Source organism: Lissotriton vulgaris, chromosome 2_1, assembly GCF_964263255.1.
Source record: "Lissotriton vulgaris chromosome 2_1, aLisVul1.2, whole genome shotgun sequence".
Classification (NCBI taxonomy): domain Eukaryota; kingdom Metazoa; phylum Chordata; class Amphibia; order Caudata; family Salamandridae; genus Lissotriton; species Lissotriton vulgaris.
In genome coordinates, this window is record NC_141687.1 from 1,483,448,665 (window position 1) to 1,483,592,843 (window position 144,179).

Here is a 144,179-nt window from a genome sequence, read left to right on the forward strand (position 1 = left end):
TTTTGCACCAAAATTAACGCATCTTTGAGTCTAATGTAAAAAAGGACATTTGAGTTACCTTTTCCCACTTTGCATGTCTGCTGCATTATACAGCACACATCCAAAGTTTTAAGATTTGTGCAGGCATATTATTTTGTGTTGGAAAGGTAGCCTTCCATAACAAAACCTATGCTTGACATGATGCAGAAACCTATTGCACTATGGCAACCTGACAGCTAAGCAGCCTGATGGTGCGGCAGCAGAAGGGACAGAGCAGGACAGTGTGATATCTTAGTATATATGGAGCTATTCTCAGTGGCGGCTCCTCCGCTAAGGCGGAGGAGCATCGCCCACTGCTTTTAAGCAGTGTAACTAAAGGAAAAATAAAATGATAATAACTCAATGTTAATATCAGTTTACTTGTTTCTGATGCTTTGCAACCGGGTGCGGGTGGGGCTGCTCTGCTCGCAGAGCAGGACAGAGGAGGAGTGGTTTCAATTGCCCATTTTAAGTGTGCATGACGCTTTGGGTTGGCCAAACAGTCTTGTGCACTTTACTAGTTCTCCACGCAGGCTGCAATGCAGCCTGGGTGGAGAACATGCCATGCCCCAAGTCCCCGTCTGAGCGCCGTACGACTGCGTTCAGACAAATCACAACTCAGGGGAGTCTGGGTGCTTCGTGTCCGCGGAGGAGAGATGTGGTGATAAGGTAAGTTTTTAATTTTTTTTTTACATCCCCCACCCCCTTATTGCCCCAGCCCTGCCCCCCCTCCTCCCCCCGAACTGTGCCGGCCGCTACGGCTATCCTGCTCTGTCCCTCTCATGCAGCACACTCTGCTCTGCATTGCATAACAACTTTGTAATTCTGGGCCATAACGTTTTGTTCAAGTTCAACTTTTTATTTCAATTACATCCAGGCCCAGATTTACTAACATTTTGCGTTGAGATTGTGTCACTTTTCTGGCGCAGCCCAATGCAAAATATATTTCTGGATTTAATAAGCCACACAATGACTGATTAGCATGCCTTAGTTAATTAATTATAAGTAATGCAATCCAGTGCATAGCACTGGCTAGCATTGCTTTGCATTGAGGAGGCATTCAATGGGTGGAGCAAGACAATTTTGTGCATCCACCCATGTATTTTGATACTAAACCTAGGTTTGCGCCAAAATGGTGCATCTACCTAAGACAGGTGTAAGGAGGAGAAATATCTTCACTTCTCCTCATTAGTTCCTCTTTCCATGTGTGTTGCATTCTTCAGCAAACATAGAAAGTGATATATGCCTTTTTGGTTTCTTTTCAGGCAAGATGGTATCCCTTATTGATCAAAAACAATCCTGCCCATAACGCAGTCACCCTCATTCCATTGGGCACGGGGCCTGTGTTGGCTCTAGGCAGCCACAAGTGCACCATATCTTTTTAAATATGCAGTTCAGCTCTCTCCCTTTCACACAACACTTCCCTCCTTGTACTGTGTTGCGTGAAAAATTTGTAAATATACCCCCAGTGTATTAGAACCATTACATACAGATAAAAACATATTTTAAAAACAAAGTAAATATACATACGAGTTGTCAATATAGAGCATTCAATAATTTAAAATAGGCACACTGGAGCTGGCAAATATTAGAAATAGGGGGTATGAATGATTTTGTGCTGAGTGCGCGTAGGACTTTAGTGGATGTTTAAAGTTCATAGAGTCTATAGATGGCCACACAAATTAATTTTGAGGAAATAGTCAGGGGTGATGCCAGGTTGCGAGGCCAGGAGCTGTCCAATAATTTTCAGCAAAGAGCCCACCACCCTTTTCTGTGCCAGGTCCTTATTATTATTGAGAAACTGCAGTATGCTTCTGTTTTTTCACCAATTACAAACAATCCTTATATCTGGCAACTCGTTTACTTATATCATTTAGTATATAAGGGGCTGATTACAACTTTGGCGGTGCTGTGCCAGCTCTCCACCAACACAGCATCACCAAAGCCATGCAAGCACCACCCGCCTCACTACGAGTTGAACTCGTGTAAGGCTGATAATCGCTTGTTTTTCACATGGTGGTGCCTGTCAAACAGGCGCGCAGTGGGAATGGCAAAAATGTTTCAGCATGTCATGGACAGTGATGTCCATATCGTGCTGGAACTTTGGGGGCCCTGAATGTATCCCCATGGTGCGGCGGCATTGGGGCCCTTTAGGGGCCCCTTTGTTCCTGCACTGCCCGCCTTGTTTAGGGTGGAGCTCCCGCCATGAAATGGCTGGCAGCGCAGGAATTTTCTAATATGCTCAGCGGGACTAGTGCAGCCCCACTGAGCATTTTACACCGCCACCGCCAAGGAACGACTCACCCGGAGACAGTTTCGAGAGAGGCAAGATGGCGGCGGCGACTTAGACCGCTGCGAGAGGCTCCACTGACCAGTACCCTGCAGTGAGGATTTGAGAGGTGCTGGCTATGCATACCAGTGGAAAATACCGGGCACAGCAGCCTAACCAAATTCAGGCTTAAACAGAATTGAAGAAATAAGAAGTCTGATACAAAGTAAGATACATTGTACTGCTGTAGCAACAACGTAACACAACTTACTTTTGGTTTTCCGCGGCACTGAAAGCCGGATGGAGGCGCTCCGCACTGGGAACCCGCAGGGCTCAGTAGATTCAGTAGCAGTCTTGGAGTTTCGATCTCGCCTGACTTTCCTGTCCTCTTTGATTTGCTTCGCTGTGCTGCGATTTGTTGGACACTGTTAGGCTTTGCACTCCGCAGGATTCACGTGCAGCAACAATGCTCCACCTCCGGACCGACCGAACACCCTGAAGTATAAACACAGGGTGCTCAGACGATACGGCGAGGGAAAAAACCCCATAAAGGGGAAAAAACCCAGAAAGAATAAAGAGGAGAAGGAAAGGGGCAGCAGGGATAAAGAAACGTAAAAGACAAAAACACACTGGTTAATACATGGCTACATCCTACTCTCATTAGTTCTTACTAACACCATACCAACATGTATTCACCTGAAAACGATTGACTCTAAACCACCCTTTGCTGTATCTCCCGTCTTCCTTCCTGATTAATACAAAAGAAAAGGGTTACTATCAAGCCTGGTTGGGGAAGCGTAAAGCCTAAAATGACTGACTTAAACCTACCCCACTGTGAGAACGTTTGAGTTGTAATAAGGATCCCAAAAGTATAGTGAAATGGCACTTTCCGTGCTTTAAACAAAAATTGAAACTTTAGCACTGTTTATCTGATTTGAACAGAAACAGATTAAGTCCTTCTTTCCTTGCTGATGCCAAAAAATACCCAAACACGGCAGTGTGTAGTTCAATCACTACCACACTCCGCTTTGGTAATTGCTTTGCCACAAATCCAATATGTTCATAAACCCTATGCCATGGGTTCGTGACGGCAGTGTGGAGGTCCAACAATCCCCCCCTGCACTCCGCCACTCGAAGGTTCGTATCCACACTAGTATGCTCGCACCTCTATGAGTTTATACACAAAGAGCGAAACGCTCGCAATGCCCAAATGTTTTCTCGCAGCAGCGAGCTCAATGTTACATAACAAACAGAACAGTTCCTCGCAGCCGCGAGGTAAATCTCCAACCACCACAGTCTTCGTGACTTCAATATCAGAAATCACTTTAAAATGTTAGCTTTGCTCCACACGCTAGCCAGCGCGCTATCAGATAACCAACAAAACCGCTCCCACAAATACCGGTCAGACTGGAACACACGGAGCCTCTGGAAAGGCGCCGTTCCGAGGAGCCGCCGCTGCCTCGGGATCCTGCAAGAATTACTGACACCGAACTTCCTGTTCTACCGGCAGATATCGCGGAATCCCTGCCGGGAACTCTGGGAAATGTAGTCCCACGCCCAGGACAGCCGGTGATTGTAGTTCCTAGTGCAGGCGCGTTGGGCTAGATCCCGACAGACACACCCGAATTGTTGGAAACGCCGGTGCTCAGCGCAGTGTGGGCAGCTCACTGGACTGTCCTGTGACGGCAACTGGTTTTTCCTGCTTCCTTGTGAGTGATTTTTCCTACCAAGTGAGCCTGCGGGACCACACAAAAAGAATGGCCCAAAGAACACTGCTTCTACAGCCGCCGCTGCAGCTTCCAAAACTCGAGCGGCGAAGTAGGCTCTCCGCTACTGAGAGCTGGCGATGAAACGAGCCGAAGCACTGGGCTCGGACGGACTCCCGACTCCGGTTCTGGCTGAGACTATTCAAAATCCGGTGCCAATTAAGCAAGTGAAATCCTCTAAATTATTGCCACCTACGCCCGGACCCGGCCCCTCGGTGGTCGATATGCTCAGGAAAGTGCCTGCCTCAATCTCCCCTCACCTTTCAAGGATTACACCGATGGCGGCTCAAACAACGATGGCTGATCCCTCCTCTCCTGGGCTGGAGTCTATAGGTGAGACGGGGGGAATATCAGGAGGTCGTGCTCTCGAGCCTAGTCAGGAGGGGGAGAGGCCAAGGAAATCTAACAATACTGTGCTAAACAAGGAAGCAAATGTTGTAGCGGCAAACCTCCCTAATCAACTGCAAATTGCAGATAAACAGCTACATGTGACTTGTGAAGTTGCTGATTTACACGTATCACCCTGTGCCACTTCTGCCCCTATAACCACCTCTGTGGATTCTATTTCTAACTCTATATCTGCTCAGTACCCGGCTCATGAAGGTCCCAATACATTACCATCTCTAATAAATACTCTGACCTTGGCTAATGAGCCTGAACCTGAACACGATCCTGAAATCGAAACTGAGGTTAACATTGGCAATCTAACCAAATCCCAGCTGCAAAATAATGAACCTAAGTGGAAGATATCAAAGCCACGTAAGAAATGTAAAGATTACACTGTATCCGACTCATTGGATACAGATAGAGATCCCTCAGACTTCTATTCAATATCTGAAGGGGTCGACGATCTCAGATGGTCACACGATTCTGATTTGGAATCGGAGGTCAATACTGGCACTGGCACTGGCTCTGATACTAGTGCGACAGAGAGTGAGCACGACCCGGCCCAAGATGATTCGAGGGGAGGTAAGAGGACTGTACGGAGGAAGAAAAGGACCCACCATGGCGCATCAGGCTTACTGTGGGACTACTCTCCAACAACTGCACCAGCTCTTAATTCTCAGGAGCATGCCTCTACATCTCAGCCCGAGCCATCTATCCCTGCAGATCAACAAAATGCTACACTGACTACAGTTATAGATACAGTCCTACAGGCAATCGCTTCCCATCGGGAACAAACCTAAAGGGATGGTCGAAGGGCACAATTAGCCCTACATAAGGTACATGGTGTTGTGCGTAAACTTTCTAAATCTGTTGCAGCGTCGAATGTAAGAATGACGGAGATGGAAGACCGCATAGTAATCAATGAAGCAGATGCTACAGTCACTCAGGAACGAGTGGAATCCCACGAGGAGGAATTAAAGGATGTTAGATGGAAGCTGGAGGACATGGAAAACCGTCTTCGACGCAACAATCTCCGCGTCCTTGGAATTCCTGAAAAAAGCGAGGGCGAGGATATACGCTCTTTCATCATCCAACTATTTAAGGATACTTTCCCGGAGCTTGCCTCCTGGAACTGGGACATGGAAGTACAACGAGTCCACAGAGTTCTATCTACTTTGAAGGCATCCTCATCACAGGGGAAGTATCCCCGCGCAGTTTTGGTTTATTTTGGTAACTTTCTTCTCCGTCAGGCCATCGCCGACAAAGCAAAACCCGAAGCACGGCGTACCAGAAACAATATCTCTTACTTTGTTAGGCCTGACTTTTGCCACACTACTGTGGAGAGAAGATGGAGTCTTCGCCAGATGATTAAACCTTTCCTAGATAAAAATGCTCACGTGTATCTCAACAACCCTGCTAAATTGAAGGTCATCTATAAAGGCCAGGTTAAATTTTTTACCTCTGAGATAAAAGCAAAAGAGTTCCTAGACAGTATGACATAAGTCTTGAGATTGGCTCCGATAGAGACCTTTATAATGTAGTAGTTAGACACCTGGTTTATGTTATCTGTATACGCAAATATACTTTTTGTGAGTTATGTCATAGGATTACAGACGTTGAGTTAACCATCTTATTTCTATAATTGACATATCAGACACGTATTCTTCTCTATATCTCTATCTTTTTGAGACACTATTGGGCACTTTTCTTGCATTCTCTCAAATCTATTGGTATTTGTTTAATACATGTTTTTGATATTAATAGGACTGGTCAGGGTACATCTCACCATCACTATAGACTCTATCAGAGTCTAAATGCCTCGAAGGTTGGTGAGTGTGGGGAGGGGGGTGGTGGGTTGGGGCGGGGGTGAAAAAAACATAAAAATAGGCAACCTCAGTCAAATAAGACAATGTCAAGCAATTCTTTTCTCATGTATACAGGATCAAATGATAGTTAAAAAGATAAACCAGATTAACCAGATTAAGAACCTGTGGCTCAATTTATGTTGTATATATCTTACTGTGTTGTCATGATCAAGTCCAGTATATATCATCGTAAATGGGGAGACTAAAACTTTGCAATTGGAATATTGCAGGTATTAATGACAGAAACAAAAGGGCACAATTGTATCAACTATTACAACAAGATCCTGTTGATATACTTTGCCTACAGAAACACACTTTGCAGAATCCGATAAAGAACTGCTAAAGATCCCAGGGTACAATGTGATTGTAGCCACTTCCCAAACATCTAAAATCAGGGGGGTTGCAATCTTGGCAAAACCTATACTTGGCAATCCTAGACGTAAGTTGGCTGACAAACATGGCAGATGGGCTATAGTCCAGCTAGAATTAGGTCCCACGATTTGTGCGATTTATGGGTCAAATTTAGATGATCCTTCAATGTTTAGGGATCTAGACGTAGAACTAGCCTTCTGGCCCTCTCCTCTTATTCTTTGTGGAGACTTTAACATCTCATTAGGGACCTTTTTACATAACCGACTGCCTCAGAACTATAACGGTCGTAAGCCTAAGGTGTATAGGGCCATACGCCAATTAATGGATAGCCATAATTTGCGAGATGTTTGGGATTTCAAGAAATATCATGATTCCGGGTTTACTTTTTTCTCATACCCACATAATAAATACGTTCAAATTGATTATATCATGACCTCTTTGATGGATCTGGAAATACTAGATATAATTAAATCTCCAAAAACAATATCGGACCATAACGCACTTACTCTTATTATCGATCTACCTAGTTTTAATAGACCTAAATCACAATGGTCTTTTGACAGAAAGTTTCTAGTCAACCTGGAATATATTACCTACATAACATCATGGGCCAAGGAGTTTTTTGATTGCAATCAATATAGTGCACCCAGATTGATTGTCTGGGACTGTTTTAAAGCAGCACTAAGGGGCGAAACTATATCATTTGTTGCTAAAAGTAAAAAGATATCGGATAACAGCAACCTGGAGCTCAAGTGTGAGCTATCTAACCTTGAGGCTTTTCATGCCACCCAGATCCATCAAGGAGAGTTAGCTAATGATACTCTTCATAAAATATTAGTCCTAAAGACCGAAATCAACAGCTCATTAATTAGGAAAGCTGCAGAAACTTATGAATCAAATAAAAGAAGCCTATATGAATCTGGGGAAAATGTTGGTAGACAGCTAGCCCTACGTACACGTCAAAAACAATCTTATTATAATATAAAGATGATTGAGTACGAGGGCAGCAATACACGTCTACACATGAAATAATACGGGTCTTCAGGAAATATTATCAAAAGTTATATCAAAACGAAGATTTATATTCGGGCAGAGACCTAAAAACCTTTCTTAACAACTGGGTGTCAGAGATAGGTCCGAATCCACTGATTGAAGAATCAACTAAAGAAGAACTGGAAAGGGAAATCTCAATTACAGAATTGGAGCTGGCATTAGCGGAACTCGCAAATGGCAAAGCCGCAGGTCCTGATAAAATTCCCTTGGACCTTTACAAAATATTGGGCAAACAAATACTTCCGTATTTATTGGATCTTTTTTTAGGGGTCCAATATAATGCAATACCGCCTGAGTCTTGGAAATACACCAATATAGCGATTTTTGCTAAAAAAGGCAAACCCCCCAATTTTCCATCTTCATACAGGCCTGTATCTCTTATAAACTCCGACTCAAAACTATATGCCAGGATCTTAGCTAACCGGTTAAGTCGGGTGGTCGAGTCTCTTGTCTCCCCGTGGCAGCATGGTTTTATTCCTGGTAAGGGCACAACAGACCATACCCGTAGAGCTATTACCCTATTTGACATCATGGGCACCACGGGGGGCAGGATGTCGATGATCCTTCTCGATGCCGAGAAGGCATTTGACCGTGTCTCTTGGCAATTTATGTGGAACATTCTAGAACTGAATAACTTTGGGGATAAATTCATTAATGCTTTAAAGGCCCTGTACGTAGGCCCAAAGGCAAAACATAACATCTGTGGTTCTGAGTCGGAGGATAGAGAGATACAAAGAGGCACAAGGCAGGGCTGTCCCTGCTCCCCTATATTATTTGCCCTTTATATTAATCCCCTTATTTTAAAATTGCTTTCCTCACCTCTTATTCAACCTGTTACGGTGGGGCTTTTTTCGACCAAACTTTTGGCCTATGCCGATGACGTGGCAGTTTTAACAACAAACCCAACTGGGGCAATTAGTGAAATTGAATTATTTACTCATACTTTTGGTATTCACTCAGGTTATTCCCTTAATAGGGATAAAACAATGGTCCTATGCACAAATAATACGACATTTGAAAGCCCTTATAAAGTGAAAAGGGCAACATATGTAGGGGTCTGTATATCTCCCGATGTGTATGAAATCAACCATCTTAATTATACCCCTCTGATCACTAAAATAAAAGAATACCTTAGAAGAGTAGACAATTTACATCTGTCTATTATTGGAAGGGCTAACTACTTAAAAATGAATATCTTCCCAAAAATACTCTACCTGTTCCGACCAATTCCGCTACTGGCTGGAGGTAGTTTTATTAAGATTCTTGACTCCTCCATGTCTAAATTTATCTGGAGTTTTGGGAAGATCAGAAGACCCCTACCACTTCTAACCTTACCTCTAGGTAGGGGGGGTTAGCTATCCCTAATTTAACTTTGTATTTATGGGCAACACTCATTCAACATATGGGCCCTCTGTTAAACTCTACAATATCTACTCCAATAAATGGAGAATTTTATATTCCCTCCATTTATGAGCTTAGCCTGGGGACTAAATGTCAGGGGCTATTCTTGAGGCAGGTTGAACCATCGTACTTTAAAAAAATTAAGTTGAAAGTAATTACCGATGCATGGAAGGTTTGGAAATCTGTATCTAAACAACTAAATATTCCTAAATTCACAAAATATACCCCCTTGTGGAATAGCTCGATCCTCCCGCACTGCCTTAATGACAGTACATCTCGGAGGTGGGAAAATGTAGGTATCAAGACAGTTGCAGATTTTCTAAACTCAGGAAATACTACTACCTTTTACTGGCTACAACAGAAATATACTATTCCTGCTACGGATTTTCTTAAATATTTTCAAGTATTTACATGTATTCGTAACTATATTCCCAGAATAGAACTAAACAACATTCATCTTTTTTCAGTCATTGGAAAACGATCTACCAGTATAGGTAACATATATCAATTATTGATTGAAAATACTGGGGATGATCTGGAGCGGGTAGAGCAAGCTTGGGCTCTTAGGTTGGGTAATCCAAATATAAACATTGATTTTTCTTTGGCCCTATCATCAAAATTGTTTATTGCTTCCAATCTTAAAGCTCAATACTACAGAGTTCTATATAATTTATATTATACACCAGCAAAATTGTTCTCCTGGGGCTTGCGGGCTGATGACAACTGCCCAAGATGTGGACAACCTCAAGCAATTTTAATTCACATGTTCGCCGAATGCCCCAAATTAGATCTATTAAAAATGATGATAATGAGATTCTGGGCCCAGGTTTTTGGACGAAATTTCAGAGACTCAACAACCCTTTATGTGATTGGACACGATGACTCTTTGGGTCATAGTATTGAGGAGCAAAGGTCCATGTTTTTAGCAACTGCAATTTTGCGTATTATTCTTGCTGCTCGCTGGAAGGACCTAGAGCCACCTACATTTCAGATGTGGCTTGGTCGATTTCTGGCCACCTATAAACAGGAGATCTCAATCTATGGCACTAGGGGTAAAAAAACAAGACTTCTTGGAAATCAGATTTGGGCCCCAATCTCTAATTGGTTCACTAATATGAAGTCACCTGTCTTAGCTGTATCATCTTGATTTGATAGGGCTATTCTGTTTAATTTACAGCTTAACTAATTAATTTAATGAACTGTATAATGTTGGATATATCGAAAATTGTATTTCCTTTTTTTATTTTTATTTATTTATTTTTGTTTTCTTCTCGCTTCTTGTCTCTCTTCTATAATTACTATTTCCGTTATACAGTTGATTCAATTAATAATATACTTGACTACTTATTTTGAAGTCTCAATGTGTTTGAAATACTTTCAATATTTTTTGACAATGATGTATTACTGTATCTTTTTGTTGACTGAATGTTGCTTACTAAAAAAAAAAAAAAAAAAAGGAACGACTCACCCCTCGCGCAGTTGGTGGTCTATCACCTGTACAACTGTGAGAGGCATAATCCAGCAGATGGTGGACTGTCACTGCTGTGCCATCACCCCGAGTGCAGCGGAAAGACTGCCGCACTCGTAATCAGGCCCAAAGTCTTTATGTCCATCCATCCCCTAACTTCTCTCTTTGCCCTCCAAATTTATGGTTGCCCACCTTGATCATTAATATATTTATTCTGTTGTTTATCATTTGTTTCAATCGCTGGTCTGCAATTTCAGTCACACATCCCCCCACCTTAAAAAACGCCCCTTCATGCATCCTTTGTGTAGTGTACGATGTAGTGACGTGGAAGTCAGCAGTCTAGTGCCCTAGTGCATGTAATACACGATACACCCACCCACCACAGACGTCACTGTTCAGGTGACGCTGTTCCAATAAAAGTGGCCGAGCGCACGTGCTCTGGGTCAGTTCACTCACCATCAATCCAGTGTCTGTGTCACACTCTTTTAGCAATGTGGGCCTAGCGCCCACCATCTCTACATACATTACTGCGATGGAAAGGAACGTCTGAAACCCGGTTGAAATATCTTAAAGAAAAGCTGCACCCATCGCAACAGACCACCAATAGCAATAAATGTTGGGGCATTGGGGGCATATTATCAAGTGGGTTTATCTCCGCTTTTTTGGCTTTAAAAGCCAAGAAAGCGGAGATAAAATTATCTCCCTATTACCTAGCTGTCGCTAACACCAGTTAACGACAGCTAGTAGGAGATAGCGACCATCTTGGGCCCCACTTTGCATGTCAGTGATATTTATCACTAATGACATGCAAAGTGGGCGTGCCAAGATGTTAGCGACTGGAAACAGTCGCTAACATCGCTATCTCCTATTACCAACTTTAGGAGATATTCGCGCCAAGCGCGAATATCTCCAACAGCTAACACCTGCCCTGAGCAGTTCTTAGCCATGTTATCCAATGGGAGGTGGATAACATGGCTAAGAGCATTTGCTCGATAATACATGAATATCGCTGACTTCTCATCGATATTCATGCATTGCGGCCGATTTTTATCGCATTTGCGATAAACCTTGGTAATACCAAGGTTTATTTGCGGTAATAATCGCCGCAGCTCAGCGGTAAATTTTTGTCTCTAACCAAGCAATAGCGATAATTATCGCTATTGCTTGGTAATATGCCTCTATATTTTTAAGAAAACGTGTATTCGTTTATCTGCATCGATCTAGCATTGTGCTTCCCACATGCAAAATACAAACACAAATGCGCATTTGGACATGTTTTTTAGAGTGATTTGTCAACTCAAATAATCGACATCGAATGTAGGTTTTGACAAGACGTGCAGAGCTCTTCCAAATACTGCACATTGCTCCTGTTTTCTACAGAATCAATTCTTACATGTTAAGAAGCAAACTGCAAAAGACTCTATTACCATCAGAGTCGCAGATTGAAAATAAATCTCTCTGAGTGGCTCACTTGAGTGGATAGATTAGCTGCTTGCCCACAGGGAGAGCAGTTCAGCTTCTCGAGAAAAAAATAGCTTCGTTGTGCTAACAGGTTTGTTCTAGCTCAATGATGCCTCAATTTCAAAAGGTGTTAGATTCCTCCTGGCATGCCTGGAATTACTAATCATCTATGTGATGTGTGCTGAATGCATTTAACTTTATCTAGGGGTGAAGTGGAGCTTTCTTTGAGCATCAGCCTAAACAGAAATCTCGCCCTATTGTCATTTGGACAAGACTAAGGCCTGGAATGACTACCCTTGCACACAACGTAACACAGCAAGGCAACTAACTACCACTACTAAGATATGGCACACTTTTGCTCGCTCAAAGCACTGGCAGTCTTTAGGCAGCTTAGAGCCAATGCAGGCACCCTTCCGCCATGGTGCAATGGTGCCTGCGTTACAGGCAGGATTCTTTTTGTGCAGGAAGGGGCACCTTTCAGAACTAAAACAATCATTAAAGGCATATTACTATTTCTATGTGTGCTACAGAATGCAACACACAAGGAAAGATGTAGTAATAAGGAGACATTAAGATCTTGGGAAGGTGTACAATTTTGGCACAATCCCAGTTTCACTGCCTTTAGTAAATCCAAGTCTGCATCAAAAATACATGGATGGATGCATGAAAAAACTCCTGCACCAGCATGTAGCGCCTACCCAACATGGGGCCTCATTTATGAAAAGTGACGCATCGCTGCGTGAAAACAGTGATGCGTCACTTTTCACTGCACACTCCTTGCGACACCAATGATGCGTCATATTTAATGTATGACGCATCATGTCGCAAGGACGTACAGATACGTCAGTATTTCTGACGTATCTGTAAGCGCAAAAGTGACGCATTGCTGGAGTGTGTCACAAAAGTGACGCAACTCCAGCAATGCGTCCTTTCACATGGGGAAAGCCCCATGTGAATGGGCTTGCGTCAGTCTTACGCCTGCTGTGAGGCAGGCACAAGATTTTGACGCAACAGCATCCTAAAAGTGACGCAGTGAAATCTCATAGATGTATGCAATGCTAATCGGCTCAGGTGTGGTTTTTTAAATTTCAACTAGCTTTTTGCGTTGTGGAACTCCGTCCAAGCTTTCTAAATGGTACTGACATTACAAATAAAGTACCATTGCTGAGGAATGGGTTGCTCTTCTCTTGAATTTGCTTCAGCACCTCTGCAAGGACAGTTTCTGATGTTAATGTGTCCTTTATTCTGGCGTTGCACATGTCAAAGTCTTTCAAGCTCCTTGTGCTTTACCGTGAGGTGCTTTTCATGTTTCATACCCCAAAATTAAAGCTTATAAACGTCTTTGTCCTCTACTGAGCTTTATTTCACACAGTGTACACATTACCATTCAGACATTCAGTTTCTTCTCTCCAGTGTCATGGGTAAAGATCTCCCAAACAATTGGATCTTTGATGTTCTATTCTGCCCCAATAGCCTTCCCTGTGCAGATGAGATGACACAGTCCTCCTATTGTTGAGAGTTAGATGAGGACCTGCATGGCTCTCACATGAAAAAGAGCAATAAATACCAGTACTGCTCTCTGAAAATAATAGATGTGGTTTCTGGTACTAAAAATGAGCACTGTTTGATGTGGTGGAAAGTTACAGAAGGTTTCTACCATCAAAACCCCTGAATGCCTTGAAACTTGTAAAATAATCCACAAACTTTCTTTCAAGTCTGCAGGCCTCAATGAAAGTCCTAGTCAATAATAGAGAACCCAACGCGGAAATTATAGCTCTGCACCTCACGCTATTTTCATTTCTATCAAAGTCTTGCCATTGTTTGTTGCCTCTAGTTTCCAGATCCTTAATCAATAAAGCGAATGGAGGTGTGCCAGGTAATGAAGTCCAGTCAGTCTTGTTGTTTCAAAACCTTTATTTATACTTATTTTTCTCAACAGGACAAACAGTAGGAACTTCAGCAGGGCTTAAGGTAAAGTATTATAGAAATCCTGTTTCAGCGCGAAATCAGTGTTCTCAATCCAGCTTATGCTGCCGGATGGTTTGGGAATACCCAGGGCATCATCATGCCCATTGTCAAAATACCTTGTTAAGTATTCTCCTAGTTCAGCGTCTAGTGTCAAACATGTTGGCTGAGCTGTATGTGCTATTGTGAAAAAATAAGTATAAATGAAGGTTTTGAAACAACAAGATTGACTGGACTTCATTACCTGGCGCACCTCCATTCGTTTTCTCAATGAAAGTCCTGCCCTCCTCGCTAGGCATGCTGGATGCAGGAACTTAAACCTTAGTCTGGGGTCTTAGCCCGTTTTCGGAAAGATTGAGTTCATCAAGAACACACTTACTAAACCACAAACTGACATCAGACCACTTCTAAAGAAAATATGTAGTTGGACATACAGCATATTTTGTATGTTAAACTGCAACCAAAGGTGTCTAGAATTCACTAACTTAAATCGAGTCCATGGAGTCATGACACTCTCAAATGGAAAGTCCAGCCCTCGAACTCTATAGACAGTCAGTCCACAAACTCTGGCAGGGGATACAGCATGGATCCAAAGTTTCATTGTTCACAAACTATTTAAAGAGTCTGCAGACTTCGGGATGGGACTAAGCAGAGGTCAATGAGCTGCATAGTGCACAACCGCTATACAGAGACTGTGAATTATGGCGGTGGATCCATCATTGATCCACAAATTTCATGGTCAATAAACTCCTTGAGTTTGTGAGCTCTGTAGAGACTCTGCAAACTACAGCTGGGGGCCTAGAATGGATCTTCATTTGTGAAAATTCTGTAAACATGGTTCAGTGTCCATGAACCTTGAGACATGTCCGCAAAAGTCTATGCCTGTAAGGGTTCACAAATCCTAAGCAGAGTTTGGCGACGCTGAGCAAAAAACATATTTGATTTTACTTTGTAAGTAAAGAGCTAGGTGATGGAGACTCCTGGGTGCCCTACCTAGGCCTGGGAGCAGGGTGTGTCCCCCACACCCTTAAGTTTTTTGTTGAACCTGTCAGCCTTAGTGTGGTCTTCCTCCAAACATTTTGTCTTACCCCTCCTGTTTTTTCTGAATTCGTTTTTGTTGGCACACTTTACCACGGCTAATCAGTGCTAAAGAGCTTGGGCTCTCTCCTTTAAACATGGTGAAACTGTCTTACAACTAATTGGCACATTTAATTCACTTGTATGTCCCTAATAAAATGGTACTGCATGTATACTGGGTCTGTAAATTAAATGTTACAAGTGTGCCTGGAGCACTGATGATGCTACCTTCTTAAGTAACCCTTTAAAATGTCCCTTATGCTCAGTTTTAAATTGCCAATTATATATGGCAAACTAAACATTTTGCCAGGCCTAAACCTTACTTTTTAATAAATGTCACTGGGGGTAGGCTCTAACACCCCATAGGACTGGGTGCAAAGTGTTAAAAAAATTGGACATGTTCCTTTATGTTTTGCATGTCCTGTTAGTAAAAAACTCCTAAATTCGTTTTTTACTACCTTGAGACCTACCTCTCCATAGAATAACATTGGGTTAACTTATTGCATTTACTAAATGATAACTTTCAATTCGAAGCAGGTAGAAATATTGAGTTTGGTCTTTATCGAATTATAATCTAAAAACCCTCTTTATTGGTGAAGATGGATTTTAAGTCACAATTCTGAACTTGCCACATTTTGAAAGCTAGTATTTTCTTATCCCAACCATTTGGTGTGTGCAACTCGGATCCTGGGTCACATGGCTAGGTTTAGCTGGTAACTGGTCCATGTCTATTTCTCACAGAGAATGAGTCAGAGGGAGAATAGGTGTTGGCAGAATAGGACTTCTCTGACTTGATAAGGGGTGGAACTGTCACCTACCACACTTGCAGATCACAAAGACTCTGCCTTAGAACACTCACAAAGGGTTTCATTCTAGTCTTTTGTGCCCCCAGACAAGCTGGGGCCAGTACAGGGAGGTAGGAAATTCTGAACACCTTTGGGGTTGGAAACCTCTAGAACCATCTCCAACTTCAAAGTTAGCACCAAGTATAAATTCTTGTTTATTTTGTAGTTCCACACTCTATCCACCACGTTTCATCTCATAATAGACATCCTCAGGGGTAGAAAAGTATACAGTAAATGAATTAATCCTAAAAAAACAATCTGGTATATGTATACATTAAAACAATAGATGACCCTTATATAGGGCACCCAGTGTCAAGTGACGAAAAAACCAGATTGTGAAAAAAGTAACTGATAGAGAAATAAAGTGAATAAACCAAAGAACAACCTCTATTTGTCACTTGTTTCTAAAATACATCCATGACTGAATGCAAAACACTTCAAAAAAGGAAGTTAGAAGATCAGCCATACCAAATGTGGGATTCGCCACAGGGCAGGGTCAGTGGGCAGGCTCTTCATCCATATTCCGAAGGTAATCAAGCCATTGTTAGCAGGCAAGCACTCGATTGACCCCCTTCCGAAAGTCTTCCTTTTGTTCATTTATTTTTTTGGCCCCATTGGACTAGAGATAGGGGGGCTACGCTGTTTTTTTTCGGGACTCTTGCAGGAGCTGTCAAAATCTCCTGCAAGAGTCCCGTGGACCGATGGGCCAAACTACAGAAAAGACTCCAGCGCATCCAGAACGCTTCAGCTCGACTCGTCCTGGACATCCCCAGACACAGCCACATCTCCGCCCACCTGAGGGACATGCACTGGCTGCCAGTCAGCAAGAGGATCATGTTCAGACTCCTCACCCACGCACACAAGGCTCTCCACGACTTAGGCCGGAGTACCTCAACAAACGCCTCACGTTCTACACGCCAACCCGCCAGATCCGCTCCGCCAGCTTCGCCCTTGCCAACGTCCCACGGGTCCGCAGAGCCACCACCGGAGGAAGATCCTTCTCCTACCTGGTGGCAAAGACTTGGAACACCCTCCCCATCCACCTGCGATTCACCCAGGACCATCTCTCCTTCAGGAAGCTCCTCAAGACCTGACTTTTCGAGCAGTAGCAGCCCCCCTTCCAGCACCCTAAGACCCTAGCGGGTGAGTGGTGCGCTTTATAAATGTGATTGATTGATTGATTGATTGATGGGACAACTTTGTTTATCCACCCCACCTCCCCAGAGTGGGTAGGTCTGAGACCCCCCCGATAAGGACAAGGGTCCTAGGTACCTCTGCCCTGTCCCCTTTTACCTCCTTTCTTTAAAAGTTCCAGGACACAGGGACTGGGTCCCCATGTCCTGTAATGACAGCCGCAATGTTTTCTTTCTTGTTGCAGCCAGCCTAAGAAATCACCCAGTCTTGCCGGACCACTACATTTTACAGAACCAAACCAGCCAACGGGGAAAAAAAAGCCATCTGACCAATCTGATGACTCTTTTATTTGAATTCACGATCCAACAGAACTTCAGCTGGGCCAAGTTTCTAGGTATCTCCATTTTTTAAGCTTAAATTTCTCAAAATCGGCTGAACAGATTAACATCAAATCACAAAAAGCACACTTTCTCTGTAAAAATCTAGGTTTCTGCCAAATTGGGTGTTAATCTGTTCAGCCATTTTTCTGTATTGTTGTTCAACATCTTTTATGGATATTACTTGGGGAAAAAGTGTTTTGGGATCAATTCTTTTTCTCAGCCCATGCTTGACAGATCACCCAAAAACGTTTCAGGAAGGAGCTGAAGTGGATGAACTTTTTTGGGAAATTTTCTTCAAGATTCATCACAGCAGCAAAGTTATTAGAAAAAGAAAACAAATAATGTGCAAAATAAAAATGGACTAGGATGTGTTTGTGAGTAATTACCAGTGGCTGAGATTAATTCAAGTATTCCATCCATAACGTTTTTGTATACTTCAGTGTAACACTCAAAGTGGGATGAGAATATCCAGATGTGGAGCCTGTGAACACTATGCCACTTGAACCAAGCTATGTCTAACTGATAAGCCCTAACAAGGGCGAAACCTGTCTTTCGTTGCCTGTGTTCCGGTTCAGAGAAAACCTGACGTGGCAGTTTGGGATAGACTGTTCCTATTGGAGCAGGGTCAATACTAACTTGCATATGGCTGGGTCCAAACTGAGTGTTCATGGTGTGCAAAATAATGGTGGATTGAGATCCAGCACTGAGCAATTGCTTGTGGCTGAGATTAATTTCATAATCAACAAAAAAGAAGTGCAAGTGCTGCTACCTAGTTAATTGCCCTAGTTTTTGGCAAAACATCTGAAATCATACCAATGTTTTTATGATCAAAAAGAATCGTTTTTTTTATTTTTGCTTGAGTCAATTATTCATTTTAGACCTTTTTTGAAAAAAAAATGTTTTTACAAAGTTTATATTTTAAGACCTTATGTACAACATAGAAGAAAAACAACATTTAGTCATATTCATATTTACAATAAACATTCTAAAAACATTCCAAAGTATATCTCATCCCACAGTCAATCATACAACTTTCATACCACAAAAATACATACAACAGACAGTGCAAAAAACATATACATTATTTTCTGGTTGGAATACAAATATTCACAACAAAGCCATAGACATTTCTTATGTTCAACAGAAACCTGTTTGTATTTTTAAGATTTTTACTTATTTCAGGCTTTAATAGTCTACGCGTTTCGAACTCAATCAGTTTTGAGATCTCGTCAGAACCATAGTCTGTGGAAAAGAAAAAAAGAATTTTCTTGATTTCAACTTCCCTTTTCAACAGTGCACTGCCTCTACCAATACTGCAAGCTCCTTTATCTTACCTCTCAATCAAAGAAACCAGAGGGAATAGGGTTGTCCCCGTCGCCAGCACACATCTAATGTAAAAGTATATATGACATGTGGTCAACAACCAGCTTCATATTCTTAACTCTTAGTCACCCATTAGATCACTAAGTCTCATTAAACTTACTTTTTATTGAATGTCCATATCCAACTTGTGTTGTTGAGGTAGCCTGGAATTCCTGTTTCTAGTGACAAAGGGGAACTGATCAGTAACGTTTTTGGTTCTCCAATGCACATTTGTTTGTATAAAAAGGCTATGTGCTAGCGCTTACCTTCAATGAAGGTTTGGGATTTTCGGGCTGTGGATTCGGAGCCTTAGCCTGCGAGTCTAAAATGAAAGATTTTGGTCTCATTATCTATTTCAGACATATCCCTCACTGCCGTCCTGCTGGGTTCTTTTTGTTGATGGCAAGTTAGCTTCTTATCTTCGTCCGACGAGGCCGTGTATGTCTTCACCGTTTGTTTTGAAGAACCGCGCCTTAGTCGCGTCTGCTTCCGGGTCCGCAAAGGATCTAGGGGAATGTAGTTTGGTCTCTTCTCACTCCCGTTATATGTCCAGAAATAGCGCTCGTGAAAAATTCCTACGGGACCCTTTGATTGTAGAATCAGTTGTATTTGATATCCATTTCTTAAATATTCACAATGATGTTCAATGAAGACATTGATGTTTATTTTATCTTTTAGAAAGCAGTATTTCTCATACGCATTTTCAGGCTGATATCTCGTTTATTGCTATTGCGTCGTATCTCAATGTGGTGCAATGCATTTTGGTGAAGGTAGTCTGGGAAAGTGAAGTCGACCCCATTGAAAAACCAACATATCACGATGTGCGAACAATTCTAAATGCTTTTTGGCATTTTGATGATAACACTCCTTATGCTACAATTGTGAGTGGCTTGCCAGTCCAGTTAGATGGATTCCTCAGGCATTGTCGGATTTGTAATTAACCCCTTCGAAGCTAATGACGAGCTGGGCTCGTCATGGCGCTTACCTGCCGTGCGCTGATGACAAGGCCAGCTCGTCATGAAATAATGTAAAACAACAATTTGCAGCACAGGACGGGAAAACGCCTAGCAGCCATGTGGTTAAAACAAAGATACATATTTTTCTGTGGTGCTATTCTGGGTAAGCCTATGTTAAGGAATGATCTAAACATTTTAGTGGGTTAGGAGTCTTATAATTTTATCTTTTTTAACAAAAGAGGCGGCTGTCAATGTTGGGAGAATTTGATTCATTGTTATTACAGAGACTCTATAGGAGTGGAGACCGTATTTCAGAGTTTGAACATTTCTGACATCTCATTTAATCCTGATATTGCCGTGTTAAATTTGACTATTAACATTGCTTCCATTTTTGTCAGTTTTGCTTCGAGATCTCCGCCCCTTGCATAATTTTCCACTTTTGCAATTACTGTCCAGACTAAATCAGTCTCTTTGTGTTGTTTTTCCCTCCAGTGGTTCACTAAGGGTGCTGTTGCCACATTGTTTCGGATTCGTGATTTATGTTGTTGTATCCTTAGCCATATTTCTTGGTTTGTTTCTCCAATGTAAACTAGGTTACATGGGCATTGAATCCCATAAACCACATAGCGCGATTTACAATTCGAAAACCTCCCATGTTTCCAGCTTATCCATTACATGTTTTGTTTACTTCGATATGACACTGTGACACCCTAAATGGGACTGGCATGCCCAGAAGTGACCCAATGCACCCTGTGCCATACACCATGCACACTTGTGTTTGGGCTCACAGAGGACCTGGCCTGGCAGTTTGGGCAGACCATTCCTATTGAAACAGGTTCAAAACTGATTAGCATATGGCGGGCTCCAAACTGAGGTGGCAGGGTGTGCAAGATACCAATACAATGGGATGAAGGCCCCGAGAAATTACTTCTGGATGAGATTAATTCAAGCATTCCATCCATCACTTCTTTGTATACATCATTCCCATTGAGTCAGAGACATGGTGATATAGTTAGATTCACACACAGGGACCTCTGTTCGGACACTGCTGCTCACTGACAGGCATAATAAGAGTCCCAAACATGCTCACTGTCACTAAATTAATGAGACACAAATTAAAGCAATGGCTGTGTCACACAGAGTTATACACGGGACATATGTGAGCTCACTGCCACACATTCAATGCACAATGAGGAGTACACTAAGGGGCCTGAACATTCTCAACCATCATTGACTCAGTGACACACCAATACCAAGGCACAGTGATGTAGTCAGAGTCATATAGAGGAACATGTGTTTTCTCACTGCCTCTCACTCAGACACACACCCAGAGGCACAGGGAGGTACATGAACATGTATACAGTGGCTGACTCAGTTACACATCAGTGGAGTCAAATGCAGAGTGACCTAATCAGAGTAATGCCCAGGGACCTATGTTACCACACCAATTCTCACTCAGACATGCCATCATTGGAATATTGAGGGTCTTGAACATGCTCACTTTTAGAGGGTCAGTGTTAAACACTAATTTAGTCAAAAGCACAGACACATCGTGAAAGTCACACACACAAACCTCTACTTGCACACTGCCACTCCCTGAGACACACAGTGAGGGGCACGCTGAGAGACACAGACATTCTTACCGTCATTGAATCAGTGACTCCCCAATGGAATGGAAGGCACAAAGGCGTAGCCACAGTCACACAGAGGGACATGTGTTCACCAACTGCCACTCATTCACATTAACACACTGAGAAGTCCCCTGAGAAACCTGAACATTCTCACCATCATTGAGTCAGTATTACGATACACCAACTGAGTGAAAGTCACAGTGACACAGTCAGAGTAACAATTAGGAGCATGTATTTGCTTACTGCCTCTCACTCAGAAGCACACTGATGGGACAGTCTGAGGGACCTAAACATGCTTACTGTCATTGAGTAAGTGGTGCACCAATGAAGTGGAAGTTACAGTGATGGAGTCAGAGTCACATGCAGGGGCAAAATATGCTCACAGTCACTCATTCAGATACACATTGAAGGACCTGAACATGCTCACAGTCATTGACTCATTGACACTGCAATGGAGTGAAAGGCAGAGTGACAAAAGCAGAGTCACCCATGGAGACACGTGCTCACCCACCACCACTCACTGAGATGAATACTGAGGGACAAAGTGAGGGACCTGAACTCATTCATCATCATTGACTCACACTGATGGAGTGAAAGGCACAATGGTGTAGACAGTCACACAAAAGCATGTGTGTCTGCACACCACCACCCACTCAAACACACACTTAAGGCACACGTAGGAACCTGTATATGCACCCCATCATTAACTCAGTGTAAAACTAATGGGGTCAAAAACACAGTTACTAAACATGTTTTATATAATTCTACATAAGAGATTTTGAAGATTAAAGGAATTTACATTCTCAACGCATTGCTGTAAAAGAATTGAAAATAAGTAATATGTGACAACAATGTAAATTCAGAGTCATTTTACATTTAACAATTTAATTTAACCTTTCCATTTTTTTATTAGAAAAGAAAGACATTCCCTGGAAAAAATACATAATTATAACTGAGCTATGTTTCTGACTGAAATGGCTAAAACCACTGAAATTTGCCAAGTATGGTTTTATTGGGCTCGGAGAGTCCTTCACTTGGTGATGGATGTGTTGTTCACCTGCCCTCAGTGCCCCAACTTTACTGATATCTGGGTCACTAATGCTGATCTTCATTCATTGTCATGGATGAACACAGGTCATTCACATGCGCATGAAATAGACCTGTACCACGGATTGTGTTATTGTTGGATTGGGGGAGGCCCCTCATAGAGGTAAAAAGCTGCTGCCTTTACCAGGAGTTAACCTCACCAACGTGTTAGAAATAAATATTAATCAAATGAGACTTGCATACACGTATTAGAATTTCACTTTGCAATGCATTCAAAACACTGCTAAGAAACTGCATAAATAAATCACATGTAGGGAAAATGTGCTTGCTTATAACGGGAAAGAAAATTAACGTGAAGTGAAAAATGCAGTATGCTACCATTTTCAATGTGTTTCTGTAACTAGATCCAATTCATATTTTGTTTTGACTCTTGCTCACAGCTAAATAGATGTTTAATTACAATATTTTGTCTAGCACTAGCATCCTACCGAAGAATGTGCTGACTTTAAGATAATATTCTTTTGCTTCTTCACACCACATTAGTTCACTCTGATTGGTGATGAATTTGCTGTTGCTTATAATGAAAAGACTGTTAGAATAAAGAACAAGTGAGATATATAATATGTATGCTTAACCAGGACACTGGAGTTAGAATTGTTGCCTTACATTTGACTGGCCCTTTGTCTTCACAACAGGATATTGGTAGCAGCTAACAGCAGGTATGAAGGTTCTCATGCAAACTTTCTCCTATGTATCTGAAACTGCAACACTAGTTTAACTATGAACCAACGTGAATGTTTTCTTTGGGAATCAGGAGGAGAAGTAACGGATGGCTGAAGATGATCTAAACCTACTAAACTTCTAAACATTATTTGTGTACTACATATTATAATCGAGTGCTCCTAACTAGAGGAGAGACTTTAATATGAAATGAAATGAAATGAAATGAAAAGAGCATTTGTAAAGCGCGGTAGCTACCCTCAGGCGTCCTAGCGCTGCAGACATCGTGCTGAGTACACAACAGTGCAGGCTATTCTGGTTTGTTGAAAAGCAGGGTTTTTAAGAGTTTGCAGAAGGTGGTTAGTTTGGGCTCAGATCTGAGTTGGATAGGGAGGGAGTTCCAGAGTCTGGCCGAGTTGAGGGAGAACGAGCGGCCTCCACATCTTGCTCTCTTGAACCTCGGTGTTACGGACAGAAAAGAAGATCCGGATCTGAGCTGTCTGTGTGGGTGATAGGCTGTTATCAGAGTTTGGTTAATGCACATTGCTTTACAAATTTGCTCTATTCTCATCCAGACCTCTGTCCTTACTACTGGAAGCTATTGCTGACAGGGATTTTACACTCCTTTACTTTGACTATTGGTACAGGGAGATGTTCTTCTTTCATTTGATCACTGCTATTGCTGTGATTATTCTTCTATCTCTGACCTTATCTTCACAGTTGCCACTGAAGCTGTGGGAAACTCGGCTAAGTTTTCAGAAGGACTCTTTATGGGAAGTTGAATGCCTTAACTATGCTCCGAGAATCTTGTTCTTTTCCAGAAAAGCCTTTCATGGGTTTCTATAGGGTAGGTTAAGCTTTCTCAATAGTTAGGGACTGATTCCATTATGAAACACTTTGTTGAGTTATGCTGTCACTAATCAAACCGTTTCTGTAATTGTACTAATATAATAAAAATAACAAAACCGTACTAATCCTTTAGAGATAAATAAAGGTTTTAGAAACGTCTTCAACATGATATCGTGGATCCCAGTTGTAAGTTTGGGGTGCTTGACTTAAGACTGATACTGATCAATCCTTGGGCGCTAACAAACGCAGTGGTGGCATCATACTGTGTAGTGATCAATAGAAGTGAAAAGATCCTTTTTAGGTCTCGCTGAGTCAGTGCATGTGCTTCTCTGCAAGACATTTAGTAGGTGAGTTTTCAAAGTGCTACCCCGCACTTTAGCTGGCCTAGCGCTTGCGTTCACACGAGTGTGCACTCGCGCAGCCGCCATCTGTTTTTCACGGGTCATTAAGTGCACCACTCGGCTGCACGTCTTGTGGCTCCTGCCATGTCTGCTTTTGACCCTCGCGTGCGCACCACTCGGCCGCAACTCTTGTGGCTCCTGCAATGTCTGCTTTTGACCCTCGCGTGTGCGCACCATTCGGCCGCACGTCTTATTTTATAATGCCAAGGAGCATTGAGATAAAAGGTCTGACTTGTTTTGGGTATAGGTGGATTATTGTCTTTTATGACAGAAAACTCATACAGAGCACCACAAACACTAGTCATGTGAACCGCTGTGTGAAACAAAGTATATCGGTGCACATATTATCAGCCGCACCCCTTATTACAATGGCCATGCTTTTTGGAAAGGATCCTTAGTTTGACTTCTTTGGTCACTCCTCTTTGAGAGAACCCTTCACCACCTTTTTCAGCCCACTTAATGAACTTCCTGCTAGAAAACTCACCTGACGTCTGCTTATTGTACTGGGTGCGTGCACCAAGGAAGTGCTTTATGTGGGAGAATTGGGTGCTCCGTAAACGGCGGTACACATTACAGGTAGAAAGAACGGTTGTTGGCTCCTGGTTGCAACTAAGGGAGTGGAGGGTCGCAGACAGGCCCATGGTAATCCAGCCCAACTATAAACTAGTTGCCTGCAAAGGCTGCCTCGTGCTCATCTGCTGTATAGAATCATGCCGTTTTGGAACAGTTCTAATGCTGGGTTCTAGGTGCATGCTGGAGCAAGGCCGCACCCCACACACATCAAGTGTATTCAGCGCCCTCTCCAAAACTTTTTTTGCAGGCCATACTGCAGTGCGCACGCGGCCCTCAAACACATTTTAAAACAAGTTGTTTAACCAAGGATGCATCATTTTTTTTAAAAAGAGGTAGCTCCAAGGCGGGGCGGGGGCAGTGTCATGGGGACTGTGTCATGGGGACTGTTGTGCATAGGGACACTTATTGTCTCTACCTCTTTCAACTCACCCCACGGACAGCACAGAGTCCTGCAGGAGAGCACAGTTCCTGTACCTCTCTCCTACATTTGTGAAAAGTCCGACACCTGCAGTGAAAGGTCCCGAGCCAAAAAGCAGGTATTTCTCTGTTGATCGGATCCCCAGCGAGTGTTTAAAGACATTCAAAATAATATATTAATTTCCCAATTGAAAGTTTTAGGATCCCAGAATGTAGTTGTGACACTGACACCCTCTGTCTACAATATTGATGTTATAAACGAGTAAACTGATACCTGAGGGATGCTTGAGAAAAATAGGTACGTCTTCCTCAAATAAAAAGGAAAGAGCCCTACTGTCCTGACCAACTTCTGAAAACCTCGAGCAGCATAATTCATGCCTGGGAGTAAAACACCAGTGTCACCCTCCAAGCAGTACCAGTGTACTCTTGCTTCCTTTTGCAGCATGGACCTAGGAGTACAAGAGTACTTTCAGGGCTGGCTTTAGCGCTGGTGGACCCCGGTCCGACAATCACATTTAGTGCCCCCACGTCCCCTGACCTCCGCCTCGGATTCTCTCACTACCACCTGCAAAAGTACCCTCATCTCTCATATCATAAGATATTGCTAAACACAGTGCCCCCTGAGGTCACAATGTACCCCTGAGGTCACAGCGCCCCCCTCACAGGTCAGCGCCCTGTGCGGTCGCACTGCCCTAAAGCCGGCCCGGAGTACTTTACTCTTTAGACGTGCAGGTCCTGAGCTGGGTGATATTATCGCACTCTCTCCTCCCCTCGTTCCCTCTCCACTTCCAGTATGAGCTTCTCTGTCCCAAGTTGTCAGCCACTATATACAATTCATCTCAACTTTTCTTTCTCCTTCGTGTCTCACTGTCCTTTCTGTTACTTGTTTGTTTTTTCCAGTCTCTCTGGTTTGCTTTCTAATAGCTGTGAGCTCTGTTCTGTTTCTCGTCTCTTCCTGTTTTCTCTTCTCCCAGACTGTCATTTTTTACCACCCCTTCTATGTTGCTCTCCACTCTCTTCATTTGTTCCACTTTCTGAAACCTGTTTCTGCCAGTTGGCTTCTACCCATGTCTTTTTCTGTCTCACTTATTACTTTTCCTTAGATACACTGCTTCCAGTCATTCTGTAGACCTAACATATTCTCCTCTTCATTATCTTAGCCAATCATTCTCTTGTTCAATCATTTTTTTTCTTTTCTCCCTTGTTCAATCCTGCTGTCTGCCCTCTCCATTCTTCCCTTCCTTTCCCTTCATTTATCGTCCTGCTGCAGACTCCTAATCCGCTTCCTTACCTTGACCTCTTTTACTATATCTCACTTCTGACACTCTAATTTCTTCTTTTCCAACGTAAGGGCACATAGGTGCAAAGATGAGCATCCCTTTGATATGCCTCAGCACACCCGATGTTTTCCGCTCCCCACCCGATGTGTCTTTCTCCGCACTCGCTATATTACAAAAACACTTTTGCGCTTTTTTCTTTTCAAGGGGCTCTCTGCAGAGCACCCTTCATTGTTGAACATTATTCAATATATTTCAGGCTTTACAGTGCCACTTCTGACGGCAACCTTTATCCATAGTGTAGTCACAAGGTGTCTTTGGCATAGCATCATTCTTTAAAGTGTGAGTAATCATATTAATACTCCTGTGTTCAACAAATGCCTAACACTACCCTTTGATAAGCCTAAACTGCTTGTCCATACTACCACAAACAAGCATTGGCATAGCCAATAGGTCTCGCCTTTGGGACCTTATAAGTGTTTAGCCAAGCAACAGTTGGTGGTGTTGCACCAATGATATTGTGCTGCATAACTAAATACTCATAAGGTCCCAAAAGCGAGACCTATTGGCTATTCCAAAGCTTGTTACCTGTGTCACAGGAGCTAGGCCTACAGGCTCACTCATTTAAAGTTTTGCTACTGTATGCTGAATTCAACTTTGACCTACATCAATTTGGTGTGTAGTGCTGTGCAGTGCATGTGTGATATACACATGCTGAGTATATTTGTGCCCGTGAGTGGTACAATACAGGGATAATGCAGTGCCATGAAGTGCTTTTTATCGTATGCAGGTCCTGGTTATATCAATCAATCAATCAAGAGTATTTGTAAAGCATGCTACTCACCCGCTAACATCTCAAGGCGCTGGGGGGGGGGCTGCTACTGCTCGAAAAGCCAGGTCTTGAGTTGCTTCCTGAAGGAGAGATGGTCCTGGGTGAGTCGTAGGTGGATGGGGAGGGTGTTCCAGGTCTTGGCCGCCAGGTAGGTGAAGGATCTTCCTTCCGGTGGTGGTTCTGTGGATCCGTGGGACGATGGCGAGGGCGAGGCTGGCGGAGCGGAGCTGGCGGGTTGGCGTGTAGAACGTGAGGCGGTTGTTGAGGTATTCGGGGCCCAAGTCCTGGAGAGCCTTGCGTGCGTGGGTGAGGAGTCTGAACTTTATCCTTTTGCTGACGGGGAGCCAGTGCAGGTCCCTCAGGTGGGTGGAGATGTGACTGTGTCAGGGGATGTCCAAGACGAGTCGTGCTGAGGCGTTCTGGATGCGCTGGAGTCTTTTCTGTAGTTTGGCTGTGGTCCCAGCGTAGAGGGTGTTCCCGTAGCCCAGACGGCTCGTGACGAGGGCCTGGGTGACCGTTTTCCTGGTTCCTGTGGGGATCCAGCAGAAGATCTTATGGAGCATGCGGAGAGTGTTGAAGCAGGAGGAGGTAACAGCGTTAACTTGCTTGGCCACCGTGAGGGAGGAGTCAAGGATGAAACCCAGGTTCTGTACGTGGTCCATGGGCTTGGGTGGGGGGCCCAGAGCAGGGGGCCACCAGGAGTCGTCCCAGGCGGAGATGGATGGGCCGAGGAGGAGGACTTCCGTCTTGTCTGAGTTCAGTTTCAGGCGGCTGAGCTTCATCTAATCTTCATTCTGTCCTGGAAGCTGGCTCTGGCGGAGGTGGGGTCGTTGGTGAGGGAGAGGATCAGTTGGGTATCGTCGGCGTAGGAGATGATGTTGAGGTTGTGCTTGCGTGCGATGGCTGCGAGGGGGCTCATGTAGACGTTGAAGAGGTTGGGGCTGAGCAAGGAGCCTTGAGGTACGCCGCAGATGATCTTAGTGGCTTCTGCGAGGAAGGGCGGGAGACTTACTCTTTGGGTTCTGTCGGAGAGGAAGGAGGTGATCCATTCCAGGGCCTTTCCTTGGATCCCGGCGTGGCGGAGGCGGGTTGTCAGGGTGCAGTAGCAGACCGTGTCGAACGCAGCCGAAAGGTCGAGCAGGATGAGGGCGGTGGTTTCTCCGTTGTCCAGCAGGATCCGGATGTCGTCGGTGGCCGCGATGAGGGCGGTCTTGGTGCTGTGGTTCGCTCGGAATCCGGACTGCGATGGGTCGAGGGAGCCGTTCGTCTCCAGGAAGGTTGTCAGCTGTTTGTTGACGGTTTTCTCGATGACTTTTGCAGGGAAGGGGAGGAGCGAAATGGGGCAGAAGTTCCTGAGGTCTGAGGGGTCTGCAGTGGGTTTCATCAGGAGGGCGCTGATCTCTGCGTGCTTCCAGCTCTCCGGGAAGGTGGCGGATATGAAGGAGTTGTTGATGATGTCCCAAAGTTTGGGTGCGATGATGGAGACAGCTTTGTTGAAGATGTGGTGTGGGAAGGGATCGACTGGGGAGCCTGAGTGGATGGTGTTCATCGTGTGGGTGGTGTCTTCCGTGCTGACCTGAGTCCAGGCGCACATGGTGGTGGTGGGGGGTGTAGGTTCGGTGGTGGGGTACGTGTTCTGAGCGCCGAAGGTGTCGTGTATGTTGACGATCTTACGGTGAAAAAAGGTGGCCAGAGAGTTGCAGAGGTCTTGAGAAGGCGCGATGTTGTTGTTGCTGGCGTTGGGGTTGGAGAGCTCTTTCACGACGTTGAAGAGTTCCTTGCTGTTGTGGGAGTTGTTGTCCAGTCGTTCTCTGAAGGATGACCTTTTGGTGGTAAGGATCAGCTGGTGGTGTTTGCGGGTGGCATTCTTGAGGGCTGTCATGTTGTCCGATGACTGGTTGTGGCGCCAGGCTTTCTCGAGGTCACAGCAGGATTTCTTGGAGTCTTTGAGATCGTTGGTGAACCACGCAGCTTTCTTGCTGTTGAGGTTACTGGGAGGGTTTTTCAGTGGAGCAAGGGTGTTGGCGCAGTGGTGATCCACTGTGTGAGGTTGCGGGCTCCTTCGTTGGGGTCCGTGGTGTTGGTGGGAGGGTTTAGGCGCAAGGAGGTGGTGAGTTGGTCGGTGGTGATCTTGCTCCAGCATCTTCGGGGGGTTTGTTGAGGTCGGTGGTGGGTCGTTGTTTTCCTGAAGTTGAAGTGTACGCAGCTGTGATCGGTCCGGTGGAGCTCGGTGGTGTGGCTGAAGTAGATGTGGTTGCTGGAGTAGAAGACAGGATTGAGCGTGTGGCCGGCATACTGGGTGGGGTGTTGACCAGTTGCTTGAATCCGAAGTTGGCGAGGTTGTCTAGTAGGGCGGTGGTGTTGTTGTCCTGGTCGTTCTCCAGGTGAGGTCTCCTAGGAGGATGTAGTCGGGGGAGGCAAAGGCGAGTGGGCTGATAAAGTCTGTGATGGCCTCACTGAAGTGTGAGCGTGGTCCCAGGGGTCTGTAGATGAGGGTTCCTCTGAGGGTGGTCTTGGGGTCGGTGTGAATGTGGAAGTGCAGGTGCTCTGCGGTGGCGAGGGTGTCATCGGTGTTGGTCGTGATGCGGATAGCGTTTCTGTGAGCGATGGCGATGCCTCATCCGGTCTGGTTGATGCAGTCCCTCTGGATGATCTTGTAGCCGTCCGGGATGGCAATGGCGATGTCTGGGGCTGAGGAGGCGTTCATCCAGGTTTCCGTGAAGAAGGCGACGTCTGGTGCCGTTTTGTCCAGGAGGTCCCATAGTTCGACGGCGTGCCTGTGGATGGAGCGGGTGTTGAGCAGGATGCGCTTGAGGTGGTTGTTGTTGGCGGCTGTTTTGGCTGGCGCGGTGCAGGACCGAGTGCAGGTGATGTATATGAGGTATATGTGTGCCTGTGAATGGTACAATACATTGAAGACTATGGGTTCTACTTTAAGAGACCTATGGATGACTGGAGGAACAGGAGGAGGAAGAGGAATCCTCCCAGACACATTTGTATGTTGATTCATTCCAGTAAGCTGGGTGGGACACACTGGAGGAAGGGAGAGCCAGGGTCTCCAGTGCACTTCAAAGGGTGCTGTTTGATTCAGAGAGAGCAGTCAATGAGAAGGGACCTGGGCACATCTCAGGAAGGAGATGAGGCAGAGAATAATAAAAGAGACAGTATGAGGCCTTGGGGTAATCTTTTGATACACACATCCCAGTGGTTGACATCCCGAAGTGAACCTCTAGTCACTCCCACGTCCTGTGTTGGGGCGCTATCAGTTTTTGAGTAATTTCTGTTATGACAGACTGCTTTCTGTTACAAGAGGAAACAGAGGAGATCTTACTTCGAAAGGAAGCAGAAACTGAACATAAACTTCTAAGACTCAGACTGTGGTAAAATTAAATTACCTATACTTAATTTATGCGGTAAAGTTCAATAAGAATAACTCATAAAAATAAGAGGCAAAATCCGTGATATTTGAGGTTTTCAAAAGGGGTTTTTATTCCTTAAAAAGGAATTGGGTATTTGGCTCGAGCCAAGGTGGCATACCATTCCGTCACCACGTAGGTTCGGGAAGGGACTGACAGACAACATTTTATTAACAATCATTCATATATATAGTCAATGCATTACAGTAATGTCATATTGCAGAAGGCGTAACAGCTGAGAGGAGAGATAAGAATACATATACGTAATAAAAAGGCGTTACAATAGGCGTGCATGAAGGCGTGAACTAGAAACAGCATTGACATGATGTCACAAGTAGGTGGATCCATCTGAGAATCCTGCAGTGTCAGCAGAAATACATGGCAGAGATGCGCGCGCAGCAGCATGACGTGTAATTTACGTGTAACTGGAGGGTGAAGGGGGACTTGACTTTTAGCCCTACATGTGGAGACAGAAGTCTGGGATGTCAGATCAACCTAATCCCAAACTGTATCTAATATCTCATGTTTAAGGAACTATATTATCTGGAAGGAAAGGTCTCTCGGGCAGAGGCTATTCTATACTAACTGGGAGTGCGTGTATAAGCGTCTGCGTGTCTGCATGAGATGCGAGGGGGCATGGGCCTACCATGGTAACAGGAGCTATGAATTACTTATACGGAGACAGTGAGGCCGGGCCCTTTGCTCTGCAGCTGGAAGGATGTTTACTTGAACTACGAGACAGGAATGTATTTTCGAGGAGCGGAGCAGATAATTCGAAGGTTGAATACAGTCTTGGCAGGCAACAGGCTGAGCCAAGCGCCGTTAGCCGCACAGGGAGTAAGGCAGAGGTCACGGGTACAGATGCAGGCCCAGGCTGAAGCATTCAGAGTCAGAAGGCAGGAAAAAGGCTCGATGGCAGAATTCAGGGCCTACTTCGCCAGGGCTGAAAAACGTGTAAAGTACACCACATAAAGACGTTGGCAAGGCATACTTAGGAACGGAATATTCAACCCATTCATGGTGGAACTGAAAGAGGACATGTTAACGTTGGACACAAATGTATTTGCGTCTTCATAGCTAGAAGTGGAGGGAACATACATGTACTTGTAGCGCGTACACGGAGTCGTTGGGGTCTAAGATAGGGGACACAATTGATCATAAAATTTATATTTCCTCATTCCCTCCTTGTCCCCTACGGACCCTTCATGATATATCGATCCTCATAAATCGATCAATCTGTTCGCGTAATATCATTTGCTCTTCTTTCTTCTTATGGCGTTTTGAATGGGTACTTGAATGAGGAATACATGATGTGGCGCACAAGCCGCAAATCGCTGGTCCACATTGTAAACAGAGGCAACAACTGAATACTATGAGAAGGCCAATACCTAGGAAGGATAGAATCTTCCATCCCCAAGCGGTCAACGTAGTCCAGAACCAACCGGACCAAGTCCAGGTGCCTGGATTCTGATGTATCAAACTTGCAATCTTATGAAGACGTGTGATAGCTTTATATACTGTTGGCGCGTTTTCTGGAATGAAAACACAGCAACTCGACCCGATGACCTTACAGGCTCCGCCCCTATCTGCTAGGATGACGTCAATGACGAGACGATTTTGAAGAACAACAACCCGCATAGCAGACTGTTCCTCTGTTAAGTTGCCTAGAGCAGAAGTAGTTTTATTCACTACCGCTTCGAGGGTTCTAGTTAATTTGCGTATCAGTTTACTATTAAAGACAGCACCTAAGTAGGGGAAGAAACCTTTATTGAAGTCTGTGTATTGTTCCCATGCCGTTTCAGTGTAGTCGACAATCGGGAGATCTCTTCGAAGTCTATTGTTTACTAGATTGGTATTTCTGTGATAATCAGGAGGGGCTAGGAAAACAGGTGGCAGAAGGAATGCAATGTAACAGGTACCATCCCAATCTAAAGGTAAGCGTATGTATGCTGTATGACCACAAACGAAGTAGGAGTGTCGCGTAGCTCTGAATGTAGACTTGCCTTGATCATTGAATTCGACTATGGTAGTACATTTACTATGACCTAAGTGTACTGAACCATTCTTTCTGATACATAATTCACCTGTGATTGGTAATACTGACATAGCAGGTAATACTGGTGCAGCTTCGGATTCAACAGTTAGAATCAGGAGGTTAATCGTATAGTTACCTAATCCATATACTTCGTTTTCTAGATCAGTTCCTGTCCTAGTGGGAAGTCCCTTCTTGTCAGGGTAACAGGCTTTAAGCAGAACTAAGTTCAGGTTTCCCCAAACCCAATTCCCGTCATAGACCACAGTATCAGAATCTAAAGAATTAATCATTCTAAACCACGCACCACATGAGCCGTTGTGAGTGAACGGGTACGGGAAGAGGGGCAGGACTCCCTTGTATTTCTGGTATGGAGGGAGTCGGCCACATATCCAACAATTTGTAGCGTTATTGGTCAGATGGGAGTGATGTAACATACTAATGAATGTGTTGTTGCGCAGCGCAAGTCTGTAAGACAATTCGTGTGGAGGTAACTCACTAAAAGAATGTTCGGCAGTGACATTGTAAGCAGATTGTGCACGCTTGAAGATAGGGTAGTAGATATGCAGTAATATACTGGCAACAATAATCAAAAAACTTAGAAAAAACATAATCAACAATGTCACTATACAGTGACTACGAAGTGATTTACAATATGCCCGTTTCTTGAGTTGTCTCTGTCTATCTCTCTCTCTATCTCGGTCTAGGGGATACATGTCAGAAACTAATTTAACCGATTCACCTAGGGGAGGACTTAAACAATTAAACTATCTGACTTGCTAGACCGTAACTTTAGTCTATATTCTTCGGAGGCGTTTTTCTCAACCAGGGGGAGTTTTGAATCAGTCTGTGGAGGAGGGCAGGGCTTAGAGTCCAAGTCCGAAGGGAGTCCGTGAAACTTTTTAATGTGGCTCGAATGCAGCCACCCTTTTCTGCCCTCCACTTTAACGGCGGTCCTCGTCGTCAGAAGAACCAACTTCGGGGTTTGCCAGCGGGGCTCCAGTGGACTTTTCCGGTCGAAATTACGAACGAAGACAAAGTCGCCAGGGACCACTTCATGGGGCTTCACCTCGGTGTTGTCGGGAAAAGCTGCAGCTACCTGTGAACGACAAGATTGTAGTGCAGACATCAAGGAGGCAAGGTAATCTGTCAGCATAATACAGTCAACATCTGTGATTTTACGAGGTATAGGCGTCCCCCACATATTTGGTGGCCTACCAAAAACCACCTCATACGGGGATAGCCCGGTTCGAGAATGCGCCACCATCCTCATATAGAAGAGGGCAACTGGCAAGGCTACTATCCAGTCAACGCCTTTCTCTCTACATATTTTTGAAAGTCGGATTTTCAGAGTCTGGTTATGGCGTTCCACAAGACCTGCTGCCTCGGGATGCCGGACACAGTGGAACTTCCACTGATAGCCTAACAGGAGTGTAATGTGTTTCACAAGCTCGGATGAGAATGGCTGACCATTATCTGAGTACACGATACGGGGCAAACCATAACGCGGGAAGAATTCACGAACCAGCTGCTTGGCAGTGGTCGGAGCAGTGTAGTCTGGGACTGGATATGCTTCTGTCCATCGGGAAAGTGCACATACAACTACGAGGACATACTTGAATCCTCAACAACGTTCCATCTGGATATAATCCATCTGGAGGACTTCAAAAGGGTGATCGGGAGGCTGAAATCCACCTTGCTCTACGGGGATGCTTTTACCTGGATTGAACTGACAACAAATCATGCAAGTACGCACTTTTTGTTTGGCTGCTGCTCGTAAGTTTTTATTGTACCATATGTGTTGAATCCTGTCTAGCATGGCCTTTTCTCCTAGGTGTGCTGGACTATGTACTGTGTTAATGATAACTTGAACCATGGAGTCGGGGAGAAACCATGTAGATTTTCCCTTTGTCATCCATCCTTGATCTGTTTGGATCCCTCCTAGTTCAGTCCACTTCTTGATTTCGTCTGGTGTTGCATGTGTCTGTATGTCAATTACATCATGTGCGGGATCCCTGACTGTCATGCAGTGTGTCGGTGTCGGAACTATTGTCTTTGTCACGTCAGTTATATGAATTCGATTTTGAGCAGTTTGCTTAGCTGTTCTGTCTGCCAGGTCGTTACCCTGGGAGATAATATCGGTGACCTTTGTATGTGCCTTACACTTCATAATAGATATCGCAGTAGGTAGATGTATTGCATCTAACAGAGCTTGAATGAGGGGACCCTGTTGGATGTTGGCACCGTGAGAAGTTAAGTAACCTCTCTCTCGCCAGAGGACTCCAAAGTCGTGAACGACTCCGAATGCATAACGTGAATCAGTGTATATGTTGACTTTCTTATTCTTGGCTTGAATACAGGCTTGTGTCAGAGCGATGAGCTCTGCTGCTTGAGCTGACAGGGTGTCGATACAATTGGTTTCTATAACTTCGGTGTCTGTCGTGACTGCGTAGGCTGCCACTAATTCACCTGTACCGGTTCTCATGCATGAACCATCCACATAAAGTGTCAGGTCTGGGTCTGGTAAAGGAACATCTGTCAAGTCTTGTCTGGGTTTCGTCATAATAGTAATAACTTCAATACAATCATGTTTCAATGGATCTACACCACTTAGTGGCAAAAGTGTGGCAGGATTTAATGTGCTACAGCGTCTGATTTCTATGTGTGGTTGAAACAATGTCAATTCATAGCCTGTCAGTCTTGCTATGGTCAAGTGTTGGGTCTGTGTACGATTTAAAAGAACTTCCACGGAATGTGGAACTTGTACTGTCAATTGGTGTCCTAATACTATGGAATCGCTTTGTCTGATTGCTAAAGCTGTTGCTGCAACTGATTTCAAACACGCAGGCAGAGCCTGGGCTACTGGATCTAATGTGCTAGAAAAGTAAGCACACAGTTTGTGTGAACCTGCTTGTTCCTGAGTGAGGACTGACAAGGCAGTACCTTCACGTTCTGTGACAAAAAGTGTAAAAGGCTTACTATAACATGGTGTTGCTAAAACAGGTGCTTGACATAAGGCTTTCTTTAAGTCTTCAAAAGCTTGTGTATGTTCCTGAGTCCAAGGGAGGACAGTCGATGTCGCTGCCTCCTGAGTTGTCAACTGAATGAGTGGTTTTGCTAGAAATGCATATTGGGGAATCCATTGTCTGCAGTACGAAGTGAGGCCTATAAAAGCCCGCACCTCCTTTTGTGTCTTCGGTGGTGACATATTTACAATTAACTGGATGCGGTCAGGAGTGAGCTGTCTCCCCACTTTGGACAGCAAGTGACCCAGGTACACAACTTGCTGAACACAGAATTGCAACTTCGAAGGGGATACCTTGTGCCCCTTGTCAGCTAGAAAATGTAAAACCGTCAGTGATGCTTTTTCACATTCGGGTTCGCTTCGGGCGGTGATCAGCAGATCATCGACATACTGGAGCAGAGCGGTGTTAACAGGCATGTGGATACTGTCGAGTTGTCTTTTCAGTGCTTGGCTATAGATGCTGGGACTTTCTGTGAATCCTTGAGGTGCGCGTGCAAATTTGAAACTTCGTCCCTTTAAACTGAATCCGAACAAGTATTGGCTTTCCGGATCGATTGGGACGCTAAAGAAGGCGTTCTTGAGGTCAATTACAGTAAAGAACGCCGCTTCTGAATCAATGGCTGTCAATAATGAAGAGATATCTGGAACCACAAGATACTGTGGTACAATACATTTATTCAATTCGCGCAGATCAATAACTAATCGATAAACAGGTGGTGCATTTGGATCAGTACGTTTAAGAACTGGAATGATAGGAGAATTACATACATTGGAGTCGGTTTCCACAACCACTCCCTGTGCAATGAGCTCGTCAATGATTTTCAGTAAAGCCACTACAGCATCTGGGGGTAACTTGTATTGTCGAATTCGTGGTAATACCACTCCTGCTTTGAGTGTGACTCGATATGGTGTAATGTGCATACAACCTACATCAGTGGGGCCTTGCGCCCACAAATGTGCAGGGACATTCTGTAACCGGTGATCCATGTCTCTTAATACATAGTGACCTTTAAAATCTCGCAAGAATAATCGCACTCCTTCCGGAGAACAGTATATAATAGCTCCTAGAGCTTTCAGTGTCTTTATACCTAGCAAGTTTTCTGGGCATGATTTTGTAAGCAATAAATCTGTGGTCCGTGTCAAAGGGCCAACTGCAAGAGGAAGGGGTTGTGATACTTCATTAATAATAGGCTTTCCTGAAAATCCAAGGGAAACATTCTGTGAGCCTGAGAGGGGTGCCCCTGGAACCTCATTGTGGCTTATCGTGGTCCTGCTTGCCCCTGTATCAATGAGAAACTTCTGTCTTTCCCTAATACTTGACTGTGTACATAAGGACCCTCTTGATCTACAGGAACTTCAATAAGAGGCAAGCCAAACTCCCTCTCTAGGCTGTTTCATGTATATCGCTGATAATCGGGGTAATCATTTTGTGCATACTGGTACATCTGTTGTGTCGTGTTTTGTGTTGCGGTAATGGGCTGTTGCTGTGGTACTGCTACAGTCTGTGATGAAGCTGGCATAGGCGGAATATGTTGTATATTCTGAGGTACTTGTTGCTGGGCCTGATCTTGTCTAGGGGGACGCGGTCTCTCCTTGGTCTTACCCGTGGAGATATTGTGTTTCAGAACTGCACAATCGTTTATATAATGACCTGGCTGTTTACAATAGTTACAAACTCCTTTAACAGGAGCCGTCGGATTACTGGGCTGGGTCGCACCCTTTTTGTGACCGTCAGCAGGAACTGACTGGGCAACTAACATTTTCATTTTCGTGTCCTTCATACGTCTTTGTTCGTGTTCTTGTTCTTCTCTAATTCTATTCTGGTGATACTGTAACATTTGTAACATTTGTGAAGGGGTATTAGCTTGCCAAGTACTCTCGACCTTCAGTACTCTGTTCTTTACCTGAGGCAGGGAATTCTCGACTAATTTCGTTACAAAAAGGTGTGGATATGATTCGCTACTTGCTTTCAGGCCGCTATTAATACCAAAACATTTTTCGAAACGGGAATAAAAATCACTAGTATCTTCATCGGGTTTCTATTTGCAGGCTGAGATTGCACCCCAATCTTCCTTTTTCGTACTTAATAAGCGTGGCAACACTTGTACTAACAATCCTGGTAACGCTTTAACTTTGTCCCCAAGCCCTAGGCCTGGACCCCGAGTATTTTCTTCGTTTTCTAATGCAGCCCACTCAATCTTTGCATTTCCTACTTCCCATTCTTTTTCTTTAAGTTTCTCGTAAATGCCGGCAGGCAGTAGTACTTTCAATATTTTCATAAGGTCAGGATAAGTGTAATCACCCATGAGTAACATATCTTTTATTTCACGGTGAAAACCTGCGGGATCTTTGTCATGGCTAGGTACTAGTTTTTTCATTTCCAATAATTCTATTTAAGTTATGGGTGTGTACACAAACACACGTCTAAGTGTATTATCAGCATTCTGAACTGGGTGCACTTCTCGTAACGGATTCTGTCTGTCTATGTAATACATTTTTCTTTCCATGGAGTGTGCTGAATCAGACTGTGGACACAGGAAGGCACTATATCTGTGCCGATGTTCTAGAATAACTTTAATTAGATCGGTCCCTAGACCTCTCCATTTATTCATGAGCAGTTCTGCTAATATATCAGGCAGGGGACCTGGATCAGATTGTTGGCTTCTATACAATAAGAGCAGGTGCTGTATCATGTATGTACCAGCTAAACGCTGTTCGCTTGGTGTCATGTTCAAAAATGTGTGTGCTAACGCATCATCACTATATTTCTCAGGGTTGTCAGCCCATTGTACTGCTGACCTAGCTAATTCTTGTTCATCCATAGAATCGAGCACATGGTACCCCATTCGATCTCGAAGTCTGTTGTCAGTGGCTTGGAATAAGTGTTCAGGAGTTCTCGGATTACACATGGCTTCTTGAAAAATTCTTTTACTTTCTGGACGTACTGGACGCATTGAATTATTAAAGGGTCTTCCTTTACCTACATAAGCTATTGTTTCCCTAACTGGTAATTGTGCTTGTCCTGTCGCCGTTTCTAGTTGGTCCTCCTCCCCTGAGGATTCAAACTTGTCTGATTCTATTTCTGGTTCTGACTGTCTTTTTTCATGTATTTTTATTACTACGCCTCTGATTCTTTGATACATGTTTTTTATACAATTCTGTTTATCGTGATTCCCGTCTGCTATATTCTGACCCCATCTATGAAGTGCTTTCATTTCCTCCGGGTCTACACCCGGCCTATCTTGTTCTCTTATTAGGCAGTTTATAAAAAACCGTAATATCTTAGCTTGAGTGTCAACTTTCTGGTGAGCCATGGCCTGGCCAATACTTTCAGGGCCTTCCCCTGTTTGAACAAAATGATATATTCTGTCTAGATGATCAATCATTCCGGGTAGTGTCAATAAAAAGTTGGTGACCCGTCTTAGTCGCACTGATGCGAGTATTAATCTTTCATCATTTCTACTGGGTACTGGATCATATCTACAATCCCCGAGACGTTCTTTTATTATGTCAAAATCGGCTGCCCGAGGTGTACGTTGTTGTGCTAGGTCCCTATAAGTCCATCTATGTGTTTGTGGTGGGGTTTGAAAACCTGTCGCCCCTCCGGACGCGCCTCCTGAGGCGTCGGCTCCGAAGGGATTGTTTGGGTGTAGAGTAAGAAGATTAGTTGCAGGTAGAGGTGGAAGAACTGCTGGAAGACCAGGAGGGACATTCGGGACGGGAGGAACGGGAGGAGGAGTAGCTTGTCGCGGAGGTGGGGGCTGATTATCTCGGGGTGGAGCGCCGCCAGGAGGAGGTGTGCGTGCCGGTGCAGTATTAACATATTTGGCGGCTACATCATCTAGATAGGAAGAAAGGAAAATGTCCTTTGCGGTTTTCTGATGCATTTTAGTCGGGAGCATTGGAGGTGGTAGATCTTTTGGTACTTCCGGGGTGGCTTTAGGTAAACCTTCAGTTAAAAGAGGATACATACCATTCATAAGGGTGTTTCGTTGTCTATCTACTTGTTCTATTTTTACTCGGATACCCTCCTCAACTAATACGTTTTCTTGGGCCTTGTCTGAATCCTCTTTCCTTTTCTCTTCTTTTCTGTGTGCTTTTTCTGTGCGCCTATGCGATTCTTTACGCCATAATTCAATGGCATCTTTCTGTGACTGTCTGGCTTTCTTTTTCCATAATGCTTCTTCTACTCTCATGATGCAATCTGCATCCCATGTCACAGCAGCGGGCCATCTCTGATTCTCTGCTAGATCCTTGGTGTAGTCCACCCATAAATCGAGATATAAAACGGCATCTAGGCCATGTTTGTGGTACATAAAGTACCCTGGAGTATCCATAGGTGGAATGGGAACGGCTTCCTCGAGTATCCCTTTTCTAGTTTTTATTTGTCTTAATTTAGAGAATAACGGCATCTTAAAATCAGGCTACTTGATCCTTACTCAGATATGAACACACTGAACACAATAATCACAATAATGAAGATCGAACAATCACTCATACCACGACATTTTGAAACACATTAAAACATTTTTAGACGAACAACAATGATTAGAATAAAACTAGCTAACTGCATGATACTAGATGTACTGCTAAACAGTACAGATACACTGCTAAACAGTGCAGACAGGATATACTGCTAAACAGTACAGATACACTGCTAAACAGTGCAGACCAGGTCTGTGTACCCAAACCCGTCTTGACCGGCACAAACTAATGCGCACGTCTAGATGCGTCCCCAGCAACGGTACTCACCGGGAAGCACAGAAACGGAAGGCCTCGGAAACTCTGGACTGGACTGGACCGGACTGGATTCGGACTCGACTCGTGACGCAGATACTTCGGAACTTCGGAACCTGGTGGGCCTCCGTATACCTCGGATCTTGCTCTCTCAGCTAGGCTCTGGTCGGGATCCTCCGCACTCCTCACCGCCTCGTCTGGGTGTTGATCGCAGCCTCAGTCACCTCCGTTGGCCTGAGGGAGATACAGGAAATCCTGCGGGTACGCGTAGTTGTCCGTCCGGCTGTGGCAGGGGGCTAGGCCTGCAACGCACCTCCGGCGCGTGAGATGGGGGAGGGGTCCCTATTCTGGCGCCAATTATGTAGTAAAATTAAATTACCTATACTTAATTTATGCGGTAAAGTTCAATAAGAATAACTCATAAAAATAAGAGGCAAAATCCGTGATATTTGAGGTTTTCAAAAGGGGTTTTTATTCCTTAAAAAGGAATTGGGTATTTGGCTCGAGCCAAGGTGGCATACCATTCCGTCACCACGTAGGTTCGGGAAGGGACTGACAGACAACAATTTATTAACAATTATTCATATATATAGTCAATGCATTACAGTAATGTCATATTGCAGAAGGCGTAACAGCTGAGAGGAGAGATAAGAATACATATACGTAATAAAAAGGCGTTACAATAGGCGTGCATGAAGGCGTGAACTAGAAACATCATTGACATGATGTCACAAGTAGGTGGATCCATCTGAGAATCCTGCAGTGTCAGCAGAAATACATGGCAGAGATGCGCGCGCAGCAGCATGACGTGTAATTTACGTGTAACTGGAGGGTGAAGGGGGACTTGACTTTTAGCCCTACATGTGGAGACAGAAGTCTGGGATGTCAGATCAACCTAATCCCAAACTGTATCTAATATCTCATGTTTAAGGAACTATATTATCTGGAAGGAAAGGTCTCTCGGGCAGAGGCTATTCTATACTAACTGGGAGTGCGTGTATAAGCGTCTACGTGTCTGCATGAGATGCGAGGGGGCATGGGCCTACCATGGTAACAGGAGCTATGAATTACTTATACGGAGACAGTGAGGCCGGGCCCTTTGCTCTGCAGCTGGAAGGATGTTTACTTGAACTACGAGACAGGAATGTATTTTCGAGGAGCGGAGCAGATAATTCGAAGGTTGAATACAGTCTTGGCAGGCAACAGGTTGAGCCAAGCGCCGTTAGCCGCACAGGGAGTAAGGCAGAGGTCAGGGGTACAGATGCAGGCCCAGGCTGAAGCATTCAGAGTCAGAAGGCAGGAAAAAGGCTCGATGGCAGAATTCAGGGCCTACTTCGCCAGGGCTGAAAAACGTGTAAAGTACACCACATAAAGACGTTGGCAAGGCATACTTAGGAACGGAATATTCAACCCATTCATGGTGGAACTGAAAGAGGACATGTTAACGTTGGACACAAATGTATTTGCGTCTTCATAGCTGGAAGTGGAGGGAACATACATGTACTTGTAGCGCGTACACGGAGTCGTTGGGGTCTAAGATAGGGGACACAATTGATCATAAAATTTATATTTCCTCAAGACCCTAAATTATATTTTGTGTCTTGAAATAGACTGTAAGAAGGGAAGCTTGAGACCTCAAAAATTGTCAACTGTCAAGCAGCCAGTTGAGCTGTGCAAAGAGGAGAAGTTCTACAAGACTTCCACTTGTAACCAGGACTGGGAGCCAAGGCTTTCCAGTCTCCCAGCTGGTGAGGGGACATCTCCCAGGGACTCCAAGATCACCTGGCCATGGAGCCTAGAGCACCAGTGGCTGCCTTCTTGCCAAGACCAGTGTGCTCTGTAAGGGAAAGGACAGCATTGGAGGGAGCAAGGCCCAGTGGGGGGATGCCGGGGAGTGGATCCCCATGGTGAGGTGTGAGATGATGGCTGCTGCACTGATCGGGTTCTTGACCATGTGCAGGAAAATGTCAGCGATGCCCGAAAGCCAGAGTAGGGCTGCAGCGAAGTGAGCTGTGACCATTGCTGCACCACTCTGGTCTTTACTTGTGCCGCAAAATCCTTAAGATGTTACTGTGTTTGAGTTAAAGAGGTGTTATTCAACCTGCTGTTTAATTTAAGACACACCATTAGAAAGGATAGTTTTCGTATTTTAATATTTCAGCACAATTAAATAAGTTGTTTTTGATCTAGGTTAGTTGTGGGAGTTTCTGAGGCCTGCTCTACTGAAGTGGAACTTGTACCAGATCTAATTACATTTTCAACACGCAATGCTCATGGTAATTAGGAGTGACAATGATTAATAAGACAGTTCACTGTTTTTAAGAGGTCGACCAGTTGGTAGATACGTCTTGTCCAAGCTGGAAAGTTCACTTTTATGGTATTTATTGGCTGTATATATCTACCAAACATATGCAAAAAGACCTTTGTTTCCAGTCTATCTAGATTATTCTCAAACTTTGACACCACACCTGTGATGGTGGGGGAAGGTGGTAAATGGAACCTAGTGTGAGACCGTTTCCTGAATAGGACACAATCTGTAAATAAGTGTGTTAGATCTTTCATCCTTAGGGTGGTCTTCCCCCAAACATTTTGCCTGTTTACCTCCTCTTTTTGCTGTATATTGTTGTTGACTTTAGGACGCTGAGCACTTTGCCAATGCTAACCAGTGCTAAAGTGCATGTGCTTCTACCCTACACAAGGTAACATTGTGATATACATAATTGGCATATTTAGTTTACTTATAAGTCCTTGTAAATTGGTATACCATATACCCAGCCTGTAATCTAAATGCTACTAGTGGCCCTGCAGCACTGGTTGTGCCATCTACAAAACTAGCCTTTCAAACCTGTCTCAGCCCTGCCATTGCAAGGGCTGTGTGTGCAGTTTACTGCTACTTTGACGTGGCATTTAAAATCACTTGTAAGACTTAAAGTCCCCTTTTGTTACACATAAGTCACCCCAAGGTAGACCCTAGGTAGCCCTAAGGGCAGAGTGCTGTGAAACTAAAAGGTAGGATATGCACTTTTAAAGTTTTACATGTCCTAGTAGTGACAAACACGCAAATTAGTTTTTTCACTACTGTGAGGCGTGCTCCTCCCACAGCCTGGGATTCTGAATTCCTTAATTCACTTTTAAACTGTAATTCTTCATTAGAAAAGAGTAGCTGCATCATGTTTCATATCTTTGGAATGGTAACAATAAATCCTATTTAATAGTAAAGTCAGGATTAACATTACTGTTTTAGAAATTCCACTTTTAGAGAGTGAAACTGACCAAATCTGGGCATGTGTCACGCGCTCCTTGCTGTTGCACTGCCAAAGATGGGATTCGTTCCCCATGTGTATCCAATTCCTCTCAGTACTCATAAAATAATCCATTGAAACCTTTTTTCTCTTTTCCTGATTTTTGACTTATCCTTGTTCGACTTAATTCATCACCAAGGAGACGGTAAGATTACATCTGCACTTTTTATTCAACTTTTTTTTCACTAACTGTATGCCTATTCGGGCTTCGTACACCGGCTCGTTAATCACAGATGCATCAAATGGAGTACACAAAATGCTTCCAAACCCAATGCATTTCGAGCCATCAGGGCTCTTCATAAGGGGTTCCTATAACAAAGTAAAGAAAATATCTTAACTGACTAATACCACAAAGCAAAATAACAAAACATTAATAGTGCCATAAACATGAGTGAAACAGCCCAACCCATAACCTTCCCTATTAAGAGAGTGGACATTTCCCTGCTCTTACTGCTCTGCATGGCTTACAGCATCTCTCCAATACACGTCTGAAGTGGGTGGCAGCTACACTTTGTGCATTCCTTCTAGAAAGCCACAAGCACAGGAAGGGTGGGTGTTACACAGAACTCATCTGCTTTCATCTACATTCTGATAGCTTTTTCTAGGCAGGAAGAGAGAGAGGGAGCTGACATTTACACCTGAATAGGCAGTGTCTTGTTACCTACACAAAGGGCTGATTACCCCTTAGTGATAGTCTGGAACCATGGCTGGGATGAAAGAGGGACATATGCACTTTTAAGGGCCTGCTTAGAAGTAACCCCTTCTTCAAAAAGGCACCACTGGGCATAAGTAATGTGCTCTAGCCCTACCAGGACAGTACACTACTGGACCTGTGAAGAACTCTGCCAGGAGTAAAGACTGCCATGCTACAAGGATTGCCACTGTGCTTGACTGCTGCTCTAGAAGGACAGTTCTTCTGCTTTGCAGTGCTGCCCTCCTGATCTCTGCTCTGCTGAAGACAAGGACCGGACCCATCTCACTTGAACCCAGAGCGACTCCAAAGACTTCCTTCAACTCTGCAACAGCACCTGGACTCTGCCATTTATGAGCCCTGCCAAGCCAAGTGGTGCCAATCCAGTCTTGGACCCTTGAAAGGTGATTTCTGCTGTCCAGAGTCATAAAAATCTACGTAGTGATGAGATGACTTTGAGCTGATCAGAACCGATACATTGCCCTTCGACGACATTGCTTCAATGGACCGCTTGGCTTGACAATGACAGACCGCACAGTTTGACGGCAACACAGCGCCTGCATCTTAAAAGGGGTTCGTCATCAAAGGCTTCATCGCCTGCGGGGATTGGAACCGACGCATCGAGTCTCACCATCGATGCTTGCTCCAGCGAAGATACTTTTTTAGCGGGACCTGCTTGAGTCCTGTAGCCGGCCTGCCTTCCATTGCTGTCGGGTTGAAATTTGGATTTACCCAGCCCAGCGTGACCTCAAGTATTCCCTAAGCTCTATTTAACTCTAAGCACTAAAGTGATTTAATCTTTAAAAGTTCATAACTCCGGTTCTACTTATTGGATTTTTGTCTTGTTTTACTCATAAAAATATCTGTTTTTCTAACCCTGTGTGGAGTATTTTTGTGGTGTTTATATTGTGTTACTGTGTGTTGCACAAATACTTTACACATTGCGTCTTTAGATAAGGCCTGACTGCACTGTGCCAAGCTACCAGAGGGTGAGCACAGGGTATCTTTTAGTGTGTATCTAGCTTACCCTGACTAGACTGGTGGTTCCCACTTGTACATGGTGCATTTTCTGACAACCAGAAACCCCAGTTCTAACAAGGCGTAATAATAATGACCATGCTGTTCTGCATATCATGAGCGACCATGACCTTATTGTCATTTTGAGTTTAACTTACCAACAGAAGGAAGACTTTACATTCTATTTGCTTGTTCACAGCTTATCCATTGAGTAACAATTTATTTGTTATCCAAGGCTCTCTCATGCCTATGATATTGTCACTTGGCATCATGGAAGGTGGCCTTGTTGATCGCTCTCCGAGTCAATTTTGATTGAACCATAGCGCCATGACGTATCCATCTGGCTTTTGTAGAATGCAAGCTGGCAAATATAGGCTCTCTGAAGAAAAGGAATTACTTAGATGTCATATCTGTCTATATAAAGCAGAGAATGAACAATTGGTATCATTAGCTCAGATTCTCTGGGCAGTAGGGAAAGTAACATGGATAGGCCTTCTGATTCGGAAGTGTACAATCGTCAAACAGTAAGTAAAGGCTGAATAACTGCAAGCTGAACAACCAAATTGATTCCTTACAACTGAATGTGATACCAGAAGCTTTAGGATGTCGTACTGCTATGATTGGAAGGACAGATTATCTTTCTTCATTCTCTTCATATGACCAAAGCTGAGAAAGCCATTGTAAAGCTTAAATGGACACACAATAAACATGGAGAAAAGGCAGAGAGAACCAAAGCCTCTCAACTGTGGCAAAGGAAGACAAGAATGTCCATTATAGCCATTTATGATGAGGCCGTCCAACTACTGGCTCATCCATTTGATGTGACTGTAACCAAATTCCATAAAATCTGTACGTCAGAAACACCATCAAACACTGCCATGGAGTAGTGTTTCCTAGACTCCTTCACTTTCTCTTCAATATCCCTTCAGGGGAAGCTTTGTTCAATGATGAAATTACCCTGGCAAATTGCAGCGGCCATTTCTAGGCTCTATAAGTGTACCCATGCTCCACAGACACGATGTCTGATGCATGTACAACTGGACCATAAAAAATATGCGGTAAGGTACATACACCACACGATTCTTAATTTGCGACTAAATGACAGTAATAAAGTTTACGACATTCAAGTATGAGCAGCCAGAGGGGGTCAGGGGAATTGAGACATTTATCTGTTTACATGATGTTTGGATAGAACCCTGCAATTGTACACAAGTCAGAATGTACAAGAAACTGTACTGAGATATATTACACAATGTGACAGTTGTAACTGTGCTGTACAATTTCTTTGAAAATCAATAAAACTATATTTAAAAAAATGTACTGATGCTATTTGGCATGTTTAATGAGTAGAAAAGTTCTGGTCACTGGGTCCTATTGTGTCCTTGTAAATACAGCCCCTTTTCACGCAGCAATTTGTGTGAAAGGGTCGCTCCATGGGTGTTGCTGTGGGTGTTCCCAAGCAACACCCATGGATTCTGCTGTATTTCCAGATTTACAATGTCTTGTAAACCTGGGAATGCGTCAGAATCCTACACCTCCCCAAGGGAGGCATAAGGAGGTGCAACAAGGAGAAATACTGCAGCACAGATAGAAAGGGGAAAACAACTCTTGTGATTGTTTTGCGCAGGACGGTATCCCTTCCTGCACAAAAACAATTATCGCCACAACGTAGGCACCCTTGCACCTTGGTGTAAGGTTGCCTGCATTGGTGCATGGCATACAATTGTGCACCAGTGCTGGGGAGAGCTCAGACATATGTCATATTGTAAATACGACGCATCCCTTTGCTTCATAAGTAATGCGGCGCGGTGCAGCCAAATGGCTTGCTGCACTGCGTTGTGTTACTTCCTTGTAAATATGGCCCAAGAGGTTTAGATGGGGTTAGTCTTCATCTCCAAAGTTTGTTAACTGTATGATCTACCCATAGTGCCAATCAACTGCGGGGCCTATCTTTCCATACTGATGATGGGCCAAATTTACAAGAAACCGAGAAACCGACTCGGCACTGCAAGCCATTTGGCTGCATCACAACGAGTCACTTTCAAAGCACAGGGTGGCATCACATTTACAATAATACGTTGCATCCTTGTGCGTTCCCCTGCGCTGGTGCTCAATTGGCTGCCATGTGCCAACTCAGGCACCGTTGCACCATGGTGCAGGTGTGCCTGCATTGCGAGAAGATTGCTTTTGTGCAGGAAGGGACACCTTCCTGCTCAAAAACAATCAGGAGAGGTGTTTTTCTGTGTCTATGCATGTTGTCTAATGCACCACACATAGAAAGAGGAAAAAACGGGGAGAAATTAAAACATTTCTCCTCGTTGCGCCTCCCTGCGCCACCCCTAAGGGGATGTAGGTTTCTGACGCAGTCCCATCTGAACAAAAGGTTGTAAATCTGGGAATGTGCCAGAATCCATGGGTGTTGCATGGGAAAACCCACAGCAACACCCATGGAACGCCTCTTGAACACAAAATGCTGCTTGAAAAGGGACCGTATTTACAAGGACATGAAGAGCCATGTAGAATGGCGTTACGTGTCCTTGTGAATATGGGGCAGCAAAATGCGCCGCCGATAGATCACAAAAAGTGTAGCACCGGCGGCACAAGGGTCTTGTAAATAGGCCCCTTAGTACTGAGAAAGAAGAGTCAGTGTTGCACAATATCTCCTTTTCTATTCACTTTGCTCTTAAGCCTGTGTCGGTTATGATTAGGTAATCTTGAATATTTTGCGGTGTTCTCACATCTAGCAGCCTAGTGGCGCAACGTAAAACGGGCCCCTCTGCAGAATGTGAAAAAGGGCCCCTGAGCCTCCCGTACCTCACAGATATTCATTTTCCTTGGGGAGAATAACGATCCACATAAGGGTTGGAGATCACTGAATAGTTGGGGCTCCACTGCGTCGCAGGGGCTGCAGAGATCTCTTACATCCCTGTATAGATCCAGTCAAAGCATTTTTATATGCATATGATATATTGCTTACTACTGCATCACCCACCACCTCTTTGCTAGCTTTAATGTATTTGATACATTGTTTCTCTGAATTTTCCGGGTATAAAATAATTGGTGAAAATGTGAAGCATTTCCATGTCATTTACCATCACCAAATCCAGTCTAGGTGAGTCCTCTATGATGTGGATGTACAGGGGCTTATGACATCTAAGTGTGTTTATTAACAGAGACTTTGACGTCATGGTGGCAGATAACCTCATCCCCAATAATGAAAATCAAATGTTTTTTGCCAGAACATTCCATTGGGGCAGAATATAAGTGGTATAGGTAGAAGTATCCAATATTTATATATACATTTTCAGAATCCTCTTTCTGATGATCCCCATTTCTTTGCTATCAAATATCAACACTGGGGATGCACTGAAGACCCAAAATTTTCAGGCTCAGACTACAGCCACTCCTATGAATTTCACATTTGGATTCATAATCATTAGTTCATCAACTCTTTAATTGCCATGAGTTGGAACTGGACCTTTTTTTTGAAGATTTATCCCCTGACTTTTTGCCTTTTGTCTCAAATTTTTTCTGACCTGGCTTTGTTGGCTTTGGGACTCTGAGCACTTTACCACTGCTGGTCAGTGCTAAAGTGCATATGATTTCTGTGTAAATTGTTTTGGTGATTGGTTTATCCAGGATTGGCATATTTTATTTACTGGTAAGACCCTAGTAAAGAGCACTATTTGTACCGAGGATCAGATGCCACTAGTAGGCCTGCAACACTGGTTCTGCCACCCACATGAGTAGCCCTGTAAACTTGTCTCAGACTTGACCTTGCAGTGCCTACAAGTGTAGTTTTTAACTGTCATGTTGAACTGGCAACTGCTTCCACTTCGTCAAAAACAGGAGTTTGGAGGGGAAAAAGACGCAGGTTGCCCTCCACTCACAACTTTTTTATTACAAAAAGCCTGCTCTCTATAATTTGGGATTAAACATTATGAACATACTCTGCACCCTTGAATGGTGAGAATACTTAAAGAACTGGTGACACTCTGCTGTACTATCAGGGTGTTCCTATCCTATTCCTTTAAGAACACAACAGACTGTGTCACTCTCTTCAAAACATATCCTATGTATATATACTGGCCACAACTCCTGCCAACCAAACACCAGAAAAAATGTGTGGGAAGTGAGGAGGCACCTCACGGAAACAACCGCCAGGGACCTACTGATAGGTACTCATCAGTGTGTGCTACTTATTATCATCGGTAGCCTCCCCGCTGAAATCAACTAGAAAAAAGTGTGCCCAACTAAATTAGTGAAATAACCTGACCCCAGAGTAAGAGCAACCAAAATCAACTTGTCCGACTTTTACTCACTGGCACTATTTCTAACTTTATTTACTGCTGTGTGTTTGCTCATATTAAAAACAAAGACCCACTGTCATCCTTCATCTTTCTTATATGAATACATGTTTCATTGCCTCTTACTACGTGTTGGCAATTTCTTCAGGGCTAGGGATCAGTCCTCCCCACACTGTGAATTCACAACTTGATACCTGTGGAAAATAGACACAGACAACACATACATAAAAAACACTAAGTGACACATCAAATTTGCTCTATACACTGCTAAGTACGCATTATTGTTAATGCTCATTGGACACTAGGTACCCCCATGGGCAGGGAGCAGTGCATGTTAAAGGTAGAACATGTACTGCTGTGTTTTACATGTCCTGAAATACTGCCAATTTAATTTTTTCACTACTATAAGAACTAGCTCTCCCATAGGCTGTCATTGAAGCCGCCTTGTAGCATTTTACAAGTGTAACTTTCAAGTGGGAAAAGCTAGAGATTTGGAGTTTGGGATCTCTGAGCTCAGAATTTATAAACAAATCTTTTAGGAGAGGTGGTTTTCAAATTGCGTGTTTGAAAATGCCACTTTTGAAAAGGTGGCATTTTCTTGTTTAACCCTCTTATGCCTCTGCCTGCCTGTGGAATCAATGTTAGGTTTAGACTGACAGCGGCCTATTTGTGCATTCACTCTAGACAGTCATACAAAGGGAGTTGAAATGTTCCCTGCATATCCTGATTGCCCATCACCAGGCTGATAGGTCTTCCTGAGCTAGAGTGGTGGGAGGCGTTAGCACATACACATGTATAGGGTTGTGCCTGGCCTCTTACAATGCTGTCTCCACCCTCCTGCAGTGCACCTGGAGACAAGACGAGGCAAGAAAAGAACCTGTGCAATAAAGAGACAATCCTTTGAAGAATACCTAATTCAAAGGCCAAAGGGTGTATAAGTATTGGACCTAAATCTCCAGACATTTAGAACACTCATGGATCAAGAGGAATCTCTGCCAAAGAGAACAGCTGTGAGGAACAGTACTGTCCCTTTGCTGTGCGTTGCTGCGCTGGGTTGGCCTGCAGTTTCTGCTTTTGCTTTGGAGAGGAAACGGAGTGGACTTTGCTTTTTACCCTGCTTGTGAAGTTTCTCCACGGGCTTGTGTGTGCTTGCTTCCTATTAAGAAGTCTCAGGGCCAGCAAAGACTACACCTGCAATATCCCTGAACTCTATTCCTGGGACTTCTGACCTGCCAAATGGTGCCAATTCCAGTTCTGGGCCCTTGGTGGTCTTATCTACTGCACATTATCGCTTGAAACCATCAAATTTGAAGCATCGATCTTCCAGCACCTGTTTTTCCGACACAGCACCACTGCACAGGAGAAATTTCTACGCACTGCCGCCGTGCGGCTGAAGATATTGACGCAGCTCTTTCCCATAGCCAGGGAAACTGCCACAGCCAGAGTTCAGCGCACTGTGTCTCCAAAGTCCGAGAGCACCGAACTGACTCCGGTGCAGGCCCTGTTGTGCGGTTGACAAAATTGACGCATTGTGAGACCGCAGCTCAAGAAACTGAAGCAGCGCCTGTTTGCCACTGTCGCATTAATCTCCAGCACGTCTAGATTTCCATGTATCACACCTGTGTGACAAGTTTCCCGCTGCATCACCCGCAGACCAGAATCATCTTTGATTTCAACACATCACTTCCCCCAACAGTCGGATTCGATGTAACACTTCTGCGTGCAACAAAACTGATGCATTGCCTCCCCTAGGACTCAGTAACCAACACATCACTGTGTTGTCCAATACTTACCTCCTCTACGGCTGTTGTGCTTTGCAGATTTTGACACATTTGCGGTACTTTGTGTAAAATCACAGCGTCCATAGAGTTCTATGGACAGAATTGCGTGAAACCTTTTAAAAGTCAGATTTTGATTTGTCTATGTTAGATATTTGTTGTTTTGGTATTGTTTGGGTTAGATGAAGATACCTTATTTCACTAAACTGGTGTGGTGTCCATTTGTAGTGTTTTCACTGTGTTACTGTGTATTATGTAAGGTACTTTACGCATTGCCTCTGCGATAAGCCTGATTGCTTGTGCCAAGCTACCGAGGGGGTGAGCAGGGGTTATCTGGGTGTGTAACTCCCTTATCCTGACTAGAAGGAAGGGTCCATACTTGGACAGGGTGCATACCACTGCCAACTAGAGACACCCACTTCCAACACTGGTGGTCAGTGGTGAGGATAGGACTCGTGTTTGTACTTTGACATACAGTGACTGGTGTACTGTACTGCGTAGTGCAGACCATTATGCACCACATGTTTTTTTCTTTGTTCACCTTCTGGATCTTTGTTGATACTTGGAACTCTGGTTAGTTCTTGTACCTGTGAGGCCTTAAAAAAATAGAAATCAACTTCTGACACCTGTACGTCTATATTATTAAGGAGCGAAAAGGTATTTGCAAGTCTAGGGGGCTGGCTGTGATGAAGAGATCAACATGGCAGGATCTTGAGGCAGCCCTGTTTTGTTATGAGGAAACGCACTGGGTAGCAACATCATCATATGACTCTGAGGAGGAATCTGAGGAGAAGGATCCCCAGCCAAAATCCTAAGAGAGCAGTGACTCTGAGAGAGAAAATGGAAGATAAAAGTGGTTCTCTATTAGAAGAGACGGATTCTCGCTCATGACAGGAGACAGAGAGAGCTGGACCCAGAACTCAGGAGAGCTGGGTCCAGCAAGTAGGGTGGCAGCAAAAGTGTTATGTCCAGTGCTGAAAAACAGTGCAATCACCCAGAGACTTGGTGCCCGACTGGTAGGAGGGGGATGACTTTCACCAGGCGGTTCAGGTTTATGAGGTAGCTCATGGTCCCTGAGGTTGATTGGGGAACTGGCATGGAGAGTCATATTCCTAGTGGTGGGAGGGGTGCTCCACTGGCTCTAGGTGTGAGTGACAGAGAGAGAGGTACCCCCATGGTAGCAGCCTTAGTAAGGAAGTATGGAGACACCTCAGTTGAGTGTAGGTTGTGTGGCAGGGACAGTCATATACTATCTCACCAGTCTCAGGAGGGTAATGTGGGGTACTTTTCAAGGCCCTGGATGGTGAGGGGAAGGTAGTGTGGTTAACCCATGTGTGGGGTTGAACAATTTGATTGCTGGAGAGCATATGTTCAGTCACAGTTTTCCAGAGCTATGCTAACACCCAAGGAGTGTGGGTTCTCGGACCCCAAGGAGCTTCCACTGGAAGTAGACTTAATTGGATGATTCCAGAAGGTCTGATGAGGCTTTTGGGAGTGACCCCCGGAGGGGGTGGCTCAGGTTTTCTCCACCCAAGGGAGGTGAGGGAGATTTGCAGTAGCCCAGATAGGTCCCAGTGTAGTGGGATGGGTAGAGGGTACCATGTCCCTTCTCAGGGTAGGGGAGAGGTGGGAGTGGGCAAAGGCACAGGTTTCTCCACATCCAGTCCCAGGGCTAGATGGTTCCCAGAGGGAGCACTAGGAGGTGGGCCTAATTTGTACTGGAAAGCCATTCTCTGAGGAAAACCCCACGTGTCAGGAGAGCTAGGGGCAGCTGACAGAAGCATCCCACCAGTTCTTGTGTCTGGCAGGAGCATTCCAGGTGAGAGAGTACAGAGGTCCAGAGAAAGAGATGAGGGGGAGACAGTCATGAGTGGAAGGACCAGTGGGTCAGGGGTTGCCAGCTCTGAGGTCAGAGCAGCCCAGGAATGACCCTGGTGAGTCCACTTCTGGCCTGGGGGATCTTCATGCACTGTCAGACGGACAGGACAGGAGGCTGGAGGCCTGCACCAGGCAGACACTCACACCTGAGAAAAGTTTTTCTCTTGGGGGGGGGGGGTTAGGATTACTGCACTGGAGGTCCTGGGTTTCTAGGCACAGGTTCAACCTATGGTTACAGACCCTGGGTTCATTGTGTCCCCCCTGACCTGGAAGGAGGGGTGACTGCTAGCAGTGTCCCTACCATTTTGTCTTCATGGGGGTACCACCCATGTGGGAGGGTACAGAGCCCCAGGAGGGGGTGGGGCAGGGGCAGAGATGCCTCATCCCTGACTCCTGTCCAGCCTAAGGGTATAGACCCTAGGCTGGGAGACCAGTTGCAGGAAAGCACCCCTGAACTAGTGGGAGACCTGTTCAGGACACTTGCCACAGGTGCCCTGACAGTTCTGGGGGTACCTCTCCACAGTGGAAAGTATCAGACCCCAGAGGGGGGAACAGGGTGTGGGAGAGCCCACCCCAGTCTCCTGTCCAGCCTCAGGGTACAGACCCTGGGCTAGTGGACCAGTGTCAGGATGCCATCCCTGCCCTGGCAGGAGGGAGAGTGGACAAAGGGTGCCAAGTACCTGGGGCTCCCGTCCCCACTCTCCAATGCCACAGACTTTAGAGAGCCCTGAGGAGCCTGAGGACTTGCTCTCATCATTAACAGCTGTCAGTGGCAAATGTACTTGCTGTCTTGGTGGACAGAGTTGCCCCTGGGAGAGGGAGAGAAGTCACACCCCGGTGGTGGGCTGGGCCACCCCACTGTGTTGGCCATGATAGCACTGTCTGCCTACTGTGAGCAAAGTAAGATTAGGTGCGACACAGATGGGACGCCCAAGTACGGAGAAGGGTACTCCATAGGGTAGCTTATTGGGCCCTGAGAGTATGGACAGAGGGATCTAACTGGGTCCAGAAATGCAGAGAACTGGAATGTTTCCCTGCTGTTGCAGGCCAGGGTCTATGTTCTATCACCCCTATCAGGGAAGTACATCAAGGTATTGATCAAATTCCCCTGGCTTTAGGCTGGTGGGGGGTTGCGTTGGACCTGGCCCTTTTGTGCAGGTTTATCCCCTGACGTTGTGACTTTTGCCTCCTATTTTTTCTGACCTGTTTATGCTGGCTTTAGCGCTCTGGGTATTTTATCAATGCTGATCAGTGCTAAAGTGCATTGCTCTCTGTGTATAGTGTTTTGGTGATTGGTTTCTCCATGATTGGCATCTTTGATTTACTGATAAGTCCCTAGTAAGGTGCACTATGTGTGCCTAGGGCCCGTAAATCAAATGCTACTCACATGAGTAGCCCTGTAAGTTTGTCTCAGACCTGCCCTTGCAGTGTCTGCAAGTGAAGTTTTTAACTGTCATTTCGACCTGGCAAGTGTGCCCACTTGCCAGGCCCTAACCTTCCCTTTTAATACATGTAAGACACCCTTAAGGTAGGCCAAAGGTTCTCCCATGGGCAGGCTATAGTGTATGTGAATGGTAGGACATGTACTGCTGTGTTTTACATGTCCTGGTAGTAAAATACTACCAATTCAGTTTGTCACTATTGTAAGGACCAGCTCTCCCATAGGCTATCATTGGAGCTGCATTGTAAGAATTTTACAAGTGTAACTTGGAATTGGAAACAGTTAGAAATTTGAAGTTTGGGCTTCGTGAACTCAGAATTTACTACAAAAGTGCTGTGACAACAAATAATGGACGAAATTCTGAATGGATCAAACATTAATCCCCAGTCAAGAGATCTGGGTTAAATGCATCATTCTATTGCTGACAACACCACCTCCATCGTCCCTTCCACGCTTCCACGCTGTGCCACAGGATTTAGGTTAGCTTGCTGATACCTAAAACTGGTCCGAGGAGGATTGTTTCCTTCCAGGCAGAACCCGGCTAGGCTGTTCAGGCTATAACTTTCCCCTGAGGAACATGGTCAAGACTGATTTGCATATGGCTGGGTCCAAACTGGGGTCATATAGTGAGACAAAGAACAATGGATTTAACCCAGATCTCTTGACTAGGGGTAAATGTTTGATCCACTCAGCAATCCTTCCATCATTTGTTGCTCGCTGTGCCATTGGATTCAAGCTAGCCTGGCTGATGAGGAGTATTACCCCGAAAGCGGTCCAAGGATGCTTGTTTCTAGTCCAGGGAGAAGCGGCTTGTCAGTTCGGGCTGGACTGTTCCCATGAGGAGCAGGGGCAAAACGGATTTGCATATGGCTGGGTCCAAACTGGGGTGGTATAGCGAGCAAAAGAACAATGGATTTACCCTGATCACTTGACTGGGGGGGGGGGGGAGTGTGATTTATTCAGCATTATGTCCACAATTTGTTGCCACAACACTTTTAGAAAGTGTACATTTTCTTGTTTAACCATCCTGTGCTTCTGCCTGCCTGTGGAATCAATGTCTGGTTTTGACTGACATGGGCCTGTTTGTGCATTCTCTCTAGACAATAATGCAACGGAAGTTTCGGAGTGCCCTGCATATCCGGATTGCCCATCACCAGGCTGATAGGCCTTCCTGAGCTAGAGTGATGGGAGGAGTTGTCACATACACCTGAGTAGGGCTGTGCCTGGCCTCTTACAATGCTGTCTCCACCCCCCAGGAGTGTGTCTGGAGACAAAGCCAGGCAGGAAAATAACTTGTGGAATACAAAAACAATCCTTTGAAGAATATCTACTTCAAAGGCCAAAAGGTGTATGAGTATTTGACCTAAAACTCCGTACTTTTAGAACACTTCAGGCTCAAGAGGAACCTCTGATTTCAAAAGAGAGGTTACCCACTTTCACCAGGGAACAGGGCACAAAGTACAAAAAGTCAAAGAGGGATCCCTGGGATGTATATGTTAGATTGTAGTATCTATACCCATACAGTTATACTGTGGTACCCAAGTTACAGGTTACCCTAGAAAACTGTTTAACAGGACGCAATATATATAATGATTCCCACAAAGAAAGAAAATTTGTTAACAGTCTAAATTTTTATTAAAATGAAAAGATCATACACATTAAAAAATACACAAGTTTAAAATTTCAAAGGAACTTTCCCTGAAACATAAAAGTTAATCTTTGCAAAAACAATAAACAATATGAAATCATAACACATATAGGTACATCATATATCACAGACTGCAAGATTATATTTCCAAAATACAGTACATAGCATAAAATAAAATAAGGAAAAAGGACCCCTATTAAAACGGTGGCACTCAGATATTATTACCACTGTAGATTACTTGATCCACTGGCTATAGATGGCATATATACAAATACACATATGTGGCAAAAATATTCGCTTCAAACGGGCATATTGTTGGGGGCCTCGCCGGAACTGGATATGTTCTCTTTTTCCGTGGCTCCTAGCTTCTGCCTCGTTTGATCTCCTCTCCTTTTAAAAATATCACAGATATTGTACCTTAAGAAAAAGAAATTGGAAGACAAAAGAACACCATTAGAGGAGTCTTTCAAAAACATAGAGGCCAATACAGCCATTGTCCACATAGAATTGACCTGGAAGAATCCAAGTGGTGCACACCACCCAATCCAGGGAGAGTGAAGCCCCCTGTAGCTCGGAAAACCCCTGCTAAGAGGTCCTGAAGAAGGTGCCACATTATCGAGTGTATCGCACCGAAACGCGTCGACGCATTCCCATATGAGAATCCACCTTAAGCTCAAATACACTGGATGTACATATATTTTTGCCACATATGTGTATTTGTATATATGCCATCTATAGCCAGTGGATCAAGTAATCTACAGTGGTAATAATATCTGAGTGCCACCGTTTTAATAGGGGTCCTTTTTCCTTATTTTATTTTATGCTATGTACTGTATTTTGGAAATATAATCTTGCAGTCTGTGATATATGATGTACCTATATGTGTTATGATTTCATATTGTTTATTGTTTTTGCAAAGATTAACTTTTATGTTTCAGGGAAAGTTCCTTTGAAATTTTAAACTTGTGTATTTTTTAATGTGTATGATCTTTTCATTTTAATAAAAATTTAGACTGTTAACAAATTTTCTTTCTTTGTGGGAATCATTATATATATTGCGTCCTGTTAAACAGTTTTCTAGGGTAACCTGTAACTTGGGTACCACAGTATAACTGTATGGGTATAGATACTACAATCTAACATATACATCCCAGGGATCCCTCTTTGACTTCAAGAGGAACCTCTGCCAAAGAGAACAGCTGTGAGGAACAGTTCTGTCCCTTTGCTGTGCGTTGCTGCGCTGGCTTGGCCTGCAGTTTCTGATTCTACTTTGGAGAGGAAAAGGACTGGACTTTGCTTTGTATCCTGCTTGTGTAGTCTATCCAAGGGTTTATGTGTGCGTTCCTCCTGTTAAGAAGTCTCAAGGCAAGCAAATACTTCACCTGAAGCATCCCTGAACTTAATTGCTAGGAGTTCTGACCTGCCAAGTGGTGCCAATTCCAGTTCTAGGCCACTGGAGGTTTTTCCTGCTGCAAAGATCTGCTTGAAACCATCATATTTGATGCATCCCCTTCTAGCGCCTATTTTTCTGATGCAGCACCGCCATGCAGGAGAAATTTCCACGCACTGCAGCCATGCGGCCAGAGAAATCAATGCAGCTCCTGCCCAAGGACGAAGAAACCGCAGCAGCCAGAGTTCACTGCAATGTGTCTCTAAAGTCCAAGACCACTGCTCCGAATCAGGCCCTGCTGCGCGGCTGACAAAATCGACACATTGTGAGACAGTGGCTGAAGAAACCAAAGCAGTACCTGTTTGTTGCTGTTGCATCATTCTCCAGCACGTTCAGATTTCCACACATTGCACCTGTGCAACAGGTTTCTCAATGCGTCACCTGCAGACCAGAACTGTGGAGGGAGAGTACAGCGATCTGTTTTGAAAACTTGCTCTATTTTCAGCTAATCTCCATTGTGAATCACTGTGCTCACTTGGAAGTGTTTTTTGGATGCAGTCTGTGGTGATATGTATGATAGAATGTAGCTATGGCACGGAATGCCTCATTGTCACCATGGCATTTCAGACAAAGCTGTTGGTATCTGGCCCCTGTTGAGAGAGACCTGATTTCCACTTATGGGAAATAACAACTTCAACCACTTCCTGGTGTGCGGTCCTCACTTCAAGATTTTGGCGACGATCTTAAAAGGACGAATTATGACACGTGAAAACTAGAAAATTATTTCAAGCAAGCAACAGGGGCCAGCACAATTTTTCAGGACGCTTACTTTGATCTTGTCTTCACACATCTTTTGGGTTTTGTCCTGCACAATGTAAAAATGTAGGACATGGTTTGTAGAGATGTTAAGAATAGCACTGTTTGTTGTGTTATCAATGAAGAGAATGATGATAGCGTAGAGGGGAGTTATGAATCATGTACAGAACTAGTATTAGGAGTGAGGAACATTCATATTGACAATGGCCAACACAATGCAGACCCTGATGTTGATGTCATCTTTGAAGGACATGGATATTTAGTTGATTCCTGTTGCAAAGAGCTGCTTTAAACAATCAAATTTGATGCATTGCCCTTCCAGCGCCTGTTGTTCTGACACAGCATCGCTGTGCTGGAGAAATTTCCACTACTGCTGTGTTGATAGAGAAATTGACGCAGCGCCTGCCTGTGGTCAAAGGAGCCACCACAGTCCAATTTCAGCACAACATGTCTCTGAAGGCCGAGACCACTGCACTGACTCCAATGCAGGCCCTGATGTGCGGCTGACAAGATTGACCCATCAAGGGACCATAGCTGAAGAAACTGGTGCAGCGCTTGTTTGCCGCCACTACATTGATCTCCAGTGTGTACAGATTTCCACACATCGCACCTGTGCGATGGGTTTCCCGATGCATCACCTGCAGACCGGAAACCAGCTTGGATTTAAATGCATTGCTTCCCCCTACAGTACTTATTCAATGCTACACTTCGTCTGCGTACAGCAGAACTCATGCATTGCCTCCTCAAGAAACTGACGCATCGCTGTGTTTTCCAACACTTCCTCAGTGGTAGCTGGTGACTTTTCAAAGTGGTGAGGCGTAAATGTTAGGGGCAAGTTTGATTTAGTGAGAAAGCATAGTGAGGGAGGCTGATGGACATTCTGGAGATTTGGGGGGTCCTTGCTCACAAAACAATTGGAGGAAATTGGAGGAAATGGCGTTCTTCAAAGGTAGAATTCGGTGTGGCTGGTAACTTTTCAAAGTAGTGAGTCGTAAATGTCAGGGGCACGCCTGACCTAGTAAGTGACCATAGTGAGCAAGGCTTAAAGACATTAGGGAGATTTGAGGGGTTCTCAGTCACAAAACATTTGAAAAAAATAGAAGAGGAAGTAGCATTCTTCAGAGCTTGAATTGCCACATTTGCATCTCCGCTCTTGTATAAACTGGACCATCATCCCTAAAATTCCCATCTGGGTTGCACCATCAGATATTCACTAGACTATGACCCACAGAATGTCTCTTTGGTGCAGCCTCTCTGTTCTGGGCAAACACCCTAAAATATCCTATGGCATGCCATTTCGAGTCAGCATTGGACACTCAAACATACAGCGCCCCTCCTGTGTGCCCTCTCTAGTCTGCAATCAAACATCACTCATGGAATGCCTGTCTCGTGTGTGGATCCCAGGGCTCCACTGGACCATCACCTTTGGGAGGCACTCAACCATCACCCACAGTAGGCCCGTTTCTGTGCACCCTCAGGTTTTCACTTGACCATCTCTTATTGAATCCCCCTCTGGTGTTCTCTCCAGTCCACAGTCCTCTATTGTCAGCAGAGATTAGATAGAGAAGGGCGTTATTTATGGAGACCCCTGAATCAGGCAAATGCAGAAATGTATACTCTTGTTTCTCTGTTTGGGGATGGAGTGGGGCTGGGTGACAGTGTTCAGCTATCGAAGCAGAGCAGGCATTTCATTGGTGAATCTGCATTTGTTTTGGAGCCTGGGGTTTTGACCAATAACCATGCTCATCCGAGTAAAAATAAGGATGAAGGATTATAAATAATAACAGTCTCTTTACATAATGAACACTAATTTGCTTCTCGGAGGGCAAACCAGATGGTTTTCTGAATAAACCCAATGTTTTGAGCCAGCAGCAGCTCCCGCACAATTTGAAATTCATAAACTCTGAAAGTGCGAGCACCTTGTGAAGGCCGTGCAGGAGAAGTTAATCATCTGTAGTTTCCGGTCATGATCCTTGTAAAACTGCAGACACAGACTCTGAAGCGAAGCAAGGAAGCTTACAGGAGCCTAATAATGCTAGGCCCCAGCATCATGTCTTTATAATCACTGACGCTTAACCATTACATGTATCTCGATTGGGTTTTCACACTGGGATGACAATTTAAAAGACAGTTTATCATGCGTATCATTTTCTGCTCGAAAATAAACAAATACTGGCAAAGCAAATGAATATGTTTGACCATGGCAAGCGGTCACGGCCGGGCTGGCATTAAGGGTGGGGGGTGGGTGGGGGTGGAAATGGGGTTGTCGCGGCGGAGGGAATGGGGGGGGGGGGGGTGGGATAAATAATAAATAAACTTACCTTGGCTTCCCGCTTTTCGTAAGTCCCGAGACTGCAGACTCCCGACTCCCGCTGTCCTGGATTTTGAATTTGTCTGGGCACGTCGTCATCAGGAAGGCTGCAGGCAGCCTCCCTCCCCCTCCACCGCAGCAGTGCTGTGAATGGTGCGGCCGCTGCCCCACCAGCGTAATTTTCTCTCTGTATGCTGCAGCATACAGAGAGAAGAGGGAGAGTGGGCGGTGTTACTCTAGGGCAGGGGGGAGTGGCTTGCCCACTGTTGTTGATACTGTCTTTTTGGGCGGACTCATATACTTTATATTTCTTTACTGGTGTCATGTCCATTTGTAGTGTTTTCACTGTGTTACTGTGTCTAATGTATAAATACTTTACACATTGCCTTTGAGATAAGCCTGATTGCTCATGCCAAACTACTAAGGTAGTGAGCAGAGGTTATCTGGGTGTGTAACACCCTTAACCTGACTAGAAGGAAGGGTCCCTACTTGGACAGGGTGGATACCACTGCCAACTAGCGACACCCATTTCTAAAACAATCTGAAACTTTCCCACTGGTCTAGGTCAAATTTGAAACAGATTTACTGTTTATTGGTCATGGTTAATTGCCCATGGTTTGGTCTTTTGTAATATTGCAACTTCATTTCCCTAACCTCCATAACCCTGTCCTCAGGGTTATGTTTCATTCATGATAGTCTGTTCAGAAAATACTTGATTGGTATCGATTTGATATGGCCCCAAAGGGATGTCCATATTAGATTGTTTAATATATATATATAAAAGGCTCAGTGGGGGGGCGTGGCCAAGATGGCGTCGGAGTAGGACGCTTCTCTGAGCCTCTCCGACGCCTCACCGAAATAGCTTCGAACAGCGGGGTCCCTGGAATGCTGCTCGGCGCCTGCTGGAGGGTGAAGGCTGGCGGAGTGCTCCGGTGCCGACTGTGGGGCGATTTGGAGCCTGTGGCGTTTTTTAACGCGGACCCGGACTGCGGCCTGTGAAGCGGCGGCCTCGAGTGCGGGAGGTCCGCCCTCGGCCTGACCGGAGCCTGGCCTTTGTGGGCCTGTTCGATGCGGCCGATCCCGGCCGAGTCCTGCGAGACACCGGACGCATCGCACACGCAGGGACGCGGTGCACAGTGCGGCGTGGAGGGAAGGCACAGCGACTCCGGCGTTGGGAGATCGAGGACTGGTCGGCCGAGCGCCGGCGGAGAGGGCCCGGCTGGGCGCGTGATCGGCTGCTCCCGCCACCGGGACACATCGGAAGGGAGCCGGAGCGACGGAGCAAAGGAGGGGTGAGCAGAACCGGAGGAGGGCGTGAGGTGCACTGCTGCAACGGGGGGCCTGGCCGGAGGGGGGAATCAGGAGAGGCGTCCTGGACTGGATGGGAGGAAGCCCGACTGGCGACAATGAGAGAGCCCTCTCGGCCCCCCCGCAATCTGCACTCAGGATAGGCTACCTGTGATAGTGGCCGCTTGCTCGAGGGAGCACATTGGACGGGTCGAGCGACCAGGCCGCTTTGCTGCCAGGGACAAGCGGACTCAGAGGGCAACCCAGTGGCGCCATTTTGGGGAGACCCTGGAGGACACTCAGCACTACACTTTCTCGGCTACCTCCTAGCTGGGAGGAGCGCGCCGCAACCTCGCCGCGCCTTTAACTGGCTGCCCCGTGGTGGTGACTGCCTCGCCCAGTTCACAGCAGGGGGGCCGCCGCTGGAGAACACGGAGACCGGATTGGGGAGTACTGGGTTACCTAGCCGCCCGGGTGACGGTCTCCTCACGCGGACACACACGAGACTCTCTTTCGGAAGGGCCTTATATAGCGGCCTTTGGAGGGCAGAGCCTGAGGGTCCCTAGGTGTGCACGAGACTCTGTTGCTGAAGGGCATTGCGTAGTGGCCTGTGGAGGGCCGATTCTGATCCTGGATTTTGGTGAGAGCGCAGACTGGGGGGTGCCGGGATCTCTCCATCAGACGCCAGCATCGAGGTGAGGATCTTCCCGGCCGCTCCCTGCTATCTGGACTGGAGAGGACTCCCGGTGCCCGCGGCGCTGGTTGATCGGAGGACGCTCTTGGAGGAGTGACGCGGCACTGCTGACAGGGTGTCCCGTACCCGAAGGTCGCTGTCCTGCCCTTCATCCCCCCGGCTACGACCACCTGGGGCCTGGGGATAGGAGTGCGGCGGCAACCCGCAGCCATGTCCAATTCGCAGCGCAAGGGGGGGAGGACGGTGAAGGACGCGGCCCCCAAATCTTCGCAGCAGCCGGCGTCGCCTGGAGCCAGCGGATCCTCCAGACAATCAGATGATGAGGCACCTGCCACTAAAGCCTTCATGAAGGAGCTTTTCGCAACTATAAAAGAGGACATCTCCGAACTCAAGATACAGTTGGCGTCGGACCTCCGGGAGGTGCGGAGGGACGTAGATGGGATTGGCGAAAGGGTGGCGACGCTGGAGGACCATGACCTTAGCTTGGCAAATGACATGCACCAGCTCCAACAGGACATCATACGGCTCACGGAGCAGAATCTGGATTTGCAAACCCACGCAGAAGACTTGGAGAACCGCTCCAGGAGAAATAACATTCGCATCAAGGCGGTACCGTGGGATGGTGAATCGGGTGACCTGCGGGGTTACGTCCAAGCCTTGTTTCTTCAGATCCTGGAGGATGAGGAGCTGCGGGACATCCAGATGGACAGAGTGCATAGAGTGGGGCTACCTAGAAGGGGGGGGGCCCGCCACCTGATATCCTCGTCTGTGTGCACGACTTTCAGGTCAAGGAAAGGATCTTGAGGAAAGCTAGAACCATCTCCTCCTTGCAATTTAAGGGCCATCACCCCCAGCTTTACCAGGACCTGGCGGCGACAACCTTGCAGAAACGGAGGGACTTCCGGCCTGTCACCACCTTCCTCCGGGAGCGCGGGATATCCTACTCCTGGGGTCATCCTTTCCGTATTATCTTTCGCTGGGAGAACAGGCTACGGCAGATCAATTCCCTGCGGGAGGCGAAGGATCTCCTGGGCATCGAGGAGGAGGAACCGTCTCGGGAGGCTCGTAGCTCACCATTCCGGCGGAGGCGGCGTTCTTCTTCCTGGCACAGGGTGGGCCCGTCCCCAGAGCGACAACGACCGGACCCAGCGACTAGAGAGCAGGAAAGAGGGGCCGCTGTGGCTTCGGTGGCCTCTGCCACCATGACAGACTCCCAGTTGGGCTCTGGAGCAGCATGACCCCGACATCATGGCAAGGCGTCGGAGGGGCTCTTGGCCTGAGGTCCCCGGGGTATACTGGTACTTTTGGAGAAGACACCCCAGACCTTGGACCTGGGGGTCACCATGTTGACGCCCCTGCCCCGATTCCAGTCCAGTGGGGGACTCCCGAACCTTGCCCTGCTGGAACTGAAGACTGCGAGATTCAGGTTCAGTGCCTTGCACTGCATTTTGTTGTTTCTTGTTCTTAGTGGGCTTGTTTTTGGGGAGGGTGGGGGGGAGAATGGGGATGGGGAGGGACGTTGGGGGGGGTGGGACTTGGGGTTGGGAGTTGTGGGGGAAGGGAATACCGGAGGTGGTGACGCGGATGAGTTGTGGAGGGTGATGTGTGCTTGTGTGATGGAAGGGGTGGTATCCCTGTGGTGGGGGTGGCGTGTGATGGGCTTGCAGTTGCCTCACATTTGGGCTTGCGGAGCTGGGGGAGGTGTCTGGGGATTCCTTTCTGAGTTGCTTGTGGCCGAGGGGCCTTCCGACGAGGGAGGGGGGCCTGACGAGGTGTCCATAGCTGGTTCCAGTTTTATGCTTTATTATGCCTGTTAGCATAGGGACTTGGAACGTTAAGGGGCTGAACTCACCACAAAAGCGGCAGAAGGTGTGGAAGTACATAACTGATCACCAATTAGATGTTGTGGGGCTCCAAGAGACTCACCTAGCGCGCAGGGATGAGCTGCGCCTTAAGCATAAGGCTTATCCTCTAATGTACAGATCATCTGCATCCACGAAGCTTCGAGGGGTTGCTCTCCTCTTCCGCGCTGCGCTGCACTTTCAACCTGTAGAGATACGCACCGACAAGGATGGTCGATGGCTGATGGTGAAGGGGCTGGTACAGGGGAGGATGTGTACTTTTGTTGTGGCGTATCTTCCCAATGCCGGTCAAAATAAGTTCCTGCAGGGCTTGCTGCAAAGGGTGGGTGATTTTGTTGACGGGCACTTGTTTCTCATGGGTGACTTTAATCTGGTATGGGATGGGTCGATGGATTGCTCCGGCACTCACAGGGCAGATACTGGTGTGTTCTCTACCGTGTCACAACAGATGGTGGGGGAGATGGGGATGGTGGATGGGTGGCGCTTCTTCCATCCTGCCTCACGGGACTACACATTTTTTTCTCATGTACACCACTCATACTCACGACTGGACTATATATTTCTCAGCCAGGCTCTTAGAGGAGATGTCCTTGACTCTGCCATTTTGCCTCTTTCAGTTTCTGACCACAGCTTGCTGGTGCTTACTTTGCGTTGGTCTTCGACCAGCGTCGGGCAGCGAAAATGGTACTTCCCGGCTTCGGTGGTCCGGGACGATACCTCTAACAAGGCGTTACGGAAAGCTATCAGGGAGTTCTTTGAACTCAACCCAGCGTCGGATACCTCAGTACCCAATACCTGGGACGCCTTTAAGGCGTCCATCAGAGGCACGTGCTTGGGCCTCAATGCGCAACTCAATCGGTCCCGACGCAAGGAAAGGGAAGACCTGGAGGCTGAGCTGACCTCCCTCGAGCGGGCGCATAAACTCAACCCCTCGAGGGTGACCCTTCGGCCACTGACGGCGATACGGGGGAAACTGAGAGCACATTATAATAACAGGGCTGAATTCACCCTGTTGAGGTTGGGTCGCCAATCCTACGCATGTGGGGACAAGGTGGGAAGACACCTGGCCCGCCAACTGCGCGATAAGAGAGAGCGTGAATATATCGGCGGGATCTGCGACGCGGCGGAGAGTTGCAACACCGGGATGAAACGAAAGCGGCCATTTTCGGCCGCTTTTACTCGGACCTCTACGCGGGGGACGGGTTAGAGGCGGCAGCCCAAAGGGAGTATCTGGAGCGACTGCCCCTTCCACAGATATCAAAGGAATGGAATGAGCTGTTAGGAGCCCCAATTACCAGGGAGGAAGTACTCGATGCCATCAAGAACTTGAAACTTCACAAGGCACCTGGGCCGGACGGCTACACCGCCACTTTTTATAAATCGTACGCTTCCGACCTTTGTGATTTTTTGGTGACCCTCTTTAACGATATGGCCATATCCGGCTCTTCTGCTGGCTCTTTGGCAGAAGCGGTGATCACAGTTCTGCCTAAACCAGGGAAGGACCCCACCCAGTGTGCTTCCTTCCGCCCGATAGCGCTTCTTAATATAGATGCCAAACTTTACTCGGCGATCCTGGCGCGTTGATTACAGGACCTAATGCCGGCAATCATACACCCGGATCAATCCGGGTTCATCAAAGGGCGCCAGACCCACGACAATACGCGAAGGGTGGTGCGCCTCATCGAAAAGGCCGACAGATTTCATATTCCCACGGTCCTTGTGGGGCTAGACGCCGAGAAGGCCTTCGATAGAGTGGATTGGGGCTTCTTGTTCAATACGATGACGGCCTTCGGCTTCTCGGCGACCTTCATTAACATGGTGAGGGCTAATTTCTGCTGCCCCCGATCAAGGGTCGCGGTGAATGGCCATTTATCGGCGTTCTTTCCGCACTCACGCGGCACTAGACAGGGGTGCCCTCTGTCCCCCCTCCTGTTCGCGCTGAGCATCGAACCTTTGGCAGTGGCGGTGCGGGAACACGAGGGGATCCGAGGTCTGCCATTCACGGGGGAGCAACATAAGATCTCGCTCTTCGCGGACGATATTTTGTTCTCTATAGCAGACCCGGAGCGCTCACTGCCATGTGTTAGGGAGGTCCTCCTGGAATATGAGGAGGTGGCCGGCTTCAAGGTCAACTACAGCAAGTCGTATATCCTGAACCTTACTCTCTCGCAGACCGAGGCGGCGCGTGTGCGGCCATTGACACCGCTGGCTTGGGCCGCCGGATCGATCATCTACTTGGGGGTCCATCTGACTCCGACAGTGGGCGGACTGTTCTCGGCTAACTTCCCACCCCTACTGGCGAAATCCCGGGCGGAATTGGATAGGTGGAAACCTAAATTTTTGTCCTGGCTGGGCAGAATCCATGCCATAAAGATGGTTCTTCTCCCCAAATACCTATATCTGTTCCAAGCACTGCCTATCCCCTTAGACAGCGATTTTTTTCGGCGGCTCAAAACTCAGATACTGCGTTTCGTGTGGCAGGGGGGTCAGGCGCGTCTCTCTTTTTCGGTCTTGCGTCGGCCGAGGTCCGAGGGTGGGGTTGGCCTTCCTGACTTGCAGCTTTATTACAAAGCGGCTCAGCTCAGAGTGTTGGTGGAGTGGTCGCAGCAAACATCCGAGAAGCATTGGCTGCATATGGAACGGAGCGTGGCAGGCAGGTCGATCTGGGACCTGGCCTGGAAACCAAAAAAGGACCGCCCCCTCAACGCGTATATTAGTACCCCTACAAGTACGACACTGAAGGTTTGGGGCACGCTCGCCGCGGACGACCGCTGGACCACATTCCCCTCGCCCTTCACGCCCTTGCACTTCAACCCGGCCTTTCCACCGGCGCTGCGGGAGGGGCCATTTGACGTGTGGCGGGAGGGGGGTTGCAGGGCCTTGACCCATTTGTTTCATGGCCAGGACACTCTCACCTTTGCTAATTGTATGAGGGACTATGGAGTCCCCCGATCCGAGCACTTTCGGCATGTTCAGCTGCTTCACTGGGCCACGTCGCCTGGGGTGTTAGAGGCGGCTATGCGACCGCCGACGCCTTTTGAGGCCTTCATACTCCGGACGTCTGCCATGAAAGGGGCCATCTCCTTCCTATATCAGCTTCTGCTCAAATCGACTATAGCTCCTCGACCTCGCTACATGGGGCAATGGGAGGAGATGTTGGGGAGGGAGGTGACGGATGTGGAGTGGTCGGCGCTTTGGCGGGACTTGGCGACCTTCAACCATTTGCTGCATCTGAGGGAGGCTCATCTCAAGACGGTCGTGCAGTGGTATATGTGCCCGACCAGGCTACACCGCATTTACCCGACCACCTCTGATAAGTGCTGGAGGGGCTGCGGGTTCCTAGGGGACTTCCGCCACATCTGGTGGGACTGCCCGGTGATACGGCCGTATTGGGAGGAGATTCTCTCACACATCAGAGACATCCTTACTTACCCCATTGAGGATTCCATGGCCTATGTCCTGTTGGGGCTGCGGGAACCTGGACTTGAATACCAGACCAGGGCGGATAAAAAGATCTTGTGGCTCTGCCTCGGGGCAGCTAAGCTCACATTGGCCGCTGCCTGGAAAAAGAAAGAAGCACCGGCGATCTCTTTGTGGCACGCGCGACTCTGGAGGCTGCTCAGCTTGGAAAGAGTGGCAGACATCTTCCTTGGCCAATTCAAGAACTTCCAGCACCAATGGGGTCCATTGGTTGCTTTCCTCTCTAAGGGGTTACCTTCGGCTGTATGCCCTACATCCTTACGGTCACTACACCTCTTTCAAGTATAGTATGGTTGCGGTATGAATGTAGGTATGAATGGCGTCACCACCTGGGGGGGGGGGGAGGGGAGGGGAGGGGAGTTTAACATGTTGATTTTCGGGCTGTGGAGGCGTTAATATTCGGATGCATAGCCTGACTACCCAGATATGCAAATTCGAGGACCGACCAGTTACTATACTGTCTATCTGCATTGCACTGGTCCAATTGACAGGCTCCCCGGGACTTTTTGTGCTTCCACATTAGCGCCATGGTTCTTCGCCCTCGGAATGGGTATGCTTATGTTCTCTTGGGACATTATTGATATGTGGCTTTTGATTTGGCCCCTGTGTGGGGTACTGTGCTGCGCCTCCGCAGCCCCATGTTTGTTTTTCTCTGTAACTCAAAATAAAAATTTTATTAAAAAAAAAAAGGCTCAGTGGCCATCATAAGCATTTTGAAATTATAACAACGCTTGCCAATTCTCTTGAAAACTGTAGTGGAGGGTCTTATCTTATCCAGGCTGGCGATTTTAATACAACTTATGAGGCGGTAGATTTTGTACAAGAGTTAGTGCAGGAAGAAGAGCAAGCTAGGGGTGTTCATAAACTGCATACTTCTCCTATTGAAAGGCTCACTAAGGATGGGCAGCAGGTAATGTCTCTCACTTTAACCCATGGGGTGCAAGCCTTTAATGGGTGGACACCCTCTGACGAGGAGGCCAAGTTTATATTCAAGAGGGGGAGTACTAAAAGCAGGATAGACTATATTATGGTGGACCTTGACTTGTGGCCATACTTCAAGGATATGACCGTACAAAACCGCAAGGATAGTGATCACAATGTCCTCCTAATAGAGTTAACTGGCCTCCCTAATTTCGATAACCAAACTCACCAAACAACAGTCCCAATTGTGACCACGAACAACAACAGGAGAATAAAATGGCAGCTGGCCATAGCAGATGGGGAAATACTCCCTAAAATCTACAAAGAAGTGGCACAGACTCTTATGGTTCTTAGCGACCTATATCAAGAAGAAGATAATTCCATTTTGGCTAGCTTTCTGAAATTATCCAATAGCATTAAATCATATTTTAGTAAATCGTCTAATTTTAATCTTTCTTAACGAAACATTGCCCTATGGTACAATGAGGACTGCAGATTAGCTAAGTGTAATTTAACGGTGGCAGTTAAGCAGGGAACACATGACGACATTAAGAACGGAAGAACGATGTACAAGAGGGCTCAGGATAGGGCTAGAAGAAACTGGGAGGCTGTCAATTGGCGTGTAATGGTTGAGGCCTCTAGACAGAAGGATTGTCAACTCTTTTGGCACCTACTTTCCAAGGGCTCCACTAAGAAGGTCAGTGAAGATGATTATTATATCCAATCCCATCTGGGAAGGATATTTTAAAAAGCTTTATATTGGCGCGACCCCCAATTCAGAGAAGGGAAATGCAGTAGTAGGAGAAGGCATCCTAATGCCTGCACAGAAATATGCCGAAGGCTTCTCCTTAAAGGAAATTACAACAGCAATTCATTTACTTCAGACTGGGAATGCGCCTGGCTTAGATAGACTCCCAGGTGACCTGTATAAAGCAGAACCTAATACTTGGGGCCCATTGTTCCTAAAGGTCTTTAATGCTATCTAGCGTGGTGGGGATATCCCCACAACCTGGAAAGGAACTCAAATAATTCCCATTTTTAAAATAGGGGATAAAGGGGACCCTTCAAATTACAGTCCAATAAATCTCATAGATGTCTCCCAAAAAGTATTTTGCAAAGCAATTCTGCTACGCCTCCAGAGCTGGATTGAGGAGCATAACATTATTTCACACTTGCAGGCAGGCTTTAGGTCATCAACAAGTACCCTAGATCAATATCGCCACTTTATCCGCAGTTTCCTGCCGATAAAGCGGCGATAATTTTATCGCCCAGGCTTGATAATATGCCCCATGGTTTTAACCCTAATAAATTCGCCAAGGGAAAAGTTATGTTGTGAAAGTACGTTTGAGCCTAGAGATTAATACGAAGTTATAGTCAAACTCGACAATTGTTACAATGCTACTCCTTCAAGATGACGCCTGATACTGTGAACTAGTCCCCTTTTGATCTCCAAACAAATTAATTTAAACGCACTCGAACACACAGTTGGACTTTTTCCTCCACTCGGCGTGTATCTTATACCAGACGACTTAAGCACCATATCAGGTAACTGCCTTGCAGCGACCCTAGCGCCTTTATTGTTTTGATTTACTCACTTTGCTCTATACAAAAAATAGCAAAACAATTGTGCCATGATTCTCCCCTCCCTTTTTTAGATCGATTAAAGACGATCTCCGCATTTATTGCGATTCCTCTACATCGCATTGCACCGCATTGACTGCGATTGCTATACATCGTATTATCCCAAGGTAATTAAATCGCGCTTGACTTTATGAGTTTTTACAGAGCGCTTGCAAGCAATGTGTAAAGCTACATCCAGATTATGATATTCTGTTTCATAACCTTACAGATTACATGATCTAAAATCTACCGGTTTTAAGCTCCTCGCTCAGCCTGGCGTTTTGAGGCATTGTCGATATTTATACCACACGACTACTTGGATTCTTATGAGGTAACCACATGTAATATTCAACCTCAGTAGGCTGATTCTCTTCAGCTCATGCCCCCTAGTTTAATTAATATTTAGTGTACCATACATATGCCATTACAGGTCTACTGACGTTGCCTGCCCTTGGTGTTTCAAGTTCTTCGTTCACGTGACAGAGGACATTCTAATAGGTACGATTAGGAATTTACATCTCCTCTATCAAATTATGGCCTTTAGAACACTGGTTCTTACACAGATTCCTTTTTAAATTTTCCTGTTTAGCACTGTGTGCCAGAATTCAACTCCGCTGTATCAGTAATCCTGTCTACTACTCCGTGGGCTAATACATTAAGGTATTGATTTATGAAAATGCTCGAACTTTGCAAAGGTTGCCCCACTCCAATGATTATGCAACTTTTGAACAGAAATATAATGTAAAGAAATAGAATACATATAGTGACTATTAATCGGTTTTATCTCACATGCCGGTTATATTCCTTATAGGACCCTCAGCTAAATGCATCATGAGACTCAGAGGCCCTAAGTGTGTAGCACAAATTACTCTGTTTTGCTGTATTAATTTAGAAATGTAGCACCCAATATTGTTGCATTTTGTATTTGTACAACTCTATGTAATGTTTAGTCTAATGGTTAGTTTGTCATGTTAACTCACTCATGTATTGTTTAGTCTAATGGTTAGTTTGTCATGTTAACTCTAGGTGTGTAGTGTTCAATGAAATTATAGGATCCAATCTAATTGTAATTGTAAATATTTATTGTTTCATTTTACAATAGGGCTTTACAAATATTAATTGATCAGTCCTGAAGATGGTCTCAAAGAATTATTCATAGGAGACCGAAACGTCAACCCTCACCCTTATCCTATGGGAATTAATAACTTTTACATATTGGATAGGTGTTCACAGGTTCTACGGAGAAGTGAACTGAGACTCTTTGTATTCTTCCTGTATTCCTGTTTATATATTTGTATTTTAAATCCCTTGTGACTTTTTTGATAAAATCTAATATTTTGCATATACACCTTCTTGTTGTTTTTCTTGTTTATTGTTATATGTTTAACCGCTTCCGTGCGGCGCAGATTCTTCCCCGGTGCTGGACATTCCACAAACAGGGTGCGGTCGTGACGGAACCATTCCGTCATCAGCAGAGCTCAACCGTGACTGATGACGGAATGGTTCCGTCACCAGCATCGAAGGGGTTAATGTATTTACATGTGAAAATTCAGTTGTGCATTTAATACATATGATTGACTGAACTAAACTCCTCCAGGACCATTAAATTGTCCTACATAATAAATATTCTCAAAACATTAAAATATTCCTTTGAATAAACTCCCTTGGAGGCACTCCTTACCCATTTCACCCAGCATTTAGAGCAGGTGAAGGTTTTCGACTACCTGGGATTCAGAATTAGTGATAATTTAGCATGGACTCCCCAAATTCAGAAGAGTGAGCTGGCATTACAACATGTGGACTACGCAATAGCATAGAGGGCAAAACGCTCACCTTTTCGCCCAATCTCTCCCACATTCAAAAGGAACAGGACCAAAGACCTAGGTACGGTCCTTTATGGGGACGAATTGTGGGGTTTGGAGAATGTACAACAGCAGAGGTAGCGGAACATACATTTTCCCTCAATCTTCCCATCAACACTCCAATACTGCCACTACGCATTGACTTAGGACCTAAGTCCATCACACATTTTGCTGTTTTTAAAGCGTTAAAGTTTTGGGTTAGAATTTGGACTAATAGTACTGAGATCCATGTAAAAGAAGCAGTGGTGGAATTATTTACCCTTCAAAGACAGACAGGCCAACTGCCCTGATTACAAAGGGACAGGGAGTGGCTTTTTAGGTTGGGCCAGGACGTGATGTGGGAGGCCCCACATTCTATTACAAAACAAAATGACCCCGTTGTTAAAAAATAGATATTGGGATTTTATAGAGTCTTCTGAATTGATACTGTAGCACGTGGTACTTCAATTCTTAAATTTTTAAACGTTAAAAGTTGTTTTAAGTTTGACATGTATATGGATGAAATCGAACCCCCCCAGGCATGAGCACTTTCTATACAGTTTAGGTTAGGGACTCTGCCATTAAATGCATGAAAAAGCAGTTGGGAAAATGTTACTATATCTCCCCTGTGTCCATCTTGTCATACTACCCCAGAGACCATAGAGCATTTTCTTTTCTTGTGCCCTGTGTATCGAAAGTGATATCATAATAGGTGCTGGGGTTGGAGAGGCCTTAATAAATGTGTTTTTATACTCATATCTCTATTCTATAGAACTGTAAAATTGCAACTTGCCTTAATTTTATTCGGCAGTTGACTCAAGCTATGTTTTAAATAATTGTTTTAAGAATTTGTTTTAATGTTTTTATGTGTATTTGATATTTTTTATGCTGTCTAGGATCATGCTATTGGTCGATTAATACACTACTACTACTCGACTTCCTCCAACCACCAGTTCAATGAATCCCTAAGGCACACTGCTGGTGTTGCATTCTGTTTCGCAATGCAATGGTTCTTAGGGTGCATTGTATTTCTATGAAGATCTTGAGGCTGGAACAGATCCTTACCCATGGTATTTTCAAGTCCTTTCCTACATTATTGCTGACTTTGGCTGGGTTAACGGTCAGCTTTGGCAAGATCACCCATTGTCCCATTGTCTGGGTCATAGGCTAGGGTATCCTCCTGTTACTTTACAATAATTCCTTATATTGAAGCTTTTCATAATGTGTGGTTCTTTCAAGATGGTATTCTCTGCTCTACATGGACTGTTCATCGGTGACCTCTTCTCTACACAGGCCAACGCAATCTCTAAACAATTCTAGCAGCTTGTGCTTTAAGGTACTTCTCTGAAGTGGAATTGGCCTCTACTTGTTTCACACCAAGAATATATCAGTATAGAATGTCTGATGTTTTCCTACTCTTACTTAAAGATGCTGAATAACTGGTATTGGATGTCTATTAGGCTACACAACATCAGTCTACTCACTCATTCTGACTGTTGGAGATACCTCCACCCTCATTGCAATTTACACCACATACTAAAGTCTTGCCCTAATGTGTACAACTATTGCAACGTAGGTTGGAACAAGCTGTCTTTAAGCTTATGACTAACACATCTGCACAGTTGGCACAGGTACATGACATGTCTGATAATGCGGTTGTCAGTGCGCTAATCTAATCATACCATGTTCGCAAATGGCTCGGAACAAGAGCGGTGTAATCTCTCTATGGACATTGGTGCTCCACGATTGAACAACTCAATAATACATTTGAGATCAAATTCTATAATTAGAACTGAGATATTCTAATAAGAATAAAAATACAGGTTATAGTTTTGAATATTGATATATAAGTAATCAACAGGCAAAATACTTAGAATGTGCCATTAACACTTTAGCTGCAAGGCATACAAATTATCCATACAAAGAGCTTAATAAAGCTCCATGTGCAGTCGGGCATAAGTATGCCTTCTAAGAGTAGGAAATGGGAGCTCTGGGGTACAGAGAAAATGCCCTTTTATAGGACTTTTGACAATGGCTTTCATACAGTGGCACACAAATAAATTATACTCAGGATATGCACCAATGAGGAACAAGCAAGAAGAAACACTCTACTACAGAATACATTTGGGGATTCTCTTGTAGTAGTATTCCATTAATTTTAGTCATTCACACAGTTTTTTCTAGCCTGTTAATCAGGGCCACTAGATTTATGCAATTGTGCAACACCTGCGATTTCTGCATAATCATAGATTAGCCGCATTTACCACACAATCCATCATCTGCTGCATCATCTGCAGATTTTACCAAAATAAATGTGTTCCTAGCTCAAACGGGTTCAAAAGTTACCTTAAAACTCAGCAACACATGTTGCTGCACAGTGGAAAGCAGTTTGAAAAGGGTCACTGGTCATTTATTGCTAGATGGGTGTTAACATGTGGTGCAACCAACGCCCAGACAGTGTTAACAAGTGTAACAAGCATTTGCAATGCAATCGGTCTTGCCATTAGGACCTTATAACTATTTACCGATGCAGCACATTATCGCACCTTATTGCCATGTTAACACTCACCACTACCATCATTCCAGATGCAATACAGGCTCTTTTGTGTTCAGAAAGTTACAGCAGGTAACTGCATGCACACAAACAACTTAATAGAATATTTAGCTTTCCTCTCTTGTAGACTGCACAGTGGTGGCAGGGCCCATAAGGTAGGGGTACTGCAAATCGCCGAGCACTCCCCTGGCTGCCGAGAATCCACTTAGTCAAAGGAGCGCGTGGTGGTGGCGCACGCCACTGCTGCATTTTAGCAGCACTGTGCGGGGCTGGCCAAAAATGATGCCCAAGGCCGTTGTTCATAACGTTTCGCACGCTACAAGATTGACGGGCCTGGGAACCACATACACCCATAGCTGCCAAGGTTTCAGACTGCTTATGTGTGACATTTTCAAAATTGCAGTCTAATTATGAGTGAAATTCAACAACTATGAGTGGCATTTTCTCGCAAGCAAAATTAAGCAATGAAGATGAAGGAAATATATAAATATGAGAAATGTTACCAAATTGAGCAATGTGAAACTCTAATAAGAGCTTAAAAGTGTTGTAAAGCACCAGAAATGGAAAGGCACTAACCTGGTAAAAAGTAGGAATTCACAGCTAATCCTCACCAAATACAGTTTTGCAAATACGTGGTTCATATTCTTTCTCTTCTTTTTCCCTTTTGTCCTCTTTCTTGCTTTTTCCCTGCTTCCCACTGTCTCGTTTCTAATTTCCCTCCCTTGTACTCTTTTTTTTCCTCCTTCCTCACCCCCTCACAACTACCCCCTGTCTGCAATCTGGATCTAAAAGCGCTATGAAGCATTCAGCACAGTCCACTTTCTAGTGCTTTTTTCAAATCAGTAAGTTATCCAACCCTCCACCCCATTAGCCATCCCCCACTTGGTTGCTAAATTTAAAAGCTGTCCCAGAGGGTAGAGCTTTTGGCTTTGTTAACACTTGTTATATCTAGTCTTCCTCTGCATAATCTGAGCTGCACACACCTCTACCCAACAACTGCTCAGACACTGCAGCGTGAAGCTGCATCCGCATAAACTCAATTTTGTCTGGACAAAATTATATTATGTGCGACATTCCTGTGTGCTGCAAGCTCATCTTGCTGGACAATCAGTGATAACACTTCTCCCCTGCATCTCCCTGCTCCTCTCTTGACAGTGTGTGCGAGCGGGAGAGAAAGGTCTGTGTGAACAGCTAACGGGCAAGGATACACTCTCCACAACGTGTCTCACTCCCCCCACTGAAATGTAGAGAAAAAATGCTTGTTTTCTCATGCAATGTATGACTCTTGTATGGTGCCTACTTTGAACTGAGACACCTCCAGGTGTCTGAGTGAGTTCAGGTTGTATGTGGGTGTGTATGACACACAATTGAGAGCACTGAAGTTAAGGCAGAAGGCAGTATGAGATTTCACACTATCAGTGGGCCATAAAGGTGTGCAGACTACATGAAGATCCATCCTTGGCCCCTGCAGAGCCCAAAGAAGGATAGCCACATTTCTGCCACTGGTAATTATGGGGAAGTGTTAGATACACAAATTAAGCTGTTAAATAAAATGTGGGGATTAAAAGTACTTAAGTGTCTAACAAAGCGAGACACTGCTGAAGAAAGTAGTGTGCAGGGGAGAACGTGAGTGTGTGCGACACTTCAAAAGCCACTAACTCTTCCACGGACCTCAGAAATGTTTAATTCAACATCACATATTTTCAGAACTGAAACAATTTCAATTTTAATTATTCACAACAAAATCATTCTTGTTATTCAATTATCAGATACAAGTAACAGGCACTGGCAAAGCTAATAGGTCTGGTTTGTTATAGGTCTATTTGTTGCTGAGCGACATATGTGAATGCCAGATAATACCTAGAGATGCACCAAACTACCAGTCAGGTGGCAAGCTGCATTAAGCACAGGTTCTTAGTTTATGTTTTAAAACCACACCCTTAATTGCATAGGCCACACTTCTTGGAAAAGATTCCTAGTTATGCTTTTTTGGTCACACCCCGTTTAGAGATCTTTCCTTTCTCACCTTTTCTATTATACTTTAAGATTGCCTCCACTCAGCTGTGATTCAATCAAGTACTAAAAAGGCACCTGTTATGCTAAGCTGTTGGACTAGATGACCAATGACTATTCTGGTCTGCTAACATGAACCATTGCAAAGTCTTCTTCAATCCTCCCTACCAGAGTAAAGCACAATGAAATTGTCTCACAACAGCATTAGTGTTGGTATAAAATAATAAATAAAATAGGTGCTGTGGAGAGCGCAAAGGTTTGAGTGAAGTGTTAGGAGGTTGTATGGAACAAAGAAATGGAGGGTTGGGACGATCAGGAAAGAGATCTAAAAGGTTAAGGTTAGGTCGTGCAGGTGGAGGAAAGCAGAAATGTGGAGTAATCAGACATGACATATTTGGAGAAGGTAGATGATAAGGAGCTGGCAGTCGTTAGGATAGTTAAAGTAGCTCTGATTGTAGTTTGGGGAGGGAGTGATGAAGCAGGAAGAGATTAAGTATCTGTAGGGAAGGGGGTTGAAGAGGCAGTGGCGCAAGCAGTAGGGAGAAGAAGTCATAGGCATGTTAGTGGCTGGCTGAAGCTGGGGATTTGGCACGTGGCGAAAACATAGGATGAAGCAACTAGGGCGAGATGAGGCACGAGGAGGAATGGACCAGACATAACATTGGATAAAATATGTACCGAACAGGCAAAAAGAGTGGGATGGAGCAGGCAGATAATGTGGCAGGACAAGCATGTGGCAAGCATTGGAAGTGTCAATTGTAACGGAACAAGCAAGCTGAAGCTGACACTAACTACGGAGCCTGTGATTCTGCTGCCTCTGCCCCCAGGTCTAGCTCCACCCTCTCCCTGGCTCCGCCCCCTAATCACCCTGTATCAGCTAGATCTGTTGGTGCAACGATTCCTTCTCCGCCTTCTTCTAGGTCTTAACCCCAACTCAAATCACTGAGTCACCAGAGCGCGCCACGGCCGAGCAGTGCCTTAGAGAGCGGACTGCACCGAGCGTCAATAGACCGGGCCGGTCATAGACATAGACAAGGGACACCAGGACAGAGTTTGCTGTTGTTGTCATAGTCTGAAAGAGAGGACTACGATGTTGGCATTAACCAAATAGAGGATTACACCTTCTGGCTTTCTAAGAGCCTAGTAAACCCAATTGGCTTACCTTCAATGAAATAACATGCATTTGCAATGCAAGAGGACTCGCATTTACGCAAGACCTAATGCATTTCAGACAGGAGTGCGGGTGGGCAGGCGTGATTAAGGCATGAAAAACGGGAGTGGAAGGGGTGGGAGATAAGGCATGTACAGCGGGAGGGGTGGCACAGGTATAAAGTAGTGCTCAGGAAACAAAGTAAAGGGGCCAATAACCGTGGAAGGAGACATGGCCGTCATAAGGCGGGACTAGCAGCCTCTAAACCAATCAGAAGGCAGCATTTAGAAACAACAAAGCCACAAGCCAATGAAAAAGTGGGCGGGGGTGAGCGGGGCTTTCCTCACCTATACTGTATATAGTGTATACTGCATGCCTCGCAAAGCGAGGAGCGCATGCGCTGCACTGCAAGGCGAGACCTAAAAATTTCAAAATAATTAAGTAATACATATAATAAAATGTGCTGCATCACGCCACATAATTTGTCTTTTCCTGTCGCATAATTTACTCAACCTGAGGCATAATTCGGCCCTTCCATACTGCTTAATTACAGTGGTCCTGGTTTTAATTGATACATTGCATAAGCAATAGTGTGAGATGGGTGTGGTGTCCTTAATAGGAACATTGTGGTGTAGTGAAAAGCTCCTAGGAACGTTCTCGTTCTCCGTTTGTTAGAGAAAGCTTGCAATGCTTTATTTAGAACAAGAAACAACACATCGGGTAATTGCGTGGGACATTATGACTCAAGATGGAGGACAGTGTAAATAAAGCTTATGCTAGCGTAAGGTCAGTTTTTAAATGCATTTTACAAAATGCTTAGTAAATCAAAGTATCAAATGGCTGGTGACGGCATTGTCGGTTGGCAAAACTTGCATTCTGAGATATTGGAGGAAAGCTACCAACCCTGCTCAGGTGAAACGGTTTACTGAGTTGATGACGGTGATTTTAGAGTCCAACACCAAAAGGCAATTTTTTAACAAATAAGGGATCGTTTCCTCTTGCCCCTTTTTTACACTGACCAACGTGTGCCTTGAGTAGTAGGCATCATTCTCTCGGTAGATCCTTGCTTGTGCTCTTACCTGGTTCACGAGACTCCACTATAATAAACTGCTGACAATCGACCTAGTTGTGTTGTTTCCTAATTTCTTAATCTTTGTTGAGCTATTCCCAATCACCCTTTACACTTTCAAGCTGCTGTGGTTGACTAGCGATGTGTTCTTTTCCCACCCATATCTGACCACTGTTTTTATTTTTTTCTGTGTTTCAAATCCCAGAGGTGATAAACATATGGGGCCTCATTTATGAAAAGTGGCGCATCGCTGCGTGAAAACAGCGATGCGTCACTTTTCATTGCGCCCTCCTTGCGACACCAATGATGTGTCATATTTACAGTATGACGCATCATGTCGCAAGTAGTTACAGATACGTCAGTATTTCTGACATATCTGTAGGCGCAAAAGTGACGTATTGCTGGAGTGTGTCACAAAAGTGATGCAACTCCAGCAATGTGTCCTTTCACATGGGGCAAGCCCCATGTGAAAGGGCCTGCGTCAGTCTTACGCCTGCTGTGAGGCAGGCGTAAGATTTTGACGCATTTGAGTCCTAGAAGTGGCGCAGTGAAATCTCATACATTTCACTACGTCACTTCCATGACCCTTTCTTGCGTCAATACACCCCCCTTGCGTACATTATACCTGGCGCAGGGGTTTACAAAGTGACGCATCTACCTAGATGTGTCACTTTGTAAATATGGCGCAACTAGGCGCATTTATTACACCACTGGTGCGTCACAAAAAGTGACGCACCGGCGGCGTAAAAGTGATGCACAGCCTCATAAATGAGGCCCCTGGTGTTCGGCAAATGTCTAATAGTTGTCTCAATTCCCATTGTAGGTCTGTGGGATTGTAGCTGAGACTGATCACCGTACCCCATTCTACCCCATCACCTTTGGCCTTGTCACTAATATCTGTAACCCACTTAGCTCAGCTGCTTTGCTTCTCCGTATGTAGCTTCCTTACAGTATTGGGCAAGACGTCTCTGTGTGTTACTACAGTTATTGTTCAGGGATTCGATTGCTGTTACCCTAGTTAATTTATTTGTGGGGTCACCCTATCTCTACTTTACCAGATATATTAGGTTTTATCTCACACATATTTACCATTGATGTTGTCATTTTTTCTATAATAAAGGATTGATGCAGAGCACATCAGGAAATCAGGAGGATTTCACAGGAGTTTAGGAGTTTGGGATGCTGGCCAGTCAGAAATGTGAAATGGAAGCTAGAACAGGGGGAGAGAGAGGGGAATCTGGGTGGATTCAGAGCACCAGAGTGAATAAGCCAAAAATCTGGAAATGTTAACAGAGCCAGTGAGCAAATGGCCAGAGTGACTCTTATGAACACTACTGATCAAGAAGAAACCATATGTCAAAAATGTGTTAAAGGTGGTTGCCATCTTGGACTGTCCAGACCATCGCCATTGTAGAAAGGCCCAACTTGCTGGACCCAGCCAGCAGCTGCCATGCTGTGTTTACCTTGCTCCAGGAGCTAAGAGAAAATACTAGAGTGTTTCAGCCAGAGGTTCTTTATGCAACTATATGGCTGCCATCTACTTAATTTACCCCCACAAGGGGTCCCCACTCTCAAGAGATCAAGAAGGTCATGGACCAGGTAAGTATCTAACACTGGAGATCTGTCCATGTACTAGTCCTATAAAGTATTCTACGCAGATGCACAGATGACATTTAAACAAAAGAGTAGGCGAGTTTCACATGCCTGCGAATTACAAACATAACGTTATATTTCCAGGAAAATGTCTGTCAGTTAATTAAATACAAAACTGCAAATAGTAAGGGTTATGTGTTCAGCTTTGAATGATAAAATCAGGTTTGAGAAGGGGATTGGAAGTGAGACAAGTGAATGGACTTTCCTCTACGCTCCTGTCCATCAAACACTGTTTCATTTTCCAATTTACAATCTATTGAATGTGTCATTCACTTTTCTTCAGTGAAAGGTTGCAATTTTGAGAGCGAAAATTACTTTAGCTGCTTGTGTTTAGAGAAATACGAAAAGGTCATTTAGTTAATGTGCTGAAAACTGACATTAAGATACATTGAGTCGACTATAAACGACACCTAATTCACTGAGCAGTTATTCCTTCTTACTTAGTGCATACCTTGCTTAAACGTCCGCCATTTATTAAAGTAGGTAAATTTAGCAGTACATTTCCTTCAGTATTCAATCAACAGTATTTTCTTACGGCAATTTTCCACAGCATGGGATTATTTTTCACATGTTACCAGCAGAGGTGGCTGGCATGGATTAGGGGCAGTGCGGGGGGGGGTTGGGGGGGGGGGGGCTGAAGGGAGTAAAGAAAAAGAAATGTACCTTCTCGCTGCGTCTCTCCTCCGTCATCTCTCTGTGTTAGGCTGGAACAGGAAGCACCCAGACTCTCCCCTAACCCAATCACAAGACTGCAATGTAGCGTTGAGATTGGCTGAGGGCCTTGATTCGAACTAGGCATGTTCTCCACCAGAACGTGGAAAGTGCGCATGACTGTTTGGCCAGCCCAAGAAAGAATGGCCAAACATTCATGAACACTTACAGAGTGCCCACCTCTCCACCCTCTGCTCTGTGAGCAGAGCAGCCCCGCCCCACAAAGCTGCAGCAGCAGGAAAAAATAAATGATAATAACATTGAGTTATTATCATTTAATGTTTCCTTTATTTACACTGCGAAATGCAGCGAGGTGACGCTCTTCCACTAGGTACCAGGTACATGGAGTGTTATATATCTACCCGAATGGAAGCAGAGAGGCACAATCTTCAACTCATCTCCAACTGAGATACCCAACACCTGCCAGGACACTTTTGCTTCAATATTCCTCCATTTAACATTTTCCACACGACCCTGATGTCACAAAACAGGCACCCCAGACATGGGACAGCACACAGGTCTACCTGCCTGAAGGCAACCCCACTGAGCCAAATCATTCGGCCTCGCCAGTCGGGTGTAGCTTGGTCCAGTGGCACAGTGAGCACAAGATCCACGTCTAGGTACTGCCTTGCCTCTCCCAAGCTCACTGTGCCCTTGAGCATTCCTCCGATCACCTTTTGCGTGTTTGATGTAACTTCTTAAATGGCCAAAGGATACCGGGATACAGGTCCTGTGCTTACTATGCCACTGGAGCCAAGACACACCCACTAAAGAGTCCCAATGAGGACAAAACCTGTCTTGGGTTGCTTGTGTTCCGGTTCAGGAAGGACTTGGCCTGACAGTTCAGGTAAAACTGTTCCTGTTGGAGCAGGGTCAACTGGTTTGCATATGGCTGGGTCTAAACTGAGGTGGCATGGTGGGTAAAAGAACAATTGGTTAGAATGCTGTCACCTGGTTTTGGTTTCTGTTCTATCCAGCAAGCCTTGAATGTTTGCAGAAATTGGAAAATCCAGTCTACAAAACTTGGCAAAGTTTCTTAAAATTTAGTTTTAATGGAACAGGCCAATCTACTCCTCTTACTAGAGCTCTTGGTAGACCAAGATGACAGGATCTGGATGGTGGACATAGTTTTCAACCAGTTTAGGAGTTGGCAATGAATAATTAACAACACACTTTCTGACGGGTGCTTACTTAAACAAACAACTCAATTTCATCCTTATGCTACAGGATGCATGGGCCCGGGTGCAGTATCAGATTTAAAGGGCTTGAAATTCCATATCCATTATTGCATAACAGATCCTTAAAGGCATGACACCTCAAAGAGAATTGCTAATAATGGGTGAACAGATGTGTTATGACACTGTCAGAACCCCTTTCAGAGGACCACGAGGCCCGCAGGGGCAACTAGGCCCAAACATGATGGGTGAGCCTTTCTATTTCTGATGTCCTGGGGCCTGACCTGCTATGGATCCTGAGCAACTGAGCAAGTACCCTTTCTGCACTTGACTCTCAGTAGTAGCTGTGGACGAGCAGTCAAAGGGTAGTTCAGTGGAAGTGTAGATACAGGTTAGTGGACAAGACTCATAACTCAATATGCACACCGTAATGCCAATAAATCAATGTCCAAATACTTTTTTATAAGAATTTGTTTTATTTTATTTCCAACTCTACACATTCAAAGGAATAACAATATTTGTAAGCAGCACACCAGTCACCTTGAGGTCGAGGCTCTAGAGTTTGTCAAGCAAATCCCAGACTCATCCTCTTCCTAGCATAGTGGTTGGAGTTACAGACCTGCCAACTCGCACAATGCCGCTTTGTGCCACACAGTAGTGGCTTTCTATACACAGTGGCAGGGAAAACGAGCTGGAAACGACTGGAGATAGTGGATTTCCACCTCGTCCTTTAAGAATTTTAAAAGCAGATGTCCATTAAGAGGTGTTAAAACACCTCAGGACATCGTCACCAGCCTTAGCAAGCTTTTTTTCTCTGTTTTTGAAGAGGTGGTTTAGTAGGGGCAGGGGGAGAAGTGCCTCTTAGGTCGTTCTTGGCACTAGGCCCCGTCCCCTCCAAAACCACACATCCACCTCACACTGTGAAATCGTTTTTTAAGTTGGCAGGTCTGGGGTTATTCCCCATTCACTGGCTGCAGCATCCAGGCAATGCTAACTACTAGGCCATACTCAAGAGTTGCCCTTTGACTCTTTAGAAATTAGTCAAAATTGTTTATAGTCCTGCAGCACCATCAGCATTGAGTTCCCAGGCCCAAACAGGCCCAATTCCAGTCTTACCCACTTCTATAGCATAGAAACCTTCAGCATTGCAGTGAGTGCCCTGACCAAGGGCACTCACGAGTTCTGATCCTGTTCGGAGAAGTCGGGCTACTCAGGTGCATGCAGCAGCATCTTGCATGTGCAGTGTTAGACCTGGCACCTTGGCGAGGGTCTCCCTTCCATTTTTTGTTGCTGCCTCATGTGTTTTTGCTGGTTATAGATGCTATGGGCACTGTGCCACTGCAGTGCAATGCCACAGTGCAAGTGCTCCCTACGGTAAATTGATGTATAGATTAGTGACTCCATGATTGGCTGGTTTGGTTTACTTGTCAGACCCTTGTACAGTGCATTGAGTATGGCCAGGGCTTGTAAATCAAATGCTGCTGGTGGGCTTGCAGCACGATTTGTGCCACCCACAGAAGCAGCCGTAAAAGTGTGTCTCAGGTCTGCCATTGCAGAGCCTGTGTGCAGTCTTGCACTGCCATGCTGACTGGGCGAGTGCACCCACTTGCCAGTCCCTAAACCTTCCCTTTTCTGCATATTAGTCACCCCTATGGTAGGCCCAAGGCCAGGGTGCATTGTAGGTAAAAGGCAGGACAAGCCCTGGTGTGTGTGGCATATCCTAATAGTAAATTACAGCCATTTTCATTTTTCACTGTTGCAAGGCTACCTGTTCTCCGTAGGCCAGAATGGGCAGTTTTATTATTACATATTATAATCCTAACTGACTCAGGGAACTGGGTAGAAGTTCAAGTTTAGTATGCCTGAACTCAAAATGACAAAATGATACAATGCATCTTTTAGTGAAGTTGGTTTTAACATTCTGTGTTTGAAAATACCACTTTGAGAAAATAGGTATTTTCTTGCCTAACTATCCAAGATTGCCTCTGCTAGGTTGTGTATTCTTTGTCTGGAGTTTGAGTGACAGGGGCTGGGGGATTCCAGGAGACAGGGTGAGCCAGCACAGGGCTGAATAGAGAGATCTGCTTGTAGATGGGTGGGAGCAGTTGCACCTGAGACCTGAATAGGGCTGTGCCTTCCCTCCTCAATGCTGGCTCCACCTCCTGTGGTGTGTCTGATGTCCCTGGCCTACACTGTGAAAGGAAAGAAGGAGTCTTGTCAACAAAGAACTCCAGGACGGACCAGAACTGGTTTGGGCTAGGCAAAGGCCTCTCTGCCTTCAGAGAACAAAGGGAAAATGAGTATAAAAGAGGGGACCCAAACCCCAGAACTTTAGATCACTTCGGGAAACAAGAAGAACCTTTGCTGAGGAGAGGAGCCAGATGAAATGAGGAGGAGAATATCCCTCAGCTGAGCGCTGTTTGGGGGATTGGCCTGCAGTGGTTGCCTGACTGCCAAAGAAACTAGAAAGGACTTTGTGCTACTTTCACATCAACTTGTAATGGATCTCCAAGGGCTGTTGTCCTGCTGAAGTCTCAGGGACAACAGACTTCACCCTCCAGCTCCCCAAGAGTTCTTTGCCAATCCCTGCTGTTGTGTTGGGCTTTTGAGGGACTGCGTGTCGCAAGGAGCTGGAAGCGGGACTCACGAAGATGAAGCGAGTTGATGCCGCTGCTGCTGTCATCGCATCACTGGAAAACGGTGTTGCCACTGCCGCTTTGCCTTGCAGAAGTGCCTCACAATGCCAGAGAAGAGTGTCGCTGTCACATCAGACGTCGTCGCATCATCGGAAACCTCAGAACTTTAGATCACTTTGGGGAAAAAGAAGAACCTTTGCTAGGGTGAGTAACCAGATTGAGAAGAAGACTATCCCTAAGCTGAGCGCTGTTTGGGGGATTGGCCTGCAGTGGTTGCCAAAGAAAGGAGAAAAGACTTTGTGCTACTTTCACATCAACTTGTAAAGGATTTCCAAGGGCTTGAGATAGAGCTTGCCTCCTGCTGAAGTCTCAGGGACGACAGAATTCACTCACCAGCACCCAAGAGTTCTTTAGAAATGCCTGCTGTTGTGTTGGGCCTGCTGAGGGACTGCGTGCGGCAAGGAGCTGGAAGCGTGACTCTCGAAGGAGAAGCATGTCCCCGCCGCTGTAATTGCATAGCAGGAGAAGGGTGTCACTGCTGCCGCTTCTCCTCGCAGAAGCGCCTCGCATCGCCGGAGAAGAGTGTCGCCGTCGCATCAGATGCCGTTGCATCAACAGAGAAGCGTGTTGCCGCTGCAGCCGCTGTCATCGCATCACTGAAGAAGGGTGTCGCCACTGTCGCATGGCATCGCCGAAGCGTCTCGCATCACCGGAGAAGAGTGTCGCCGTCGCATCAGATGCCGTTGCATCACCAGAGAAGCGTGTCGCAGGGTATGTTGCAGGGTATGTCGCAGCTCAGAAGAATCGTTGAGTCGCAGCACAGCCATCGGGCGTGCACGCATCGTGTCACATCAAGAAGAAGACGCCATTTTTGTTTCATTGCACCGGATCTTCATCGCATCACGGCGCTGCTGGTCGAATCGCCACAGAAGTGCAGTAAGAATCTGACGCATCACCTCCCCACGCTGAGAAGAACCGACGCATCCCCTACGCAGCAGTAGGGACCTGACTCATCACCGTTCTTGCGTGTAAAGAACTGAGGCATCACCTTCCCTGCAACACTTTCATTGAATAGTGTTACACATCCAAAGGCACATTGAACCTAAAGTGTTGCATTTTACATCTAAAGAGGACTAAGCTATTTCTACCATTTTTAAAGTACAGTATTGTGGATTTTTGTTGTTTGTGGTCTTGTGTTAAGTCTATATTAAAATACTTATTTTTATACTACAAATTGTGTGGTGTCCATCTGCAGTGTTGTCACTGGGTTACTGTATGTGTTCACAAATGCTTTACACACTGCCTCTGAGATAAGCCTGCCTGCTCGTGCCAAGCTACCAAGGGGTTGAGCAGGGTTTATTTTAGGAGTGACCCCCTTACCCTGACTAGATGCAAGGGCCCCTATTTGGTCAAAGGTAACTACTACTGCCAACTAGAGACCCCCAAATCTAACATGCAGGCTCTCATGAGCTGTGCTGCTGGCTTTTACTAGTGATCGGAGATGCTCCCAGCCTGGGAAGTCATGGTAAGTTAATCTTCCACACATGGGGTGGAGAGATGTGATCCCACAGAGCTCAGCAAGTGTGTCACATCTTCCTCGGTGCCTTCAACAGTCCCCAGGAGTCTGTCATGGGCAGTTCTAACTGTACGTGCACGATTTACTAAACGCAGCCTCTGTCTTTTTCTGGGCAATGGTCCAAGCTCCTTGGCAACGTTGGTACCAGCAGCCCCTCCTGGCAACCAGGGATGCCAAGGTACTTTATGATTCAAGCACAAACTACTTTGGTGTAATCACTCACACCACAGTGGCCCCTTCTGGCATACGGGTCGCCTCTAAGGCAGCCATGAGTCTCAGCATGCCTTTAACAATAACTTAAATGGTGGCATCCTCTGGCATAGGGGATCACCGCAACAAGACAATATGGTCTTAGAACTTTCCACATAGGGCTCAATGCACAGCTCAGTCCACAGCAGCCCTCCCCTGACATATGAAGGTCACTGAATCAATCCTGTACAAGGGCAATGACCCATAGGGTCTTTGCCCACTGGACCTCGCTCCCTTGAACACTCCTCTTCCTTACATGGTACAATAGTCTTGGCAAGCAGGCAGATGCTGCTGCTCTATTCTCCAGGGCAGGTGGTCTTGGTTTCTCTGGGTGATGTCCCCTCACCCAGCAGTGAGACCAGCAGGCCTTGACCTCCGGTTCTCATCACAGGCAGAAGTCTTACAGAGGTTTCCCCTCCTCACACAGCCCATCTGGCTACTTAGCAGATGAGAAATGTTAGAGTCTCATCCTCCCCTTCTTATAGTGCACTTTCAGAGAGTGAGGGCCTGAGTCTTTGACTTCATATATTGGGGATCTGATTCTTTTAAAGTGTACACTTTTCTTTCTTTTCTTTCCTCTTAAAAAGCTGTCTGTCACATTAGGAAAGACTCCCAAAGCTTATTGTCCCACAACACAGGCTTTGGGAGTGACTAGGAGTAACTACAGTTCACACCTGGATGTCAGCCATAGTACTAAGTGCATCAAAAAGTTACCCCAAGGTCCAGCTCTACTCCTAATGATTCCCTTATCAGCCCCATTTCCATCCTGAGATGTGTCTAGGCCCTTCCTTGTGATCTGTCACTGAATAAAAGCAAAACCTTTTGAAGTATAAAGGGGGAATCATTTTCTCCCTTCATCCAGTGTCTGTCCAACCCATCTCAAAGGAATGAGGAAACACATAAATCTGTCTGGGGAATTCCTCTACCTCACATCTTCACCAGGCAGGCCTGGGATTCCAAAATGGAACCCAGGGTCCTACAAATAATTTACCTTTGCCGGCAGACACACTCCGTGTACATTCACATCACACATACTGTCCAGCAGTGTTTGCCGCCTACATTGTGCCACTACAAACACATACATTCAGCACACACAGTCTGCATGCACAGTTCTGTAGCCTTTCTCTACTGTACATGGATGTGCTGCTTGCAAACACACAATACCACCACAGACACTAAACATGTGCGTGCTGCCCAACACTTCACCCTTCATGTATTATACTTCTCTCAAGCACAGATACACCCAGCACATGCTTTGCGCTATCACTGTGCTGCACTACATGTCTCATGTAATGCATTCCTGGCAGGCATACATACATGCTCTAACAATTCATTTACTACATAGTGTTGAGTGTAGGTGAGCAGTATTATACTTGCGTGTCTTCATTTCATGCTGTTTGGTGGGCTTGAGTGTGACACGGTGTGTCACGCTCGTGGTCATCCTATAATGGCCATGTTATAGGTTCTGCTCTCGTGGGGAGAATGTTTCTATTGAAATGTCAGGGGGTGGATATAAGGTTTGCAGGGCCAACTGTAAGGCATTCTGTAACTGGAACTCGGACTTAACATCCCTCTACATTAAAGGTGGAACTCCTCCTCAACTATCCAGAGTCTGGCTTAATTTATTATTAATTGCGGAGTCCTACTTATATATATTGTCATGCTATAGATGTGGGAGTACTGGGCATTTAGGTAATTCAAAATTATGTCCTGCTATTGACAAGATTTGTTGCAAGGGTGGCAAGGAGGGACAGTTCAGCAAAGTATGCAGCTCTATGCCTAACAGAGTCAATATCATCCAAGGTTATAATGATTGTGAACGTTTTTTTGATGACTATGAACATTATATCAACCCTGTCATTAATATTTGTGGGAGTGAAGGCGTCAGCATGATTTCCTCTTGCATGATTTCTGTTGATGGTGTTCAGGTACAACTTCTTGTTGATTCTTGTGCATGGTATACTATTATTTCACAAAATATTGTCAAAGATAAATAGACTAACAAGAAATTGTTTGCTCCAGATGTAGCACCCGGTGGGTATACTGGACATAAAATAGTTTTGGGCCAATTTAGAATTTTCAGGACGCCACACATTTGGGAAAATGTATGTGGCAAAATCGGGGCAATCACTTTTGGGTTGGCCACACCAAGAGCAAATGGGGATTAAACTTAACCCTAGTGCCAATCCACCTGTTTATGTGATCGAACTTTCAAATTCTCTAGGTAATAACAATTCTAAGTTTATTTCTGACTTGAAAAACACATTTTCTAATGTTTTTTGTGACAAATTTGGAGAGTACCAAGGATTTAAGCAGTGCATCAAACTTTGCGACAATGCTATTTCAGTTTGTCACAGGGTAGGGAATGTGGCCCTATCCTACGGATCCAAGCTCAAGGATATATTAAAATATTTATGCTCTAAGAAAATAATTGAACCCATTGAATCATCTCCATGGGTTTCTCCAATTGTGATTTCGGTTAAACCCACAGGGGAACTTAGATTATGTGTGGAGTTATGAAGTTTGAACACAGCTATTTGGGTGGATGCTCACCATCTTCCCAAAACTACATGAAATGGTTTCACCGTTAGCTGGTGCACAAGTGTTTTACTGTATTGACCTAGCCAGTGCTTACCATCAGGTAGTTCTGGATGATGAATCTAAAAACCTTAATGCTTTAATAACTCCTGAAGGTTTATTTAGGTACTGTCGCATGCCGTTTGGCCTCACCAGTGCTGCTTCTGTTTTTCAAAGATTGATGAAAGAAACTCTTGAAGGTTTATCAGGAGCAATATCTTTCCAAGATGATATCCTTGTGTATTGTAAAAATGCTGAAGAGCATGAGCACAATTTAAATAATGTACTGTCTGCATTGTCAAGCAAAAGCCTCACTTAGTGCTGATAAGTGCAGATTTAAAGCATCTCAGGTGGAATATTTAGGAAATACTTTTAGTGGTGTTGGTATTAAACCCAAACGTAACCATGTGGAGAATATCACTAATGCTGAAATTCCGTTATCCAAAGAACAACTTGTAGCTTTCCTTGGTCTCACCGAGTTCTATGCAAATTTCAGCCCCAATTATGCATCCTAGGCAGGCCCATTTAAAAAAAATGCAAAGTTTGAATGAACAAAGGAAATGTCTGCAGTTCTCAGTATTTTGAAGGAATTTGTTGTAAATGATCCTTGTTGAAAACCGTTTGTAGGTGGAAAAAAAGTGTATTGTTATGGTGGATGCTAGCAGTTATGGTTTAGGTGGAGTGTTGATGCAAAGAGATGGTGCAAAGGAATGGATTGTAGCCTATGCATCAAGAGCTCTATTTGATTCAGAGAAACATTACTACGTGGTAGAGAGAGAACTCTTAGCTTGTGTTTGAGGTGCCGAACATTTTTATGGGGCAACAAATTCATCATCAAGACTGACCATAAACCTCTCTATTTTATGATAGCACCAGGCGGTGGTCGCACTATGTCTGCAAGATTGGCATCCATGTTGCAGAGTTTTTAGTTCCAATTGGAATATGTGCAAGGTAGGTCTAATGTACATGCTGATTGCATGTCTAGGTTTCCTCCCTCCAGGGAGATGTTTGCTAAATTTAAAGGGGTTTTGGGGTTTTCAACTCTAGATCTATCAAATGCTTATCACCAAATTGCCTTACATGAAGACAGCAAAAAATTCACCTCATTCATCACTTCTGAAGGTGCTTTCAGGTATAAAAGGATGCCATTTGCATCTTCTGTCTTAGAAAGGGTTATGCACAAATTATTTAAAGACATGGAAAATGTGTCATATTTTCAAGACAATATTCTGGTTTTTGCATATTATTCACAAGCGCATACTAATACATTACACAAAGCCCTGTGTATTTTACAAGATAATGGTTTGACCTTCACAAAGGAAAAATTTAAGTTTGGGGTAAAATCTTTGGATTATTTGGGTCATAATTTGGTCAAAGCCATTGAAGACGCTCCAGAGCCTCAAAACGAAGACCAACTTAGATCCTTTTTAGGTCTAGTGGAGTACTACGCTAAATTTATTCCGGTATTTTCTGACCAAACCGCCCATATGAGAAATTTGACGAAAAAGAACCAAAATGTTTTAATATATCCTGTATTATCTTTTTTTTGTGTGCATTTTATTTTGCTTTTCCATATTTTTTTTTAAAGGGGGGAAGGTGTGTTGAGTGCACATGAGCAGTATTCTACTTGCATGTCCTCATCTCGTGCTGTTTGGTGGGCATGAGCACGACACGGTGTATCGCGCTCGTGGTCATCTTATAATGGCCATGTTATAGGTTCTGCTCTTGTGGGGACAGTGTTTTCTATTGAAATGTCAGGGGGTGGATATAAGATTTGCAGGGCCAATTGTTAGGCATTCTGTATCTGGCACTCAGACTTAACAGTCCTCTACATTAAAAGTGGAACTCCTCCTCAACTATCCAGAGTCTGGCTTCATTTATTATTCATTGCGGAATCCTGCTTTCTGGACTCTTCTCAACACACAGTACTGCTCTACTCTTGCAGAGTAACTACTTCTGGGCAGCCCTTTGTATCTCCCGGATGTAGGCCAAGGGTGAGTTAAGCATGCAGCAGCAGAACTTTAAAAAGGTGAGTGAGCATGTAGGCTTTACTCTAGTGATAAGCGTAAAATAAAACTGTTCATTCCTACTGATCACCACATGGTATGCTGTCACCACCATGCTCATGTTGTTTAAAACTCTTGGTGAAGGAATTCCAACACTATGAGGATAGCACTTTGGGTGCTCCTCTCAGTCCAACAAGACCGCAATTCGCGAGGCAGTACTAGGTCATCACATACACGCATTATAAGTGCTTGCCTATTACAGTATAAGCAGCGTTAGGGAACCAGACAACCATACAGTTGGGCACTCAGAGCATGGGTACACATCTTTTACCATGCAGAGGACTTTTCCGTCCCAACAGACTCCATTAAGTCAAATCAAATAAGGTAGGACTCTTCTGGTCACAATCCATTTACAGCTCCTATACTCCAACAAATGAATGAGTTGGTGATCGCTAATGGAGTGTCTGACCACATTCCATTTACAGCTTCTGTACTCCATCGCATGAATGGGTTTGTGATAGTCGATGGAGGTTCGACTGCCCCCAACTAACAGAAAAGCTAAGACTATTTTATGCCAAAGATAGTGCGGGTCTGCTTCAGGTCCCCTGTACAGGCTATCCTGGTGTTTTACAGAGCCTTTTATGGGCTTGCCATTGCACTTCAGTCTGACAGGTTTAGGATATGTAATCCTTCCCAATGTCAAGGGTTTTTAAATCCGCTATCACTTAGAGCCAACATGCTGATGGTCATTCTCTCTCTGTCTTGGCAACCAACTTAATCTCTTTCCTTTAGATATTAGGCATATTTCCAACCAGCTATTTTTAGGAATAGATTAAGTGGTATCTCCTCCTATCTTTGTCCATTAACTTACTCTTTCTCAGCTTGTTAAGGATTTGACAGCTTTAAGATAGCCTTAAAGCGAACCGACAAACATCACATAATAGCTTAGGGTCCATTGTGGATGGGAATATTGAGGTTGTGTTGTTGTACTGATTTATAGATAATCAGTACAACAACACAACCTCAATATTCCCATCCACAATGGACTCTAAGCTAATATGTGATGTTTGTCGGTTCCCTTTAAGGCTATCTTGGAGCTCACGTTTGCTACACAGTATACAACCAACAGTTCAACAAGACTCCTGTAGGATATGAAATGAGGCCAATGTGTGGAAAAGTGTCAAAACTAACACATTGACCCTAAGTGTCACATCACATTGTCATCACGGTATACTTTGGTAATGTATACATTCAGGATGTGGATTTGAGCTTATTAGGTTTCCATTTAGATCCTAAACATACTCGTCCCTGTCATTTTAGGGGGGGCTGTAAAAGGCCCTTTATGCAGGGTTACCCCCCAAAATGTTGCCTTCCTCTTCCCCTTTTGCTGAATTAATTTTTGTTGGCTTTAGGACTCCAGGCATTTTGCCCCTGGTAACCAGTACTTAAGAGCATGTGCTCTCTCCCTAAAATGTCGTAACATTGGCTTATACACAATTTGCATATTTAATTTACTTACAAGTACCAATTCTATATGTCTACAATATCCAGGTTATTGAGTAGATTCAACAAAGATGTGGAATCCTTGAGGTAGGTAAGCCAATATAGTACCATGAGCTGAAGGAAATAGTCCCCTACCTCTTCTCTTTAAGGCAGGTTCCTGGGCCATACTATCAGGCTCCAGGACCTCTTGAACACCCTTACTGTCTGCCATAGACCGAGTGGTCACACATGCCTATTCAGCCAGACCCAACATCTCCAAATGAGCCTTCTTCTCTACCATAGCGGTTATCCAAATCATTACCCAACAGACAACCCACAGGCATGGCTGGCCTCACAGCTACTTGAAGAGTACCAGAGACCCCCCTGCCCCACTCAAAGGGAACTTGAGCCACCTCACACTGGCTTTGTGAATTGTCCCTGCAACTACAGGAAAATATGCATGAGGAATAACCTGCTCTTTGGACAGCAACCAGCAACTGACAGCTGTCACACTAGCCCCAGTATCCCTCAGAGCCTCCACTCTATGGCCTTTGATGGTCACCCACTGCCTGTGTTTTTTAGCGGTTATCAGCCAGCTGAGTCTTAGGGACCATCTCAAAGTCTCCTAATTAGACAAGGGACATTTTTGTGGGACCCCACCTACCTTAGGCCCCCATTTCCTCCCCACCCAGGGCTACACTTGCCATCTGACGGGTTGGTGCATGGTGTGGCACATGCTGACCCTTTTGGGGACACTGGGATCATACCAACTGTGTCCCACTTGCTTACACTGAAAGCATGTAGCAGGCCCCCTTTGAACAGGTTTACCTGTCGGAGGCTCTGACTTTTTCTCAGAGGGAGGCTGGGAACCCTTCCCCTGGTTCCATTGGGAATTACTTTGGGGCCCTTCCTGAAATTCCCTCTGTTTACTCTTGTCCCCCATTCTTCTGCTGGGGACCCTGCCCACCTTTGGCTGAGTCTCCCACATGACCCTTGTGGACCCTGGTACTGACCCAGCGGTCAGCCTCCTCAGCAAGGTTCCTAGGGTTAGTTAACTTGCTATCAATAAGGTGCTGGAGTAGCCCTGGAAAACAGTCAGCAGACAATTGCTGCCTTGCAATCAAATTATAGAGCGCTTCAAATGTATCCACTTTGCTACCCTTCACCCAACCAATCATAGCTCTGCAAAAGAAAGATACATATTCTACCCAAGTGGTTGCCTCCAGCTTCTTGCAATTTCTGAACCTCAGTCTATAGAGTTCTGGGGTGAAACCATACCTTGTCATCAGGGCTTCATTCATGTGGGCATAAAACATCCTATTCTCACTAGGTAGGTCTAGCAAAGTATCCCTCCCCCACTCACAAAGTGGGCCCACAACCCCACTCCCCAATCCTTCTCAGGGACCCGTGGGACAATATTGCTATCTAATAGGCTGCAAACCACTGCTCAATATGTTCAGGCTTATGGAAATCTTTGATGACATCCTTGGGCTACATACCCTGCCTTCTGAAGGCACAGATGGTGCACTGCCACCAGAGGGATTGATCTCTAAGCCCTTTGCCTTGATCTCTAACTCCCTCAACATCCTCTCATGTTCCATTTTCATTCTCTCTCTCTCTCCAAGTTATTCTCTATTTCCCTCTGACCCTCCATCTTAAGCTTAGCCATTTCCAGCTTGAGTGCCCTATTTCTCTCCCTGTCTTCCAGCTCTCTGGGGGACAGGTCTTTGGAAGAGGTACTACTGCCTAGTGGGGACAGTACCCCTTCCCTAGCTGGAAACACTGGCCTATCCAGTTGCCCATCTGCATTCCCAGCTGGCTCCACCACGAGATTAGGGGCATTTCTTGCTTCTACCCAGGCCCTAAGCACCTTTTGGTAGTCATCCTTTTTTGGAAATGCCTCGTGTAGCAACTTTCAATTTCTGGCAGAGATGCTTGAGCTATTTCAAAGTGTAGGTTTCCAACCTCTCTTCCTCAAAATCTAGATCCATAGATGCAACAGATGCTGGTCTACTCATGGCAGTAAGCATTGGCAGTTCTCAGGAAAAATAACAGTCCAAGGAAAAAGGAAAAAATAATTCTGCCAAACAAAAAGTATGTGGTCGCGTTTGGTCTGCACTCACTAGTAGTGTACACCAATTACAGTGTAGGAGTCACAAATGGAGGTCCAAATCCCACCGCTGCCACTAATGTTAGAACTGGGTGTCTGTAGTTAGCAATGGTATACACCTTTCACTAAATAGGGACCCTTGCTTCTAAGTCAGGGAAAGGGGATTCCACTACTGGATACACCCTACTCACCCCCTTGGTAGCTTGGCACGAGCAGACAGGCTTATCTCAAAGGCAGTATGTTAATCATTTGTAAATACACACAGTAATACAGTGAAAACACAACAGATGGACCCCACACAGGTTTTATAAAAATAAGTATTCTTTATGTAGACTTAACACAAGACCACAAATGACAAAAATCCACAATACTGTACTTAAAATAGATTTAAAGATGGTAGAAGTTACTTAATTCAAGTTGATGATGAACGCAACAAAGTTCTCACAAAAGTATCTGGATGCGTAACGCGAAATAAACAAAAGGTTTGCAGGAAGGGAGATGCATTGCTTCCTTGCTTTGGGACAGATGATGCATCATGCCTCAATGCTTGTGCAGAGTAGGGGATGTGTCTTGGTCCTTACCGGAGAGGAGGTGATGCGTAGATTCTTGTGATGCGTTCCGGTTGTGATGCGACCAGATGGCGCCTCTATGCGATGCGACGATCTGGTGCGATGCAATAAGATGGCGCCCTTGATGCGACAACATGAAGACGATGCATGCACGCCTGGCAAACGTGGGGCAAACTCTGTAGCTTTAGGAATGTCCAAGATGATCACTGCGTTAAACTGCACCCCCACTCTAGTTGACTCAGCGTAATCACTAGAAATCACACTGAACGAGAACCTAGACATGAAAGCCCACATCAAATCAATGGCAAAAAGCGCCAGTTTTCATTTGAACTACTTAGCACCTTAGCTGCTATGGAACGTCCAGCTCCAGTGCTGGACGTTCCATTGCGCAGGTGCAGTTGGAACGTCCAACGGCCGACGGCAGCACTCCCGAGGTAGTGGTGCCGTCGGCCGCTGGACGGGCGCAGCGCTTAAGAGGTTAAGAAAAATGAAACCATTTTTATCTGAGGCGGATCTAAAACTAGCAGTGCAATCACTGGTTATTTCGAGGATTGAATATGGATGTACAACAACTAGCAGGTCTCCCAAAAATGTCCACGGCACCATTAAAAGCATGCCTCAATGCAGTGGCAAGACTTATCACAGGAACGAAGAAATTCGACCATATCTCCCCACACCTGAAAGCATTAAATTGGCTACCTTACGAAGCAACAATTCAGCTACAAATGGCACGTATTACCCACAAAGCGCTTCATTACAATACACCTAGATACCTTGCCCAAAAAATTGAAATATCTGGAGGAAATAGACCAGCCAGGAGTGCCAAGGAACTGGTGCTGAGACCACCCATCTTCAGGAAGAAAGAAAACTATGATAGAGTGTTCTCAGGAGCGGCCCCTAGAATCTGGAACTCACTTCCCCCAAATATTAGAAAAATTCTAAACACAGCAACATTTAAGAGGGAAACGAAGATCTTTTTAATGAGTAAGTTCCTTCCATAGGCAAGAGAGTTCGTCACCAACTCCTTGACATAGAGGTGACCAAGATATAACAAGAGAAAATAACTAGCTTTATGAGGATACCAGTGGTCGGTACGATACTAACCCTTGGACTGGAGAATATAGAAGGCACAGGAAGAGACACTTTTTTTATTTTTTATTTTTATTTTACAGCGACATCAACTTTACATGCAAAAGAAAGCGTATCTCGTCTTACATAGCCATGGTAGAGTCATACATTTCTGTAGGTCACATACAGCCTATCTGCCCACATCCCAAAGGCCGGGCGGCATTAAACAAAGAGACGCCATTGGCTCTCACATTGTTAAGACTTGCGTCATGTATCTTCCAGTGTTGATATCACATCTTTTTAATTTATAAACGTAAACAAACTAGGTGCCATCCCCATTGTCTCCGTCCCTGTATACCTGTGGTGTGTAACATTTGACAAGCCCTGTAGTACTCAGCTGTCAAAGCGCTGCTTAGGCAGACTCAGACGTGCAATGCACGCAAATAGTAACTACACTAAGCGAAATACCATCTTAACCAACAGTCTCATCACTATCCAACATCTGGGGGGAGTTCTCCGACCTGTCCGTCTCATTACCAGCAGCCATCATGTACTGTCGTCTCATGTAATTCAGGTATAATCCCCAAAAGTTCTTGGGTTTGCTTTTGAGTGGCAGCAGTTCACTATAAGTCTCAGACTGCGTGCAGCAATAAGTCAAGTCTCTAATCCACTGCGCAGTCCTGGGAAGGGGCCCCTCAGCCAGCACATAGCTAACCTCCTTTTCGCCATCAGCATCCCCATATCCACTTTCCTATGCTGAGCTTTCAGTAATGCTTTAGAATAACCCAGCAGTGCAAGCGCAGGAGACGGGGTGATCACCACCTCCAGGATCCTGCTCAGTTCTTGAAACACCGCGTCCCAATAGTGTTGCACCCCTGGAGACTCCCAAGCCAAGTGCATGAACCCTGCGCTCTGCATCGGTCACATGTTGCACCTTCTCGCAGCCCAAACCGATGCAGCCTTTCCGGGGTGTGGTAGTCTAGGCACAGGAAGAGACACTTAAAAACAGTCATATATGAGAAGACCTCGTACACCATATATAAGTATTCCCTAAACCTACCTCAGGACATAGAATATTCGGTTTTAACCGTGTACTGTATTTTATCTTACTTTATTTTTTCCTCGTTAACCCTTTATGGAAGTATTCCCAACTACATTTTTTACTGTGATCTCGTTATATTTTACAAGACTTGTTTCTAATCTACCTCATGTAATGTTAAGCGCTCTGATACCCAAGGGTCCTGTTCGCGCAATGGAAAACTTTTCAATAAATAAATAATAAATAAATAAATAATCTAAAGATGTCATATAGTATCCTCTGTTCAGCATTAGAAGAATCTATTGCAGTGATAACATTCTGAAGAGTTGTTTTCTGATATACTTATTCAAACTTCTTAGTTCCATCACCTGCCTCCATTTGGTACTTTGTTTTTTCTTCATTAGGACGGTGCGACGCAGGTGAGTGTGACCTAGTTCTAGGACACCCCCGCGCCGCACGGCCACCAGCTGCTGCGTGTGCTCTCCCTGCCTGACTGCCTCGCTACCGCCGCGTGACCACACCCCCTGCCCCCGAGCGGCGTGGTCCCTGCTCACCTAACCTGCCCCTGCTGTTTTTGCCTTGTTAAACTGTTTTTGTCAAATTGTATTGCCTGTTTTGCAGTCTTGTGTATTTTCCTTCCTGTTTGCCGCTGTTTTTGCCGCCGTTCGTCCTCCCTCCCCGCTTCCCGCCACCGCCGCCAACCCCGCCCCTTTTTGCCTTCTGTACCCTCCCCGCTCCCGCCTCCCAGCTGCTCCGCCCCCCCGCGCACTTCGCCATATATGGCGACCGTGCGAACGCGCAGCGGTCAAGCGCAGCGGTCACGCGCAGCGGGCGCGCAGATTGTGCGCCGAAGGCGCGCCAAAGGTAAGCCCGTCTACGCCCATCCGCGCCTGGACCGCGCCCAGTGCCAGGACCCCTGGCCCCCGCCTAAGCAAGACGACCCGCCGGACCTACGACGCCGCAACACTCTTCGCACTCAACACCGGCCGAGTCCCGGGATGCTACCGAGCCACCCCGAGACGCACCCACGGACCCTTCAGCTGCCACGCCTGCAAGTTCACCTGCATCCGGACCTGCCCGGCACCAGCACCGGCCAAGCCGAACACCAGCAGCAACCACCTCAAGTGCATCCTGCTCAACACCCGCTCCGTCCACAGACACGCCATCGAACTCTGGAACCTCCTAGACGCCACAGCCCCTGACGTTGCCTTCATCACGGAGACCTGGATAAACGCCTCTTCAGCGCCCGACATCGCCATCGCCATCCCAGAGGGCTACAAGATCACCCGGAGGGACCGCACCGCCAACCAGATGGGAGGAGGCATCGCCATCATCCACAGGAACACCATCCGAATCACGACTAGCACCGACAACACCCTCACAACCGCCGAACACCTGCACTTCCAGATCCACACCGACCCGAAGACCACCCTCAGAGGCACCCTGATCTACCGACCCCCGGGACCACGCACTCAATTCAGCGAGGACATCGCCGACTTCGTCAGCCCGCATGCCCTCCCCTCCGCTGACTACATCCTCCTAGGGGACCTCAACTTCCACCTGGAGAACAACAACGACCGCAACACCAGCACCCTGCTCGACAACCTCGCCAACCTTGGACTCAAGCAACTGGTGAACACCCCCACCCACCTCGCCGGACACACACTCGACGCCGTCTTCTCATCCAGCAAAGACATCGCCTTCAGCCACGCCACGGAACTCCACTGGACAGACCACAGCTGCGTCCACTTCACCTTCAGAAGAACGACGATCCACCACCACCAGCAACAGGTTGCCCGAAGAAACTGGAACAAGATCACAGCCAACCAGCTCGCCGCTTCCCTGAGCCAGCACCCTCCTGCCAGCTCAGCGAACCCCAGCCAGGCCGCCGACAACCTCACGAAGTGGATCAGCAACTGCGCGGACGAACTCGCCCCTCTGAGGACCCCGCCCAACAGACCCGGCAGCAAGAAAGCCCCATGGTTCACCGACGAACTCAAGAGCTCCAAGAAGAACTGCAGAGCCCTCGAGAAAGTCTGGAGAAAGGAACCTACACCGGACAACATGACCGCCCTCAAACTCGCCACCCGGAAGCACCACCAACTGATCCGCACCGCCAAGAAAACTGCATTCAAGGACCGGCTGGACAACAACGCACACAACTGCAAGGAACTCTTCAACATCGTGAAAGGACTCTCCAACCCCAACGCCGGAAACAACGACATCACCCCTTCGCAGGACCTCTGCAACTCCCTCGCCTCCTACTTCCACAACAAGATCGCGGACATACACAACAGCTTCAGCACCCATCCGACGCACGCCACAACCACAGCAACGCCGCCCACCACCACCATCCGAGCCTGGACTCCGATCAGCACCGATGACACCGTCTACATGATGAACTCCGTCCACTCCGGATCTCCGACTGACCCCTGCCCTCACCACGTCTTCAACAAGGCCGACGCTGTCATCGCACCCCACCTGCGGGACATTATCAACACCTCCTTCGACACCGCCACCTTCCCCGAGAGCTGGAAGCACGCCGAACTCAGCGCTCTACTCAAGAAACCTACAGCAGACCCCACCGAACTCAAGAACTACCGCCCCATCTCGCTACTCCCGTTTCCAGCCAAAGTCATCGAGAAGACCGTCAACAAACAGCTGGCCGCCTTCCTCGAGACGAACGGATCCCTCGACCCCTCGCAGTCCGGCTTCCGAGCCAACCACAGCACCGAGACCGCCCTCAGCGCCGCCACCGACGACATCCGACCCCTGATGGACAACGGAGAAAGAGCGGCCCTCATCCTCCTAGACCTCTCCGCGGCCTTCGACACCGTCTGCCACCGCACCCTAGTGCAGCGCCTCAGCAACGTCGGAGTCCAGGAGAAGGCACTGAAATGGATTGTCTCCTTCCTCGACGGAAGAACACAGAGAGTCTGCCTGCCACCGTACAAGTCAGAGGCCACCGAAGTCATCTGCGGCGTCCCTCAAGGATCCTCGCTGAGCCCTACCCTCTTCAACGTCTACATGAGCCCCCTCGCGGCCATCGCACGCCAACACAACCTCAACATAATCTCCTACGCCGACGACACCCAGCTGATCCTCTCCCTGACCAATGACCCCGCCGCCACCAGAGCCAACCTGCACGAAGGGATGAAGGAGGTAGCCGAGTGGATGACGACCAGCCGCCTGAAACTGAACTCAGACAAGACGGAGGTCCTCATCCTGGGCTCCACACCCACCGCCTGGGATGACTCCTGGTGGCCCCCCGCCCTGGGCACCGCACCCAAACCGACAAACCACGCACGCAACCTGGGCTTCATCCTGGACTCCTCCCTCTCCATGGCCAGGCAAGTCAACGCCGTCTCCTCAGCGTGCTTCAACATCCTGCGCATGCTACGGAAGATCTTCTGGTGGATCCCCACGGAGACCAGGAAGACCGTCACCCAGGCCCTCGTCACCAGCCGACTGGACTACGGCAACGCCCTCTACGCCGGAACCACCGCCAAGCTCCAGAAGAGACTCCAGCGGATCCAGAACGCCTCAGCCAGACTCATCCTCGACATCCCACGAAACAGCCACATCTCCGGACACCTGAGAGACCTACATTGGCTCCCCGTCAACAAAAGAATCACCTTCCGTCTCCTCACCCACGCACACAAAGCCCTACACGATCAAGGCCCGAGCTACCTCAACAACCGAATCAACTTCTACGCTCCCAAACGTCACCTCCGCTCAGCCAGCCGCGCTCTCGCCACCGTCCCACGCATCCGCAGAGCGACAACAGGAGGAAGGTCCTTCTCCTACCTGGCCGCCAAGACCTGGAACTCCCTCCCGGCCGACCTGCGCCTGACCCAAGACCACCTCTCCTTCAGGAAGAAGCTCAAGACCTGGCTGTTCGAGCAGTAACGGCACCCCCCCCCCCCCCCCCCATAAGCGCCTTGAGACCCAACGGGTAAGTAGTGCGCTCTATAAATGTCACTGATTGATTGATTGATTAGGAAAAAATGCGAGTAGAATCCATTCCCTCGATGATTTTGAGGAACCTCCTCTATTGCCCTTTTTATAAGGAGATTCAAAATCTCTTTCTTTAGTAAGGATAGGTGTTGATGTTTCTTGGAAATGGGAGGATGGGTCTGTGGTTTTTGAACGAACTCTAGGCTGTGCCCCTAATATATAATATCCAACACCCGTTTGTCTGATGTTATTGACAGCCATTGTTGGTAATACTGATAGAGGTAGTGGTTCTGATTAGGTTTTCTTTCTGATGAGGTGGGTGGCGCCCTGAGTATGTCACTGTCACCTACCATTGTCCTGCGACTTTCCCCTAGCTGATGTATTTTTTCTGTTTGCCCGTTGATGGTAAGGCACATTGGTCGATCAAAACTGTTGTTCATTAGGGTACTGGTGATACCCCTGTTTCTGGTAGGGCTGGTACCTATATGATTGAAAAGACAGCCTTTGTTGGTAATGGCATCTTGCTTCTCTACCACTAAAGGACTGAAACCTTTGTTGTTGTAGAATCCCTAAAGCACGTGCTGTGTCTGTATCGGCCTTAATTCCCTGAAGAGCACCATCCACTTGGTTACCAAATAGATTTTCACCATCTAACGGCATATCAACAATTTTCGCTTGAATTTCCGGATGGAAAAAGGTAGCTTTGAGCCAGCCCGGTCTGCGAAGAGCGATAGCCCCTGCCATCTGTCTAAAAGCCACTGATGAAATGTCCCTGGCTATTTCAAACATTTCAGAGGCTGCCCTGGCCCCATCTTGAAGAATTTGTGTTGCCTCTTCTTTCTTATAATCAGGAAGGTGAGATAGCAAAGGAGCTAAGTCAGACCGCATTCTTCTGTCATACTGGCGTACGATGGCTAAAGCATTTGATGCCTTGATGGGCGCAGCTGCCATAACCGCAAATCGTTTACCTGTGCCATATAGTTTTCTACCTTCCTTGTCTGGTGGCGCGGAACATGTAGTGGCCGCATTTCTAGAGCGCCTCTGCGCTGCTTGCATGACCACTGATCCAGTCTAGGATGACCAATCAGACATGCTGGAGATGATTCTGGAGCTTAATATTTCTTCTCCATTCTTGGAACTAATGCCAAAATAGAAGATGATTTTTCATAATTTTTAGACATTCCTCCCATATATAGCTCACCAATGGGGTGGTTCGAATTGACGTCCTAGCCGAATATTTGAAATCATATAAGAAACAGTCTACCTGCTTCACCGGAAGAGGTAGATCGAACCTTTTTGAGGCTCTCTCCATTAACTCGTGGAATCCTCCAATATCGTCCAGCTGAGAATTTGCTGGGGAAGGTGAAGGAGATGACGGAGCAATGTACTGATCCCATTCGTCACCCACAGGCTCTTCATCCTGTGTCAGCTCTCCCTCTTCTGGTTGTTCTTCCACATCGCTCTCTATATAGTCATCCCTGATGGCTATTACTGTTTGAGGATGTGTCTTCTGTGAGGCTTGCTGTGATGCTGCCTTCTCAGCAGAGGGTGCGCTCTGCCTCTTACTTGGGGTGTTAGGTAAAGGAGCATTTACTTCCGAAAAACGTTTATAATAGTCTTAGATCATGTGCCTCAGACCCGTAAACCACGAGATTGGCACTGAAATAGTATCTTCTCTGGGCAGTGGAGGATTATCCTCATCTTCCTCATATTCATGTGTTCTGAAAAGATTTGTATCGCTGTGATCTTGATGGAGGACGTTCTTTAAAAGAGAAATCTTCTTGCAAATATTCAGTTTTGTCTTGATAGTCTTCCTCATCCGTGTCTTGGCATTTCACCTTGAACTGAGAAGGACTATACGCAGGTCCAAAAGAACCCTCCTCCTCGGATTCCTACATTTCTAACAGATAAGAGGGTGATAGCAGCGAGAATTTGCTCCAAGATGCCAACTCTGAAGTATATCTTCCTGAAGCAGGCATTACTGAGGACCTTTTTCTCTCCTTCGACGGTGGAAACCTCTTTAGTGAAATGGTCATCGACGAGCTTTGTATATTTGGAGACTTGAATATCAATCGACGAGGCCGTCGATAGCGAGATCGTCGTTGGCGCTGCTGTCAACAATGGCGTCGTCATCAGAGTTGAAGTTCCTGCCGTCTGCGCCGCCGTCGGAGTAACAGTCATCGACACCGTCAGTGAAGATCAATGTGCTGCTCTCATCGACGAGGCTGCTACCGACAGGTCCGTTGACTGGGCCTTTTTCTCCACAGATTGTTTATGAGTGTGTGGCCCTGAGGAAGAAGAGTTCTTAGAAACGCCTTCAGGAGGCAGTAATTCTGGCACCTTGTCCTTGGTTTTACTGACTTTTGTTTTTTTTAGAGTCAGATTTAGTAACAGTAGGCTCTAGCTTTCTTTTTGGAGTAGAATGAGCCTCTTTAGCCTCTGAACTAGAATATGATCTAGATTTTTTCTTCCGTAGCCGCAGAAGTAAACATGCCTTACTGTCTTAGAGTTTTAGCAGAGAAAGTCCTGCAATGCTTACACTCCTTGGGAACATGTTTGAGATATAAGCAATATAAACAATCTTTGTGGTGGTCCTCAGAGAACAGTATAGCCTTCCCACAAGATCTACAGGGTCTGAATAACCTCTTCTTAGAGCCCTCAGACATCTTCCCAAACGAAAACAATACCTCTTTCCAAAGAAATACTGAGATGAATAGAAAGGTCAAAAGTTCACCACAGAGAAAACTGAGCAGAGCTCAGGGAGATGACTCCTCACACAACATGCGTTTAGAAATCTGAGGTATGGTGGCTCTGCAGAGGATTGTGATCTCAGGGCTGGCGTCTCATTGGCTGACATTTGGACCATATAAAGACGGTGATGGGTTACCAAAGTATAATTACCTTTGTATTGGTTTACATGGATTTTGTCTTTTATACTGCTATATTTCTAATACAGTGAGACTCCCACCATGACGATGGTGAAGATTCAAGCATGTGAATCTATGAAAGATTCAATGCTGGAGTATCTCTATTTTTCTAAACTGGTGTGAAGTATTTTTGCGGTGTTTTCAGTATGTTTCTGCAATTAAAGTGTGCACACATACTTTACACATTGCCTCTTAAGTTAAGCATGACTGCTCTGTGCCAAGCTACCAGAGCGTGAACACAGGTTAATTCAGGTTGTGTATCTGACTAGCCCTGACTAGAGCAGTGGTCCCTACTTGGACAGGATGCATATCTCTGTCAAATAGGGACTCCATTTCTAACAAGGGGCATCTGCATAATAGAACGTTATGTGCACATTGGAAAGTTATTTATAGGGGTGGGGGTCAACTCCGCTCTGCCAGTGGAGTTCGTGGAGTTTTGCCACTCCGTGCTCCACTTGGAGGTTGGAGTTTGGCAAAGTTTCTGCCAACTGGTGGACCTTACCGCCCACCCCTATTTAAAAATGGTAGCAGACATGCTATTCCCCAATTTGCCGGCAGCCAGAGCAGAGCATATGTTGAACAAAAAACAACACATGGGAAAGCCACAACACACCTATCACTCCTGTCAGCCAAGTAATTTACAAGCTGTGCAGAGTCAACCTAGCATTCCTAGTGTTCTTCATCTGGAGAAGCAGCGCTTATTAAGGTAGACGCATGTGCATGAAATAACACACATGCCTACAAGCCAGAAGCAATTTGTTGTAGGAACTTTGGCCCAACTGTGCTGGTGTATGCTTTCTCTTCTGGAGTGACAGAGCAAGGACCCATGAGAGGCGGTTTCCTCTGGGAGTCTGAACCTTCTTTTAGGATACGGTCTATTTTTCTGATAAATCGAGACCCTTCATTAGAGAGGAACAGCCACCAAAACTCTGTTTGTACTACCCCATATCCTATCACTCTGTTACTTTAAATGTTCCAGGCAGGTATCCTTGTCCCTCCCACCTTTCAGATGCGCTCGTAGCCAGTCTGGCTCGCTGCAGGTAGCTGGGCATGGTACTATACAGCACTGCATGGCTCGGCGCTATACAGCACAACATTGAATGCCGCATTGCAGATCATGAGGAGCAGCAGATGACTAAGTTGACTGGCTTTAATAGCTATTGAGGAGATGTAAGTAGAATAATATCAAACATTGCTGCAGAAAACAAATTAAGGTACGTTCAACTCTTATATTTTGACATATGGAAGCAAAGCAAAAAGAAATGTTTTATCTGATGTTGCTAGCCAGACATGAAATATGCAACAGATAGACAATACTGAATCCACCTCAGTTAGTGGAGTGGGTAAGAGAGAGATAACTGCTGAAGACTAGACAGCTAATACATCCTGTACAAAAAAAGACAAGGATCGGACTGGCTATTGCTTCATGGACAGAGGAAAGGGTGTTGTGAATCTGATCTCAAATATGTATTAGTCCTATGATTACATCATGATTAATGCTGGATTACGTAGGAATGAACAGCCCTGCATATTCACTTCAGTCAAACCAGGAGTAAGCAGCATTAATTTCCAATCTGGCATAGTGGGCTGTTTAGTAAGCCATTTGAATACAGTTTGCTTCCTGAAAAGAGAACTGCTCCTTTTCTCCAGCTCTGATGGGGAGAAGAAATGGCAATACACTGGCGTTAGAAACCCATTTGCCCAAAACAAGTCAACATGCCCAAGTGCAATTTTTGAATCTGCACTGGTTCAAAGGCCTTCCCAATTGACATCTCTTTAATATGCAAAAATCGCTACACAGAAGTAAAACTACAATGTCATTACAAAACCAATACTGAGTCATGTACAGTATTGCCTTTGTTATTTTGCTAAGGGATGTAAAAACAGGCTCCAGTTCGGCAAAGTCCCAAAGCCTGTTATTAGCCATTTCTGAAGCACCTATCAGCCATTTGTTTATATTACATTTAAGTACAGCCTCCTCATTTCTATTCACATCTGGGGCTTGTGATCCTTTTACTGATCTGAAGCAGCCTGGTGGAGGTGGCTACCAAGGGTGTTCAGACACGGCACCAACTCACGTCCTTCAACGCGGCACCAGCACGGCATAAGACTCCAGCAATGATAGGGGTGGGCAGAACTCCGCGGAATACAGTGGCGCGAGTTCCGCCCACCTTTAATTATTTATACATTAATGGTGAAGGTGTGAATGGTGCGAAGGGAGCCAAAGATAATGAAGAGGCTGAATAAGCACCAGGAGAGGGGGAGGGGGGAACACTGCTTGGGAGAGGATGTGGGTTGGAAACCTAGAACTCAGTAACACACGTAATAACATTCAATATATCGTTGTCCAGTCAGTCCTTTCACTTTAAACAAGCCTTTACAATGCAATGGTTTTGCCTTTGTTAAAGTTTGAGCTATTGGCATTGCTCTTGACAATTTTTAACATAAATAAATGGCATTGTCATTTACAATGCCACTAGCTTTATCTCTCGCAAATGACACACACAAACACCCACAGAGAGCCCCCCCAACACACACTCAGAGGCCTCCCCACACACACACCCACACAGAGCCCCCCACACACACACACCCACACAGAGCCCCCCACACACACAGCCACACAAATCCCCCTCACACACCCACAGAGCCTCCCTACACACTGCGAGCCCCCCACACACTGCGAGCCCCCCCCACACACTGCGAGCCCCCCCACACACTGCGAGCCCCCCCACACACTGTGAGCCCCCCCACACACTGCGAGCCCCCCCCACACACTGCGAGCCCCCCCACACACTGTGAGCCCCCCCCACACACTGCGAGCCCCCCCCACACACTGCGAGCCCCCCCACACACTGCGAGCCCCCCCACACACTGCGAGCCCCCCCACACACTGCGAGCCCCCACACACACTGCAAGCCCCCCCCACACACTGCAAGCCCCCACACACACTGCAAGCCCCCACACACACTGCGAGCCCCCCCACACATTGCGAGCCCCCCAACACACTGCAAGCCCCCACACACACTGCAAGCCCCCACACACACTGCAAGCCCGAGCCCAAGCGTAGTTACAGGCAAATAGAAGGGGGTCACGTAAATGAAAAGGACGAGAGTACGTAATGATACGTGTATTAAGCACACAAACGCACTGGAGAATGAATAAAGGCAGTTACGCACGTGACACTGGAGAGTGGTAGGAGAAGGTAATATAGTGTCATATAGTGACATGTAAGAAGCTCAAGTAGTGCATGGTCTAAAAACAGTCTCTGGGAGAGACCTTAGTTGAGTCTACATAGAAAGAGGATATTAATATCGTGTGTCAATAACACATGAAGAACCCCACAAATGTATACAAGTCACAGAGGAGGGCGGGGGGGGGGGAGGAAATCATGGAAGAACCGCTAGTCGGAAGGAATGTAAAATGATGCACGTTTCACCTGCTGCGCTCTGTGGATGTCCAGGGGCTATTCGTAAGACTAAAGAAAAGAAAAAAAGTACGGGGTGATTATCAGAGGACGAGAGTGCGAGCGGCGTGATGACTGACAGTGGCAGGGGGTCTTACTGTGGTGGCGACTACTGGATACAAAGTCGGCCACGTGGTAAAAAGTACAGTAAACGACCAGGGAACCCCGTGCCAAAGGTGGGAGTACTGTACTGGACGGGTGCGTCCAGAATTATTTGGGGCAACCTGGGAGGGAAAATAAGAATGAGGTCAGAGAGAGATAATAAGGGGCTACTGCGGTCAGCATCGGGTGTACGGGATGGCTCTCACCTGAGTCAGAAGGTCAGAAGACGCATCCGGTCCGCGCGTCCATGTAGCGAGTTCCGGGTAATGGACGTGTCCTGGCGCCCCTCCCTTCTCTGCGGCCGCACTCACCGGTACTTGGACGCTGCAGCTCTTCCTCACCCGGTCCCGCTTCTCGGGCCGGGTGCTCTCACGGGCGGCGGTGGGGCTCCTCTTCCACCATGGAGCCCTGCCGGTGGGTGTAGCTGCTTCTCCTTGTCCGCGCTGGGGCGGGGGGTATTCGCTGCAGCTCTTCCTCACCCGGTCCCGCTTCTTGGGGCCGGGTGCTCTCACGGGGGCGGCGGGGCTCCTCTTCCACCATGGTGCCCTGCCGGTGGGTGCAGCTGCTTTTCCTTGTCCGCGCTGGGGGGGCGGGACTTCCGGGTCACCCCCTCAGCTTCCGGGTCGTCGCGGGCAGCGCGGCAGCCAGTCTCAGCTACTGCAGGCGGGGAGTGAATTCACCAAAGGGTGGGCTCCCTCGAGGTGAAAATAAACAATAGCGGCAAGGTCCCTGGGCGCCTGCAAGGGGACAATTTAATTACAAAAATGCGAGGTGAGCACTCGCTAGGGCAGAAAAGCGCTATGAAGCGATCAGAGTGTTTTTCACGAAACTCCCCGGCCCCGAGCAGGAAGGCGGGTCCCGGCTCAATGCCGGACCAGATTCGGGGGCGTTCCCGAGGGCTTTTGGCTGACGTAGCGCGACGTCGCCAAAAGCGAAAAATTCTCAGGAACGCCCCCGAATCTGGTCCGGGATTGACGGACAGAACCGTCTCCCAATGGCTAGCCTCCATTTATGGAGTTGGCCAATGGGAGAGTGGGGTGGGTCCCTGTTCCACACTCTAACTCACGTGCGCATCGCTAGGCAAAACCTAAAAAGGAAAGGTACTTTAATTAACACAGAACTAAATCCTAAGCGTAAACATACAAACGTACAAAATATACAGTTGGCAAAAGAGTATACCAATAGTATACAAGTTGGTGGGAATAACATTTAACAAGCATTGAAAATGCAATAGGTGGCACCCTCGTTTAGCTTAAAGCAATTCTTTTTGTAATTAGGTGGCTTTTTAGCTTTGCTTTTATTAGTGTCTTTCAAACTTTCATGTACATAACATATATGCAGATATGTATGCATGCATGCATTTATATTTATGTAGATATGCAGATTATATATATTTATATGTATGTATATACACATACATATGAATGCATATATATGTGTGCGGGTAGAGTAGTAGAGAGGTAGCGCGAGAGGTAGAGAGTGAGCATTAGAGAGCAGAGAGTGAGCATTAGAGAGCAGAGAGTGAGCATTAGAGAGCAGAGAGTGAGCATTAGAGAGCAGAGACTGAGCATTAAAGAGCAGAGACTGAGCATTAGAGAGCAGAGACTGAGCATTAGAGAGCAGAGACTGAGCATTAGAGAGCAGAGACTGAGCATTAGAGAGCAGAGACTGAGCATTAGGGAGCAGAGACTGAGCATTAGGGAGCAGAGACTGAGCATTAGGGAGCAGAGACTGAGCATTAGGGAGCAGAGACTGAGCATTAGGGAGCAGAGACTGAGCATTAGGGAGCAGATAGTGAGCATTAGGGAGCAGAGAGTGCGCAGTAGAGAGTGAGCAGTAGAGAGTGAGCAGTAGAGAGTGAGCAGTAGAGAGTGAGCAGTAGAGAGTAGTAGATAGTAGAGAGTGAGTAGCAGAGAGTGAGTAGTAGAGAGTGAGTAGTAGAGAGAGGTAGCGCAAGAGGTAGAGAGGTAAGAGGTAGAGAGTAGAGTTAGTAGAGAATAGAGTGAGTAGTAGAGAGTAGAGTGAGTAGTAGAGAGTAGTAGAGTTAGTAGTAGAGAGTAGTAGAAAGTGAGTAGTAGAGAGTAGAAAGTGAGTAGTAGAGAGTAGAAAGTGAGTAGCAGAGAGTAGTAGAGAGTGAGTAGTAGAGAGTAGAGTGAGTAGAGAGTAGAGTGAGTAGAGAGTAGAGTGAGTAGAGAGTAGAGTGAGTAGAGAGTAGAGTGAGAAGTAGAGAGTAGTAGAGAGTAGTAGAAAATGAGTAGGTAGTAGAGAGTGAGAAGAGAGTAGTAGAAAGTGAGTAGTAGAGAGTGAGTAGTAGAGAGCGAGTAGCAGAGAGCGAGTAGCAGAGAGTGAGTAGCAGAGAGTGAGTAGCAGAGAGTGAGTAGCAGAGAGTGAGTAGCAGAGAGTGAGTAGCGGAGAGTGAGTAGTGGAGAGTGAGTACTAGAGTGGATAGTGAGGAGTGGAAAGTGAGTAGTAGAGTGGACAGTGAGTAGTAGAGTGGAGAGGTAGTAGAGAGTGGGTAGTAGAGAGTGAGTAGAGAATGAGTAGAGTGAGTAGTAGAGTGGAGAGTGAGTAGTAGAGAATGAGTAGTAGAGCGGGTAGTAGAGAGTGAGTAGTAGAGTGGGTAGTGGAGAGTGGGTAGTAGAGAGTGGGTAGTAGAGAGTGGGTAGAATAGAGTGGGTAGAATAGAGTGGGTAGTAGAGAGTGGGTAGTAGGGAGTGGGTAGTAGGGAGTGGGTAGTAGGGAGTGGGTAGTCGGGAGTGGGTAGTCGGGAGTGGGTAGTAGAGAGTGGGTAGTAGTGAGTGAGTGAGTAGTAGAGAATGAGTAGTAGAGAGTGAGTAGTAGAGAGTACTAGATAGTAGAGAGTGAGTAGCAGAGAGTAGTAGAGAGTGAGTAGCAGAGAGTGGGTAGTAGAGAGTAGGACAGTGAGTAGTAGAGAGAGTAGTAGAGAATGAGTAGAGAGTGAATAGTAGAGAGTGAGTAGTAGAGAGTGAGTAGTAGAGAGTGAGTAGTAGAGAGTGAGTAGAATAGTAGAGTGAGTAGTAGAGATTGAGTAGTAGAGAGTGAATAGTAGGTAGTAGAGAGTAGAAGAGAGTGAGTAGCAGAGAGTGAGTACTAGAGAGTGAGTAGTGGAGAGTGAGTAGTGGAGAGTGAGTAGTGGAGAGTGAGTAGTGGAGAGTGAGTAGTGGAGAGTGAGTAGTAGTGAGTAGTAGGGAGTGAATAGTAGGGAGTGAGTAGTGGAGAGTGAGTAGAGAGTAGAGTAGTAGAGAATGAGTAGAGTAGTAGAGAGTGAGTAGTAGAGAATGATTAGAGAGAGAGAGAGTAGTAGCGATTGAGTAGAGAGTAGTATTGAGTAGGTAGAGAGTAGAGAAGTAGAGAATGAGTATGAAGTAGTAGAGAGTGAGTAGTAGAGCATGATGAGAGAGAGAGTAGTAGAGATTGAGTAGTGAGTAGTAGAGAGTAGAGTAGTAGAGAGTGAGTAGAGAGTAGAGTAGTAGAGAATGAGTAGAGAGTAGAGTAGTAGAGAGTGAGTAGTAGAGAGTGGGTAGTAGAGAGTGGGTAGTATAGAGTAGTAGAGTGAAATGGAGAGTGAGTAGTAGAGAGTGAGTAGTAGAGAGTGAGTTGTAGAGAGAGTAGTAGAGAGTAGAGTAGTAGAGAGTGAGTAGTAGAGAGTGAGTAGTAGAGAGTGAGTAGTAGAGAGTTAGTAGTAGAGAGTTAGTAGTAGAGAGTTAGTAGAGAGTGAGTAGTAGAGAGTGATTAGAACGAGTAGTAGAGATTGAGTAGAGAGTAGTATTGAGTAGTAGAGAGTAGAGTACTATAGTAGTAGACAGTAAGTAGAGTAGTAGTCATCGAGTGAGGAGTAGAGAGCAGTAAAGAGTGAGTAGTAGAGTGTGATTATAGAGTGAGTAGCAGAGAGTAGCAGAGTAAGTAGTAGAGAGTGAGTAGTAGAGAGTTAGTAGTGAGTCAGAATGAGTAGAGAGCATAAGAGTAGTACTTAGTAGAGAGTGAGTAGTAGGGAGTGAGTAGTAGAGAGTGAGTAGTAGGGAGTGAGTAGTGGAGAGTGAGTAGTGGAGAGTGAGTAGTGGAGAGTGAGTAGTGGAGAGTGAGTAGTGGAGAGTGAGTAGTAGGGAGTGAGTAGTAGTGAGTGAGTAGTAGTGAGTGAGTAGTAGAGAATGAGTAGAGAAGTAGAGAGTGAGTAGTAGAGCTAGATTAGAGAGAGTAGTAGAGATTGAGTAGAGAGTAGTAGAGAGTAGGTAGAGAGTAGAGTAGTAGAAAATGAGTAGAGAGTAGTAGAGCATGAGTAGTAGAGCGTAATTAGAGAGAGAGAGTAGTAGAGATTGAGTAGAGAGTAGTAGTGAGTAGTAGAGAGTAGAGTAGTAGAGAGTGAGTAGAGAGTAGAGTAGTAGAGAATGAGTAGAGAGTAGATTAGTAGAGAGTGAGTAGTAGAGAGTGAGTAGTAGAGAGTAGAGTAGTAGTGAGTGAGTAGTAGAGAGTGAGTAGTAGAGAGTGAGTAGTAGAGAGTGAGTAGTAGAGAGTGGGTAGTATAGAGTGGGTAGTATAACTTACATTAGAAAATTCGCCGAAGCACCTCGAAAACGACCCATGCGCCTCACGAAGACATCCTCCGTACGAGAGGGTGTGGCAAAGTCTCAGAGGCCCGAGATGCGCCCGCTCCGAGGTGTAAAATAGGAACGTTTTGGCTCAATACCTTGATTTCTGGGTCGCAAAAAGCAAATGTGGATTTGTGTGCACGACAGAGGTGCAATGCGGTGTGCCCTCTTGCTGGTGGCACTGTGGCACACTAGGCAATTGCCTGGGTTTGCCTTCTTGCACAGCAGGGTCTGAAAAGACAACGTGAACACAACTGCTTGTGACCCACGCGAGTCCCGCTGCCAAGAGAAATACTGTAGAGTGAACATCAAGTTCAAACTGAGAGGGGGGGGAGGATTTGAATGTCAGTTTTCTGTAGAAGGCAATCCTCGCCGTCACCCTGAGTCTATGTACACTTCAGCACAGCACCCGTGCTGGCAGCCGACCCGGCAGCGACTGCACCGCCTGCAACAAATGGATGCGCACAAAGGACAACAGACCGCTCTTTCAAACAAAACAAAGTTTGGCTGGGGGGTCTGTGGCCCATTCAGCTTTCACCACCCCTCCCCGGCCACAAGTCTTGAACTCAGATCGGGGCACACAATGTATGCACGCAACCTACTCCCATAATGCAGCCTTTAGAAGGCGGGGTCAAAGGGCGCCAGATAAGACTGGTGGTAGAGATGGAGAGCAATGCCAGTGCGACCCTTAGCCACAGAGGAGGTTGCGCCTACCTGTTGGTGCCCCATCATACCTCGCAGCGCTAGCCTGCACATTAAAGCAGTAATAAAAAAACAGGTGGCACCAGCTTAAAATGTGAAGAACCACAGCAAAAAGGTCATATTCAGAACTGTGCCACAACCAGAAAGATTCTTTTTACTATATCACGAGTCAAGAGGCAGGGAACCGATGGGAAGTCACCCCATACCTCGCAGAGCTGCTCATGCGCTGCCCAGGCTCAACCTAAAAATGAGTCTCCATCAAAACCACCCCAACCATCTTTCAATGTAGAAAAGAGCTGAAGGCACACTTCTTCACAGACAAACTGCATCACATGCCTTAGACAGTCCACTTTCCTTCTCTTAACGAAGTAGCCTCCTACCCACCATAGATTACGTTTATATATGTTTCTACCTCGGTCTAGGTTGGCTCTATATAAATAGCACATATACATATTTGTAATGGGCCCTCCCTGTAAAACCACTCAATGTCCCCCTCCACTGAAATTCAAAGGATTGAGACGGGGCTGCTGGGGGCCTGTGTTACGCCACTGGTATGCCCTGAGTATCTATATTCAAAATGTATGTTTGCCAGAAGTAAACGCTTCAGGACCAAGTTACTAAATCTAACTGAGCCTCACACTTATCCTGTAAAAGACGACACGCCACTGTGCTGCTGCTTAGAAAGCAATCACTATCAGCGGAAGGCCTCTTCTCACCGCAGAGCTGGCGCAAGCCTTTTCCGCAGGCATTACAGCGGTCTGCTGCGCGTTAGGAGTCCCCGAAGTGCGCTGCGTAGTTTACAAGTCCTCGCGTCAGCTCACCGCTAACCATAACAAAATGTGAGAATGTGAGAAAGATTCTATTTTTTGCCACTCTGGCCCCCGCAGGAGGCAGCAGACTCCCAAGAATGTCTCTCTTCAGTCTTAGCTGAGAAACGGAGGACAACAGCAATGGAAAATATCCACTATAAACACTGCGCACGCTGAATCTCCACGTGTACGGCATACTCGCCTCAGGAAGGACACATATTGAATTACACAAAAAGTGAGTTAAAAACAGCCACCACGGCAGGGGTTGCCTCCTACCCACTGACAGATGAGAATTCAGGAAGTACATCCAAGAAATCTATGGAAAACAGATTTTCAGATTCACACTTGGCGCACTCCAACTTCTAGCACATACGCCTAATGCATGCCTTCAATACACAGTGCTGACAAGTCACAGAAGTACACAACGTATGGTTTCCGCTCTTTCCCAACAGTGAACATTTACCAGGAAGAGACAGACCTCCCCATGTCCCCTAAAATATGGGGACGCTCTGAGCACGTTCCCAACCTATCAGCTTGCTTACTCCAAAGTCAAATGCAAACAGGGTTGAACAAGCGATCGCCATGACTTAGACTTTTCTCTTTTTCTTCCATTCCACTTGGACAGCCTGGCTTGCTTTCCTTCTGAAGTAAAAGGCTTATTATCTTTATGGGTTCATGTGTTTGGCCCCATAAAGATAAGAAACCTTTTACTTCAGAAGGTAAGCAGGCCAGGCCATCCAAATAGGACGGCAGAAAAAGAGAAAAGTCGACGTCACAGAATGCTCTTTCCCACCGTTTAGCATAAACGGTGATGCCGGCCAATGGGGAAGAGATGGGCGGGGCTTAAAGCCCATCATTGAAAGAGCATCAAAAACATAAAATCTCGCCAGCGAGACTGCGCATGTGCGCAGCCCAAGCCAGGCCGAGACCTAAGAAAAAACCTTCTAAAAAGGGGGCCTAGCAGACAAAGGTGGTGTAAATCACATCGCCAAATCAAAGGAGAGAGAGAGGACTAGGTAAGCTAGTCCGGATCCCCAGGATTATATGTAGATATCAATAAGGACTAGCTAAGTAGTGAGAGGAAGACTCAATTAGGTACGTGTGCTAGTAAACCATTTGGTTTGTTCATGAAGCCCTCACCCACCAACCTAGTTGGTGGCATGCTTCATTATCGGGCCCACCACAGTGACACCGAATGTGTCCCGGGTGTGCTACAACGCCAGAAATACTGCGGAGCTGGTATGATTGCTGAGTGTGCAGTGTAATGAGTGAGTAAGTGAAGGTTTAAAATCTATACAGTGGGTCCCAGTACCCGAGGGAAAATAGATAAACTTTAATCACTGGGCCCTGTTAGCAACTAAAAGGCAGTAGGACGTGCTGGAGTGCGGATTATGGCCTCCTGCGTCCTGTGTGGTCTACATGTTTCAGCCAATAATAAAATACTAAATTATAGTGATTGTGTTTTTTTTTTAATAAATGTGTCGCACTCCCTAAGGTGCGTTATATGTTAGAGGGGGATTCCCTCTTGCTTTACTACACATAAAACATATAGGACATAGACAGACGTACAGGGTAGAGTCATATTAGCATAGTATGCTGATTGCACAACATTTGCCGGCTGGTAAAGTGTGTGCTCGACCTATATGAGGCTAAAGTGTGGTCATGTCAATGACATAACTGGCGTGGGTTTTTATCATTTGAAACCATTGTTGTGGTGGTGGGCTAAACAGCGGATATTAGCAGGGTGAGGTACAGGTAAGTAAAGAACATTATCCTCACACAGGCTAGTGGTCTGTAAAAGCCTCCTTGGGTCACTTGGCAGAGAAAAAGACCCTGAAAAAAGTTTAGGAAAGCGTGCGGTTAAATCCGACCTGTAGGGAAAAAGATTTCAGCAGCTTATCCCGTTCGTAGCGGTCGTTTGGTGGATTTACTCATGGAATTGCCGGTCTGGATCCTCCTTGGACCGGTCGTCCTTCTGCGGTGCCCGAGTGAAATGAAGTGGCCGCCGGCTGGGTTTAAATAACCTGTCTGATTGTCTGCACCTGGGTATTGGTATAAATAAAAGGAGGTGCCGGCTCGTGCTGAGTGCCTAGTCATCTTGCTGCGGTGCGCATGGGAGCGGGAGCAGTGAATCTCGTGCATGCGCCCCGCGGTTGAGAAACCGCTCAAAGAGTCCTTCTGTGTATGCGCATGCGTTTTAATTTGCTTGAAGCTACTGCTGGCAATGTCGAAGGGCAAAGTTACTTTGTGCTTTGGGCAATATTGGGTTTACAAAATTATTTGGAATCACATATCATTAATAAAATGTCAGTGTAATTGCATGGTGCTTACATGCATATTATAGCGCTGGCTAAATGGCTGAATAGGTGGCTAAGCTGGGGTGAACTGGACACTGAGAAGGTTAAGAAGTTGGAAGAACCAAGTGGCATGGTGTGTTGATTTTATAATTTATGGGGACTCAGCTGGGACCTGTGAGTGTGCTATGCTGTTACTCAGGGTGTGAGTACTCACGGGGTGAGAGAGTTCCACAGGATGGAGTCATTCAAGCCCTCTGTGTGGGTAGGAACCTCTATGGGGAGTGTTTTTGCCCCTAGCGTGGCGGGACTTTACGTCCACTATTTCGAACACACCCATATCCAAGCACCTACCAATCCATACTCGACCAACATAAAGATATGGCGTCTGTATATCGACGATATTTTCATCATCTGGGAAGGCAACCAGGAGACACTTGACAACTTCCTACTTTGGATAAACAGCTGTGATGCCTACCTACGCTTCATGTGCACTAGCAGCCATACTGAACTGGCCTTTTTGGACCTCAACATCAAAGCAGACCAAGACGGTCTGACTACTACCACATTTTACAAACCCAGAGCAAGGAACTCCCTCCTTAGGTTTGACAGCTTCCATCCTAGAACCCTGAGGGAAAACCTCCACTATGGACAATTTTTGAGCATCAGGCGCAACTGCAGCAACATTCATGATTACAAACAACAATTCAACGCCCTAGTCCACAAACTCAAGGACAGAGGGTACCCCACTAGGATTATTCAAAACACTTGCAAAAGGGCACGCAACCAAAACAGGGACGCACTCCTGGCAACCACCGTCAAACCACCTGAGGAACCCGTACTAACCTGTGTAACTACATACAATACCGCATCAAACCAGGTGTCTAACATCATCCCAAAAAACTGGAAGATCATCAATTCAGGTACTAGAAACTGGGAAAAAACGTGTTTTGCGTATAAAAGGTCAAAGATGTGATTGTGAGTCAGAAAAGGGGGTGGTAATGAACAGAGTGTCTGAATTAAGCAGACCACTCTTACCCAGTCCAAAGATCAGGGCTTGATCCATCACTGTTTTTTAGCTCACTGCACCATCCCAGCTCAGAACTTGGCTATATGCAAATTAGTCTGACCCTGGCCCAGTGCATCATGGGAACAGGGCAGACCAAACTACCAAGCCAATTCTTATACTGGGAAGGAAACAAGCTACCGGGGACCGGTTTCTGGCATTTCAGCCGTCTTCGGCCCGGCTTGCTTGAATCCTGATGGTGCAATGAGCTAGGGACTCATATCTGAGTATACCCTTCCACGCTTATGGTGGACAAAAATGATTCAGAAAAAGGGGTGGTGATGAACAGAGTGCCTGAATTAAGCAGACCACTCTTACCCAGTCCAAAGATCAGGGCTTGATCCATCACTGTTTTTTAGCTCACTGCACCATCCCAGCTCAGAACTTGGCTATATGCAAATTAGTCTAACCCTGGCCCAGTGCATCATGGGAACAGGGCAGACCAAACTACCAAGACAATTCTTATACTGGGAAGGAAACAAGCTACCGGGGACCGGTTTCTGGCATTTCAGCCGTCTTCAGCCCGGCTTGCTTGAATCCTGATGGTGCAATGAGCTAGGGACTCATATCTGAGTATACCCTTCCACGCTTATGGTGGACAAAAATGATTCAGAAAAAGGGGTGGTGATGAACAGAGTGCCTGAATTAAGCAGACCACTCTTACCCAGTCCAAAGATCAGGGCTTGATCCATCACTGTTTTTTAGCTCACTGCACCATCCCAGCTCAGAACTTGGCTATATGCAAATTAGTCTAACCCTGGCCCAGTGCATCATGGGAACAGGGCAGACCAAACTACCAAGACAATTCTTATACTGGGAAGGAAACAAGCTACCGGGGACCGGTTTCTGGCATTTCAGCCGTCTTCGGCCCGGTTTGCTTGAATCCTGATGGTGCAATGAGCTAGGGACTCACATCTGAGTATACCCTTCCACGCTTATGGTGGACAAAAATGATTCAGAAAAGGGGGTGGTGATGAACAGAGTGTCTGAATTAAGCAGACCACTCTTACCCAGTCCAAAGATCAGGGCTTGATCCATCACCGTTTTTTAGCTCACTGTACCATCCCAGCTCAGAACTTGGCTATATGCAAATTAGTCTGACCCTGGCCCAGTGCATCATGGGAACAGGGCAGACCAAACTACCAAGCCAATTCTTATACTGGGAAGGAAACAAGCTACCGGGGACCGGTTTCTGGAATTTAAGCCATCTTCGGCCCGGCTTGCATTAATCCTGATGGTGCAATGAGCTAGGGACTCACATCTGAGTATACCCTTCCACGCTTAAGGTGGACAAAAATGATTCAGAAAAGGGGGTGGTGATGAACAGAGTGTCTGAATTAAGCAGACCACTCTTACCCAGTCCAAAGATCAGGGCTTGATCCATCACCGTTTTTTTGCTCACTGCACCATCCCAGCTCAGAACTTGGCTATATGCAAATTAGTCTGACCCTGGCCCAGTGCATCATGGGAACAGGGCAGACCAAACTACCAAGCCAATTCTTATACTGGGAAGGAAACAAGCTATCGGGGACCGGTTTCTGGCATTTCAGCCGTCTTCGGCCCGGCTTGCTTGAATCCTGATGGTGCAATGAGCTAGGGACTCATATCTGAGTATACCCTTCCACGCTTATGGTGGACAAAAATGATTCAGAAAAGGGGGTGGTGATGAACAGATTGTCTGAATTAAGCAGACCACTCTTACCCAGTCCAAAGATCAGGGCTTGATCCATCACCGTTTTTTTAGCTCACTGCACCATCCCAGCTCAGAACTTGGCTATATGCAAATTAGTCTGACCCTGGCCCAGTGCATCATGGGAACAGGGCAGACCAAACTACCAAGCCAATTCTTATACTGGGAAGGAAACAAGCTACTGGGGACCGGTTTCTGGCATTTCAGACGTCTTCGGCCCGGCTTGCTTGAATCCTGATGGTGCAATGAGCTAGGGACTCACATCTGAGTATACCCTTCCACGCTTATGGTGGACAAAAATGATTCAGAAAAGGGGGTGGTGATGAACAGAGTGTCTGAATTAAGCAGACCACTCTTACCCAGTCCAAAGATCAGGGCTTGATGCATCACCGTTTTATAGCTCACTGCACCATCCCAGCTCAGAACTTGGCTATATGCAAATTAGTCTAACCCTGGCCCAGTGCATCATGGGAACAGGGCAGACCAAACTACCAAGCCAATTCTTATACTGGGAAGGAAACAAGCTACCAGGGACCGGTTTCTGGCATTTCAGCCGTCTTCGGCCCGGTTTGCTTGAATCCTGATGGTGCAATGAGCTAGGGCCTCACATCTGAGTATACCCTTCCACGCTTATGGTGGACAAAAATGATTCAGAAAAGGGGGTGGTGATGAACAGAGTGCCTGAATTAAGCAGACCACTCTTACCCAGTCCAAAGATCAGGGCTTGATCCATCACCGTTTTTTAGCTCACTGCACCATCCCAGCTCAGAACTTGGCTATATGCAAATTAGTCTAACCCTGGCCCAGTGCATCATGGGAACAGGGCAGACCAAACTACCAAGCCAATTCTTATTCTGGGAAGGAAACAAGCTACCGGGGACCGGTTTCTGGCATTTCAGCCGTCTTCGGCCCGGCTTGCTTGAATCCTGATGGTGCAATGAGCTAGGGACTCACATCTGAGTATACCCTTCCACGTTTATGGTGGACAAAAATTATTCAGAAAAGGGGGTGGTGATGAACAGAGTGTCTGAATTAAGCAGACCACTCTTACCCAGTCCAAAGATCAGGGCTTGATCCATCACCGTTTTTTAGCTCACTGCACCATCCCAGCTCAGAACTTGGCTATATGCAAATTAGTCCGACCCTGGCCCAGTGCATCATGGGAACAGGGCAGACCAAACTACCAAGCCAATTCTTATACTGGGAAGGAACCAAGCTACCAGGGACCGGTTTCTGGCATTTCAGCCGTCTTCGTCCCGGCTTGCTTGAATCCTGCTGGTGCAATGAGCTAGGGACTCACATCTGAGTATACCCTTCCACGCTTATGGTGGACAAAAATGATTCAGAAAAGGGGGTGGTGATGAACAGAGTGTCTGAATTAAGCAGACCACTCTTACCCAGTCCAAATATCAGGGCTTGATCCATCACCGTTTAATTGCTCACTGCACCATCCCAGCTCAGAACTTGGATATATGCAAATTAGTCTGACCCTGGCCCAGTGCATCATGGGAACAGGGCAGACCAAACTACCAAGCCAATTCTTATACTGGGAAGGAAACAAGCTACCGGGGACCGGTTTCTGGAATTTCAGCCATCTTCGGCCCTACTTGCTTGAATCCTGATGGTGCAATGAGCTAGGGACTCACATCTGAGTATACCCTTCCACGCTTATGGTGGACAAAAATGATTCAGAAAAGGCGGCGGTGATGAACAGAGTGTCTGAATTAAGCAGACCACTCTTACCCAGTCCAAAGATTAGGGCTTGATCCATCACCGTTTTTTAGCTCACTGCACCATCCCAGCTCAGAACTTGGCTATATGCAAATTAGTCTGACCCTGGCCCATTGCATCATGGGAACAGGGCAAACCAAACTACCAAGCCAATTCTTATACTGGGAAGGAAACAAGCTACCAGGGACCGGTTTCTGGCATTTCAGCCGTCTTCGTCCCGGCTTGCTTGAATCCTGGTGGTGCAATGAGCTAGGGACTCACATCTGAGTATACCCTTCCACGCTTATGGTGGACAAAAATGATTCAGAATAGGGGGTGGTGATGAACAGAGTGCCTGAATTAAGCAGACCACTTTTACCCAGTCCAAAGATCAGGGCTTGATCCATCACCGTTTTTTAGCTCACTGCACCATCCCAGCTCAGAACTTGGCTATATGCAAATTAGTCTGACCCTGGCCCAGTGCATCATGGGAACAGGGCAGACCAAACTACCAAGCCAATTCTTATACTGGGAAGGAAACAAGCTACCGGGGACCGGTTTCTGGCATTTCAGCCATCTTCGGCCCGGCTTGCATTAATCCTGATGGTGCAATGAGCTAGGGACTCACATCTGAGAATACCCTTCCACGCTTATGGTGGACAAAAATGATTCAGAAAAGGGGGTGGTGATGAACAGAGTGTCTGAATTAAGCAGACCACTCTTACCCAGTCCAAAGATCAGGGCTTGATCCATCACCGTTTTTTAGCTCACTGCACCATCCCAGCTCAGAACTTGGATATATGCAAATTAGTCTGACCCTGGCCCAGTGCATCATGGGAACAGGGCAGACCAAACTACCAAGCCAATTCTTATACTGGGAAGGAAACAAGCTACCGGGGACCGGTTTCTGGCATTTCAGCCGTCTTCGGCCCGGCTTGCTTGAATCCTGATGGTGCAATGAGCTAGGGACTCACATCTGAGTATACCCTTCCACGCTTATGGTGGACAAAAATGATTCAGAAAAGGGGGTGGTGATGAACAGAGTGTCTGAATTAAGCAGACCACTCTTACCCAGTCCAAAGATCAGGGCTTGATCCATCACTGTTTTTTAGCTCACTGCACCATCCCAGCTCAGAACTTGGCTATATGCAAATTAGTCTGACCCTGGCCCAGTGCATCATGGGAACAGGGCAGACCAAACTACCAAGCCAATTCTTATACTGGGAAGGAAACAAGCTACCAGGGACCGGTTTCTGGCATTTCAGCCGTCTTCGTACCGGCTTGCTTGAATCCTGGTGGTGCAATGAGCTAGGGACTCACATCTGAGTATACCCTTCCACGCTTATGGTGGACAAAAATGATTCAGAAAAGGGGGTGGTGATGAACAGAGTGTCTGAATTAAGCAGACCACTCTTACCCAGTCCAAAGATCAGGGCTTGATCCATCACCGTTTAATTGCTCACTGCACCATCCCAGCTCAGAACTTGGATATATGCAAATTAGTCTGACCCTGGCCCAGTGCATCATGGGAACAGGGCAGACCAAACTACCAAGCCAATTCTTATACTGGGAAGGAAACAAGCTACCGGGGACCGGTTTCTGGCATTTCAGCCATCTTCGGCCCGGCTTGCATTAATCCTGATGGTGCAATGAGCTAGGGACTCACATCTGAGAATACCCTTCCACGCTTATGGTGGACAAAAATGATTCAGAAAAGGGGGTGGTGATGAACAGAGTGTCTGAATTAAGCAGACCACTCTTACCCAGTCCAAAGATCAGGGCTTGATCCATCACCGTTTAATTGCTCACTGCACCATCCCAGCTCAGAACTTGGATATATGCAAATTAGTCTGACCCTGGCCCAGTGCATCATGGGAACAGGGCAGACCAAACTACCAAGCCAATTCTTATACTGGGAAGGAAACAAGCTACCGGGGACCGGTTTCTGGCATTTCAGCCATCTTCGGCCCGGCTTGCATTAATCCTGATGGTGCAATGAGCTAGGGACTCACATCTGAGTATACTCTTCCACGCTTATGGTGGACAAAAATGATTCAGAAAAGGGGGTGGTGATGAACAGAGTGTCTGAATTAAGCAGACCACTCTTACCCAGTCCAAAGATCAGGGCTTGATCCATCACCGTTTAATTGCTCACTGCACCATCCCAGCTCAGAACTTGGATATATGCAAATTAGTCTGACCCTGGCCCAGTGCATCATGGGAACAGGGCAGACCAAACTACCAAGCCAATTCTTATACTGGGAAGGAAACAAGCTACCGGGGACCGGTTTCTGGCATTTCAGCCATCTTCGGCCCGGCTTGCATTAATCCTGATGGTGCAATGAGCTAGGGACTCACATCTGAGTATACTCTTCCACGCTTATGGTGGACAAAAATGATTCAGAAAAGGGGGTGGTGATGAACAGAGTGTCTGAATTAAGCAGACAACTCTTACCCAGTCCAAAGATCAGGGCTTGATCCATCACCGTTTTTTAGCTCACTGCACCATCCCAGCTCAGAACTTGGCTATATGCAAATTAGTCTAACCCTGGCCCAGTGCATCATGGGAACAGGGCAGACCAAACAACCAAGCCAATTCTTATACTGGGAAGGAAACAAGCTACCGGGGACCGGTTTCTGGCATTTCAGCCGTCTTCGGCCCGGTTTGCTTGAATCCTGATGGTGCAATGAGCTAGGGACTCACATCTGAGTATACCCTTCCACGCTTATGGTGGACAAAAATGATTCAGAAAAGGGGGTGGTGATGAACAGAGTGTCTGAATTAAGCAGACCACTTTTACCCAGTCCAAAGATCAGGGCTTGATCCATCACCGTTTTTTAGCTCACTGCACCATCCCAGCTCAGAACTTGGCTATATGCAAATTAGTCTGACCCTGGCCCAGTGCATCATGGGAACAGGGCAGACCAAACTACCAAGCCAATTCTTATACTGGGAAGGAAACAAGCTACCGGGGACCGGTTTTTATCCCCACATCAGGAGGATCATACCTTTCCAGTTTCACATAAATACGCATTACTGCGGCCACTACTTTTTAATTCCGGGCGGCGGGTCTAAATGAATCCCTACTCCTTAATTAAGGTACCTTCATCTTCTAAAGTAAAAAACTATATCCTTACTAATTGTTTAGTTAAAATTAAAAAATCAAAAGTGGAAAGATCGAATTTATTGAAAGATCCTATAATTTCTTTAGGAAATATAGAAATTTAAATCAACATTCGAGACCAACGAATCACATCAATGTTTATGGAATATCCATCTGCAAACCTCAATTAAAATAGGTAATTCACCAATCTTGTTCGTCTATTAAGTATTGGCCATGAAGAAATCATAAGACTAGGCTATAACAATAAGGGCTCAAATGTTCATTTACTGTTTCTTTATGGTCTAGAATATCTACATAACATAAACAAAAGAAAGGGTACTCGTTGGACGTACAGACCAGATTGCGTCATCGAAGTACAGCAATATATTTCGTGTTTTTAAAGTAAGTGACCCTATTTACGATATAGATGCATTGCATACTATTATTTAGGTCCTGCTAGGATAACTTCCTGATAACTGCGACCATCTCTAGTGTTCTCTACTTCATCGTTCACGCTAGCTAGAGGTTCAACTAGAGAGATACAAATATCAGAATCCCTTTATTAACCATCCAATGTAAAAACCCTTTTAACTTACAACATTGGGAATAGTCAATCTATGATTATAAGACACTGTCTTCTTTCTGTGACCACCAGTGCAGATAAAAGATTATGGGTTCAATGATCTACCACAGTTACGCTTGTATGATTACCTTCAAGGCAAGGAAATGAAATCCTTAATAGTAATGTTATAATATAAAAACGTTTGGTCAAAACAAAATGGAAAGTCTGAGACTACTACAATAACATTGGATTGTTCTGAAGTGTTTTTATGTTACACAACAAGAGTAATATTGTATATAAATGTTTCTTTATATGATATTTCCCTTTTTGTAGATACTATCGTGGCTGCTCCAGAAGAAGGCGCTGGTTCGCCGAAACGCGCGTAGAGATTAATTTAGCCACATTTTTCTCTTAAAAATTGTGTTCATTTTATGTAACTTCCATCTCGTTGAATTATTTGCTTCTTTTTAACAGTGTTGTTTTGTATTCTCAATTCATTGAGTTACATGTGTTTAATGTAAATTGTAAATGTGTATTATTATTTCAATGTGTTTTAATAATTTGTGAATAAAATCGAACTCCTCTTTTTTTACAAAAAAACAATGTTTTAGCTCAGTTCATTTCGACCTCTCGTTACGCTCTGTTGCCTAGATTGATACATATCAAATTATTTGCTTTTCCCTGGTCTAGGAACTCTATTTCCATGCACTCAGGGGGTCCTTGTTAAATATTGACGCCAGTGCATCATGGGAACAGGGCAGACCAAACTACCAAGCCAATTCTTATACTGGGAAGGAAACAAGCTACCGGGGACCGGTTTCTGGCATTTCAGCCATCTTCGGCCCGGCTTGCATTAATCCTGATGGTGCAATGAGCTAGGGACTCACATCTGAGAATACCCTTCCACGCTTATGGTGGACAAAAATGATTCAAAAAAGGGGGTGGTGATGAACAGAGTGTCTGAATTAAGCAGACCACTCTTACCCAGTCCAAAGATCAGGGCTTGATCCATCACCGTTTTTTAGCTCACTGCACCATCCCAGCTCAGAACTTGGATATATGCAAATTAGTCTGACCCTGGCCCAGTGCATCATGGGAACAGGGCAGACCAAACTACCAAGCCAATTCTTATACTGGGAAGGAAACAAGCTACCGGGGACCGGTTTCTGGCATTTCAGCCGTCTTCGTCCCGGCTTGCTTGAATCCTGGTGGTGCAATGAGCTAGGGACTCACATCTGAGTATACCCTTCCACGCTTATGGTGGACAAAAATGATTCAGAAAAGGGGGTGGTGATGAACAGAGTGTCTGAATTAAGCAGACCACTCTTACCCAGTCCAAAGATCAGGGCTTGATCCATCACTGTTTTTTAGCTCACTGCACCATCCCAGCTCAGAACTTGGCTATATGCAAATTAGTCTGACCCTGGCCCAGTGCATCATGGGAACAGGGCAGACCAAACTACCAAGCCAATTCTTATACTGGGAAGGAAACAAGCTACCAGGGACCGGTTTCTGGCATTTCAGCCGTCTTCGTACCGGCTTGCTTGAATCCTGGTGGTGCAATGAGCTAGGGACTCACATCTGAGTATACCCTTCCACGCTTATGGTGGACAAAAATGATTCAGAAAAGGGGGTGGTGATGAACAGAGTGTCTGAATTAAGCAGACCACTCTTACCCAGTCCAAAGATCAGGGCTTGATCCATCACCGTTTAATTGCTCACTGCACCATCCCAGCTCAGAATTTGGATATATGCAAATTAGTCTGACCCTGGCCCAGTGCATAATGGGAACAGGGCAGACCAAACTACCAAGCCAATTCTTATACTGGGAAGGAAACAAGCTACCGGGGACCGGTTTCTGGCATTTCAGCCATCTTCGGCCCGGCTTGCATTAATCCTGATGGTGCAATGAGCTAGGGACTCACATCTGAGAATACCCTTCCACGCTTATGGTGGACAAAAATGATTCAGAAAAGGGGGTGGTGATGAACAGAGTGTCTGAATTAAGCAGACCACTCTTACCCAGTCCAAAGATCAGGGCTTGATCCATCACCGTTTAATTGCTCACTGCACCATCCCAGCTCAGAACTTGGATATATGCAAATTAGTCTGACCCTGGCCCAGTGCATCATGGGAACAGGGCAGACCAAACTACCAAGCCAATTCTTATACTGGGAAGGAAACAAGCTACCGGGGACCGGTTTCTGGCATTTCAGCCATCTTCGGCCCGGCTTGCATTAATCCTGATGGTGCAATGAGCTAGGGACTCACATCTGAGTATACCCTTCCACGCTTATGGTGGACAAAAATGATTCAGAAAAGGGGGTGGTGATGAACAGAGTGTCTGAATTAAGCAGACCACTCTTACCCAGTCCAAAGATCAGGGCTTGATCCATCACCGTTTTTTAGCTCACTGCACCATCCCAGCTCAGAACTTGGCTATATGCAAATTAGTCTGACCCTGGCCCAGTGCATCATGGGAACAGGGCAGACCAAACTACCAAGCCAATTCTTATACTGGGAAGGAAACAAGCTACCGGGGACCGTTTTCTGGCATTTCAGCCGTGTTCGGCCCGGCTTGCTTGAATTCTGATGGTGCAATGAGCTAGGGACTCATATCTGAGTATACTCTTCCACGCTTATGGTGGACAAAAATGATTCAGAAAAGGGGGTGGTGATGAACAGAGTGTCTGAATTAAGCAGACCACTCTTACCCAGTCCAAAGATCAGGGCTTGATCCATCACCGTTTTTTAGCTCACTGCACCATCCCAGCTCAGAACTTGGCTATATGCAAATTAGTCTGACCCTGGCCCAGTGCATCATGGGAACAGGGCAGACCAAACTACCAAGCCAATTCTTATACTGGGAAGGAAACAAGCTACCGGGGACCGGTTTCTGGCATTTCAGCCATCTTCGGCCCGGCTTGCATTAATCCTGATGGTGCAATGAGCTAGGGACTCACATCTGAGTATACCCTTCCACGCTTATGGTGGACAAAAATGATTCAGAAAAGGGGGTGGTGATGAACAGAGTGTCTGAATTAAGCAGACCACTCTTACCCAGTCCAAAGATCAGGGCTTGATCCATCACCGTTTTTTAGCTCACTGGACCATCCCAGCTCAGAACTTGGCTATATGCAAATTAGTCTGACCCTGGCCCAGTGCATCATGGGAACAGGGCAGACCAAACTACCAAGCCAATTCTTATACTGGGAAGGAAACAAGCTACCGGGGAACGGTTTCTGGCATTTCAGCCGTCTTCGGCCCGGCTTGCTTGAATCCTGATGGTGCAATGAGCTAGGGACTCACATCTGAGTATACCCTTCCACGCTTATGGTGGACAAAAATGATTCAGAAAAGGGGGTGGTGATGAACAGAGTGTCTGAATTAAGCAGACCACTTTTACCCAGTCCAAAGATCAGGGCTTGATCCATCACCGTTTTTTAGCTCACTGCACCATCCCAGCTCAGAACTTGGCTATATGCAAATTAGTCTGACCCTGGCCCAGTGCATCATGGGAACAGGGCAGACAAAACTACCAAGCCAATTCTTATACTGGGAAGGAAACAAGCTACCGGGGACCGGTTTCTGGAATTTCAGCCGTCTTCGTACCGGCTTGCTTGAATCCTGGTGGTGCAATGAGCTAGGGACTCACATCTGAGTATACCCTTCCACGCTTATGGTGGACAAAAATGATTCAGAAAAGGGGGTGGTGATGAACAGAGTGTCTGAATTAAGCAGACCACTCTTACCCAGTCCAAAGATCAGGGCTTGATCCATCACCGTTTAATTGCTCACTGCACCATCCCAGCTCAGAACTTGGATATATGCAAATTAGTCTGACCCTGGCCCAGTGCATCATGGGAACAGGGCAGACCAAACTACCAAGCCAATTCTTATACTGGGAAGGAAACAAGCTACCGGGGACCGGTTTCTGGCATTTCAGCCATCTTCGGCCCGGCTTGCATTAATCCTGATGGTGCAATGAGCTAGGGACTCACATCTGAGTATACCCTTCCACGCTTATGGTGGACAAAAATGATTCAGAAAAGGGGGTGGTGATGAACAGAGTGTCTGAATTAAGCAGACCACTCTTACCCAGTCCAAAGATCAGGGCTTGATCCATCACCGTTTTTTAGCTCACTGCACCATCCCAGCTCAGAACTTGGCTATATGCAAATTAGTCTGACCCTGGCCCAGTGCATCATGGGAACAGGGCAGACCAAACTACCAAGCCAATTCTTATACTGGGAAGGAAACAAGCTACCGGGGACCAGTTTCTGGCATTTCAGCCGTCTTCGGCCCGGCTTGCTTGAATCCTGATGGTGCAATGAGCTTGGGACTCACATCTGAGTATACCCTTCCACGCTTATGGTGGACAAAAATGATTCAGAAAAGGGGGTGGTGATGAACAGAGTGCCTGAATTAAGCAGACCACTCTTACCCAGTCCAAAGATCAGGGCTTGATCCATCACCGTTTTTTAGCTCACTGCACCATCCCAGCTCAGAACTTGGCTATATGCAAATTAGTCTAACCCTGGCCCAGTGCATCATGGGAACAGGGCAGACCAAACTACCAAGCCAATTCTTATACTGGGAAGGAAACAAGCTACCGGGGACCGGTTTCTGGCATTTCAGCCGTCTTCGGCCCGGTTTGCTTGAATCCTGATGGTGCAATGAGCTAGGGACTCACATCTGAGTATACCCTTCCACGCTTATGGTGGACAAAAATGATTCAGAAAAGGGGGTGGTGATGAACAGAGTGTCTGAATTAAGCAGACCACTTTTACCCAGTCCAAAGATCAGGGCTTGATCCATCACCGTTTTTTAGCTCACTGCACCATCCCAGCTCAGAACTTGGCTATATGCAAATTAGTCTGACCCTGGCCCAGTGCATCATGGGAACAGGGCAGACCAAACTACCAAGCCAATTCTTATACTGGGAAGGAAACAAGCTACCGGGGACCGGTTTCTGGCATTTCAGCCGTCTTCGGCCCGGCTTGCTTGAATCCTGATGGTGCAATGAGCTAGGGACTCACATCTGAGTATACCCTTCCACGCTTATGGTGGACAAAAATGATTCAGAAAAGGGGGTGGTGATGAACAGAGTGCCTGAATTAAGCAGACCACTCTTACCCAGTCCAAAGATCAGGGATTGATCCATCACCGTTTTTTAGCTCACTGCACCATCCCAGCTCAGAACTTGGCTATATGCAAATTAGTCTAACCCTGGCCCAGTGCATCATGGGAACAGGGCAGACCAAACTACCAAGCCAATTCTTATACTGGGAAGGAAACAAGCTACCGGGGACCGGTTTCTGACATTTCAGCCGTCTTCGGCCCGGTTTGCTTGAATCCTGATGGTGCAATGAGCTAGGGACTCACATCTGAGTATACCCTTCCACGCTTATGGTGGACAAAAATGATTCAGAAAAGGGGGTGGTGATGAACAGAGTGTCTGAATTAAGCAGACCACTCTTACCCAGTCCAAAGATCAGGGCTTGATCCATCACCGTTTTTTAGCTCACTGCACCATCCCAGCTCAGAACTTGGCTATATGCAAATTAGTCTGACCCTGTCCCAGTGCATCATGGGAACAGGGCAGACCAAACTACAAAGCCAATTCTTATACTGGGAAGGAAACAAGCTACCGGGGACCGGTTTCTGGCATTTCAGCCGTCTTCGGCCAGGCTTGCTTGAATCCTGATGGTGCAATGAGCTAGGGACTCACATCTGAGTATACCCTTCCACGCTTATGGTGGACAAAAATGATTCAGAAAAGGGGGTGGTGATGAACAGAGTGTCTGAATTAAGCAGACCACTCTTACCCAGTCCAAAGATCAGGGCTTGATCCATCACCGTTTAATTGCTCACTGCACCATCCCAGCTCAGAACTTGGATATATGCAAATTAGTCTGACCCTGGCCCAGTGCATAATGGGAACAGGGCAGACCAAACTACCAAGCCAATTCTTATACTGGGAAGGAAACAAGCTACCGGGGACCGGTTTCTGGCATTTCAGCCATCTTCGGCCCGGCTTGCATTAATCCTGATGGTGCAATGAGCTAGGGACTCACATCTGAGAATACCCTTCCACGCTTATGGTGGACAAAAATGATTCAGAAAAGGGGGTGGTGATGAACAGAGTGTCTGAATTAAGCAGACCACTCTTACCCAGTCCAAAGATCAGGGCTTGATCCATCACCGTTTAATTGCTCACTGCACCATCCCAGCTCAGAACTTGGATATATGCAAATTAGTCTGACCCTGGCCCAGTGCATCATGGGAACAGGGCAGACCAAACTACCAAGCCAATTCTTATACTGGGAAGGAAACAAGCTACCGGGGACCGGTTTCTGGCATTTCAGCCATCTTCGGCCCGGCTTGCATTAATCCTGATGGTGCAATGAGCTAGGGACTCACATCTGAGTATACCCTTCCACGCTTATGGTGGACAAAAATGATTCAGAAAAGGGGGTGGTGATGAACAGAGTGTCTGAATTAAGCAGACCACTCTTACCCAGTCCAAAGATCAGGGCTTGATCCATCACCGTTTTTTAGCTCACTGCACCATCCCAGCTCAGAACTTGGCTATATGCAAATTAGTCTGACCCTGGCCCAGTGCATCATGGGAACAGGGCAGACCAAACTACCAAGCCAATTCTTATACTGGGAAGGAAACAAGCTACCGGGGACCGGTTTCTGGCATTTCAGCCATCTTCGGCCCGGCTTGCATTAATCCTGATGGTGCAATGAGCTAGGGACTCACATCTGAGTATACCCTTCCACGCTTATGGTGGACAAAAATGATTCAGAAAAGGGGGTGGTGATGAACAGAGTGTCTGAATTAAGCAGACCACTCTTACCCAGTCCAAAGATCAGGGCTTGATCCATCACCGTTTTTTAGCTCACTGCACCATCCCAGCTCAGAACTTGGCTATATGCAAATTAGTCTGACCCTGGCCCAGTGCATCATGGGAACAGGGCAGACCAAACTACCAAGCCAATTCTTATACTGGGAAGGAAACAAGCTACCGGGGACCGTTTTCTGGCATTTCAGCCGTGTTCGGTCCGGCTTGCTTGAATTCTGATGGTGCAATGAGCTAGGGACTCATATCTGAGTATACTCTTCCACGCTTATGGTGGACAAAAATGATTCAGAAAAGGGGGTGGTGATGAACAGAGTGTCTGAATTAAGCAGACCACTCTTACCCAGTCCAAAGATCAGGGCTTGATCCATCACCGTTTTTTAGCTCACTGCACCATCCCAGCTCAGAACTTGGCTATATGCAAATTAGTCTGACCCTGGCCCAGTGCATCATGGGAACAGGGCAGACCAAACTACCAAGCCAATTCTTATACTGGGAAGGAAACAAGCTACCGGGGACCGGTTTCTGGCATTTCAGCCGTCTTCGGCCCGGCTTGCTTGAATCCTGATGGTGCAATGAGCTAGGGACTCACATCTGAGTATACCCTTCCACGCTTATGGTGGACAAAAATGATTCAGAAAAGGGGGTGGTGATGAACAGAGTGTCTGAATTAAGCAGACCACTTTTACCCAGTCCAAAGATCAGGGCTTGATCCATCACCGTTTTTTAGCTCACTGCACCATCCCAGCTCAGAACTTGGCTATATGCAAATTAGTCTGACCCTGGCCCAGTGCATCATGGGAACAGGGCAGACCAAACTACCAAGCCAATTCTTATACTGGGAAGGAAACAAGCTACCGGGGACCGGTTTCTGGAATTTCAGCCATCTTCGGCCCGGCTTGCATTAATCCTGATGGTGCAATGAGCTAGGGACTCACATCTAAGTATACCCTTCCACGCTTATGGTGGACAAAAATGATTCAGAAAAGGGGGTGGTGATGAACAGAGTGTCTGAATTAAGCAGACCACTCTTACCCAGTCCAAAGATCAGGGCTTGATCCATCACCGTTTTTTAGCTCACTGCACCATCCCAGCTCAGAACTTGGCTATATGCAAATTAGTCTGACCCTGGCCCAGTGCATCATGGGAACAGGACAGACCAAACTACCAAGCCAATTCTTATACTGGGAAGGAAACAAGCTACCAGGGACCGGTTTCTGGCATTTCAGCCGTCTTCGTACCGGCTTGCTTGAATCCTGGTGGTGCAATGAGCTAGGGACTCACATCTGAGTATACCCTTCCACGCTTATGGTGGACAAAAATGATTCAGAAAAGGGGGTGGTGATGAACAGAGTGTCTGACCACTCTTACCCATTCCGAAGATCAGGGCTTGATCCATCACCGTTTAATTGCTCACTGCACCATCCCAGCTCAGAACTTGGCTATATGCAAATTAGTCTGACCCTGGCCCAGTGCATCATGGGAACAGGGCAGACCAAACTACCAAGCCAATTCTTATACTGGGAAGGAAACAAGCTACCGGGGACCGGTTTCTGGCATTTCAGCCATCTTCGGCCCGGCTTGCATTAATCCTGATGGTGCAATGAGCTAGGGACTCACATCTGAGTATACCCTTCCACGCTTATGGTGGACAAAAATGATTCAGAAAAGGGGGTGGTGATGAACAGAGTGTCTGAATTAAGCAGACCACTCTTACCCAGTCCAAAGATCAGGGCTTGATCCATCACCGTTTTTTAGCTCACTGGACCATCCCAGCTCAGAACTTGGCTATATGCAAATTAGTCTGACCCTGGCCCAGTGCATCATGGGAACAGGGCAGACCAAACTACCAAGCCAATTCTTATACTGGGAAGGAAACAAGATACCGGGGACCGGTTTCTGGCATTTCAGCCGTCTTCGGCCCGGGCCGGCTTGCTTGAATCCTGATGGTGCAATGAGCTAGGGACTCACATCTGAGTATACCCTTCCACGCTTATGGTGGACAAAAATGATTCAGAAAAGGGGGTGGTGATGAACAGAGTGTCTGAATTAAGCAGACCACTTTTACCCAGTCCAAAGATCAGGGCTTGATCCATCACCGTTTTTTAGCTCACTGCACCATCCCAGCTCAGAACTTGGCTATATGCAAATTAGTCTGACCCTGGCCCAGTGCATCATGGGAACAGGGCAGACAAAACTACCAAGCCAATTCTTATACTGGGAAGGAAACAAGCTACCGGGGACCGGTTTCTGGAATTTCAGCCGTCTTCGTACCGGCTTGCTTGAATCCTGGTGGTGCAATGAGCTAGGGACTCACATCTGAGTATACCCTTCCACGCTTATGGTGGACAAAAATGATTCAGAAAAGGGGGTGGTGATGAACAGAGTGTCTGAATTAAGCAGACCACTCTTACCCAGTCCAAAGATCAGGGCTTGATCCATCACCGTTTAATTGCTCACTGCACCATCCCAGCTCAGAACTTGGATATATGCAAATTAGTCTGACCCTGGCCCAGTGCATCATGGGAACAGGGCAGACCAAACTACCAAGCCAATTCTTATACTGGGAAGGAAACAAGCTACCGGGGACCGGTTTCTGGCATTTCAGCCATCTTCGGCCCGGCTTGCATTAATCCTGATGGTGCAATGAGCTAGGGACTCACATCTGAGTATACCCTTCCACGCTTATGGTGGACAAAAATGATTCAGAAAAGGGGGTGGTGATGAACAGAGTGTCTGAATTAAGCAGACCACTCTTACCCAGTCCAAAGATCAGGGCTTGATCCATCACCGTTTTTTAGCTCACTGCACCATCCCAGCTCAGAACTTGGCTATATGCAAATTAGTCTGACCCTGGCCCAGTGCATCATGGGAACAGGGCAGACCAAACTACCAAGCCAATTCTTATACTGGGAAGGAAACAAGCTACCGGGGACCAGTTTCTGGCATTTCAGCCGTCTTCGGCCCGGCTTGCTTGAATCCTGATGGTGCAATGAGCTTGGGACTCACATCTGAGTATACCCTTCCACGCTTATGGTGGACAAAAATGATTCAGAAAAGGGGGTGGTGATGAACAGAGTGCCTGAATTAAGCAGACCACTCTTACCCAGTCCAAAGATCAGGGCTTGATCCATCACCGTTTTTTAGCTCACTGCACCATCCCAGCTCAGAACTTGGCTATATGCAAATTAGTCTAACCCTGGCCCAGTGCATCATGGGAACAGGGCAGACCAAACTACCAAGCCAATTCTTATACTGGGAAGGAAACAAGCTACCGGGGACCGGTTTCTGGCATTTCAGCCGTCTTCGGCCCGGTTTGCTTGAATCCTGATGGTGCAATGAGCTAGGGACTCACATCTGAGTATACCCTTCCACGCTTATGGTGGACAAAAATGATTCAGAAAAGGGGGTGGTGATGAACAGAGTGTCTGAATTAAGCAGACCACTCTTACCCAGTCCAAAGATCAGGGCTTGATCCATCACCGTTTTTTAGCTCACTGCACCATCCCAGCTCAGAACTTGGCTATATGCAAATTAGTCTGACCCTGTCCCAGTGCATCATGGGAACAGGGCAGACCAAACTACAAAGCCAATTCTTATACTGGGAAGGAAACAAGCTACCGGGGACCGGTTTTTGGCATTTCAGCCGTCTTCGGCCCGGCTTGCTTGAATCCTGATGGTGCAATGAGCTAGGGACTCACATCTGAGTATACCCTTCCACGCTTATGGTGGACAAAAATAATTCAGAAAAGGGGGTGGTGATGAAGAGTGTCTGAATTAAGCAGACCACTCTTACCCAGTCCAAAGATCAGGGCTTGATCCATCACCGTTTTTTAGCTCACTGCACCACCCCAGCTCAGAAGTTGGCTATATGCAAATTAGTCTAACCCTGGCCCAGTGCATCATGGGAACAGGGCAGACCAAACTACCAAGCCAATTCTTATACTGGGAAGGAAACAAGCTACCGGGGACCGGTTTCTGGCATTTCAGCCGTGTTCGGCCCGGCTTGCTTGAATCCTGATGGTGCAATGAGCTAGGGACTCACATCTGAGTATACCCTTCAACGCTTATGGTGGACAAAAATGATTCAGAAAAGGGGGTGGTGATGAACAGAGTGTCTGAATTAAGCAGACCACTCTTACCCAGTCCAAAGATCAGGGCTTGATCCATCACCGTTTTTTAGCTCACTGCACGATCCCAGCTCAGAACTTGGCTATATGCAAATTAGTCTGACCCTGGCCCAGTGCATCATGGGAACAGGGCAGACCAAACTACCAAGCCAACTCTTATACTGGGAAGGAAACAAGCTACCGGGGACCGGTTTCAGGCATTTCAGCCGTCTTCGGCCAGGCTTGCTTGAATCCTGATGGTGCAATGAGCTAGGGACTCACATCTGAGTATACCCTTCCACGCTTATGGTGGACAAAAATGATTCAGAAAAGGGGGTGGTGATGAACAGAGTGTCTGAATTAAGCAGACCACTCTTACCCAGTCCAAAGATCAGGGCTTGATCCATCACCGTTTTTTAGCTCACTGCACCATCCCAGCTCAGAACTTGGCTTTATGCAAATTAGTCTGACCCTGGCCCAGTGCATCATGGGAACAGGGCAGACCAAACTACCAAGCCAACTCTTATACTGGGAAGGAAACAAGCTACCGGGGACCGGTTTCTGGCATTTCAGCCGTCTTCGGCCCGGCTTGCTTGAATCCTGATGGTGCAATGAGCTAGGGACTCACATCTGAGTATACCCTTCCACGCTTATGGTGGACAAAAATGATTCAGAAAAGGGGGTGGTGATGAACAGAGTGTCTGAATTAAGCAGACCACTCTTACCCAGTCCAAAGATCAGGGCTTGATCCATCACCGTTTTTTAGCTCACTGCACCATCCCAGCTCAGAACTTGGCTATATGCAAATTAGTCTGACCCTGGCCCAGTACATCATGGGAACAGGGCAGACCAAACTACCAAGCCAATTCTTATACTGGGAAGGAAACAAGCTACCGGGGACCGGTTTCTGGCATTTCAGCCGTCTTCGGCCCGGGTTGCTTGAATCCTGATGGTGCAATGAGCTAGGGACTCACATCTGAGTATACCCTTCCACGCTTATGGTGGACAAAAATGATTCAGAAAAGGGGGTGGTGATGAACAGAGTGTCTGAATTAAGCAGACCACTCTTACCCAGTCCAAAGATCAGGGCTTGATCCATCACCGTTTTTTAGCTCACTGCACCATCCCAGCTCAGAACTTGGCTTTATGCAAATTAGTCTGACCCTGGCCCAGTGCATCATGGGAACAGGGCAGACCAAACTACCAAGCCAACTCTTATACTGGGAAGGAAACAAGCTACCGGGGACCGGTTTCTGGCATTTCAGCCGTCTTCGGCCCGGCTTGCTTGAATCCTGATGGTGCAATGAGCTAGGGACTCACATCTGAGTATACCCTTCCACGCTTATGGTGGACAAAAATGATTCAGAAAAGGGGGTGGTGATGAACAGAGTGTCTGAATTAAGCAGACCACTCTTACCCAGTCCAAAGATCAGGGCTTGATCCATCACCGTTTTTTAGCTCACTGCACCATCCCAGCTCAGAACTTGGCTATATGCAAATTAGTCTGACCCTGGCCCAGTACATCATGGGAACAGGGCAGACCAAACTACCAAGCCAATTCTTATACTGGGAAGGAAACAAGCTACCGGGGACCGGTTTCTGGCATTTCAGCCGTCTTCGGCCCGGGTTGCTTGAATCCTGATGGTGCAATGAGCTAGGGACTCACATCTGAGTATACCCTTCCACGCTTATGGTGGACAAAAATGATTCAGAAAAGGGGGTGGTGATGAACAGAGTGTCTGAATTAAGCAGACCACTCTTACCCAGTCCAAAGATCAGGGCTTGATCCATCACCGTTTTTTAGCTCACTGCACCATCCCAGCTCAGAACTTGGCTATATGCAAATTAGTCTGACCCTGGCCCAGTGCATCATGGGAACAGGGCAGACCAAACTACCAAACCAATTCTTATACTGGGAAGGAAACAAGCTACTGGGGACCGGTTTCTGGCTGTCCCCGGTAGACGGCTGAAGACGGCTGAAATGCCAGAAACCGGTCCCCGGTAGCTTGTCTCCTTTCTGGTGAAGAATTGGCTTGGTAGTTTAGTCTGCCCTGTTCCCATGATGCACTGGGCCAGGGACAGACTGATTTGCATATAGCCAGGTTAGGAGCTGGGATGGTGCAGTGAGATAAATAACGGTGATGGATCAAGCCCTGATCTTTGGACTGGTTAAGAGTGGTCTGCTTAATTCAGACACTCTGTTCATCACCACCATCTTTTCTGAATCGTTTTTGGCCACTCTAGGTGTGGCAGGGTATACTCAGACATGAGTCCCTTTCTCACTGCACCATCGGGATTCAAGCAAGCCGGGCCGAAGACAGCTGAAATGCCAGAAACCGGTCTCCGGTAGCTTGTCTCCTTTCTGGTGAAGAATTGGCTTGGTAGTTTAGTCTGCCCTGTTCCCATGATGCACTGGGCCAGGGACAGACTGATTTGCATATAGCCAGGTTCTGAGCTGGGATGGTGCAGTGAGCTAAAAAACGGTGATGGATCAAGCCCTGATCTTTGGACTGGGTAAGAGTGGTCTGCTTAATTCAGACACTCTGTTCATCACCACCCCCTTTTCTGATTCGCGAGGACATCTTGGCACTCCTGCGGGATGTCTAGCTGGCAGAACTCTCTGTACTCAGGAGCCAAGCCGATAACCGGAGTGATTTCAGATTCGGGTGCTGTACTTGGCCGTTGGACATCGTGAGCAGGGATGGACGTTGGCACAGACGGATTGCAGGCTGAACTGAGAGGCGAAGGAGGTCCGTGAACCAATGTTGCCTCGGCGAGAAAGGGGCAATCAGAATCAGAGTGAAGTGCTCTGTCTTCATCTTCCTGAGGACTCTTGGTATCAGGGGGAATGGCGGAAAGGCGGACGCAAACACGTTTCGCCAAGCGATGGAAAATGCATTTCCGAGGGACCTTAACTGGGGATGCCAACTTGCGAAGTTGCGGAATTTGGCGTTCTCCCTGGTGGCAAAAAGGTCGATCTGCGGTGTTCCACATTCCGAAAAGATGTGACCTAGCACCTCTTGGTCGAGCTCCCATTCGTGGGACATAGATCTCTGTCTGCTTAGGGCATCTGTATGACGTTGTCCTTGCCCGGGACATACTCCGCTTTTAACGTGATTCTGTGGAGCACAAGCCAGTTCCACATTTTCTGCGATTCGCGAGATAGTGTGAGCGAACGCGTTCCTCCCTGCATGTTCAAGTAGTGCATCGTAGTGTTGTCGGTCCTGATGAGCACTGGGGAGTTCTTGATGCGCGGTAGGAAAGCCTGCAGAGCTAGAAAAACTGCCCTCCGCTCCAGGAGGTTGATATGGAGCTGCGTTTCCTGGTCCGTCCACTTGCCGCTGATCTGCAACTCCTGAAGGACAGTTCCCCATCCCTCTAGGGAGGCGTCCGTTGTTACTACATGTGGGGCTGCAGGAACGGTAGTCCTTGTGAGAGGTTCTTGATCGACCTCCACCAGAGTAAGGCCTTGGTCATTTGCTGAGTTATCACAATGTGATCCTCGAAAGAACATATGCTTTAAGTCCATTGCCTGGTCAAGGCCTCCTGCAGAGGGCGCATTCTGAGCCGACAGTGGGGAATAAGCAGGTTACATTTAGAATTAGATTGCTCTTTAGATGAGTTATAATACATTATGTAAGGAAAAATAACAGAACCGTTCCTCCCATATTGAGTCTTTCGTCCACCTCTATTAGCCTGTCCAGGTGAGACAAACTCCTCCCACCTGGCACCATATTTAAATGGGCCGGCCGGTACTTTGCGAACGATTCTAAACCCGGCACGCCGCATCGTCACGATTCTGAAGGCTTTATCCGGCTTTGCAGTTTGTTTTAGCAGGTGAGAATCTAGTTATCTGCAGCCTAGGTAGCGACGAATGTAACATATATTTCTATCGGGCTCCGTTTTGTATACGCTTGTGATAGATGCCCGTACGTATAATCCTTTGAAATCTGGCACATGTACACAGTACCAGTTTATTTGTGGCAGCGGTTTCCTTTGTAGATTGCCACAATTATCGAAACAGCACCTATAACGAAATATATGCCCTGAGGAGTAGCTCTCAATTTAGACACCTCGGAACCATCTACTTTACAGAAGGTAATGGTTATTAACCCTTTCCCATGTCAGCTTTGCTAACCTTTAGTAAGTTCGGCGAGAATTTGCCGCTCTTTTACCATTCTAATGTGGGCGGTCTTTTATTCACAGCTGCATAGCCCGTGAGATACTTATACACAGCCTCGCCTGTCTACACGCTTCATTAGTTCCCTTTTGATATCAATGCACATTTGGGGCGAATTTTCTACTTTACCCAGGTATATAGCCAGTCATCTGGTCTTCTACACAATTACTTATGTTTTGAAGACCACTAGACTAGCCACTCGATAAATATATGTACCATTTTTTCAGGTAGCAAATTTTAAAGCATATCAGTTGGCCGCCAAGATGCTTAGAACCTATACCTAAAAGTTGCCACCATCGAGACGCTTTGGAATCAAAGTTTCAGGTAACAGTGCATATGCCATCTGCCATATTACGACTACGATTAATATATCACGAGTACACTGTTTCTCCTTAAAGACCTGTTGGGGGTATCTCTGTATCTCTTTATCTCACAGCAAATAGCTGGAATACGGCCAGCCAGCATCGTTTGTCCGCCATTCCTAGCCCAGTGTTTTTCCTATCTAAGTGGAACTCTTACCCATTTGCAGGTAATTTTACAGACTATGAACCACGTAGTTCCGTAGTTACTCAGCATGTCAGGCATCTTATATACGATACTCGTCCTAAACATGTACCCGTCTGGTCTTTTTAGGTTATTTGTATGCCCAATTATCAAACGTTACACGATCTCCCTATCACGAGACGACAGAGTTCACCTTCTTTGTGGGATATTATTCCCGAAGGTAATTTGGTTACTCATATTATTTGGATCATGGCATTATAACAGGACAATTGCACAAGAGGAAGATGGTGATAATCTCTCCCACCTTTCTTTCAGACTTTGTTTTTTTTTCGTTGTACACTTGGCAACCTTCCTGTTTCATGGACGCCTGAGTCCCAACAAAGACGCGATCCACTTTTCTAGCAGGTAGAATTGAATACAACGTTCTTTTAACCCTCATCGAGCCTTGCATGCCTAGCATTGTCATGATATCGATAACATCTTAATATGATAATGATTCTTAATCATGCAATAAAGATCACCTGTTGTTTGCATCTACCCTATACCACGTGCTCATTTGATCTCTACTAATTTTTGCACTACGAATATTATAAATAATTATGACATATTTGTCCCCCGTGCCCAGATACATCGTTGACCTGCAATTCATACAAAGATATCAACTCTGTGTTTTTTCCTGTCTCCCTATGTAAGTTGACATCAATACATACATTGGGGTTGTGATTGAATGTTTAATTTGGCATGAATAGAGTACTCTTAGATTTATGTCGATGATAAAACCGAGAATCTGGAGTTCCAACATATGTGCTAAGTACTACACAATCTCGTTCTTAAATATGTTTATCTTATGACATGAGAGAAACAAAGTAACAAATCTTAGACCCAGGAGCACTAGGCAATATATAATATGTACTATGTACTGTAATATTATGTGTTAGTTACTGTTTATGTTATTAATTATTTTAATGTATTTGACTTGTGATTGTATGCCACTTAAGAACTGTACCTTATTTATTCCTTATGTATAATTTTAGATTGTTACTTGCGGCTCCTGAAGAAGGCGTTTTCGCCGAAACGCGCGTCGAGAACCTTTTTGTCACCCCTGTGTTGGACACCCTTTTAGTAACTTTTGGTGTCTTTTGTTTTTTAAAATTACAATATATGTTATGACAATGTATTAAATGTATGTATATCTTTTTTTATTGATTGGTCATATAGTCTGATCGCTCTCAGTTCTCTATATGATTTTTATTATGTGTATTAAAAACATGTTTGTTTTATACAATTGTGAGAAGATGGCCTGATATGTAGTGCTCACTATTCTAGTGATCACTGTGTATCATTCCAATCGACCCTTATTGATGATTGGTTGCAAGTCAACCTTATAGATCAGCTATCCTAGTAGCATGGAAAAGAGCAGTCTTTAGGCTAAACTCTAGAGGGCGTGTTAAGCCAGCTGTTATACCATCACATATACCCCTTGAACACCAAGTGAAAGGACACCTCACAAGTTGTTATGAAAATAAAAGGATATTTATTTATAACACAACAACCCTGGACTCTTTATGAGGACAGGGTGCTAAGCACAATACAAAACTCTTAAAGAAATACTGCAAGTCGCACAAGTTACGCAAATGCCCGAGGGGCAGGGAAAACCATATACTATGGAAGTGGAATGTGAAATTACTAGTAGGTAAGTACTACTCTCAGAGATTAGAAACGCTAGGCCTACAATGCTGAACCCTTGGATTAGAAGCAGGAGGCCTAGGTACGTTGTGTGCAGAGTGGAAACTCTCACGCGAAATGCGGGACAAAGTCTATGGTTGCAAGAAATGACAAAGTTAGTGTTCTCGGGCGAACCCGACTAGGTAGGTCAAAAACGAAAGTGGTTCTAGACACTTAGAGAGTTGGTCTACGCTGGAGCACCGTGGTACTCGGTTTACCTAGCCCAGGGGCTGCGGCTGCATAGGGTTCAAGTGTCGTCGGGTTTCTTCGTCGTCGGGTTTCTTCGTCAACGAACCAGGACCCTGAAGTGGAAGTTGCTGGCAGGCGACCAGTGAAGATGTTCCGGGCCTATCCAAGGACTGGATCAGCTGAAGAGGGTACCTGAAAGCAGAGGGGACCAAGTTCTGAATCACTAGCCCGTGATTAGATGGGCACCAGGATGGCACCGGATGAAGTCACCTCGACCAGGTGAGTGGGCGACGCTGGGCTCTGCAGTCTCTCGGACCAGGAGGCGTTGTCGGCGACCAGGATGGAGGTGCGAGCTGTCCCACGAAGGTATCTGCTGTCGGCGATGCTGGACCTAGGATTGGGGCAACAACTCTTGGCAAATGCAAGCCCACGCGGTGGACTCAAAATGGCGTCTGGAGTGGACCAGGAGGGTTCGGGGTGCTCCTCTGTTGGAGGGGAGCAAAGGCCAGTCTGGAGCAACCAGACCAACGATGGAAGTGTCGTCGTTCGTCGTCAAGAGGGCTACAAGACAGCAGGCAAGTGGCCGGACAACGCGGTGAGCAGCAAAGAGCAGAAGGGCCCCACGCAGATCTCGTGGATGCTGGGGGGCTGGACCTCGGTGCTGGAGCTGCTCAGGGTTAGGGCTTCTCAAACCCCAAAGCACTCACTCGAGGATCCTCGGCAGTCGTGCTGGATAAGCGTAGTGCAGTTCTGAAGATGGCCGGTCCCTCGAGGTCTCGTCACACCCACGGATCTCAGCTGGGCTGATGATGTAGGTAGAGGTCAGAGGTACCAGGGAAGCCGGGTCTCGTCGTGCTGGTCGGTCTGGTTCCGGAGGAAGGACGTGCAGCAAACCGCAGTGTTCTTAGTTGGTGCCCGCAGATGCAGGGCGACTACTCCTTAGTCACAAGGGA

General features: G+C 46.1%; 1 long non-coding RNA gene across 1 annotated transcript; it reads left to right on the forward strand.

The window, feature by feature from the left end:
• The first annotated feature begins 124,986 nt into the window (after nucleotides 1-124,986).
• LOC147732802 (uncharacterized) lies at nucleotides 124,987-126,193 on the forward strand. The gene is made up of 4 exons (XR_015308685.1): nucleotides 124,987-125,084; nucleotides 125,197-125,284; nucleotides 125,395-125,490; nucleotides 125,984-126,193. It is a non-coding gene; the product is annotated as an uncharacterized LOC147732802 (long non-coding RNA).
• Nucleotides 126,194-144,179: the final 17,986 nt, after the last annotated feature.